Genomic DNA, 144,179 nt, shown 5'->3' with positions numbered 1-144,179 from the left:
GCTCTTCCGGGTTCGCAGAACGGAATATCTTCAGCTGTGCCATCCTTATGCCAAACCGAGGTTTGTTTTCCACTTAGTCCAGTGGTCCCAGACTCTCTTCTGTAATTAGAAGGAGGAAAGACATGCTGTGCCTTTGCGGAGCCTCTGCTTTGATGATCGACCAATCGATCATCGGCACCGAGCGATTATGCGCCTGAGGGCAGGGGATTAATTGATTGGCTTCAAACTCCGTGTTTGATTCCCAGATGCGAGCCCTCGGCCTTCGTGGAATCTCACTAGCCGGAATTAGCTTGAGTTTCAAGTCTTCCAGCTGTTCTGGATTTTACCAATCACGTTTGTCAGAAAATGCAGTGAGAATTGGTCACCGCATTTAATGACACGATAACCGCGGACTACCTCCACCGAGTCGAAATCTGGTGTTTGGCCCTCCGGGTTCGCCATGACATGGTCAACGACTATGCGAGACAACCGTGCCTCAATCTCTGACCACTTGTCAAGCACTGGTTTTCCGCGGTTAGAGATTTCATCTACCAATGCCATTTGAAGATGGTCCCGTGCCACCTCACTAAACCGTGCCACCTCATAAGTTTGGAGGCAACTGCACCCTGATCCTAGATCTTGACTCAGTCATCCTCAGTTCATCCTTGCTCGTACGTCTTGTCCATGTGTCCGACTGTTTTTTAAGTGCGCCGTCCTTTTCTCCTGCCTATCTGTTTGCTTGTCCTGTGGTTTTGTCCGCGTGTTCGTTTTTTTATCAGTCGGTGCTGTCGATGCTTCCGTATGTTTTCTAGTCATTTTGTCCGTTTGTTTCATGTTTGTTTTTCCATCATCCAAATTGTTATTTTTTGGTTTGTACATTTCATCTGGTTCTTACGGTCACCTGCCCCGCCATGGGAGCTGCGCATATCGCCAAAAGGGGAAATATCCGGTTGACCGTGGCAGTGCCCCACACCATGGCAAGGCCACCGTTACAATCTGAGGCGGCCTGATATCAGGAGGGCTCCGTTCGAACAAAGCCTTATTTAGTCCCCTGGCTGCCGAACCCACCCAATAGGCACGGATCGCATCACACCTTGGGTTGAGGGAGTTTTTTTTAACGAAGTTTACGTCTTCGACCTGTGTGGTTCGCGGGAGATATTTGCTCTCCTACCCCCCATATCTGGGAGGTGTTCCCCTATATACCGCCTGGGGGCGCGCCCTCTAGGGATTACAGGCTCCCACGAGGGTAGACATCCATAACTTGAAGTTTTTTCTGTAATGGATTTTAACATGCAAAGTAAATTATTTAATTCGACTACTTATCGGTATATTCTTAAGGTAATAGCAGACGCGGCAAGGAAACTGTCTTCAGAAAGTCTAAAAAATTCCAAAAAGTAATTGCAGCAGCAATAACTTTCCGGAGGTACTCTTTTATTTTGAAGCTTTGCCCTCTGATAGCTGTTCACACTGCGTTAGCCAACATTTTCCCGCGGTTCTTTTTGCAATTAAATTACGAGTGTTGTTGCCCATGTGTAAAATGGTATAAAGGACGTAACCCCACCTACAGACGTCCGAATGTAGGAACGTTATAAGAAACCAGCGGTATTTTTTACCGGCAATACTAAATAAATAAAATAATTTAATTGGAAAATTAAAATACGAGTATTACATATTTTTACATTTAATTACAGTATTTATTGAGTTTAATAAAACAAGTTTAAATGTAACAACTCCGTATAAAAATATAGTATTAGGAATGAAATGTAAGCATTTGTTGAAAACATCAAACTCCTTATAAATCCTCTCAAAAATCGTTTATCTAATTTTGACACTTTTTGAAGGTCCAGTATTAATTTATTTTTCCGTCCATTTCTTTATTCCAGAAAACGCAAAAGACTGATATAAATAAAACTATCTAATCAATTAAAAAAAAAACTATTGTAATTAATTTTTACCGATTACTAGAGATAAATTAGTTATATTTCATAAAACACAGCGGACACTTTGGCTAACAAAGTTATGCTGAGCGCTGGAAAACTGTATACCAGAATATACTTATATAAACAAAGATTGACAGTTCAGAGTAACGCAAGCGAAATTCCACAATTTCGCCTCTAAAGTAAGTAAGAGTAAAAACAAAAAAAATTGGAACTTTACAGCCCTTACCTGTTTAAATTACCTTAGTACATACATATACGCGCCGGTGCGTAAGTTGCGGGGATTCCGGAAAATCGTAAAAATGAAACCGCCTACTGGTAGAAATTATCACCCGTCTTTTATAAGGGTTTACAGAAGAACTGATCTTGATGTAGATGGACAATCATCAAGTCAGCTAGAGAAAAAAATGTTGGAAACGTGACTCAGAAAATTCATACAACACACCGCAAATGAGATACATTTTTTCAGAATTTTACAACTTAGGGGGTAAATTATCCTTTGCTTAATCGGTGTTACGATTATGAAACACAGCAGTGCGGAAAGAAAATGTAGCAATGTAGAAATCAAATAAAAAGTGTAGAAAAAATAAAATTATGATAAAATCTAAAACTATCACCAGGTATCACTCGAATGGTTTGGGGTCACCTTACAGAAGAAGAAAAATTTGCTGATGTAGCTCACTCAAGTTGAAAGAACCTTCCAAATTGATTTGTTTTCTAATTGCACTCAGGCTATGCAAGTTTCTTTTTCGAAACTGATTGTTGAAAGTTGACTAAAACTTTCTCAAACTATTTTGCGAGTCTTCAGACATGAATTAAATTTTTTTGTTTAAGTAAACTTGTAGAAAAGCTACTTTACTTCCCATGTGTGATTGCATGCTAGTAAGTTGAAAGTCCCTTTAAAATGAGTGTGTATTCTGATAATTGCATTCAGACTATGCATTGCCCATTTTTAATCCTTTGTCTGTCGACCACAATGGACCCAGCAATATCTGATGCTTTTAAGCTTCGTATTCCTGTCATTTTTTTCATTGTATGTCTTTTGTAATATTGTAATACAATAATATTATTTTTTATTGCTGTTAATACAAATTTTCGAGCTGGAAATATCTCCTGAACGGTAAGTAATGCAGTTTTTTTATGATAGATTACTCAAATCTACTTTTTGGATTAGGGAAAAAGGTTGATAATAGAATGAGTTTAAATATTTAGCATTTTTAATAACTTGTCTGATTGCGCCTTTATTCAGCTATAACGCTGGAGCGTTGATTAATGTTTTCATAAATTATGTTTGAAACTTAAAAACCAAGTTCATTGCAATCAAAGCAAATGTAGTTATTAAAAAAAGAATAATAATACTAGCCTATGCTCTAAACAAATCAAAAAAAAACTTGAATATTCTACTAGTAGTTTGTATATAGTGAATATCACGTGGATATCCGCAAAGTGACCCTGAAAATTAGCCGTAGATTCAGTATAGCTATGCCTCAAATGCACTACATCAACGTGAAATACATAATCACAACAACTTTGGGAATTTTCGCACTTATTGCAGTTCATTACATTCGCCTTTTATTTACATATTCATATTGTCTCGGAACTGAAGCACAATAACATTGAACGCATCCAAAGACAAATATTGTGAAATGTCAGTGGTGACTGCGTCACCAATTGCGTGCTTCGATGAAAAACTCCCACTGCCAAGAATCGTGAAGAAGCAGCGAAAAAGTAAATTTTCAGCACCTTAAGGCTAACTAATTAATCAATGTGCAATTATGCAAGTAAACACCAAACGTTAACCTACAGTAAAGATCTGAGCTAAGTAACTATGGATTGAAGAATTATTTTAGTTGAAGTTAGTTTAGTGTTGAATTTGAATTACAATGTGGGAGATTTACACTAGGTTGACGATGGCTGGCATTGCATAAATTGCAAAATAACCAGTTCACATTTTGTTTAAAGTAAATCGAACAAATATTTTATTAGGTAGAGAGATGCCCATTGTCATACCACAATCAAAATTTCAGTCCCCTTTTGATAAATTCTCTGTTTCTTTTGAACTTAACCAGGTCTTTTGAAACAATACTTGTCAACTCGCCTAAGCTGGCTAGAAATACCCCCTGGTACCAAACAATACCCTTACCCCTTAGGAGAGTCAAGTCTAAACTTTAGTTACTTGTGCAGAGATCGACAATCTTCTCCACGTTCCCACGACAGTCGGGCCCGGATTTATAGTATACCCGGTCAAGGACTGTCACTCGCAGCAATTATATCCATACATGTGTGGGGAAGGTTTATGCTGTTACGATAGCAACAACAATCTCGGACAACATTTTTGTCTGCCCATCTACATACACCACATGAAAAAATTATAAAACCAACTAAATGTCTTATAATATATTTTTATTATCACTTTAGGGCTAAGAACTTATGATTTTAATACTTAAACTTTTAATGATAAATGTTTTAAAAATATCCAGAAATAAGCACACATTTCACAAAACTTAAATAAACTATTGTATTAAGAAAAGTAAAATCTATAGAACGGAAAAAGTATAAGACCAATGTTTTTATATTTAAAATAAACAATAATAATTCTTGGGGTACGTTTATAATTTGGAGCTTAGTAATTTGTGTTGGATCCTCCTTTGATTATAATTTGTTGAAGTCGTCAAGGAATCGATTTGATTAAGTTTTTATAATATTTTGATTAATTTTTGCTGCGTTCTCATGTAAAAAAAGTAAATTGTTTTATTTAAAAAAAAAAATAGCGCCGCAGGTACAATAATGCAATGCAATAATTTATGGTATACTTATATAAATAAAAAGTGTTATAAAAGTGTGTCTCTGTTACACAGTTGTAATAATGATTAAAATAATGTGATTTGATGAAGGTAAAACACAAATTTTACAAACAAATAACTTACAAACTATTATTAACTGAATAGTGTTGGTGGTAGTTTTAGCAAAATAAGCACTAAATCAACAACTCCTGCAAGTTTCATTGGAAAATTCGTAATATTTTTCACAAAACAAGCGAACGGTCAATCAGAAGGATACCTAGCCGATTGTCTCTATGCCCCTTGACTCTATACCATCAAGAGTCGTACTTGAAAAGAGATACAGTGTGGTGCTGCCAGAGGCTCAGTTGTGGTCAAAATCTGAAATTGAGCCCGGCAAACACTGTTTTCGCATTTTCACGGATGGCTCCAGGACCGAGCACGGCTACGGCTCTGGGGTCTACTTGGAATCCAGCAGGATAAAACTGCATCTGTGTTTCAAGCGGAGGTGTATGCTGTTCAAGAAGCGATGATCTTTGTTGTGAAAAACTGATGAAGAGACAGATCTCTATATGTGTCTGCAGTGACAGCCTAGCTGAGTTCATGACCTTATACAGCCCCCCAACCCCATCAGGGGTAGTCGAGAGCGGAAAATCCAGGCTGAACTATGTCGGTAGACATAATAGCCTGATACTAACATGAGTCCCGGGACACGTGGATTTCGTGGGTACCGATACCTCTGACGCATTAGCTAGGAGCGCCTCAGAGCCCGTTTTGTCACTCCTTTCTGTAGCCATCAAAGCCACGGTTAGCAAATGCAGATGGACTAAACTGATGTTACCTGTCATGTCCGAACGACTGTCGCAAATCCTCCTGTCACTAAGCAGAAGGGACTGGAGATAGCTGGTTGGACTGATGACGGGCCACTTTCTGTGGGCGAAGCACGTGGAAAAGGTAGGCATCTCAGACAAAGTACTCTGCCCAGCTTGTGAAGAGGCGGATGAGACGGCAGACCACTTTCTGTGCGTCTGCCCCGTTTTCGCGCCGGGTCCACCTTGGCTTCTTGGCACCACAAGATCTACTCAGATTTCCTAGGAGATCGGGTAGATTTAAAGAAAATTAAAAGGGAATCCAAGTGTAATACAATGGACTTATTTGTGTCTGAGTGCTGCACTTGCTAGTTGTACCGACAAAAAAAAAACAAAGGCTTCTCTCTCTCTCCATGCTAAATTTTTTCCCTGCTCAAATTCGACAAAGCTTTTCCAGGCGGCATATTTTTTGTTTCTAAACTAAAATAGCCACATAAATATGGGAACGAAATATAGTGATCAAAAGTAGTTATAAAATAATAATTGTACAATTTTAAGTAAAAGCAAATGCTTTGGTCTTATTAATTAATTATTTCGTTTTACATAGAACAAGAATTCGCGCGTTACTAAAATAGCGATAAATGTGGAATAATCTCCGTTATGAGATATCGTTTTGAATACGATACAAATTAACAAAACAATATTACGAATACAATTAACAAAACAATATTGGGTAATTTTTCTACTATTGCTTTAGTAGATATCATCATAACCATCTTGGCCTTATATTTTTTTCGTGCGGTGTATGTATGTTTTACAAAATGGAAGTTGATAGCAAAATATCTTTTTCTTCTTAGTTCTTCTTCCAACTCATCCAAAGATGATGACTAATACCTTGGTCCTATTCTTTACTTTTCATTGATGTTTTTATTTTCTGCACGAACTTTCTTTGTTATCTGGTTTTCTTAGTTTATATTGTTGAGGGCTGACTGTAGAGAAGTTATCCACATAAATATATAGATTTGTAAATGTACAATCGGCAATATATTCATGAAAGCTTAGTTATTTACAATAATGGCCCTTATGAGCCCACGCTCACTTAAAGTAACCACCTCCTCTGCTGGATAATTATTATAATTAGTGTTTATATTCTTAATCGCTAAAATTTATTGTTTGCTCTATAGTTGTGGACCGGTTGCAAAGTGATGACGACGTGTTATTAAAACAAAGTTTTATTAAATATACTTTCGCAAATATGTAAGAATATATCACGGCATGCGGTAAGTTAAATTAAAACTAGTGCGAAACTGGTGCGAAGTGTAACCGTTGCGATCCCACATTTGCATTACTATCAGTACAGTAACAGTACAACATTGTGCAGTAAGGGAACCTGCTTCGGTTAAAAGAAAATGCAAGAATACGAAGAAAAAAAATTGTTTCTGAAAATATTTAATTTTATTTTTAATGAACAACCAATATAATATTTTTTTAGCATTTAAAACTCATTAAAGAAAAAATATCCTCGTTCATACTTTACTCGGTTATGTTGCAATTAAGTATTTGAGAAAGCTGTCTAAGTTTTAAGGTTTTGTAATATCCAAATTGTAATAGTCCAAATATCGATAGATTCATTATAGAGTTACAGTGGTCGCAAACCTGATGCAGTTACGATGGCCACCTTTGAACCAAACCAGGTCGCATGATTTTTAATTGATTCCTTGTACCCTATTTTTATAAAATGGTCCTTTTTCAAATTTATTAAAAATTTAATATTTAATATATTCAACTTTATTTTTCATTTATTTTCAATTTTGATAATATTTGTGAAAAGTGTTGAAAAGTAGTACTCCTAATTCGTCTTATTTAACAGTGAGCGCTTATTAGCAATGGAAATTATTGATAAGAGCACGAAATAACAGTTTTGGGGGTGAATTTCTAAAATTAAAAACCGTTTAAATGGGCCATCGTTTAACCAATTAACCAGGTTTATAAATACCTAATATTCTTGCCCTCAGCAAGTTTTTGGAATATTCTTTGATTAAAACGAAACTAAGGAACAAAATAAACTTTGAGACTGCCCATAATGAAGGGTCTTTCAAAAGACGCACCTAGATGTTATTTTAAAATAAAACATTTAATGTTTTTATTCATAACACGGCTCTTAACAATTTTATGTGAAAAGTTACATCATTTAAATGGTAAAATCTGCCTAACAGTCAATTCATGAATGAAAACGTCAAGATATCGATGTTGAAGGTTATTTAGCAACTCGGACCAAGTTCTTAAAACAGTACTTAAATAAAGGAAACCATTTCTGTTATTTTTAGTGATGAATGTAAATTTAACTTGAAAAAGCCAGATGGTCGGATTAAAATTTGGAGAAAATCTACGTAACACAAGTTTTGATCGACGCAATCTCATACCATCGTTTCATCGGCCATGACTTGGGGATGTTTTAGTGCCTCGGGTGTAGGGAACTACACTTTACAGATAGAATTATGAATGCAATATATTGATATTTTGAAACAAAATCTACACGAAACGGCTAATGTGCAAAGGTCCAAAAATCTTCAGAAGAATCTTTCTCTCAAACACTCCAAGGGATGTCCTCGTCCAAGCTTCTGCGCCATACTTTAGAACGGGGATGGTGAGAGCCTTATAGAGTGTTAGTTTTGTTCGTCGAGAGAGGAAGCATTTGGGATTGGGATACAATTTTATCTTGAAGATCCTTAGCACACCGCATGGGATATCCGGCTCTGGATGCTACAATATATAATTACCCAAACTATTTAAAAACACTGCCACAAATACTTGATTTAAGCCCTATAGAGAATTGGTGGTCAATTTTTAAAAATCGTTTAGAAATTATAATGTAAGGAACATCCCGAATTTGTAAAGAATTTTAGGTGCAGAATGGGCAAAAATATTTCCAAATCTTATGGAAAAACTTGTGGAATCCATGCCTTGTCACCTTAAAGCAGTTTTAAAACGGAAAAGACACCCTACTAAATATAATAATAAAATGAGTTTAAAATTTTATTTCTTATTTACTTAAGGAGTACGAATACGAATTGCTCTTAGTGATAGTGATATTTAATTTTTACAGCCAAAATATGAGTGAATAATTTTTATAAATACAAGCGAATGTTTTTTTGTATTTAATAATAAAACCTATCATATTTTCATATTGAACTGCGTTTTTATTTCTTAAATTTTTTTTAAATTATGTGTGCAAGAACGGGTATTATAATATAATGTAGAGTGTAATTTGTATTTTGTACACTGTAACTATTAGGAACAATTTTAAATGCGAAAAAATTAATTGTTTGAGAATTATTGTTTTTTAATCAACATTTTTTAGAAAATTTTTTCCATACTATACGTCCTGATATTTGCAAAAATTGTTTCAGCTTACAAAAATGAGTATTATAAAAAGTTGTCTACAGTGGTCTGGATATATACATATATCGGCCGCCGTAGCCGAATGGGTTGGTGCGAGATTACCATTCGGAATTCACAGAGAGATCGTTGGTTCGAATCTCGGTGAAAGCAAAATTAATAAAAACATTTTTCTAATAGCGTTCGCCCCTCGGCAGGCAATGGCAAGTGTATTTCTGCCATGAAAAAGCTTCTCATAAAAATATCTGCCGTTCGGAGTCAGCTTGAAACTGTAGGTCCCTCCATTTGTGGAACAACATCAACACGCACTCCACAAATAGGAGGAGGAGCTCGGCCAAGCACCTAACAGAAGTGTACGCACCAATTATTTATTTTATTTATATATATATATATATATATATACAATACTAGCAACCCGCCCTGCTTCGCACGGGTATAAAATATATACCCTATGTCACTCACTGAAAAAATGATTAAAATCGATCCAGTAGTTTTGGCTTATTCATTACTGCCCGTGGCCCGCACGCGTTAAATTTGGAGTAAAACAATTCCCCTTTCTTTATAGCATGAAGATTTCCTGCTATCTTTGGGATATCTAAATTCATACCCTACATTTTTGCATATTCACTTTTTGCATTTTTACATATGTATTTATTTTATTTTTACAACAATTACTATATTACAGAATGTCTTTATATACAACGTTCATAGCCTTCTTGTCATTAGACAATACAAACATGTTTTCTCTAGAGGTTACTCTTGAAAGACATACAGTTGGCCATGTGAAAAACAGTCAACACTCAAATCTAAGCCTGCAACGTTGAAGGTTTGACCCTGAGATTTATTAATGGTCATTGCAAAAGATGTCTTTACCGGAAATTGTAAGCGTTTAATTTGGAGTGGTAGATCCGATTGTATCAGAGGGATTCGGGGAATCAATACATCTTCTCCGGTACCACATCCTGTGAGTATTGTGCACTCTATTATGAAAGTTTTCAGTGATTTTACCAGCAAACGCGTGCCATTGCAAAGTTTAGGTGGACTTAGGTTTCTTAATAAAATAACAGGACAACCTATTTTCAGCTCCATTTTGTGAGGAGGGAGTCCAGACGGGTTCAAAGAATTTAGAAATTCTGTAGGAAATTGAACAGCTTCTTCCAAATCGAGAACAGTATCGACCGAGTAGTATATTTTCGTCGGCGCATCAATCTTTGAAATAATCAAGTTATTTACTTTATCTACTTGTTCGTTAGTTGGTGACAGAATAGCTCTTTCTTTAAACCAAGATATTGTCTTATAACTTATGTTATCAATGTCAGGATAGACATTGTTGACTAACTCTTGGATGTTGTCTATCAAAACACAAAGGTTTTCTAGGTTAATCCTTCCCTCACTTTGTGTTAATTCTCCATTGCCAACTTTTAGCAGGATCTCTGGAAATAGCCTGTTCTCACGTGAAGATGACGAAACCCTCATATTAGTTTTAAGATCTAATTTATTGACATGCGACCAAAGGTGGGATCTTTTTAGCGAAGCATTTATTTCGTCAGCACGTGTTCCTCGAGTCACAACTGGTAGGATTTGACGAAAATCTCCTGAGAACAGAATTGTACATCCACCCATAGGTGAATTTTTGTTGTGCAAATCGCGTGTTGTCCTATCCAATGCTTCCACAGACGTCTTGTTTGACATGATAGCTTCGTCCCAGACTATTAATGAGCAGTCACGCATCAATTTTCCTGTATTGCTCTATCTAGAAACACTACAGACGCTATTATCATCATCGGTTGCGATTTTCAGCGGGAGCTTGAATGTAGAGTGTGCGGTTCGGCCTCCTTCCAAAGGAGTAGCGGCAATGCCGGATGACGCAACAGCTAACGCAATTTTTCCGGTAGATCTCAATTACTAACTACTGATGTAATATCTTGAAAAATATTGTTTTTAATTATATGCTGTAAAGAGCCATATACATAGATCTATATGAAAACAACAATGTATTTAAGGTATTTAATTGGATAAGGATTAATGTTGTACCTATTTGTTGAAATCGCTTCGAAAATAAGCTATTAGTTGTCGTAAAAAGTAAATGACAAAAAATGTTATTGTATGGAATCGATAGCAAGCTAAACGCGCTCCGAATCAATAAAAACTATTCAAAAACTGTATTTTAATTACAGTATGCAAAATTCGTATTAGTACACCCCCTAATAAATAAAAAAACCACGTATATTTTCAAATTAATTTTAAAACAAATGCTTGAAACCGTTTTATTTTATAGATAATTAACTAAAATAAGGCCAAATAAAAAAACCGCTCACAAAGTGTATTGAAATGCAAAAAAAAAAATAAGAAAGAAAAAAATGAACACTTTTCACAGAAGCAAAATTCGTATTAGTACACATGTATTTTTAATGATTTAAAGAGTAAATAAAAAATAGTTCAGAAAATTAATATTTTGTAGGATACCCTCGTTGCCTTAGAACAGCAGACAATCTCTTCGGCATAGATTCCACCAATTTTTTTGTGAGATTTGGAGAAATCTTCTTCCACTCTGATTTGAGGACTTTTTTTAAATGTTCTCGGTTCCTTATTTGATGATGTTCCAGCTGCTTTTTGAAAATCGACCATACATTTTCTATGGGATTCATATCCGGGCTTTGTGGTGGTGTTTTGAGATAATTTGGACAGTTATAAAGCATCCATAACCTTGTATCCAACGCCGTGTGCTTAGGGTCGTTATCTTGTTGGAATATACATTTTTTTTGCAACCCAATTTTTTGGCACCTTTGCGTAGATTCTTTTTTAAAATATCAATATATTGCCTCGCAGTCATAATTCCATCAATAAAATGCAACTTTCCTACTCCGTTTGCCCCGAAACATCCCCATACCATCAGAGAACCACCACCGTGCTTGAAAGAAGGCTGCAGATTTCGTTTTTGAAGGCCAGTATTACACTCTCTCCAAATTTTTATGCGTCCATCGGACATTTACCCTTTTCCAAAACCGCATATTTTTGTTTAAATATTGCCTGGCGAATATAACACGCTTTCTTCTATTGACTGAGCTTACATACGGTTTTCTAACCGCAGTTCTGCTTCTAAATCCCAATTTTTTTACATAATTGCGCACTGTTTGAGGTGTAACTTTGATAGAAAAGTATTTTTCTAGTTCTGCAGCTAGTGAAACTCCACTGACGGTGGGGTCTTTTCTCATAAGGCGTTTCAAATAAGTCTTGTGCCTCTGCCCAAGCTTTGCCCTGTTCACATTTCGAAGCTTTTTGTCAATCCTTCCACTGTCTCTAAAAATTTTGACTAAGTTTTGTATTGTAGACAAACTTTTCTGCAATGTTCTCGCAATTTCGCGTAAAGACTTTCCGTTTTTGTTCATATTTATTATTAATCTCCTAGTTTCGTTTGACTTTGGCGACATTGCAAGCTAACTAACTCCGCGAACTTGAACAAATGGCTACTAAAACGCAACTGCCCAAGGTTAAACATTGAATCGTTTCGAAAATAAAGGTAAACACCAACAAATTGTTTACAAATTCAACGCATACTAAGTGTACTAATACGAATTTTGCCTGCAGTAGAAATAGCTACACTGCTACTAAAGCTATTTTTTCAATTCTATGCAAATGTTTCGGAGTTTTTGTTATTATTCTATTTTTTTATGAATTTTACAATACCGCACTACGATTGAAATCAATTGCTTTAAAGTAAATTTGAAAATATACGTGGTATTTTTATTTGTAAGAGGGTGTACTAATACGAACTTTGCATACTTTATGTGCGATTTACTAATATAGAACGTGAAAATAGCGTTTTATTTCGCTGCAAAATTGTATGTGCATATAATTACATGGAATTCAGTACATACATAGATACATATGTACATACGTCCGAAATGAAATAATGCGAGCGATTCGTAAATACATACATACATACGTCACCATACGATGTAATTCAACATTAATGAGGTGTGGTGAGATTATCGCTTAACGCCTGTTGCTTCATTCGGTTGACAGCGAACAAACACACAAACAGCTTTTTTGGAAAAAGAGCTGCTTTTGTTTAAACAATTTTGGTTAAATATCAAATATATCAATTTTTTTTTGATGCAGAACGAAAGTAAATATTTCAAAGTTAAACTCTAAGAAAGTTTCATTTTAATTGGTTGATTCGTTTATGATTTATGGCCGTGAAAACAAAAAAATTATGTTTTTTGCCACATTTTGACCGATTGCCACGCCCCCTTTATATATTTCTTCACATTATATAGATATAAACCTTCCTCCTCAATCAATCTATCTTTAAAAAAAAACCGCATCAAAATCCGTTGCGTAGTTTTAAAGATTTAAGCGTATACGGGGACATAGGGACAGAAAAAGCGACTTTGTTTTATAATATGTAGTGATATATACATGTGTACGGGTGTTTTGTTAGCGACCTTAGCGGCTTTGAAGGTACATTCTGTACATCGTTCCATCGCGTGAGAAACTTAAAACTTGAGATCCAACATCCATCCGCTATGGATGGCATCCAATTTTATTTTTATAAATTTATTAGTCAATAAAACTCTTTTTTTTTACTTTATTTATTTATTTGACAAAATTTGCATCCCCAAGGCTCGAACCCTTTAGGGATTGGGATACTCATCCAACACCTTAACCTTAAATTCGATTCTTGACCTACACAGTGTAATCTCTAAACTGCTCATATATAAATTAAGAAATTTGGGATTTGAGGCAAATTTAAATTAATTATCTTCATGGAGACATAGTCACTTAAATCAAATAAGTCACTCACTCAAAAAATTAACTTAAAATTGCTCTATTAATCTTTTACTCGTATTGTGAACACCTCTACTACTTAAATTAGCCACATAAGCTGCTAAAATGCAATTAGGCAAGAAGAATTAAAACAAAAATGAAAAAATATCACAGCATCTTATGACGCTCATTTCCCAGTATTGCAATGTCCCGAAATTCTGGCAATGTTACATTTTTCACAAAACAGAAAAAAATGCCAGATTTTGGTTTGATATTTATTTTTAAGAAGAAAGGAAATGTGTAAAGCCGTTTAGTGACATACTAAGAGGTACATACGTATGTAACAGTGCACTGTATTACAAATCTTATGCCCAAATACCTTTGCAGAATGTGAATGAGGAGCAGTTGCATTGCACGACACCTCGGTTTATTTATTTTTAATTTTTATTTTAACCAAATACCCTCAAATGAAGTAACGGGTGTATTTTTCCAGGCACAAAGAATTTTTTATATAGACAGTTGTCAAGTAGATATATCGCACCCTAAATACAAAAGGGGCACAACTCAAAATTTTCCACACTCGAGCTTGACTTGTTTACAGTAGCACAGAAAACAAACTATGTGACATATCACGCTGAAATTTGCCATGTAAGGTTATAACAGTCCTACCAAAAAACAAAAAAATTTATTTTTGCCATATGTCATCCGTGGACCGTTTTATTGATAACGTCTCGTTCATATTTGAGCAGAAGTACATTTTGAGTTGTGACCCTTTTGTGTGGGTGCGATATGTTCTTGAGCCTTTTACTCAGTTATGTACGGCAATTTCTCATCTTTTATGAGTTGAGTTTATTTATATGCGCGAAATACGATAACATTTGAAATCTGTAAGGCCTCTACATTTAATTAACTTTATTCACTTACGCTTTGCATTTGAAGAAAGAAATATAAAAAAAACACCCATGACAAAATTTGTGTGCAGTTTAGAAGCAAGCGACGCACATACACAACATACATACATGCATATCTATATACACACATACAAACATTTAAAAAAGCTGACATTCATTGAACACGAGCATATCGGTTGAGGGATGCAAGTGCATTCACATTTGCCGTTTATTGGCAGCAATGTAAGAAACGTCTCACACACCCGCTTGCGTACCCCGTGATAGTGATAGGTAGCCAGTCTTATATGCATCAATTGGCCAAACAATAAACAACCACTGCAGGTTTGTAGTCTGTAGCTTGAAAAAGGGAGAGGGGAAATGATTTCCTTAACAACACTGACGTCGGTTTCTGACTGTTTGGGTTTTTGCAGCGAACTTGAACTTGATTTTAAATATAAACGGCCGCGCGGCAAATGAATGACTGCCAACAAGCTGGCGAGACACGAAAGAATGTCCGCGAATTATGGCTACAGCCGAAGGAAATGTTTAGTAGAATCTTATGAAATAAAATACATATTTGGAACATGAATAAGTTGAAGGGAGTCGGAAGAAAGAAAATGAGTCGGAGTGGTAATGAAATGCAGGGAAATGAAGTAAACGAAACTCAAGTGGAGCAAAGTGAAGAGGAATGAAATATTGTAATATACATGAAATGTTTCGAAAGGGATTGAGATAAATGGGGGAATGGCGAAATAAACGGAATGGTAATGAGCAATTTCATGAAATGAAACTCAAGTGGAGTAAAATGAAGTGAAATAAAAGTGCCATGAAATTAAATAGCAGGAATTAACCGAAATAAAATGAAAACGAAACAGGATGAAAAGTAATAGTAATAGAAAGAAATAAATAGAAAAATGGAATGAATTCAATCAATCGAATTTAGTTAAATGAAACGAAATAAATCGAATGGCAATAGAAAGTAATAAAAAAGCACGGAGTAGAATGAAGTGAAATGGATTGAACCAAAATACTGAAACTAAATGAAATGAAAGAAAAGGAATGAAATAAGCAAATCGAATTAAGTGAAATGAAATGAAATAAAATATTGGATAGAGTGAAATGCAGGAGAGGATATGAAATGTAATGAAATTAAATGGAGCAAAAGCAGAATAAAATGTCAAAATGTCAAAAATAATATAGGTAGAATATAATAAAACTAAATGAAGAAATAAAGTACATCCATATAATAAAATTAAGTAGAACCAAGTGATTACATTAAATGTATTGAAGTTCAATTGTTTGAAATAACTGGAATGAAATTAAATGAAATGAAAAACAAATTAATTGAAATCATGCGTGATAAATGAAACAAAGTTAAGAAATAAAAACTGACGAAAAGTTACTAATTGAACTAGCAAAAATTCTATTGAGCGATAAAAAATAGAGTTCTATGAAAAGAGCATCTGTGCCCAATGTATTTATGATACTTTCATATGAACATACGAGTATTAACCATTTTAAACAGCTGGCCGCATTTTACATATCTTAAGGCGGCCGTCGTAACCGGATGGGTCCTATTCGGTGCATACTCAGAATGTTTGAAAGTTTGCAAAAACGGAAACTTTCTAAAACCCGTTTGCAGGCATGATTTAATAATCTCTTGGCAGAAAACTAACTTACCTAATGGGATTGGGGTACAGATATTAGAATATATATTCGCATGGGGAAAACGAAATCCATTATTTTCTCGGTAGATGGTTGTAGTGATCGATATCTCGTAAAGTATAGATCGAACGATTAAAAGTTTATGCTCGTTGTCAAGGTGACGCTTTAAACTAAAAAAAATTCGTTTGCTGTTTTTCGTTTGTTCCATTCAATTGTCAGTTACAGGATGTTAGCAATGGAGGTCAACAAAAAGAAAATTTGGTACATGTTACAGTTTGGAATTGTGAATGGTATTTATGGGGCCGAAACTGTAATAGCTAATTACGTGCAACTTTAGTTTCGTCAATTCCATTCAGGCATTTTTGATATTAAAAATGTCGAGAATGTTGATTAAATCCTACCTCGAAAATCGATATTTCTTTGTCAAACAAGGGGAAGAATAGTCTGAATCCAATTCCTCAAACCGACGTCGCAAAATATCTCGGCATGCATCTTGACAGTAAACTTACATGGAAAATCCATATTTTCACCAAACAGAAGGCTCTAGGAGTTGGTTACTACATCGAGCTCCCCTTATTATATCACAAATGCACAAATTCATCTTGATCTCAAAGTATCACAAGACTCGACTCCAATCGCACTCAAATCCTGTTGTCACAGGAATAATTGCAAACCTCATAACCTTCACCAGACTCAGGAGAAAGTCTGCAACAGACCTGATATCATAATAAAGTAGTCTATATTAAAATTTATTACAAAATTAGTAAATTGTTGCAGCATTGGGTGTATTCGATAAGTATCTCTTAAAAAATTTGTGCAAAATCCTCCCCAAGCTATTTACTAATACTTACTTTGCCACAACTGCAGCCACATATTGAATATAAGAATGCCAGAAATTTCGCGGAGAACATTTCTTTCATGAATTCTTTCCTTTAATGAAAATTCGGCTTAACAAGAAATTTTACTTTCATGGTCAGTTATATGTCGCTTGCTTTAACGAATGCCAGATATTTGCTAGTATATACTTATACAATACATAAATATTATATAAGTTTTTTTACGTTATGGTTTGGAGAGGACAGCCCAGCATTGCCGGTCACTGTGTTTGTAGCGGAAAATAAAGTCACGAATAATAAATATGATAGTAGAAGGGGCTCCGCCTAGACTTGTCTAATGATGCAACCGTTTTAATGTTACTATTGTCAACTCAAATTGAAATAAATGTATGCACATCTGTATATTCTAAATATTCTAAGATTTTATTAAACTTAATAAAATTAAAAAAAGTATACAAATGATTTACTAACATGTTTTCCGTGCGCCAACTCTTCGTTTAACCGCCAAAAATTCTTGTATTGCGTTTAGTTTTTTGTTCTTTGGTTTCTCTACTTTTAGTTTGTTTTTGTTTATTTTTTATTTTGCATGTTTCTTCCTCATTTACCTTTTATCATTTGTAATGCGAAATTGCATGTGAAAAGAAAAGGAAGAAAATGGCAATCTGCTTCCCTTTTAGTGCTCGCGGGTACTTTGCACGACAACCATTTGTTTGAATCTAAGCCCATTTTAGTGGCTCGTGATCGGTTTTCGTTTGCCTTTGTTGTTCGATGAATTACGAAACCTTTTTAACTTCAAAGTGATTTCAATACTTTTAAAATTGTTCAAGATGTGGTCACTGGAGTGTATAACTTGATGTATAAAAGTAAAAAAAATTACACTTTGTTTAGGCAAAATAAAAATTGCAACGCTCTGACGTAAAATTACAAAAAAAAAAAACAAAAACAAAAAACAGAAAAAAAAACAGAAAAAATAAATTAAAATGAGTTTCTTACATCCGGATGTGAATATGGTCATAAGGCCAAGCACTTCTGACATTTCCGATTATAACGGCAATGCGAATGTTGCTGCGACGTCACATATACCAACGGCAGCCTCATCAAACGAAAGTGACCTGTGGGCTGAAGACGCTGAAGGCGATATACGTAGCGACGCAGGCGCTACGGAGACTACGGATGCTTTGGCTAATGTACCGAGACGTAAATCTGAAATAATCGAAATTAAAATTGTGCTCGTCAAATTGCAGGTGACTTGCCAAAATCAAATATAACATCAAATATGAATTGTAAATTTAATGTAGATATGTGAATTGCATTTGCTTACAATCTTTTATTTATAGCTATTTAGTATGCCTGCGCACATAATTTAATGAATAATGGAATTTTTGTAAAAGCGAATGTTTACCTTTAGCTGCATGAATTGGCGACATAAGGTCTGTGGCGGAGTGTTGAAATTTATTAAAAGGAATAAAAGTATTAAATTGAAGACAAAAACTTAGATGTCTAACACAGCTGAGAGCCAAATTTAATAAAAATGAACTGTATAATTTGAATTGACAAGTATAGCCAACTCAAATCCGTTACTGGCGATAAGCGCTGTTTATTTTAATAAACCTTCTTAATTTCGGAATTAATAGAAATTCTACCGCAAACTGAAAACCCAGCAGCAATAAACGCAAGGGTCCTTCAAAATGTGTGCCTAGATGTTGTTTTAAAATAAAGCATGTAAATATTTAGATTTCTTTATGTTTCACTATTTATTTATTTCTTTTTTTCAAAATATGGCTTTTAATAATTATATATAAAAAATTACATAATTTAAATGCCCACCATAATTTAAATGCACGACTGTAGATAAAATAAACCTAACAGTACATAGATTCATGAATGCCAGAATCAGTTTCTTGAGATTTTTTCACCAACCTTTAAATGTCATTCGTACGATTACTTGCACTCATAAATCACGAATTTTGCGATATGTTGTTCTTAAAGATTGACCATTTTCATAATAAGTTTCAGTAATTTTAACGCGTTGTACATCGTGTACAATTGTATAGTACTTCTGTCTACTTGGCAAATGTCAAAGATGACACAAAAAGGTGCCGTCTAGGAATTATTCACTACTGACATCTATGCGTCACTTTTGAAAGCCCCTTGATATGATTATACTTTGATGTATGCAGGTGTTGTATAAATGCTCTATTCGGTAGCATGACCGAAACAAGTATTATTTTGGGTTGAATGTGCTTTTTACGAGTACTACTGCATCTGAAGGATTCATTGTTTGAATATATCTCAAGAAATAAGTTAATAGCAGCATTCAAAAGTATTACCATCATCTAGCAATCTGAACGGTAAATGCGAATTTGCAAGAATTACGAAAGATTTGCGTGTACACACATTTGTATAAAAGCCTTTCGAAAAAAACTTAAATAGAGGACAGACAGATTCACCGACGAAATGAATTCATTCTTTATTTAATTACACCCTCTATGCAGGTGATTTTAGTTAAGTAAATTAAAAGGAATTTCTTTAAAACTGGAATAACAGGCTCATCTCCTGATGATTGACTATCATTAACGACTTTTTGCAGAATCCGGAATAGTCAATATTTGACCTTAGCTCTTTTGGTAACACGACTTTATCATCTAAGTGAAGGGAACGGTTTGGAGTGGTGTGAAGTATAAAACGATAGTGGCATAGAATACTACGCCGCAAGTGCCCTGAGACTCAGCGTTGACTTATCTTAATATTGGGTATAACATAAAGAAGGGATAACTATATATTAAAAAGTGCAACAAAATGAAAAAGGAAAAAAAATGAATACCTTGCATCTCATAGTCTTTTTCTGATAGGTTATGCATTTGAATTATGAATTATAGTTATGAATTCATTTTGAAATTTGCTTTGAAAATTTGAGATTATGAAAATGAAAATAATACTTTCGGATTGGGATATGAATAGTATTTTCTCCATAGAAATCATCATCATCTTTAGCTTCATAGGCTTTGGCAGACCAAAGCTTCCGCAGTTACATTCCTCTTTTTAACTCGATTATTAGTCAGCTCCTTCGCTTGATTGGCCTTAGATCATTTACGACAGAATTCAGCAACCTTTTCCGCGGTCTTCTTCTGTTTCTTTTTGCCACCGGTGTTCTGAGATACGCTTTGTTAGTAGTTCTATTTTTTGGCATTCTGCTTATATGACCCAACCACCTTATTCGTTAACTCTTTATATATCTTACTGCAGTTTCTCTTCATATAAGTACATCGAGCTCTTGATTATATTCTACTCGATACGCGCCATCGACCATGAAGAATGGCCCATATATTTTTTTGAGTATTTTCCTTTCGAAAGTTAATATTTGTATTATGTCTGATGATTTAAGGGTCCATGCTTCGCAACCGTATGCAAGAATTGGCCCGATTAGCGACTTATACAAGAAAAGTTCTTGTTAACAGTCGCGATTTAAAGAGTTTCGTATGAGGGTAAAATGAGTATATTCGATCACTTATGGCCACAGATATATCGGCATTACTGTTAATGATCATGCCCAGGTTTTTGAATTGATTCACCCTCTCGATGCATTCATTCTCAGTAGTTAACGTATTTCTCGGCATTGGATTCTTTGTAAGGTGCATATACTTAGTTTTTTCTTTGCTTATGCGGAGCCCTGGTATAGTGCTTGGTTTTTAATTTTTTGTATGCTCTCTTAAGTTCGGCTTCACATTGTGCTATAAACAGAATGCCATCAAAATACGATATTGCCTGAGTAGTTGTAAGCTTAGTAAGCTAAGTTGTCGATGGCGATAAGTCTCCTTGTTTGACTTCAGCAGATATCCTGAAGTCTCTGAATGCTTCGCCATTGATAACCTTTGCATTTGTATTGGACAATGTCATAATAATCAAATTTATGATTTTGTTTTTGTGCATTAGCAAAACATCTTTCAATCGGTGTCTGTTGAAATTTATTATGTTTTTCTATTATTTGCAGCATAGCAGATCTGACCAATTGTAGATCTGTTTCGCCGAAAACCGAATTGATAGTCGCCTAAGTTTTCCTTGCGGTATAAATTTAGTTTATTATTCGGCGGCCGCCGTAGCTGAATGGGTTGGTGCATGACTACCATTCGGAATTCAGAGAGAACGTAGGTTCGAATCTTGGTGAAACACCAAAATTTAGAAAACGGTTTTTCTAATTATGGTCACCCCTCGGCAGGCAATGGCAAACAAACCTCCGAGTGCATTTTTGCCATGAAAAATCTACTTATAAAATATATCTGCCGTTCGGAGTCGGCTTGAAACTGTAGGTCCCTCCATTTGAGGATCAAGACACACGCCACAAATAGGAGGATGAGCTCGGCCAAACACCCAAAAAGGATGTATACATATATATATATATATATTTATAATATATATATATATTTTCAAAACGTTTGTGAGCCCTGTATTTAACAAAGAGATGCTCCTGTAGTTATTGCAAATCGTCTCCATAGAAATGCCAAAATATTAACTCTTTTGCTTATAAAATAAATAATATTAAGCAGATTTTCAATTTTTTTGAATTTCAGATAAAGTTTTTGCCCCAATATCTTAGAATTTTGTGTTGTTTGAAATATGTGTTTTTTTATTTTCTCTACCTCATCAGAAAAATACTGTTAGGGCTTAGGGATTTAATTTTGTTGAACTAATATATATTATCGGCCTTGTATCTCCTCGTAAGTAGTCTAGTTTGGCCAAGTAACCTTAGGCCTTCCTAATGTATGACAAATGACAAAGCGAAATTAGGTTAGATTCTGACGTTAAGGGTTTCAAAAATAAAAGTTTTGAATTATTTCAGCGGCCGTTTTTTATCATGTGGAGCTTCATGCACAAAAAAAATGCATAATTAAGTGGAAATGAGAATGCAGCCCATTGAGACCAGATTTGTAGCAATTATCAACCTAATGTTGGCCCTACTCGGCGAATTATGGTCCATTCTACTAAACGGATTATTAAATATGTAGCTTCGCTTGTCTGCAGACTTTTAGTATCTACCGAGATCAGGACTTACATATTCTGGAATTTTTATTAACGCCTCTAAAACTGAATAAGCATTAGGATTCCCGATTATATTTGAGAATGTAAAGTTGTTGTTGTTGGGCTAATCGGAATCTGAGCTGGCACGTGGTTAGAAGTAAACGGTTATATCAAAGGCTTACTAAAGGCATGGGCTAAAATACTAATTACCTCAATTATTTTAAAGTGGAACAGCTGATCATTAAACCACAGTAGTCCCAGATCCCCCTCTGTCGGCAATAGGTGGTGTAATTGAGATCAGCTTAGGGTGTTCACAAGGGCATTTTTTATATTTACGATGCTCATAAAAAGTGCGCGTTTCCTTGTCAAATTGTATACAAAAATTACATGATCGATTACGAGAAATACAATATCATGCGCATAGGTACAATACAAAGGTAAGGACAGCTTTATTCCAATAATATTTAACATTAACAAAAAATGTAAATTAATAACAAAATTAATAAAAAGTCAGGATATGTGTGTCAAAAAGTATATACAATAGTATGTTCAAAAGAATGAACAAAGCTAAAAACGTTATTAGTTTTTATAGCGTTGCTACATAACACCTCAGTCCAAAATAGTAAATAACAGTACAGGTGAATTAAGTCTTAGGATGGTATCACGAAAATTTTGATTGTCAACGCTTTGATTAAAAAGTATTTTATGAATGGCGATACCACCTATTCCCTAATTCAAAACGAATTCATTAACGAAAACCATTATCAAGTTTAGAAAATTCACCTGCGCAATTTGAAATTTGCGCAGGCGGAAACTATTTCGTGGATTTTGGAAATTTATAATCTTCTGTTTTGCAATGATAAGGTTGGAGTATTAAAAAACTGCAAAGTAATATTAATGCAGCAACTGGAGCATTGACTAGCTGTCGTAAAGGTTAATCTGTCATTGTTATCAACGGAGTGCGACGCAATGGGCGGTTCAGAAATGTGGGGCCTCCACGGTCGCTCCGATGATATTTTTTTAGAAAAATAAAAAGCACAAAGGCGTGTCAGTATATAGTCATTAGTATTTTATTTGCAGTATATACATAGATATATGCATAGAATAGATATATATGTACATAGAAATATATATGCAATAGAAATACGTTGCTTACGTATTATTATGTTAAGTATAATTTATAATTAATAATAAATTACCTTTAGCTGGCTGACACGTCCTGATGCTTGGAACTCGAAAATCGCAGTGAAAGTTACAATTAAAATTGAAGTGAAAGTAACCTCGCCGAACAACGTTTAACACGGTAAGCGTTTTAACTGTTCCGCGGGGAAATGCCAGGGTTAACGGCCTTCACGTTGCAGCGACTGGAAACGGTGGTTAGCAACAGTCGGAACGGTAGGCGCAGTTACCATTAGGGTGGCTAAAAAATGTATATTAAATATTAAGGTGTGGCCTAAACAGTCATAATTCCCTGAATTCAAGTTCAAACAAGTTCAATTTCCGATTAGTTTGCATTTGTCACTGACAAAGAATAGAAAGACTAACTAAAACAAGTATTGATGTGAGTGCTGGCTGCATCTTTCACGAATAATTAGAGGCTAATTTACATATAGCTTTGCATTACCGATAATAAAACTGAAAATACTGTGTACGGAGAAACACTTGAAGAAATATATTTACATACGCGGGCACCAGCTATTCACTTACAAACAAATAAAGGGTTTTTCAATTGGCGCGGGTCGATTTTGGCGCCCTGTGGCAGCCATTTTGTTTTGGTAACATCTGTAAAATCTTTTGTTTATTATTCAGTTGTTTATGCCAAATCATCATGGCAAGTTACACGATTGAACAGCACGTTCAAATGATAAAACTTTATTATCAAAATGAGTGTTCATTAACGTAAACGTTGCGCGTATTGCGCCCATTTTTCGGTAGACGTGGTGGCCCTTCCAATTTCTTATGGCCCATAGTGAACCATATGGACCTAGACGACATATGGTTCCAGCAGGACGGCGCTACGTGCCACACAGCAAACGCCATTTTATTCCATTTCAACATCTACCCACCCTTATTGAAAAACCCTTTATATATATTACAAAATTACATGAATATATAAATATCTACCTATGTAGGCTGCAATTCTTCGCAACCGAAAAACAATACTAAATTATTATAACAAACAGAGATAATACTTTCATGTTATTCCAAGTCACTAGGAAATATAATACTAATGAGCAAATGAATGCCAAAGTGCCAATAAATGGAAAATTTTGATATTATGGGCGTAAATAAATACGAAAGAAAAACGTGGTATAATATATTTATGTATGATATATACTGTACACCTACGAATATTCTTATTTTTTATTTTGTTATGTGCAGAGGTGTAGTTTCGCAAAAATATATGTATCTAATGAGTATGTATATATTATATAATATATCTGGCGCCTACGTCCTTTGTTGGCCTTCGACTCAATTTTGGAAACGTGTGTAGATCGTTTCTCGAAAAAAATCGTCGCACTTCGCCACAGTTCAAATTTCGTGAAAGTCGTGCCAAGTCGGTTGTTATGCCAGAAAAAATCTATGATGTACGTAAACTGATTTTGACAGATCTTCATGTGATACACCGCAAGTATTACAAAAAAATATATAAATTCATTAATTTGTAGGCCTGTTTTTTTGTTTTTAAGTTACTAACGAAGTAAATTGATAGATAAATAAGAAAGTTGTGACTGATCAAATGAAAATATCCATGTCGCGAAATATAAGTGTATACGGGCAATAATCATAATTGTGTTCTCAAATATATACACAAACGAAGTCATCACATTATGAAATATTAAAAAAAAAAATTAATGTTGCACTTGAGACATGGTTTTCATACCTACATATATTCTAATATATATCTATCTAAATTGCTTTTTTATTTCTCCCTCTATTCTTCTTATAAATATTGAATATTCACATTTCCGTAAAAATACTTTTATTTGAGTTCAAATACACTACTTCATAGTAATCAATCTAAAAAACAACACAAAACAAGACTGGCTTCTCATAACTATCTACACTTGCACATGAACTCAAATTGTTACTCATACGCCCCGTGCTTTCTCAATTTGCTGCTCATTATTGTAAGCCGCTTAATGTCGTTTTGGTTTTGAATTGCAATTCAAGAAACCAGGCTAAATTATTTGGTATTGATGATTTGAATGATTTACATAGCGCGATTCGATTTCAGTTGAAGTAGCTAAGAATTCAGAATGGAGGGAGCAAGAAGTCAAGCCAACGACGAGCTTTTCAAGTTATTTTTGTTTAATAACAAATATCGGCTTAATTACTCTAGTTTTAGAGGGTATCCGAATGGATATAATTACTTCTTCTCAAAAAACCTATAAATATCTGATAGAAACTATGCTTCACATTTTCGTTGTATTTAATTAAAACAAACAGCAGGAAATGGATGAAATCCAAAATATTGAAAAAGGAAAATAAGGTTGAGCAGCTGTTCTTTGACTGTGAAATATTGGAAATGACTGGAATAATAAATACAGTTATACTCCCAAAGCTTTCTTGCGTGTGTGTGTTTACGTTTTTTGTTTACTTCAATATTTCACGGTAAGACATTAAAATAAAATTGTAGCATACTTATATTTTATAAGTATTAATGTAATATATTTATTTTTATATATAATACCTTCTACTTGTTAAGATCTAATTTAAAGTTTCTTACATATATAGCAATGCCCTAAAATTGTAATGACTACTAGATGTCTTTTTTCAAACTCTAAATTTGAGTTTTCTAATAGGAATGATTTTGCCTATAAAAAGCCTGCGCGTTTTTGGAAAGAAGACATTCCGTTTGGTAATCGGCGGTGCTTGCCAATGACTACCTTTGTAGTGTGAACAGCGTTGGCTGGCCGCTGCAAAACAGGTGTTGCTCTTGCTCGTGCAGCTTAGCTTACTAAACACATTTGTTTTCCGGAGTTTTTTAAAAATACAAGAGTTATATTTTATAATAAATTAAATTATATTTTATAATAAAATAAATACAACTTTGAAAAAAAAAAATATTCATACAAGAATTAAAAAAATTTAAAAATTAAAAAAATATGAGAATTTAAGAAAAATGGAAAAATTAATTAAAGATTATGAAAATTTAATGATAATATAGCAGTTAATAATAATGTTAAAAATAAAAAGTAATAATTAAAAAAGTTAAAAATTTTAAATTTAATTTTAAAAATAAAATTAAGTTTTGAAATATTGTCAAATATTGAAAATTTATCAAATATTTAAAACTTTAAGGGAAATATGAAAAAAATATATAAAATATATAAAAATTAGTATAAGACTATGAAGATTGAATAAAAAAAATTTTAATAAAAAAAAAGGTGTAAAAAATTAAAACTTGAAACAACTGAAAAAAATTTGCTTCCCAAAAAATATAATATATGTTGATTGTGATCTTTCAAACAGCAAATTAACATTTTTGAAAATTTTAGGTAGTTCTAAAAAAAAATTAAAGTTGCAAGTTGCTTTTCTACAGCGAAATATTCTAAGATTTTACTCTGAACAAATGTGATTGGCCCTTTATCAGAGGGACCAAAATAGGAAACGGCAGGTTCAAAATTATTTTTAAATAATTTTAATAGACCAAGTTATAAGGTGTACGTTTGGATGGTATTGGTAGTGAAATTATGATTTGCTAAAACCCAATAAACGTCATAAGTACTCGTATAATTATAATTTTTTTAATATTTATAAAATCTTAAAAAGAGTATTTAATGGTGGCTGTTTCTAGATTCTTCTTGTTTAGCATCTCTCAGGTAGTTTAAATAAATGTAGGAATTTTTAAATAAGAATTAATTTAACTAATTTTTAGGTAAAAGTTAAATCAGGTATTTTAAATATATTTATTCCCTACCAATGGAAAGCAGAAGACAAGTTCGGAAGCAGAAGACATTCGGATGAATAACGATAGGTTATGCAAGCCAACATTGTCTGGTGTGCGTTTATTACACTGTGCTACAAATGTCAAGTCAGTATATCGGGAAAGGTATCATTTATATAACATATATATACCTTGATCAAAAGGTTCCCGGAATTCAAAATACCAATTTATTTCTCAAAAGTGTTATTATCCCCTGCAAAGTGCTCCCCATCAACTGCAACACACATATACCTTTCTCGAATTCTATTTTCAGTATAGCCATCATAGCCGCCTTCGATTTTTCCATTACTTTCGATCGGCTGTTAAACGTATTCCACGTAATAGTTTTTTGATTCGATCACACAGAAAAAAATCGGAGGAAGCCATATTAGTTGAATTGGATGTCTCTTTGATTGCATTCCTTTCATTCTTGAGACGGTGCGGTATCATGGTGCAAAATGCAAGAGTTTTTCTTTTTTGGCGAATTGCTTTAGGTAAACGTCTCATAACGCCCAAATAATAGTCCCTATTAACTGTTTGAACTCCTGGCACGAATTCGTTGTGTATAATACCTTTGTAGTGAGCATCACTTCCTTTTTTTACTGAAAATGGTATGGTTTTTTTGGTTTTGGTTCATTCGGATCAGTCCACTCATTCACATGATGTCTGGATTGAATGTCGTACTCATAAACCTACGTCTCGTCTCCAGTAATGATGCGTTTGATGAACGTGCGGTTGAATTCAGCCTTGGAAATCATGTTTTTGGCGATATCAACGGGGTCCCTGTTTTGCATGAAATTCAGGTCATGTGGGACCAACTTTTAAGTAACAATGTTCTAAACGGATCCATAAACAGTGTTCAAGTCCTCTGCAGCTCTCTGATGGTTAATTTGTAATTATTGATCAACTTTTCTTTCACTTTATTGATGTTTTCATCAGTTTACGGCCTGCCACTACGTTTATTCGTAATAGTTTTCCATGGGTGTCGCAACATTGAATCCATTTCTAATGCAAATTTAAATCCATCTTTAAAACTGTAAAAATCGAAAACACATGCAGAGGAAGATTTACGTAACTTTTACAAAAAACGCGATATAATTTTGGTGGGAATGTTAATCACAGATATGACAATCTAAGAAAGGAAAAACAGAGTTCACATCAGTTGACGTAGAGCGCGACCTGGCGGTTGTTCTAGGAACTTTCTGATCAAGATGGTATTATGACCAAAACTTGTAAACCGACCTTTTTAGAGGGCTAACGCAAGAAAATGTTTTAGAAAGAGAACGAAGGCGAGAGGTACAGCATTTGAAAGATAAGGTTTCACGTCACACAGCATGTTTTCCCTGACCATTGCCGTTTGCGCACATCTTCTTTACAGCTATGTGGCAGTGTCGTTTGATAGCTACATCTCGTATGACCATTTTCATTTGGTGCTTCATTGATGTTTGCTTGGAAATTGTGTCGCGTAGTGTTATTGGTGCTGTTATATACATATACACATATGTATATAATATTTTTTTATACGGAAAAATAGATGTGCAAAACTTACAAATGTACTATACATACGCAAACATACATACACATAGGGTGACTCCATAGAACAATATTTTTTGAATTTGAAAACAAGTCAGTGTTTCCAAAACTTCGTTTACATTTTTTCATAGTATTGTAGCGCTAAACACAATAGTGTAAAATAACGCTAAATTTAAAGTAGCGCTCTTAATATAACACCCAATACAAGTACAATGCCTCCATAGCACCAAATGTTACGGCAGCAGTGCCATTGGCAATACATCAATTTGCATGTGCAAAAATGTGTTTGTGTGAGGAAGCTACGTATATACAACATATATAGATAATAACAACATACTGATATCGCCTGATGGTGGTGTCAGTAACGGAAGATATGCCAACAAAGTTAATTTGGGTATCACAAGGCCAAGGAGAATGCGTCTGTGTGGCAATCAATTGTAACGAACTCATCAGTGAAATTATTTACAAATTAATAACAAGCGAGGCGAAAAATTGCCTTGAGTCACGCCCGAAGTGAGGCAAACGATGTGTGTGCATATAAACAAGGATACATTGATGTAGATAAATGTGTTACATACGAATTGTGTGCGCACCTACATACATTCACATGTCGCAAGCTCTCTTCAAAAATGACAAAATTCGAAATACATTTTTTCTGATTACTTATTGCTTGCAAAAATACTCGTACTACTCCACGTAACCGTGAATTTTATACTACGAAGTCATATTTCTATAACTTACTAAACAACTAGCATGCCAAGTGCTTAATCCACCTATCTCTTAACTTTTCCGGGCGCCTCCGCAAAACTTTTAAAGTGCTATTATTATGCCTCAAGCAGTATTTTGAAATAAAAGATTAAAAAATTGGCCCAAATTTGCAAGATTTTGTTTTGAAATGTTTACTTCTTATATACATACAAGTCGCTGTCTTTCATTTCTTTTCAATTTTTGAATTTCGCTTGGAAGCCTAACTCGAAATATAAATATAAACAAAAATGTGTGCACCTAGTACTGCTAGTAATCATCATCACTTTTTCTGTCCGCTTAACGTGAAATATCCTTATATTAATATGTATCAACAAACAGCAGAGGAATAGAACGGACTGTAGATTTGCAAAAACAAAGTTCAAATTCATCAACAGAAAACTCCTTAACCTTTTATTATATCTGAATAGAGAAGACGGAAGTCTTCTAAGGCAACTGATGAGGAATGACTGTTAGTAGCTCAGGTCATCACAATGAGCCTCACAAGCGGAAGCAAAAGGCGTAAAAGTAAAGGAATTATACGTGTGTTCCTACCTATAAGGGATCCACATTTTCGTTTACTAGATAAATAACAACAGAAGGACTGGTAGTCAGTCATTGGCAAAGGGTCAGAAATAAAGTTATATTCGTCAATAAGGCAGGACGATTCGCAGAATCGGCAAGAATCGTTAGTCGTTATTCCTAGCCTGGCCATGCAGTCCACTGTGACCTATTATAATATCTGTTACCACTCTCAATTTATTCTTTTGGAGGTTTATAGGTTTTTTGCATCCAAGAATGATAAAATACAATCTTAAATAATTTTCCGCGAAACAACAAACCAGCTCTAATACGAACGAGCGATATAGCGATACTGAGTTACATACTTACAGTAGCGAGTGAATCCTGCTTTCGGAGTTTGTCGTAATTCTGTTTTTTGAATAGCAGCATCAACCTTTTTAATAATTAATAGCCATACCACGTACCTCTAATACCTCTCCACGATTCTTCTGAATATGACTGATTTTGGGTTGTGTCATTTTTTTGTGGAGAGTGTGGGTTTTGCAGTGGCTGTTTATGGTCTTATAATTTGTATCTATGTTTTTGTTTACAGTTTTGCTCACATTATTAATTTTAACCTCATTATCTTCATTTGCACACGCATTCCTACATAAAATCACTTTTGACTAACAATTTCACACTTTGCGCTTAAATCAGTTCTGACAATTCCGAAGTTAATGATCTCATGTGTAGCAACTGCCTGTTCCCTATACACCTATTCTGAGAAGCAGATTCTCTAGACGCATGTTTATGTTTACTGCTTTTTGGCGATGTAAGAGTCTCCTTGGCAAATAGTGGAATTTACCAACTACAGGATTGCTAGGAAACTCCACAACGCTGTTTTAGAACTATTATTAGCTACGCATGCATGGTGAGATCTTTATCAATTGTCTGGCAAATGGCATATGTTGTACAAGGCCTAAGAGCACTATAAAATGTACCATCCCTTTGCTTGTGCAATATTATACAATATTTGTAACGAAAGCAGCCCTTGCAGTATTAACCCTTAAGTGTAAATGACAAGTATCACCTGCAAACATTTTCTGTAATGTAATGTAAACTTTAGTAATGTTGGCTTCTAATTTCTCAATGGAAGCTGGTTTATTCACGAAGCATTTAGACTTTACATGCCACCACAAATAAAAGCCCAAAGGTGTGATATTGGTGGTCCGAGACGAGAGACAAATTTCTCACCGAAACGACAACGCAGTAAATCAAATGTTTCTTATTGACAAGTAACTATTAGGATTAAAAAAGGAAACATTTTCAACTTCCAAGAGTGCCAGTCTCCAAGTTGAGGCATAAACATTGCACATTATTGTTTTGGTTCAAAACCTTTTTTTCAACTTGTCCATCATTCACAGTATATACTTATATAGTATGATACATAGTAGGTATTCAACTTTATACTTTTCATTACTGTATCTACAACGCCTTCGCTAGATCAGCTGTGTGGGTTTTGGCAAAGAAGATTGGGTGCTTTCAATTTCTCTTTACATTAACAATATTTCGTAATAGTCACATTTCATGTCGTCTCGCCAACATACTAACGTACAAGTACATACATACATACATACGTATACCAGCGCTAATTTTGTGTTTACTTCAGCTTTCTTTACATTTCACCGTCTCAAATCAGTATTTTACTGGCGCGGGTGTGTGAGTTTACTGTTCGTACTTTTTAATGTGATAAATTTAATTTCCCTACCTTTGAAATCATTTATTCTAGATGCTTATTTGTATTAATGTGTATGTGATTTTATCGCTTCCACATTTGCCAAATTAGCAGCTAAATTCAGTTGACATAAATTGTCGGCGGAGGGAACTGGCTCTATCTTTATCGCGGCAATAAATTCCAAGCCACAAAACTTGGCAGAGGCAAGCAACTTTTACTTCTTCTTCTTAATTGGCACGATAACCGCTTACGCGATTTTGGCCGAGTTTAACAAAGCGCGCCAGTCGTTTCTTTCTCGTGCTAACCGGCGTCAATTGGACACAACAAGTAAAGCCAAGTCCTTCTACACCTGATCTTTTCAACGCAGATGAGGCCTTCCTCTTCCTCTGCTACCACCAGCTGGTACCGGATTGAATACTTTCAAAGCTGGAGCGTTTGTATCCATTCGGACGACATGACCCAGCCAACGCACACGACAGCGAGTCACCCTGTCTGAAACCTCGTTTGGTATCAAACGGCTCGGAGAGGTCCTTCCCAATTCTGACGACGCTGCTGGTGTTGAGCAACGTCATCTTGCATAGCCGTATTAGTTTTGTGGGGATACCAAATTCAGACATCTCGGCATACAATGTCGAATCTCCTTTCATGCGTCTTTTCCAAGAATTGCCGTATTGTAAATATTTGGTCGATGATAGACTTTCCAGGTCTAAAGCCACACTGATATGGTTCAATTAGTTGGTTGACGGTGGGCTTCAGTCTTTCACACAATACGCTTGCTAGAACCTTATAGGCTATACTTAAAAGACTAATCCCGCGGTAATTGGCACAAATTGCAGGATCGCCCTTCGTATGGATTGGGCAGGGCACACTTAAATTCCAATCGGCAAGCATGATTTCATCCGACCATATTTTGCATAGAAGCTGATGCATGCACCTTACCAGCTCCTCGCCGCCATGTTTGAATAGCTCAGCCGGCAGTCTGTCGGCGCCCGCGGCTTTGTTGTTCTTTAGCTGTGTTATTGCTATTCTCACCTCGTCATGGTCGGGTAGCGGAACGACAATTCCGTCGTCCACGATTGGGGTATCGTGATCTTCACATTCTCTGTGACATGCGCAGCTGTCACTATTTAATAGGTTCGAGAAGTGTTCCCTCCATAATTTAAGAATGCTCTGAATGTCAGTCACCAGATCGCCGTCTTTGTTCTTACAGGAAAACGCCCCGGGCTTAAAACCTTCTGTAAGCCGCCGAACTTTCTGGTAGAATTTTCGGGCGTTGTTCCTATTGGCCAGCATCTCAAGCTCTACGCTCTCACGTATTTCGGCCTCTCGTTTCTTCTGTCGGATAATACGTCTCTCTTCCTTTTTCATCTCTCGGTAGCGATCCCACATGGCTCGCGTTGCGCCCGATCGCAGCGTGGCTCTGTAGGCGGCATCCTTTCTTCAGCATGACATTCCTCGTCATACTAGCTGTTTTTCGGGCTCGCCGGTATCCGATTTCTTCTTCGGCGGCGGTACGTAGGGAACGAGAAATGTTGCTCCATTGCTTGTGCATGCTGGTTTGTTGGGCAGTGGCCTCTGAGAGCTGGAGTGAGAGTCGAGTGGCGAATCTTCTGGCTGTCTGTTGTGATTGCAGCTTTTCGATGTTGAACATTCTTTGCGTAGGTAGATGTACGTTTTTTGCTGCACAGAGGCGGGTGCGCAGTTTGGCTGCAACAAGGTAATGATCCGAGTCGATGTTGGGTCCTCGGATCGTACCTACATCTAATACACTAGAAGCGTGTCTTCCATCTATCACAACATGATCGATCTGGTTTCGCGTTTTTCGATCAGGAGACAGCCAGGTAGGTTGGTGTATCTTTTTATGCTGGACTCTGGTGCTGCAGACTACCATGTTTTTGGCCCCGGCGAAGTCGATCAGCCTCTGTCCGTTACCGGATGTTTCGTTGTGCAGGCTGAATTTTCCGACTGTGGGACCAAAAATTCCCTCCTTGCCCACTCTGGCGTTGAAGTCGTCAAGCACGATTTTTATGTCGTGGCCGGGGCAGCGCTCATAGGAACGTTCCAAGCGCTCATAGAAAGAATCCTTGGTCGCATCGTCCTTCTCTTCCGTCGGGGCGTGAGCGCAAATTAGCGGGATGTTAAAAAATTGCGCTTTGATGCGGATTATTGCGAGACGCTCGTCCACCGGAGTGAACGACAACTTTTACTACAAATTTATTTAAAATGATTTTTATGTATTTGTAGATGAGGAATTACAATCTCTTCATTGTGTAGTATTTATATATAGGCCCCGCTGGCTTATGTAAGCTCTTCTTACAGTTGTGATTTTAAATTTAATTACTAACTTTTGTTCATGAACAAACAATGACGTGCAACATGGCGCATTGTAGTGGTGCAATATCTAAGAGTGGTTGTTGCTCAATTCGCAAGATAATGAATACTCTATTTGGATCGCATAATCTTCTAACAAGAAATCACGACGAGCCTCGCCATTGCAACTGAAGAAAACAGGGAGCAAAACCTTCACATCACCGGACATTCAGTGTCTCTTACTCAATTTTAATTATTTTGCAGTGAAAAGTTAGGATCTATCTGGATCCCTAAAAATTAACCAACTAGTTTGCCGATCATAGAGGGTTTTCCAATAAGTATGGACCAATGCTAACAGGCTGTTGTAGCCATGTTGCTTTGGCGGCGTCTTGCAAATCGTTTTTTTATTATTCAGCTACTGATATCGAATAGTCACATCAAAACTTTAATAAGAAAAAAAATAAGTGTGAGTTAGGGAGGACCTTTGTTCATTATAGGTAAATATATATGCATTATATACAGCAACGAGGTACTTTTTTGTATAGGTGGCTGTGTTAACAAGCAAACTTACTGTGGAATTATGCACCAAATGGCGCCTTTCTTTATCATTTCATTTGACGAAAAGATCGCTGAATCTGTTAAAACGCTTCTGATAGGCTAAGCTAAATACCGTGCATGGCACTTCCCCAACCCATATAAGGGAACCACAATGCACCGTTGGCCTCAAAATTAAGATAATCGGTACTATTGCTTAAATTCAATAGGATCTGAGCAGCGGTCGTTCAAGTTAGCCTTTCATAGCCATGCCATCGTGTGAACGGCGGACATACGAGTGTGAACGATGGGATATTCCATGCATAAAGCCATACGTGGGCCTTGCAAATAAATTAAAACATGAATACCTCACACACAACTTTTTTATTCTGTTCTCATTGGAAGAGCCTATTTGTAGGATGACTCTACGAAAAGGAAAAAAATAAGGAAGATAAAAAATTCAATTAACTTACTCCTATTAGAATGACAAAAAAGGGTTGTAAGAAATGTAAACAGCTTAATTGCACACCGCAAAGAAATTCCCCAAATTCACCAACAAATATTGCAACAAATAAAAAACGAGGACAAATGGTTTCCAACGATGACGAAAATAACAACAAATGACGACATAAAAATGGGTTTAGCGACAGTCCAAAATTTTCGAAACGAATATACCTTTGCAAAAGCTCTTGGAGGGAGGAAAGCTCGAAATGTAGCACTAAAATCAAATCGATGCATGGCCTTCTCGCTTCAAAAGCATTCACAATATTTATTCAAGAGTAGCAGTTGAGTGGCGCTAGCTGACCGGCATTTTGAGGGTGGCTGGTATCAGCAACAGCTGATCAAAATGAATTAAAAGCTCCGTACACAAGCTTTTGCCATATGATATGCTGTGTAAAGCGCTGATAAACGAAGTTGGAGAAAGTAGAATGCGTTCCGAAATCCGGGTAACAAGCACGTGACTTTGAAACTGGAACTTTCACCAAGCGATAGCGTGTAGAGGCGAGTACACATTTTCCGTACATACATACATCATGCATGCATATACATGTACGTATGAAAATATATTTGAGATATAAAATATCTCAGCTGTTTCTCAGCATTATTGCGTTGGGCCACGCACAACCCTGACCCACACTACATCTCATCACATCACATCACATTACATCAAATCAGGGATGACAAATTCGAAACTGCTGCTATAGCAGACTGGTAAAGGTGGCTGTGTCTACTCACTTTGTTTTAAGTTGGTTGTGTTTGGTTGTAGGCGAGAGCTTTCAGGTCTCATCATTCCCTTGATGACTTATGCCGACTGCTGTAGCAGCAAGGACCTCAGGATGCGTGTGACCAACAGCTAGTCAGTTGACTAATAACGAAAGAATCGAAAGGTAGTGGCAAGCAAGCGGAGCGGATAGCGCGTATTGAACGCCGCAAGAAATTATAGCGAACCGATAGCTTTGAAGTTGTGCACTAACTACGCATGGGGTGTAGAAATGTGTTGCGAAAGAGTTGGTAAAACTAAAAAAGAAAGCAACGAAATTGCAATAAAATTTATTAAGCTAAAATAAAAAAATGGCGTTATAAAAAATATTCAGTTAAAAAATTCATTGGTTGTGCAAAATTATAAACTACTTGCGCCAACTTTTCTTTTCTATCTGATATCATGAAAGTTAAATAATTCAACGCATTCCAAGCACGCTCTTGTTGACCCATAAAAAGGTGTGGGAAATGGAAATGTTGTTATGTAAAACTGGTTGAGTTGCAAATTTCCGCAAGTCACTGCTGCATGTGTCCGGAATTTTAAACACCTCGACAGACGGGTAGAAGTGAGATTGCGCGAGTGCGAACGTATAATTTAATACCAATTAAGAAGTTGAATTACGAATTAAACACTCATTTATTAACACAATGCATGAGATAAAAAATTGAAATAAATTAAAAAAAATCTAATAGATGCAAATAAAATAAACTAAAAATGTAAAATAGGAAAATTAGAATATTTAAGGGCAAAAGAGATGAAGTAATACAATTATTACAAGAGATACATAATATAGTATATTATATAAAATTAAGAAATAATTACCTGCACGGAGTTGGTCAAGAAAGTGTCTTTGCATGGCAAAATATTCGTTTTTTCTCTTCTCTTCTGTAAATTAATCTTTTTAGCACTGATTGCATTGAGCGACAAAATAAATAATTTTTTCAAGGGCAAGGAAGACTTACATGTATCGGCAATTTGAGAGTTTACATCCAAATTTGCCTAGAAAGGGCCAGTGTTCCCACCGTCCTTTAATTTTAGATATACTATATGATGTGTTAAGCAGTTCTATGTAAAAGCAGGGCACATTTTTTTTTGAACATTTTAAAACTCTAACTGCTCAAAACATTGACCTATTTGCCTCTTTTGTGGGGAAGGAGAAAATTACTAATAACAGAAACATATAACGGGTTAACATTCTATTGTACTATAAGGTTCCAAAGCGCAAAATTCAGCCAAAAAATGTATATATTGAAATTTTGCTTACAAGTAAAAATTTTTCACAATTATTTCCGAGTATTTAAACACCGCCGTATGTTCTGACTAGGAACGACACTAAATTGCAACGTTACTTTATATTTTTTTATATTCAATTTATTGTCAAGGAAATAAAAAAATTTGTAAACATTTTTTTCATTTAATATGAAGTCCTTCCTCTTTTTCACAAAAAACGTTTCTTTTTATGCAGTTAAGATAATTCCTGGTATGCAGCAAGCGACTCCTTTTTAAGAAAATATATTTCTTTGCATAGTGACCGATTATTTCGAAAATTGTTTATTTTTAGGTGAATAAAATATATTCCGAGTAGTGACCCCACCGGTTCCAAACAAACTTGTAGGCCTTTCTAAATTTTCTCACAATAACCCCACATGATTCCGATTTTATGGACTACAAATCAACAAAATTTCACATGTACAAGATATAGTAATTTAGCTCCGCGAGTTTAGTCATAGCTGCCACTGGCACAATGCGGGAGTCTGATTCGTTCATTATCATACGACTGGAAAGACGAGACCTTCCTTTAGTTCCAGTAGATGGGTGAATCCCATTCTGCGATTATACTATACATAGGAAAGGGAAATTCTGAGAAAAATATATGATCCAGTCAAGTTGGCAAATGGCACTTATCGTGTTCGATACAATCTAGAACTTGAACACTTTATAAAAGCGCGAAACACCACAAAAAACATAAAGGACGAATGAAAACGCTGGCTTGGACACGTAGAAAGAATGCCAGTGCAAAGAGCACCAAAACGAGCCTTCAAGAAGCAGCCGTATGGGAAGCGAACTTAAGGGAAGACCAAAAAAAAGATGGATAGATTCAGTTATCGATGACCTCAAAGAGATGAACAAACAAACCTGGTAGCGATTGACAGCGGATCGCGAAATCTGGAGAAGGATAGTTGCGAAAACAGTGTTCCACCCAGGACTGTCATGCTAAGGAAGAAGAAGTCAGCCTTCCCTACAACCAATAACAACATATATTTTTTTTGTAGTACAGCTTTGTTATGCCCTATCGTTCCAAAACTTGTGGACCCTTTGAAAATTAAAAATTCAAGATACTCTATAAAAAAGTTATTAAATTTAAACATATTAGTAATTATACTTGAGTGATGAAACTATTCCCTGAAGATGCCTGCTGCCATCCATGCATTGCTAGAATTTCGGTGGTCTGCTGTAGATGCATAGCGATATCATACGCCCGAAAAAAACGCAGCTACTTTGCACGCCCAACTATTATTCATTTATATCGGGTGTTTTTTTAGCTCCATGAGAACTATCGGTATAAATAACTATGTCTTGACAGCTTAGAATGGCAAACTGTGATGACATTCTGTTCAGGAAGATTGGCAAGTCGTCATGAATTGTTTAACGCCACAACAACGCTTGAAAGTTCGATTCGTTGTCGTTCTCAACTTGTTGGCCTTTGTTCTTCGACTATATGGAAAATTTTAATGTCTTGAAATTATCTACCAGATTATAATTTCCAACAGTATTCCTGTTTTATATTATCATTTGAAGTTCTCAAGCTCTTAATAAAAATGGCTTTTATGTACATACAATTTTTTTTGCTTTTTTTCTGTTTTTCTGTTTTTCTTCCCGGAGCTGTTTGTTTAGTTTGGCTGACATTCGTTACCACAGGGAGTATTGTTCAAAACAAACCAGGCTTGTCTGTGTTATAAAATGTGTCATTTCAAAGCTTCAACTCATAAATAATATTACTAAGCTTATATTTAAATGATTCAATTGCTTGGATTTTTGTTCGTCGGACAGTTTTAGCAATCGAATTCCAAAACGGCATTTAAATCCAGAGAACCAGCTCAGCTGGCAAAAACAACCTTGTGCTTCCTTAATCATACTCGCCTTTTATAAGAACTTGGTTTGCACTCGATAAAAACTTATGAAACGCCAAGTAAAATTAGCTTTTGTAGTAATTAGTAGCAAGCTTGCAATTCTAATAGCTTTGTGTGTTTTTATTGCTTTCTGCTGGAGTTGCTTTTAAAATTTTGTGCACTATTTAGTCGGCCACCGTAGCGGAATGGGTTGGTGCGTGACTACCATTCGAAATTCACAGAGAGAACGTAGGTTCGAATCTCGGTGAAACACCAAAGTTAAGAAAAACATTTTTCTAATAGTGGTCGCCCCTCGGCAGGCACTGGCAAACCTCTGAGTGTATTTCTGCCATGAAAAAGCTCCTCATAAAAATATCTGCCGTTCGGAGTCGGCTCGAAACTGTAGGTCCCTCCATTTGTCGAACAACATCAAGAGACACACCACAAATACGAGGAGGAGCTCGGTCAAACACCCAAAAAGGGTGTACGCGACAATTATATATATATATATATATATATATATTTAGTCGACCAGGCAAAGTCAAGAGTTCCAAGAGATGCTTTCTTATTGAAGTCGAATTATCATCAAGTAAATAATAGCAATAATTAAATATGGGTATTTTAACGGTAAACCGGCTTCGAGTTCACGAATTAAAAAAATGAAAATTAAATATTTGGAGAACACTAAAATAGTTGAAATCAGACTATTCCATCAAAAAATATCGGTGTTTACTATATCGGACACTCAGCATACGCAGACATGACTGTAATAAATTTGAACCTTTTTTGAATGAAAGTTGTTTTTACATACAGTAAACTAATAAATACAGCAAATCAAAACTATATTTACTGTAGGTTGAAAATTTTGAACTGGTTGGAGTTTTTACAAGTCATCCGCATTAATAAATAGCAAAACAAAAACCACGTATCCAGCTTTTCAACTAAAACCTAAACAGCGATAAAAGTGAATCAATATGAAGCAAAAAAACGATAAGAAAAAATAATAAGAGAAAGTGTATAAAGTGAAATATTCCGTTTTTTTTTTAAAGTGAAATATAAAAATATTTTTAAATTCACATACAGTTTTTTATATAATTATATCATTACGCATAGTCCCAGGCAGTGTTTGACAAGATTTCCATAAAAATTTAAACTCCGCTACAACAGTTTAGAAAGTAATAAAACGATAAGAAAAAAATAATAAGAGAAAGTGTATAAAGTGAAATATTCCGTTTTTTTTTTAAAGTGAAATATAAAAATATTTTTAAATTCACATACAGTTTTTTATATAATTATATCATTACGCATAGTCCCAGGCAGTGTTTGACAAGATTTCCATAAAAATTTAAACTCCGCTACAACAGTTTAGAAAGTAATAAAACGCATACCAATTTTCAAACCATAACAAATTAGCTCAAAGCGAATAAATCTCAGCTGTTGCCTCTATACGGAAGTACTTCCGTAATAAAACTGAAATAAAAGGCGGAGTGAACCACAACATCTGGCTTTTACCGACCAATAATTACAATAACCAATCATCAACACATGCCCAACACATCGCTGATGGACAGCAACAGCCGCAACGGCAACCAGACTTTCGCCAGCTCTGCGCTAACCATGTCTATTATTATTAGCCAGAATGACGATGGTGGAGAAGAAGGAGAGGATGAAGATGAGGATGAGGATGAGGATGAGGACGAAGATGGGATAGAAGATGATGCAACGTATGCAACGGTACTTATTTGAATAAGAATACTAGCATATACAAATACATACATAATATATATATGTGGGATATTATGAATACTTACTAGCCGATAGCCCTGGTAACTAGTGCTGTAAACATATTTATTTATAATTTTAATTATAATTTAATAAATAAATAATAATAATAATATAAATATTTACTTAAACGTCAGAAATATTTTTGTCACAACGAAGTTCCCTTTTGATCAGATTTTTTTTTTGTATTATCAATTAGCTTACATGTAATACCATTCGGAATTCACAGAGAGAATGTAGGTTCGAATCTCGGTGAAACACCAAAATTAAGAAAAACATTTTTCTAATTGTGGTCGCCCCTCGGCAGGCAATGGCCTGCCATGAAAAAGCTCCTCATAAAAATATCTGCCGTTCGGAAACGGCTTAAAACTGTAGGTCCCTCCATTTGTGGAACAACATCAAGACGCACACCACAAATAGGAGGAAGAGCTCGGCCAAACACCCAAAAAGGGTGTACTATAATTGGCGCGTACCCCAGGGCCGTCGAGGTAAATCCGGAATGTTGAACTTAAAAACAAAACTATTGGACATTTACTCAAAAATAATTTTATTTGCACTTAACTTTGTATAATGTGAGTACACATATCATAGTTGAAAATTATTCAATGTAAAATCCATCTCGTGCAGGTCCCAGCCGGGACCTGAAGCGCCCACATGCGCGAGCTACCTCCTCTTTGTCCATTGTGGTCATCACTTCCTCGATGGTTGTCTTCAGAGCGTCCTTAGTGTTATGAGGCTTCGCGTTAACTTTTGCTTCAACTGTGCCCCACACGTAATAATCAATAGGATTGCAGTCTGGGCTTGAAGGTGGCCAAAAATCTGAGGACCAGTGGTAGGGTAGGTTGTTCTGGAGCCAAGTCTGAGTCTTCTTTGCCTTGTGAGTAGGTGCGGAGTCCTGCTGAAACACATATTCCCTTCCAGCAGCCACGCGGTGCATCCAGGGTTGCGTTTTTTTGTAGCCAAACCACTTTGGCCGCCGTAGCCGAATGGGTTGGTGCGTGATTACCATTCGGAATTCACAGAGAGGTCGTTGGTACGAATCTCGGTGAAAGCAAAATTAATAAAAACATTTTTCTAATAGCGGTCACCCCTCGGCAGGCAATGGCAAACCTCTGAGTGTATTTCTGCCATGAAAAAGCTCCTCATAAAAATATCTGCCGTTCGGAGTTGGCTTGAAATTGTAGGTCCCTCCATTTTGTGGAACAACATCAAGACGCACACCAACAGAAGTGAACGCGCCAATTATTTTTTTTTTTTTTTTTAAACCACTCAATTATCTCTTTAGGGCTTTTTCCGGCGCGAAGTGACTCTAGTATCGCAGCTTTTCTGTCCTGCTCTCGTCTCATCGTTTCACTAGCATTTACTCCGGCACTTCAATGTCAATCAGGAAACAATATACTAAAAATATGTCCCGTTATCAGCGGTTTTAGACGCTACTGCTCCAGAGCTTTCAAAATGTTTTCCGGATTTACCTCGACGGCCCTGTATATGCTTATATATAAAACATATATTATATACTTATATGTAAGTAAGTATCACGTCACAGGAAAACTTCTTACAGCACTTATGGCTGCTTTACGGTAGGTGCTTATGGGATACTCAATGTCAGTAGTTTTTCAACTTGTTATATTCCTTTCGTGCCAAGTTGGCTTGTAGAAAACTGTTAAGCATAGAAAATTGTATTTAACCAACAGTTTGCAATTATACTTTTTTAATTTATTAATTAAGGTGGAAGCCATGAAAAAAACAAAGTAGTGCCACAGTAATATTTCCCTGTCTCATAGCAAATATGGGCGTTAAATAAATAAGATTGGAAACATAGGCAGGTGACATTGACATTGAATACTTTGTTATTTCTTGTGTGGCTATTTTGAGCCATTATGTGGAAGGTGGGCTATCAACCGATGTTAACTATTTTTATTTCGCACAGTAACTTTACGAAAAATTATATGTATCTACCGAGTTTCAATGAGAGTTGCAATATCTTTGCTCGAGCTATCAGTTACACAGACGAATCGATAAACAGATAAAGCTAAATCGGTTTCACGCAACATTCTGAATATTTTATATATATGAATATATGTACGAAATGTTGTCTGTAATATGATTTGTTTTTGCTGTTATAAGTATTCGTATGCTACTCTAGCGCGGTACGTGCGCGATTATGGCTTTATCCACTGGCATGCATGGCGTATGCGTAACTTAGAACCTTTTTTACTATTTTTGTTTTATTAACCCCTTTAATGTCAATTTATTTTCAGTCAGCACTGCTCTGGCAGACGACTTAATTTTCTTAGTTTTAAGAGGAGGAGTTGATATAGAAACTTAAGGTTTTGTTGCTCAAATAATTTGTTATTATTAAAAATAATATTTGATTCACACATTTATGTCAACATTTATTGTTCGCGAGAAAAGAAGAGGAAGGGAAAACATCGTGATGGGTTTTAATTGGCGAGAACGATGTTTTTGATCGTGTACACAAAACGAAATCGATGAGTCAAGTGTGGTGTGGTTGTTTTTGCATACATATATATGTATATTCATGCATGCATTTGTATGCAAGCAGAAATGTAACATATATGACGCTTTGATAATATTTTTATTTGACTATTTTTTATATTTGTAGGATTTTTTTATTAAATATTTTATAGTAATATGGAAGAGTGAATTTATTTTAATATTCATCTCATTATAAAAGTAGATAAACTTATACTTAGCATACATACATATTTGTATTTATCTATAAGTGTTAATAAAATACATTCCCTTTATGCAATAAAATTTGTCATCCACTAGTCGAAACTCCAAATATTGTACTTAAAAACCAAAACACTTGCATAGGCGCAGGTGCAGCAGCATGCGCAACGCCATGGATGCTGTGCCGCCAAAACACTCTAAAATGTTCTTTAATATAACAAAACCTATTTCATTCATAAGCGCAAACGCATATTTCTTAAAACAAGGCTCGTTCTGCCTCCCACATATTCCCTTACCCGCCTAAGCCTTCCAAAAGACTTTTTTTTGTCAAAGACCAGCGAGCGTCTCCGTATACAGACGGTCTTTCAAAAATGATGCTTGGATGCCAGTAGTGAATAGTTGCGAGACGGTAGAACAACGCGTAAAGTTATTGAAACTTATAAAGGAACTTTAAGAGCAACATATCGCAAAATTAATATTTTTTTAGTGGCAACAATCATCCAAATGAGTTGACAATTTAAAGGTTGGTACAAAGTACAAGAAACTTGTTGAGGATAAAAAAAGGACTGGCAGACTAAAAACTGGACGTTCTGTTGAGAATATTGCTGCTGCATAGCAAGGTGTTGCTGAACAAACCTCAACTTCAACAATTAGGCATTCATGAATCGACTTTTTGTTGGATTTTAAGTGCAGACGTGCTCATGGTAGACAATTAAATGATGTGATTTTTCACATATAATTGCTAAGAGTTATGTTTTCAATAAAAATAGTAAAACCTGAAAGAATCCAAAGTTTTACATGTTTTACTTTAAAACAATATCTAGGCAAGTGTTTTGAAGGATTCTCAATATTTCTTATTGATTTCGAAATCGTTACACGCACTTACTCAATGATTGAACTAATGCGTGGATTAGTTTTCACAATTCAGCCCCAAAATCAAAAAAATCTAAAGTTTAAATCTTTTGGAGATTTGAAGTACAAACTATGTTTTTCGGAAAAAATTATTTCGAAAATCATTGTTATGGAAAATTATTGTTTTTAAATATTTTTTTTTTGTAATTAATTTATTTTTGTAGTTTATTTTTTTTTTGGTTTTTTAAAAAAGAAAAGAGAACAAGCTAGAGAGCACTACGAATAAGACTTTTTCTTTGTGTGTACATTCTCAAATATGTACATTAGCAATCGATTGAAGCGAAACAAAATTCGATTTTTTTTTATCTCTTAATATACCTATGTCACTAATGATGTGCCAAAACCAGTATACAACCTAATAATTTGACGCTTTTATTCGAGTACCCCATCCACAGTATCTTTATTGCAAACTTTTACGGCGAGACTAAAAACACTTAATAACAATAAAGTAGTTGCTATTTTCGCAAACCTAAAAAGAAAACATCGTATTTGGCCGCAAAGACCACTGAATTGTATTGTTGCGGCTCTGCGTCTGAATACTTAGCACGCGATAGGTCAACAGTCCCGCACGTTATTAGAGCAGCAAATTTGCTTTGCAATTGAAACTTTGAAACTGACTGTTAGAGAAGAACAACCTTAATAACCGGCTGAATCATACATTGTAATGGGTTCTATTTTAAGTTGCTTAAAAATTGGTTTTTCAATAAAATACAAGAAATCAATTAAATGGCCAATGCTTTGGACTTATTTCATCGCAAGTTTTATGAATACAATTATCTTATACAATATACATTTCCAAATCCGATCGATCCGATTCTGCACCACATTCGCTACGCTTAATCGGCCTTATAGCGCACCGAACGTCGGCTTCCATGTCATCAGTTGTAGCTGGTTTATCAATATAGACCAGTGACTTGGCATGAGTTGGTGAGTTAGTTCTGCCGCCAGAAATTTCGTCCCAAATGAAGCAATGATTTTACGCGTTTTACAGTCTTATTAAAACCATTTAGCATATAGGCGATTTATATTGACGTGGGAAGCAAAAAGTCGTGAAACATTTATCATTAGTTCTGAAGAAATATTGACACATGACCTTTGATGAGAAAATTAACCAAATAGGGCCTTCACTTCAAAAATAGACCCTTTAATTCAGAAGGGAGCATAACCGCTGAAGCTGTTTATATACACTACAGGCTTCGGATCCCGGAGAAAGCAAGGCCAATTGAGACGTGGGCAACTTACGGCATCACTTCACACAAGAGCTGTTATCAAGTTGTCCGTCAGGAATGGTCATGTTCACATTAACACTAACCGTACCGCGCCCGGTGAAATGACCGGTTACACAATTGAATTGAAAGGCTGCACTTATAATCTCTTGTTTCCATTGTATTATACATATAACACAAAAAAATTAAAATCTATGATTTATTATTTTATTGATATTTGAAAATAATAACTATGTATTAGAAAAAATTAAAAAATTTGTTTTGAAAAAACAATTATTTCATAACCGTTAAAATGACCGGTTGCGGTAAGAATAGGTATACGTGGAGCACCGGTACGGTTAGTGTTAAACGGTCTGACCGAGTTCACAAGTCAGTTATATAAAGTGTAAGAGCAGTGCGTAATGGCCTTCTAATAATAATAAGAGCATTCATAGTACGATCCATGCCGTTCCAAGTTCGATCTCGCTCAAACAAACATTTTTAGTTTTTTAAATCTGATTGCGAATGGAACAGGATCGGGATGAAACTTAAGTGTTACGAATAGTATGAACGCATACATCATCATTTACTTTTGATGCTGAAGCGACCTACAGTTTTGTGCCGCAGCAGACGGTTATTAATGAAAAGCTTTCTCCTGGTAAAAATGAGCTCGGAAGTGTGCATTGAGAGTCGAGAAATGAACGTTTTTAGAAACAGTTTTTCTATACTTTGACAAAGTGCCAAGTGACAGCGGCAGCACGGATTGAATGGTAAAAATCTAGTTCAACTTCTAGTTAATTTTCAATTTCCTCACAAGTTGAATCCTATGCGAAGTTAGGAAAAGTTCTCTCTTCACAGCCTTCCAACAAGGAAGCAAGAAGAGAAATGAATGAAAGAGGTTTTGAGAAAGGCGCGAAATGGATATATTTGGGTACTCAGTGATTATTACTTCTACAGCGGCGATCATACACACCTTAATGTTCACAAAAAGCGCTTAAAGGTTTGTTTAAATAGATACAATTAAATTCGACAGCCGTAGCCGAATGGATTGGTGTGAGACCATTCGGAATTCACAGAGAACGTATGTTCGAATCTCGGTGAAACACCAAACTGAAGAATAAGTTTCTTCCAATAGCGGTTGCCCCTCACCAGGCAATGGAAAACTTCCAAGTGTATTTCTGCCATGAAAGAGCTCCTCATAAAAAATATCTTCCGTCCGGAGTCGGCTTGAAACTGTATGTCCCTCCATTTGTGGAACAACATCAAGACGCACGCCACAAATAAGAGGAGGAGCTCGGCCAAATACCCAGAAAGGCCGTACACGGCAATTATATATATTATATATAAATTCGAGCCCAATTTTTTTCTTTGGCTTAAAATTTTTTGAAGAAGTGTCTACAGAAAATTTTAGGTCCCCATTTATATCTATCGATAGATCTTTATGCAAACACAAAAACAACCACCTGTTATACATATATAAGTAAAAAGTATCTTTGATATTTAGTTTAAAACCACCGTCTAAAAACTTTAGCATATTTCTTTTTGTTTGTTAATTTTGCACTTGATAGCATATTAAATGTCCTTTGCGGTGGGACAAATATTTGGAATTTGAAATTTGCTTTTCGCTTGCGGCCAAACAGAAAAGCTTGTCAACTCCGTGTACTCGTAATTCAGCAAAATCACTTGACAAATTGTTGCTTCATCTAAAACTTAATATTCCTAAATTGCACAAATATTTACATTTCACTACAAACACAACATACTTAACATATAACAAAGTACATACATACATACATATTACGAAAACTTGCTTCTAGACTGACTGAGAGTTGATGGAAACAAATTATCGATACTGAGAATCACTCAAAATGAAAGTGTGGCGACTTGAAAAGGCAACGAACTATGCAAGTGGCATTAGAAGACATTCTTTATGGCAAGGGATTAAATGTAAAAATAAAATGATTTAACTGGAGATTTTGCTTTATTGAGTTGTCTTCAAACAATGCTATTCGACGAAACATTTTTTTTGGGTTTTTTTAGTTTTGAAGTCAAAAACTTTGTGACCTTTTAAACGCGATAAACTGCGAATTGAAAAAAGCAACCTTATTGGCAAAAACAAAATTTTCTTATTTTTAAACATAAAAAAGGGTTTCAGTATCACAAAGTCTTCAGTTTTTCAGTGTTTTAACTATCCGCATATTGCATTGCCTCTTAGCTCACTACACTACATCCATTATTTTGCCAAATTTTTTAATGCCTCCAAATAGTAATTTGATTTCTCGATACCTTAAAAATAGGCGTTGGTTTCATCGAGGACCTCTTCATCCAACCCGAATCTCTTGCCACCGAGTAATCTGTTCATATTTTGAAGAAGGACTGGGTAGTAAGCTAAAGCTGTGGAATGTGTTGAGCGCATTTCCTAACCTAATTCATGCAATTTTGCTATTACGAAACTCTATTGTTTCTCCACTGTTGCTTGGAATCTGATATTTTATGATGCCAGTTTTGATGCACACCTTTACTTGTCAATCGCCCAATATCATTCGGCGTCGCTTATGCTGGTACGAGTGCACCGAAAAACAATAAATGGAGATTTTTCATTGCAGAAATACTCTCGGAGGTTTGTCATTGCCTGTCGAGAGGCGACCACTATTAGAAAAAACTTTTGCTTCATTTTTGGTCTTTCACCGAGATTCGAACCTACGTTGAATTCCGAATGGTACTCACTCACCAGCCCATTTAGCTACGGCGACGGTCATATATGTACTACCCCTCCATAAATAAAGTAAAAACAACCAATTAGAAAATTAGTAAACAAAATAATTGCTACCAGCGGATAAACATAATTTTTGGAATTCCCATTTAGGCATAGATGAATAATTCATCCGGAGAACAAAGTCTAGAGTAAACCATAAATAGTTGGCCAAAGGAATCGCAAGACAGTATGGTACAAAGGGCTCATCCAAAAGCTCCAGTACACGTTGTCAACACCCAGAAATTATTAAGTTTTTTAAACTAAGTTTTAATCACTGTCGCATTATTGAATCAACAGTTGTGTTCACATAATAACAACGAATTTAACAAAAATATATAACTATAATGAATAAAGGGTTGTATAGTATTAAATATAATTAATTAATAATAACATAAAATTAAAATAACATTTGCATATAATTTTTTACATTAAAACTGTTTACACTAAATTTGATTGTTTCCCTAAATTTAGTCAATTTCATTTTGCTAACTTTTAATATTTTATCTGTGGTGGACCTTCTGGTGGAAATGCCCATATGTAATACCTGGAAAGCTTTGATTAATTTGGTGGATCTCCAAATAGTATTCATTAGTATGTGCAACTTACCCGAATTTACTATAGTTGCTTAATAGGTGGGGACACCTTCAGAATCAATGGTATGGAAAGTAGTACGGGAGAAAGCTGAAAAGCAATTTCCGGACAATAACTACGAGTACTTTTGGGAGGCTTATTGATATTAATTTGACGAAATTCGTTCACTGACCATTCTAACACTGGCAGAAAATATGGAGCATTTTACATACGTAATATGTTATTTATCGCTGAAAACAGCTTGCGGAATACATCGCCAATCTTAAGAGAAACAGTGTAGTCTCTGATTTTATATGAGTTCATGAATATACAATCAACACACAAATACAAAAAAAAACTCGTTAGGTTACTTGACTTACCTTGAACCCATTTGTATTTGCTTCAGTAGTCCACGCTGGTTTTATTTCCATTATAAAATATAAGACTACATTTACATACATAGTTCTCAATATGGATATGTATTTATGTATATATGTGGCTTTGTATGAAGAATTGTATTCGCCACAAATTACCAATGTTGCATACGACTACGAGTATATATGAATACAAGTATATATTTATTGAGCCGATATTTATGCTTATTTACCTATTCACATAGTTCCAGCTACTCGAAGTGGTCACCCACTGAGTATTGTTTGGTTATCAATGAGGTGTTAAAGCTAAATACTAGTGGACTAGCACAGTATCAAATTACTGGCTGTTTACATAATAAGCGTGATTTTGCGCTCTCCCACAGTATTTATTTGGTCATATCCATAGACGGGTGCACTTAAACATGTATACTTTCTATAAAAAAAATTCAAGGATACGTACACTGTAGGGATATCACACTTACCACTTACTGTTCTTTCAATGTGTTGTAAATAGTTTATGGAGTCATGAGTAAAAAAGAGAGGATTTGGGAAGGCGTTTTAATGGCGATAATAAATTAATACCACAGGATGCTGCCATGGCCCGCAGTGGTTCAGAGCTCACATTCAGCACAAACAAATCATATTTCCTGGGAATCGTGGTCGATTATTCTCACATTCGTATACGATAATTTGCTTTAGAACAGGACTCATTGCGCTTTTTTACCCTTACTGGTATCGAATTTAGAGGTAGATTAATATAAAAAATATGACAATAGTGTCAAATAAAAGGTAAATAAAATTATTTTAATGCAGATATATTTTCGGGCTGCCACCTTGTCCAAACCTTAAATTAATTTCCAAATATGCATTTACATAACTTCTACGAGAAACGTTAAGTTCACCTTTGCTAATAATTAATAATTTTGCACATTAAAGATTATAGTTTAGTACGAAAAATAGTGATTCTTATATTTTTGTGGATCTTCTTCTTTTTTTTAATTGGCGCGAGAAAGCAGTTGGAAACACCAGGTGAAGCCAAGTCCTTCTCCACCTGATATTTCCAACGCAGAGGAGGTCTTCCGCTTCCTCTGCTACCAGTAGGTTGTAACTCATAGAGCCGGAGCGTTTGTTTCCATTTGGGCGACATGACCCAGCCAACGAATCGGCTGTAAGTTTACTCCCTGCGCTATGTCTATGTCGTCGCAAAGCTCATACAGCTCATTGTTCCATGGCCTACCATAGTGGCTGTCACCAACGTGCCAAAATCCAAAAATCTTCCACAGAATCTTTCTCTCAAACACTCCAAGGGACGCCTCTTCGAATGTTGTCATCGTCCAACTTCTGCGCCATACGTTACAATAAGCATGATAAGAGCCTTATGTTAGTTTTGTTCGTCGAGAGAAGACTTTACCACTCAATAGCTTACTTAGCACTTGTTGGCACGAGATTCTTCGTTTGATTTCAAAGCTGGCATTGTTATCGGTGTTTAATAAACGAAGTCTTTTACAACCTCATAATTGTCAACAGTGATGTGGGTGCCGATATGCGAATGCGCCGACTGTTTGTTTGATGACAGATGACTTCGTTTTATCCTCGTTACCCACAACACCCACTCGCTTTGCTTCTTTATCCAGTTTGGAAAAGATAGAACTGACAGCGTGGTTGTTAAGGCCGATGATGTTAATATCGTCGGCACACGCCAAAAGTTCTACGCTCTTATAAAATATTGTGCCTGAGCGATTAAGTTCTGCTGCTCATACGATCCTCTCCAACATCAAGTTGAAGAAGTCACACGACAGCGAGACAGCCTATCTGAAACCTCGTTTGGTATCAAACGGCTCGGAGGGGTCCTTCCGAATTCTGATGGTGCTGCTGGTATTGAGCAACGTCGATGATAGACTTTCCAGGTCTAAAGCCACACTGATAAGGTCCAATCAGTTGGTTGATGGTGGCCTTCAGCCTTTCAGACAATACGTTCACTAGAACTTTATAGGCTATACTTAAAAGACTAATCCCGCGGTAATTGGCACAGATTGCAGGATCACCCTTCTTATGGATTGGGCAGTGCACATTTAAATTCCAATTCCATATTTTGTATAGAAGCTGATGCATGAACCTTACCAGCTCCTCGCCGCCATGTTTGAATAGCTCAGCCGGAAATCCGTCGGCGCCCGCAAGCTTGTTGTTCTTTAGTCGCGTTATTGCTATTCTGACCTCATCATGGTCGGTTATCTGTGTTTACAATTTTATCAATGTCCATATTAATTATTCGGAGCTTGCAAAACTGTTAAGCCCCTGTTATCCGAGCGTGATTCTCGCCATAAAAGAGTATTTATGGATGCTGTATATAAAATTAATTACGCACTTAACGAGCCTATCATTAAATAAAAACGATTATGTAATAGCTACACTAGCGTTTATGATTTCAAACCTGGATTTGTATGTTTAATTTGAATTTATTTTGTATGTTCAAGTAGTCTGTAAGTTTTAATTCTGTAAACGGTACATAAAGAATAAAATAAATAAAAGAACAATGTCAGCTGGTCATTTTTAGATGACAATACACGTTCTCAACGGCTAAGAGTTGTGAGTGAATTTCTGACAAAAATGCTTGATTTGGTTACCTGGAATTGCTATCTGTTCCACAAACTGCATTTAGCGATAAAAAAAGCAAACTGAATCATTTTAAGTCATTTAAGCCATATAAACAATATTGTGAGTGCATTTCTCATACTTTTCAATTGAAGTTTCGTAATCTAATTTTTTTGTGAGTACCTTATTACAAAGTGTTACAGTAAAAGTAATTTTTTTCAATTTAATTTTTTGAAGAAGAATGAAATTAAAAAGTAAACAATTTTTTAAATATAGAAAATTAAATTCAAAACAAAGGAAATAACATTTTTTTACTAAAAATTTGTTTAAGCTTTTCACAAAATATTTGGCTTATCAAACCCTTATATGCAGATAACCATTAACTTAATAATATTAGTCCTCTTCAAACTAATTGTTTTTTTATTCTTTTCTTTTTAGGTAAGCTACAAAATCAGGGATCAGTAAAAATACAATTATCATGCACTGAACCCAAAGTTCAATTTGCTGCTTGCTTAAGAAATCATTAACAGTGTGGGTAGCACAGGTAATATCTGTGATATCTATGTAACTCGTTACGAAAATCTACAAAAATGTGAAATTATTAGCATTTATTGTACTGCGCGATACAAAAAAAAGTAAAAAATAACGATCTTCTGACAAGAATTTATGGTAAATTAATTTTCAAAATTTCTGCACACAGTTATCTAGCGAAATTATACAATATGACAGTCATTTTTATGCCATTCAAAGCTTTATTACTATTATAGACTTTTTTTTTTAAATTAAGCTAGAAGGAACATACCCATATATGGGAAGGAGCTACTCATATTTCATATATGTCTAAAGTCTAAAGTTAATATGTTTGCATTATCCTCCCAGAATTCCACATAAAACTTTAAACATATTTTATATCTCAGACGTAAGTATCTTATAATTTCGTATGCCATTTCTTTTCAGAAAGTTTTTAGTATTAAATAAATATTTGTACCAATAAAATTGCATTCGTTATCCGATTCAATTTTAACGATGAATTCCTGAAGGTGTTAACCATAAATACTCCACAGAAAATGCTTGCAGAAAATTATCTCAGTTCTAAGTATTTAATTAATTTTTTTTATAATTACTCGGTAATTTATTCAATCGTTACAAAAAACAAAACTTGAAATAAAGCTTTCGCTATCTTTTCAATTTTTTTGTAAGAAACTAACATTATTTACGTGCTTATGGTATGTACATATGTATTCGCAAAATATGCATGGCCGTTAAATTTTAGTTTCGAAACCCCGAGAGAGCAAAATAAGCATAGCGAAGTACAAGCTTACAATTTTTGGCCCGCTGGTTACCCAAATGTGAACGGCATACATGTTTTTGTTTTTCCTGCCTTGAAGAGGATGAGAAAGCGTAATAATTTTTCTTTATGTGTATGTGTGCTTCGCCTTCGCTAGGAGTAAGCAAAAGACGTTGAAAAGAAATGTGCGTAGATACAAATAACTGAGCATCTTATTTGAATAATAGGTGAGTGGTGTTTTCTGAAAGCACTATTTGAGTAGTTGTGGGAGGAAGTATTAAAGCGATTGCTTCTGCAGTAAGTAGTTTTGATCAACTCATATCAACAAAGCCCGTCAATTGCACTTCACTTATTGGTTACTCATACGCCATGTACAACAGATATCCACTAAAAATACTACATTACGCATAAAATTCACCCGACTTGGTTAATATCTACTCACAGCATTTTCTTTTCCCCCCTGCTTATTACTCATATACCAACACATCTAAAGTATTATTGTTTGCGTATGAAAGGAATTTTGAGCTTAATGAGGAGAAAACGTAATAAAATGTAACAACCAGTCTGAATAAGAAAAAATCTCTATTCAAAGATTGTCAATGGTCATATGAGGAATAGGGCAATTAATACCATAAGTTTTACAATTTTACCTACACAAGTATGCGCTGGTAAAAATTCTCTATGTTTTTGTGTATATGCCTGTAAAATTCTAGCGTAAGGGTGTTTATATGTAAAATGTATTTGCCAGCATATTGAGAGAAATTGAAACAGTGTAATGATACTTTTATAAGCAAAATCAAAATATTCATAAAATACATTTTTACATAGTACAAGTAGATAAAAGTTGAAAACTGATACGCATCCAACGAATTTATACTCTTATGTACAACTGTATGTGCATGTAATGTATGTCTGTTTGATTAAAAGGTGTACGACAATGAAAAGAAATGTTTAAAAGGCAATGATACACATGTTACAACTGCTTTAAATAGGGACTTACAAGAGTTCCTTTAAAAACGAGCACTTTTCAGAAGTTATTAAAAAATTCTACCCCAATTCACTGTCGGTATTCATATTTTCTACCCTGCTAATAGTCTCACTACAAGCTGTGCGTGATGTGGTGGAAAAATTCGGGTCAGCATATTTATCAATCAAAGCACCTAAAATAGTCGGGTAGCGGAACGTCAATTCCGTTGTCGTCGATTGGGGTATCGGGATCTTCACATTCTCTGTGACATTCGCAGCTATCACTGTTTAACAGGTTCGAGAAGTGTTCCCTCCATAATTTAAGATTGCTCTTACAGGAAAACGCCCCGGTCTTAAAACCTTTTGTAAGCCGCAGAACTTTCTGATAGAATTTTCGGGCATTGTTCCTGTTTGCCAGCATCTCAAGCTCCTCGCACTCACGTATTTCGGCATCTCGTTTCTTCTGTCGCATGATACGTCTCTCTTCCTTTCTTAGCTCCCTGTAACGATCCCACATGGCTCGCGTTTGACTATAAAGAAATATAATGTAAAAACTTGAGAAATTAATATTATATAAAATTAATGGTTTTGTGATTTGAACCGTTTCTGAAACTAGCATTAGTTATTTTGCCTTAACCTCTAAAATCTGACAGCTGTATGGGTAATGAGTATGCTTTTTTTAATACGGAAATTTACAATAAAGAATTTTAACAGCCAAAATTTTGAATACAAAATATTGTACCATACAAATTTTGTACCTAAGCTTTTAGGGACATGTAGGGATGGGATTTGCAGTAAACAGCGCTTTTCTGAATAAGCGCCGCAACAAGTGTAGTTATGGTCAAATTATGAATTTATATACTCGATGCTAAAAAACAGGCAAAATTAAAAGAATGAAATTAAGATTTCAACACATAAAAAACAAATTTGGGCCAAGCAAAATAAATTTTGAACCTATTAGTTATTTGACTGACTGAAATTTTCTACTTGAGCTTTTTTAAAGCACGGACCGAGATTGCAACTACTTATTTGTTTTTTTTATTTTTGGGTAGATTTTACAATTTTCAACAATTTTATGAAACAAGCAACAGACAATCGAATCATTTTCTGAAATATTATCTTTGTGTAGAAATTAGAAATTCCATTCATAGTTAATCAGAAACAAAACCCAATAAATATCAATTTCAAAACAAATTCATTCGGACCTTCAAATTAAATTTTCTACCTTTAGATTCGCCGGTGGCCATAGCCGAATGGGTTGGTGTGTGACTACAATACCTTTCGGGAGTGCGTAGGTCCGAATCTCTGGGCATGAAACATCAATTACCCAATTCCTAAACAAATCTGATTTTAAGCACAGGCAATGGGGCGTTACTGTACAGCTGTCATTTTTACTAACAAACATCAAACCTATATCATAGCAAATTTTGGTGTATCAGCTAAAAACCCGCATTTTCATTGCAAAAAAAATAAAAAATTTTAAATCAGAAAAGTAAAAAAACTTGCTGAAGAAAAGTGAAAGAGCACATAAGCTAAATTTTTAATCAGCCAGTAGTAGAGGGTGAGCTCCTATATTTTGTTTTCATTTCAATGGAGTTGCAATGATAAGCCTTTCGCTAGAATTCAAAATTGGCTGTTGAGCCGTTGATTACTAAATTGACAGTTCATGGCAGGCAACACACACATCTCGATAGTTCTGATATTTACTGCTCTTCATGAGTAATGAACGGCATGCGTTGGTTATGTATGTATTGACTGAACAAAGTGACGACTATGATCAATGAAAATTGTAAGCTCCTGCTAGGGCCCTGAACAAACGCGCGGTCCTCAAACGAGAAATGGGTAAAGTGAAGAATAGTCTCTTTGGAAAAATTACTGACACTAAAATGTAAAAATTTGCTTCGCATTTTGATTTTTTATTTTTATTTTTTTAAGCAAATGGGTTAATGAATTAAATTCGCCTAATTATAGGTAAATCCGACCCCTTACAGTAGGCAACAAAATACTGAATATGTAAATATCTACCTATTCAAGCCAAAAATAGTAAAATTCAAAACACTTTTTATAATATACAAATATAATTAATATTTTAATCAAATAGTTACAAGACGTAAATTTAACTACAAAGTTTTTCCTTATTACTCCTATGTTTTATTAATATCTCTCTTTATACAAGTCAATTAGCCCATTTGCAAATATTGGTGGGGAGTAGGATTCTTACGGGTTTATCTTTTTTGATAAAAAGTTCCTTCAGTTCTAAATTGCCGAGGAAAAGATTTTTCTATTGGGGTGACGATGCAAATTTCGTACTTCGAAACAGCTGAATTCTGCATTTTTGATAGTTTTAATTGCTATTAATTGTAGAAAACTTTAAATTGTTCCAAATAAAATGGTAAAAAGCGATAGAAACTAAATAAAAACATTAAACAGGTTATCAGGATAGTAGCTACTATAGTGCGGAAGTAACTGTTTTGGTCTCACCCTAATACTGAGCAGTGCCCCTTTGTCATTGGAAGCAAAATAGGAAGCGATCTATATAATCAGCTGTGAAGTGGTAGACCAATTTTATATAACTCCAAATAATTTCAATTAAACATTGACAAAACGGTTATTCAATTAAAATTATAACTTGTTGTTGCACTTTTTATTAATATAAGATGATAAAAAAATAAAACCATTTCAAACACGAATAAATACAGTTACTTAACATTCAAGTTCTTATTATTAACACGTTGACTGCCGAGCGAAATTTGCTGGTTATCACACAGCGCCGCAAGTGTGCATCACATATTTATATTTGAATTGTCATACATTATATATATAATTATATCCTGTTATATGTTTTCAATTTTAAAATCAAACGACAGAAAATATAATTGACGCAATATTACACCAAAAACAATGCGCCGACACCCATTGCCCGGCGCGGCAGTACAATGCGCCGGCACCCATTGCCCGGCGCGGCGCCATTGGAAAGCCATGCGCCGGGCAATGGGTGCCGGCGCGGCAGTCAACGTGTTAATTTCTGGATATCTGCTCTCATAACATAATCTCACGGTTTCAGGATTTCCTTGCATCGGGTTAACAAGTAATTCTAAATTTTTAGCATTTTGTATTATAGAGTATAAATTCTTTCAATTTTGTATACTGCTCCCTTACACTTTTTAGGAAGAGAATTCTATTGAAAATGCCATCAAACTCTCCCTTTCCTTTCTTTTGCATTCTTTACTTTTTCGCCGAAACACAATTTGTCTTTTTCGAAGTTTGTTTGTGATAAGAGGAAAGAGAATAAAGAAAAATCTCTCGTGGAGTTTTTATTCAGAATCGGGCTAGATATAATCAAAACCTACATACTTGATCGGTATCTTAAAATATTATTGAAAAAAAAAAATTAATTTTAAATACAAACTCCAAATGATTAAAAAGTACGACTACCAATTCTACGTTATATGCGGCTAACGACTACCATTCCAGCAGGATTTCCGAAATATTTATATAATGTTTACGATATTACAACAACAACAGCAGCAACAACTAAAAAGTACGAGAGACTTGTATTATTCAGAGTCAAATAGTCCAAGGTTTAGAGAGGGTTTTGGAGGCGATGATTAGGAATCTGAAGTCAGATTTAAAACTGAAAAAAATCGATTATTTGGTTTTCAGAATTGCTAATTTTTAAGGCACTTTTATCTATTAAAAGAGCTTTAACTAGTCTCTTTCTATTTCCAATTCAATATATTTTGAAACTACACAGGTCTAAAATTAATTAATGACTTTTTTAACTAAGAACGAGGCCACTCAATTCCTATGTCAACTCTGTCGTTGATTCTAATTTTTTCCATTCGAAATTTTTAGGATCTACTCGCTTAAGCCGTTATTTGAATGTATCTTACCATTTGGAAGTGCACAGTTTCGAAACACCGTTCACGAAACACCAATTGATAAAAATGTTTTTTCCAATGCCGGTCGCTCCTAGGCATACAATGACGTCCTCCGAGTATATTTCTGCCATTAAAAATGTCCGCGTAAAAACCATCTGCCGCTCGGAGTCGGCGTAAAATTTTAGGTCTCTCCATTTGTGGAAAACGCACGCCACAAGGAGAGGTGCTCGGCCAAACACCCAAAAAGGATGTAAGCGCCAATTATTTATTTTATTTATTTATATATGATATTTATACACATAACATCTTTCTTGGCCTAATTTCTTTTCCAACTCGCGGTGTGTGCCTTGTGTTCGTCTTGCGAATGCGGAGCCGCACAGCAGGTCGTTTTTTATCCAAACTTGTTCATGACAGAAATACACTGGATGGTTTATCCGCTAAAGTAATCACCCACAAATTCGTTCGACTACGGCGGACTATGTGGTATGCTGTAATAAGCCAAATTTATGCATTACTTTCTAAAAGTAAAATTTGTATACGATATTCATATTCTGCGTTTTATCGATTCTGTACATCGAGCACTTCGTGTTCATATGTTTGTATGGGCACGTGTTTGAAAAACCATTGACTATTGATATTAGAGCGAGTATTTGGCACAACATTTTTCAGTTTGTATCGTTCCTTTCACTTTGTACACTTGTATATTAGGGTGCATCAATCTCCATACAAAGAAATGGTACTTTTTCCAAAGGATTGTTACATATATTATATTTAAGACTGCCATTAAACTATTTTGGAAAACAATAAAAGTTTACGTAAGCTGAACCGATTTGAAATTACCTCGAAAAATCGACTTTTTTTATAAATAAAATTAGCTTTAAAAGTATAGTATTTTTTCCAAAAATCACCTCAGATGGGAGGAGAGTTTAAGTGCTAACGGTCTACATAAAAATAACTTGGCTGAGTTATTCAACTTTCCCGTAATCTTACCTTCCAAAATCTCATTATTTTGCCATTATTTGGTGAGGCGCCCTAATATACCTATGTACTTCTGGTATAAGAGCTCAATTTAGAACTGACATGAGCTGAGGATTTTCAACATTCTGGGAATATGCCTTATTTTCCACAGGCACAGACACAGACACAATAATTTATGCGGCCATTGACTGATATATCCGCTAGGCTGTTGTTAGCATTTATTTGGGCCAACAATTTTGAACGCTTAAGATATTCATATAAGGAAATTGGATGCATATGATTTGAGCCGTTTGTATTGTATATCTATGTATATGTGAGAATAAATCACAAAATTTGTTTGTATATGTGAACGGTAATTCAATGTTATCATATTCCTTACCCTTGGCATTGAACTAAGGCGTAAACCTCCAGATAGTTTTTTGCAAAATGTATATATGCACTATGTGTAGGTATGGTGGATTTATATCGTAGGGAAATCTCATTGAAAAAAATGTATGAATTTTACCATAAGTCAAAGAGGAAGAGACTATATTACAATTGTGTTCTATATGTCATTGGCAAATTTATTCTTTCAAAAAAACAAAAAAAAAAATTTTTAAAAAATATTCATCCTTTGTTTTTATTTGCAGTCTGATTAAATTAAATACCTAATGCTAATTTGGCCGCTCTGTAGTACAATTAGCGCACATATAATTTTGTATGTGCTTGGTCGAGGCCCTTCTCTTATTTGTGGTATGCGTCTTGATTTTGTCTCACAAATGGAGGGATATACGCACCAACTATATATTTATGTATACGAGTATATTTAAGTAAAGTATTTTCCGGCATAAAACTATGTCTCTTGTTGAATTTACGCGCTTATCAAAACTCATCAGAATACTTCAGCAGGTTAAAGGTGTGGAACCACTCAAGAATAAAAGTAAATACTTGTTTGGTCATATCTTGCACTGCAAACTTCTCCTGTGTGCTTAAGTTCTGCTACACCCAGAAACATGCTTATGATAGCTATATATTTAGCTTTCTTTACAGCTTTTCTGGGGGAAAAACAAACCACGTGGCATATCCAAAAACTCTTGAAATTCCCTCTTCCACTTATGCGTGTACGTATGTATATTTGTATTACATCGCAGTCCACTGACAATTTTATTCTTGAATTCGGATACGTAAGTTTGGTTTGGTTGCTTTTGTTCTTCCAATTTACACAAGTTCACACTTCGACAACCTACTTTAAATAAAAAGTTTAGTATTGGTCAAATTTCTTTTTTTTTTTTTGAGTATTCTTTTTGTTTTTGGATTCAGAAAAGATAAGACTATCCAGAATTTTTAATTCTCAAACACCTCCTAGTTAAACACAATAAAGTGTAGAGTGGAGTTTTTTAATAAAAAAAGTTACCAGCAATAACATTACAACGATTCAGCTTATATATCACCTTTACTTACCCAATAAGGGGCACGTGCGAGCATCGTTATGTCAGCGTTGTCTTGTAGACAGGATATCCTGGCTTTGGTACCCTTTTTTGCTTAGAAGTTAGGCACATCGCACGCATGTGTCGTTATGTTTGTGTACTTCTAAATAAATTGGTGAAAGAATAAGAGATCAGCGGGGTATGCAAGATTTTAATGCTGAAGGTTTTCTATTCTTATTAATAAAAACAAAAAGTAATTTAATAAAACAAAGTTTTTATTCTGATTTTTACTGCTTTTTTATTCCTATTGCAAACGCAGCTTTCTGTATAATTTTTTTAGGAAGGTTAATTTCTGCTTTCACATTAATTAGATTAGATTAGTTTAGTAGGCTGTTGGATAAGTCTTAACACTCAGTGAGGAAGACCATTGTACTACACCTGGATAGATTACACTGGAAGGAATGGAGAGACAGGATAGATACAATATAGATCGTAAGACGGGAAAATTGGTTACAGGTCACTTTTTCGCGAGTCTTTTGGACTCATTGATGAATCTTAAGAGATTCGGAAGAGGAAGAGTTTGAACTTTATCCATACTCAGTACATCGTCCCCAACAGCCTAAGTCAATGATTCCCATGGTAGCCTTATGCTAACCACAAGTGTTGTGCCCTGTGATTACACCCACCAGTACTCTCAGCTCCTTCCTACTAAGTTTTAGGAGAAAGATCACTAGATGCCTGTTTGGTTCTTTCACAAAGTACTTGGCTACACTGCAGGAGCCTAACTATGACCAGTGTCTTCTATGGGTATACCACACGAAGTCGTCAATCTATAGTTGAATCGATGCCGAATTGACACTTAAAAACGGTTCAGGGCCTAGTGAAATGCTTGCAGAGCCTTCATTAGCCAATTTATCAGCCCACTCGTTCCATGTAATGCCACAATGTCCGGACACCCAAATAAGACAAAATTTTTTGTCTTTTGCAGCACTGTTCAGTTTCGTCTCACATACTGAAGATACTCTAATTAAAACAAACTTTTGTATGAAAAATATGTATTGGGCACAGTTTTCACGGTTTTGCATATTCTCATAGAGTGATGCCAATTCATAGAACGCAGATTGTTCAATTCAATCAAAATATTTTTTTGGTTACCCTTAAAATTCATACTAATCCTTTTTACTGTTACAAATATAAGATATTAGGAGTGAAAAAATAGTAAAACGTGGTTTTATTTTTTTGCATTCAGCCAGCGATTTGTATACTGCCTTGTCTCGAAAGCTCTGCAATGTTGAAATTCTTGTAAGTAGTATTGTAATGTAGTATTGACTTCAGCCCATTTAATATATTCGTCAAAAATTTTGTTGGCTTCTGAAGTTGCCATTGGACCCGACTTAGGCAGCTTACGTCATCAACGTCATCGTCATTAGGCAATCGTTTAGACACAATCTTCATTACATTGCCTTCTACTGAATTGAATTTTCCAATGTTTGCAGTAGCAGTAAAAAGCAATTTAGTTGGCATCACCAGTAAACTTTTATTGATAACTGGAAAAAATTGCAGAAAACTTTTTTTTACTCAAAAATCAGTAAAAAAAAATTTTTCTGCAATTTTATAAATTTATAGAAAAAATATTGACGTCTCACTTTGACATCATTTTCATTTAAAGACAAGTACTTGCGACTTTTTGAAGTCATTCTTGCTTATACAATAACCACCCAAAAATTATATATACAAAAGCGTTTAATATTCGCGCAATCTCATGAATGCAGTATCCAATAAAAAGTGTAATATTTTCACAAACACTGATTTCCCACAACGGGCATTACTGGAATTCAACATAGCCGCGCACAGAGAAATAAATAACCTACACCAAACAGCACGTAAATAACAAATTTATTAATTAAGTGATCAAACTAGCGAGTCCAAACCGGTTTCATCAGCTGAATAACTTTTAACAAAAGTTTGCTAATAGGACTATGAATAAGTTCGTTTCGGTTTTACAACAGATGGCGTAACTTGATTATTATTCCATCGATCCACATTTCCAAACATTCATTGGAGAGCTACTGTCGTAAGGCACAAACGTCAGTATAAGTTTTTTATTTGAAGCGTAAACAACAATATTTTTACCACACTTGAAAATGTCGAATTTCGTGCCAAATAATGTGTTTTTGCGGGGAATTCTTCTTCATTATTTTAATATGAAGAAAAAAGCAGCCGAAAGTCATCGTATCTTGGTGGAAGTTTATGGTGAGCATGCTCTATCTGAGCGAACGTGCCAGAAGTGGTTTGCACGCTTTAAAAGTGGTGATTTTGGCTTGGAAGACGAAGAACGCGAGGGTGCGCCGCCAAAGTTCATGGATACCGAATTGGAGAAATTGCTCGATCAAGATCCGGCTCAAACGCAAGAAGAGGTTGCAAAAACTTTGGGAGTTGATCAATCAACCATTTCCAAACGTTTAAAAGCCATGGGAATGATCCGAAAGGTAGGCCATTGGGTGCCGTATGAATTGAAGCCAAGAGACGTTGAACGCCGTTTTATGGCATGCGAACAACTGCTTCAACGGCACAAAAGAAAGGGTTTTTTGCATCGAATTGTGACTGGCGATGAAAAGTGGGTCCATTACGACAATCCAAAACGTCGGGCAACGTATGGATACCCTGGCCATGCTTCAACATCGACGTCGGCGCAGAATATTCATGGCCTGAAGGTTATGCTGTGTATCTGGTGGGACCAGCTGGGTGTTGTGTATTATGAGCTACTGAAACCGAATGAAACGATTACGGGGGATGTCTACCGACGACAATTGATGCGTTTGAGCCGAGCACTGCGAGAAAAACGGCCGCAATACGCCGATAGACACGACAAAGTTATTTTGCAACATGACAATGCTCGGCCACATGTTGCACAAGTGGTCAAAACATACTTAGAAACGCTCAAATGGGATGTCCTACCCCACCCGCTGTATAGTCCAGACCTTGCGCCATCCGATTACTATCTCTTCCGATCGATGCAACATGGCCTGGCTGACCAGCACTTCCGTAATTACGATGAAGTCAAAAAATGGATCGATTCGTGGATTGCGGCAAAACCGACCGAATTTTTCACAAAGGGAATCCGTGAATTGCCAGAAAGATGGGAAAAAGTAGTAATAAGCGATGGACAATATTTTGAATATTAAATTTGTAACCATTTTACGTCAATAAAGTTTCAAATTTCGAAAAAAAACCGCACGAACTTATTCATAGTCCTATTATAATAGTTCGAACGCGGCGCAAATTAGTACTACCGCCAACCACCAGAAGGGCCGCAGTGTTTACTTTTGTTCGTAGGCTTTAATTACCCAACTTTAACTACGAAAGAGTATTTCGTCTCATCTATTTCCTTTCACCTAGCGGTGTATACAAATTAAATTTTGTCGGATTATTGACTTATGTTGCTTAGCAACTCGGTTGGCCATTTTAAAGTGCTAGCTTTTGCTGACGCAGTAATGCTGTACTTAAGGGAATTGATAAAGTGACAAGCAAGCAAGTATTGGTACACAGTACAACACAGAGCAGTCAATTGGGTGTGCAATAATAGCTGCCTGACTGATTTTTCCGCTCAGCATTCGCTGTGAAATTTTAAGTAGCAAATTGTATTTTTGACTTGACGTGACTTTGACAAAAGTCTCCATTGAAGTATTTTTCTTTGATTGTGACGGAGCGACGGATTGTTATCAATGACTAATGAATTTCGCCGCATGAAATTCAAGAAATACCAAATTCTGGTCGGAGTCATATATCTATGCTCCTTTTATGTGTTATTGAAAATCTACTTATAAGAAAAAATTATGTATTTTGACAGAGTGACAAAACCGTCCAACGTAGCTCAACTCACGAGTCGAAGTACTTCCGAAATATAACTAACTATGCTAAAGTATATTTATTGCTTACTAAGATCCATTTAGGGTCGATTCGAGTGGCATGCATACAATAAGGGATGATGTACAACATTGCCGATTTCTGGTATGCATATCGACTTTTAACATAACCCTAGATTGCCACATGCTTCTAATGTAGAACTTTCTGCGTCAGAGGAGAGTTGATTTAGTCATGCCCGTCCGTCTATCCGTGCGCGCGATAATTTATAAATGTTAATGGTACTTGGTACACATACCATCCCTTACCAAAGGTAGATTGATATTGGAAATCGGTGAAATCGGAAATTAGCCACACAAACCTCCCATATCAAGGAAAACAGAAATTTAGTAAAACACATTTTTTGTTTGTGAAGTTTTTATTTGTTAGAGCTCAATTTTTTCCGAAATTGGATTTTTTATCTTTGACATAATTTATATAGCCATAATATTTTGTATATTACATGACAATTAACGGCGTTGCTCTTAAACGAACGCCAAAAACCAACTTCTTAAAAATTTATAAAATTATTTTAAAGAAATTAAACTTGGAAAAACTAATGATGCAGAAATTTGACATTTTCTTTCGGTCATACAATGCATTAATTACATATTCAAAAATTTAGTCTTTATATTATTTAACAACTCAACAAGGTGTGTTGCACAACACCACAGACTATCGCAACAGATTCCGAAGCGCTACTGATAAAAATATAGTTTTTTCTAGAAGGTATAGCAAAAATTGTACCTGAATGGAGCGCAAATTTCGAAGAGTATGAGCAGTAGAATAAAATTGCTTTTCATACACTCATTTGGCATTTATGGACCCTATAGAGTCTAGCGCGTTTTCTAAGAGGGGCAGGACTATAAATTGAAATTAAAAGAAAAAACGAATGTAAGTTGAATTAGAATATTTACTTTTGGGAATATAACAGCTTCTGAGCTATATTTGCATATGAATAACGAGCACCAAATTCTACCTTCCGGTTCAAGTACTAAATGTGAATGAATGAATATTTTCCTCAGAGGTTGCTGTATCCAGCGCACACGCTTAGCAACGACAAAAAATATTCAAATTGGTAATGTCAATTCAATTTGATTGTGTGATGTGAGTGAAATTGAAAAATATTTTTTACGATTTTTCTAATACATCCTTGCGTGGTTAATCAGGTAGCACCCAGTCTAACGCGATAAAGCAACAAACATTCCACACACGTATTAGATCACTCATACGCACCGCACAACAGGAAATCATTGGTTTTGATAACAGAGTAGCATGATGCAGCAAATTTGATCTTCGAGGCAAACCAATCAAAAAATAATTATGGTAATCATAAATTAACTAGTATAGACACGGACAGCGCGGCAGACAGTTTCGAAAGAGCAATTACCCACACACACATATAAAAATAAAAATACATGTAGATGCACAAGTAAGCAAATCCGCTCACAGAAATATACCATACCATCAAGTGAACGAACATTCGGGTTACGCTATTCATCTTGCATATATATACTTAAAAATAAGTACTGTCCACATGTCGTTGGGTGTCAATTCAATTTACACGATTTAATGACTTTTTGGTATTTAATCATGCGCTTTTCGCCAAATAGTCATTATGTGGTTATAAGCAAATCAAAGAAGAAAATATACAGTAAATGGTATATTTGCTGTACAAATATATTTAATACCTGTTCTATGTGGATTATAATGCAAATAATTGACAATCATCTGTTGAAAAAACCGGTACGTTAGAGCTGCCAAATTTTTGTCCAAATAACACATAGTTGTCTTTTTAAGGTTAGTACTAATTGAATATTAGGTGAATGCAATAGTGCCATCTATGTGCTAGGCACGGGACTTTTCAGCCAATATATTAACAGCATCAGTAAAATAAGTAGGAGCGCAGTGACTTAGACAATTGTTGGGTTATTATTTCCTTTGAAACTAAAACAATATAAACGTAAGCATATTTTAGAAATAAAACTCATATCTGGTAATTTTCCATAAAGTGCTAAGCCAAATTAACTCTTAAACAATTTTAATTCTTTCTTAATACTGTAATACATAAAATCAATCAAAAAGTGAATTTTGGACTTTTTGTTCGTTACGGACTTTTGCATTTCAGGTAACAATTTACATTTGGTTAAATGAGAATCTCGGTGAAACACCAAAAATGAAGAAAAAATTGTTTCTAATAGCAGTTGCCCCCCGGCAGGCAATGGCAAAACTCCAAGTGTATTTCTGCCAAGAAAAAGCTTCTCATAAAAAACACCTGCCATTTGGAGTCCGCTTGAAACTGTAGGTCCCTCCATTTGTGGAACAACACCGAGATGCACGCCACAAATAGGAGGAGGAGCTCGGTCAAACGCTAACGCGATAATTATATATATATATATATATATTATTCAAAACAGATAACACTAATAACAGTAACATAAAGAGATGTTCCATTGGTGTTTTTAGGCAAAAGATATCTTACACAAGAATATTGAGTTCTCGGAGAAAACATTTACTTGTTTTGTTTGAGTTTTAGCTTCGGGAATTATTCATCCCCGAATCAACATTTTGTTGTACTAAAAATCTCTAAACAACACAAAATAACTTCCTTTGGTCGCAACGAAAACCGAGCCGAGTTTTAATGACATTTATGTATAATATTTCCAAGACTGTCTTTCCTAACTATTTGTCCGCAGCTGTATTTTTGAGTAACCAATCAAGTATTGCCAATTCAACCGCATCTCAAGTAAATGGCTGCTACCACAACAAAGCTTGAGAGCACCAATTGCATATATACATATATTCATTAGCTTATATAGAGAATAAGAGAATTATCGCATTGGTCAGATGCTTTAGCTTACCAGAAGGAGGAAGCTTGATGGACTCGTTCTGCCAAAGCTAAAAGGAGTCACAATCCAGCTATCCAAGGAAATTAAATATCTTGGAGTAATCCTCGATAGTAAGCTCCTATGACAGCTTTCTGGCAGTGCAAAGGTGTCTTTGGGAAAACGTGGGGTCTCTCTCCTAGCAAGGTCCTATGGATCTACACGGCTATGATAAGACCCATTATCACCTATGCATCAGTGGTCTGGATGAGTAAACTCTCTCTAGTGGGAGTCAGGAGGACCTTATCGAGACTACAACGCACTGTGGCCATCTGTTGCACCGGAGCTTTTCCGACTACTTCAGGCCCGGCGCTAGATGCTCTGATTGATTTACCAACACTTGATGCTTTCATCCAAGGAGTGGCCTTGAAGGCCATCTGCAGACTGAAACACAAAGGGAACTGGTACGGCCCTTGTCCTGTATTGGAACACAGAGAAGGCATGGACATCGATCCAACGATTCTCTCCATGCCCCTTGACTCCATGCCATCAAGAGTCGTACTTGAAAAGAGATACAGTGTAGTGCTACCAGAGTCTCAGTTGTGGGAAGACTCAGAAAATGAGCCCGGCAAAGACTGTTTTCGCATTTTTACGGATGGCTCCAGGACCGAGCATGGCTGCGGCTCTGGGGTCTACGTGGAATCCAGCGGGACAAAACTGCACTTTGCTCTTGGAATGCATGCATCTGTGTTTCAAGCGGAGATGTATGCAGTTCAAGAAGCGATGAACTTTGTTGTGGAAAAACGATGGAGAGGCAGATCTATATGTGTCTCCAGCGACAGCCAAGCTGCGCTTATGGCCTTAGACAGCCCTCCAACCACATCAGAGGTAGTGAAGTCCTGTAAATCCAGGCTGAACTATGTCGGCAGACATAATAGCCTGATGCTAATATGGGTCCCGGGACACGTGGGTATCGCGGCTAACGAGACATCTGACTCCTTAGCTAAGATGGGCTCTGAGGCCAACTTCTTTTGCCCAGAGCCCGTTTTGCCACTCCCTTCTGCGGCCATCACAGCCACGGTTAGCAAATGGATAACTACCACCCACAAGCGAACTTGGCAGGCTGAGAGAGGCTGCAGATGGACAAAACTGATGTTACCTGTAATGTCCGATCGACCGTCGCAAACCCTTCTGTCATTAAGCAGAGGGGAGTGCAGATGGCTAGTTGGACTGATGACGTTCCACTTCCGTGGGCAAAGCACATGGAAAGGTTGGGCATCTCAGACAGTGTACTCTGCCCAGCTTGTGAAGAGAAGGATGAGACGGCGGACCACTTCCTGTGTGTCTGCCCCGCCTTCGCTCGAATCAGGTTTAAGGGCTTTGGCACTGATGTGTTGGCTCCTTGGCACTACAAGATCTACTCAGATTTCTTCGGAGATCGGGTAGATTTAAAGAAAATTAAAAGGGAATCCAAGTGTAGTACAATGGACTCAATTAATGTCTGAGTGCTGCACTTGCTAGTTGTCCCGACAAAAAAAAAAAAACAAAAGCAGATGATTACTAGAAAGAGTATTTCTATAGGTAAACATTTAAATGTGGTAAAAAATATGCATTTGAGGTATACTTGTGCTCTTGTAAACTTTTTTTGGTAATTTCTTATAGAAATTCATTGAATAAGAAAAACCTTGTAAATCAAAATTACAAACTCTCTGTAAAATTTACTAAAATTTGACAAATTTCAAAAAATGTACGTCAATGTTTACAAATTTCGGTACCAGATTCTTTAGAAAGCATTTGAGTATGCAATTTTATAACCCTTAAGTTGTGTAAGTAAAGTGTAAATTTGCAGTCATTCAAACCTCTCATTAATTTAAAAGAATTTTTTTCATACGATTTTCAGAATAAAATTCTTCCAAACTCACGCATGAAGTCCCGCTTAACGCTGTCAAAAACTTTCATAAAATTTGTAAATCCCACATGCAATTCTTTGCTATATCCGCAATCTGCTCGATGATATTTCGTAGCGTATTAATGTGATCAGTACACGTCGAAAGACTGCCTGTTCTGTCCATACGGAATCGTATAAAGCCTTTTTCACTCGCTCAAGGATCACTCTTGCTATGATTTTTGCCACAGCTGGGAGTACACAAATACCACGCCAATTGTCGCAGATCGGCTTTAATGCAAGAACTCGATAAGAAGGTTATTAAAAACTGCATGAAAGTGGGTTTTCCACCTTTCCAACTGTTCGTCATCTGGCATTAGAAGTTTCAGATTGGTGTCTCTCACTGGTCGTTCCGTGTTTATCTTATTTTCCGTAAGCTGTTTTGCGATTTTGTATAAGGCTTCGCTGCCGCATTATTCGCAGCCAGCTGCATATGCAAGCCCATATGACTTCTTTTATCTCTTATAATACTCCTCTTTACCTCACGTTGTTTTTCACGGTACAGTGATAGTAGTATGCATTTTAGGTTGGAGTCTAATACCGTAGTCAATTGAGTTTTCATTTCGGAGCGGTCGTTGCGATTGCATGCATTTGGTTAGTGTTATTTTTAAAGAGTGCTGTCCAAAGACGAAACTGGCAATCATGAACCAAATTACTCACACAAATGCCGCACATGCAAATTTAATTGTTTTTTTTTTTCGTAATTATATTGAATAAAATGAATCTTTTGATTACAATCTTACTGAATTTCTACTTTTATTGCCTTGCACCAAGCCCTCTTTGTTAATAACAAAACTTAGATCATTTTTTTCACATCTGTCAAAACTCCATTTGCAATATCAAAATCAAAATCTTCACTTTCTGGCATTATTACGTATTTATTATAGTTATTAACCTCACTGGGTTCTCCATCTTCATTTTCTGAAGAACTATCAAAACAATCTCTAATGTATCTCTCAGCGATTGCGTTCTTACTAAGTATCCAACGTGCGACTGAAAAAGAAATGCACGCATTATTTTTTAGTGGCTGCAATTTTTTATATGTATTATTTTTTACAATTTCACGATTTTTTTACACCACTCGGCATTTCATAATTTCGCTCTGTCATTGCTATTAATTGTTGTTTTTTTACCTTTCTCTATATTTTTTAGCACGCGCATTGACTGTTATTGCACATACAGATTTTACAATATGGGTTTCCATACTAAACAATCTTTTAATATTCCGATAGAATTTTTGCAATGTTCCGACACGTGTAATTATCTAAACAATAAAATACTAAATAAAAAAATGTAAAATTTACACATCTGACAATTATGAGTATGTTTAAAAACACATCTTGTGTTCTAACGCTCCATTTCTACACATTCAAAAATCCCGCCTTCTAACTTGCAAATTCTAAACATTTTCAAAATGCCGCTTACTAAAATTCTACATGGCCAAACAAAAAAAACAAATTTATACATTTATGAGATGTTAGTGTTTGATATATTTTTGAAATATTTTTCTTGCGTGACCATTTTTATGTCACGTGTGTGTCCTGTCGCTTTTGCATATTTTCGAGACCTTTACCATTTTCAATGATACAACTTTTCCTTGATTCTTATCCTGTACGGACCGAGCTAAACGAAATTAAGTAGAGAACAGGGTTGTATTTTATATAACGAAGATTTTGATTTTAATCCAACTGTACGTATGTTTGTATACAAATGTTAAAATCCGAGCAAAAAACACACTGTACCTGTATGTATTAATTCAAAATTTTTCACTTAAGTAGCTCGAACAAGAAACAGTTTAGAGGTAGATACCCAGGATTGGCGAGCGAAGAGGTTGGATAGGCGATTTTGGAATATCCCTGCGAGGACGTCCTGAACTATCTGTAGTGAAATAAATCTCTGATCCAGCACTAGTATGATGGGGTTAATAGTGTACCAATAAACTACAGATGCAGCGAGTAACGAAACGAGAGTACGTACCCAGAGCTTCGCCGTGTGAGCTTTCGGATTCCTGATACCTGCGACCCCAAGTGGTTTCTAGGGCTTCTACTTACTGGTGCTGGTAGCTGGTGTGCAGTTTTTTCAAATACAGAGAAAGTTAGTTATTGTGCTACAGTTTTCTTTCTGATGGATACAATTTTTCGAATTTAAAATGTGTTCTGAACTATCCAAATAAGAATGAAAAGCGTAATAATCTAACTCATCCAACGAATTTTGTACTACACCACGTACCAAATAACAGGGTACCGCAGTGTAAAATTCGCCATTTGTTTATTCGTATAAGAAAAACGGAAGGAAAGAGAACTAGTTATAGTGCTAAATTCACTGGAAACAGACTAGTTCGGTATTTCCCCTCATGAATTAATTGCTTCTGGATATATGTGGCAAATTTCTTGATACCGATTGTTTGCAAATGTTCCTGTGAATTTTCACATACTTATGCACTTGTCGTATGCGTGTTAATATGTGCTACGTATTGTCATGTTAATTAGGGGAGCGCGTGCCATGATTTTGCTTATAAATTTCTAATTACATTTGCATTCTTTGCAAGTCATGCGATATTTCTACGGGTGTCACTAAAAATGCTCTCTTTCTCGAACTCAAAGGAACTCCATGCAAACTTGTGCTGGTAGACCTGTGGACGTGCATGTGTATGTGAGTTTAGTTGAAAAATAATATTCATTTGGAAGCAACACGTAAATGTGCCAGTGCAAAACACATATACATACATACTTCTTCACTTTTCTTAATACATTTTAATTGCTTAAAAATGAAGAAATAATTTTTAATTTGCGAAATAATTGGAATTGTTTTACATACGAGTATTAAATACTCGTTTCAAAGTACTTGTGGACTTTTAAGAAAACAACTGATTGGATTTAAAAAACTTGAAAGATTTACTGGTTTAAATTTTAAAAGTAGCATGCTAAGCCTATATAGCTAATTTTGCTAAAAAGTCCACAGTTATGAATTCGTAAGTTCTAACGAATTTTTTTTAACTACTTCAAAACACAATATTTTTAATATGATATTATTTTACTTGTGCGCATTAATGAACTTGTGTAGCGTAACTTTTTTACATAATGGATTTTAGCAAGCCCATAACGAAATGAACATAAGCTTACGCAAATTACAGTCACTCCCACCTTATTTGATACTGATATGACTTTTTTGTAAAGTACTCTCAATTTCATAATAGTTTGAGAAAATGGGAAAACGGAGTATGCAGATATTTTATTTATTTATTCTTTTTTTTATTTCTCAAGATAAAATACAAAAAGTGTCGACTCTGTCATTGTAATGCAAAAACATACAGAAAATTCACGTTGTACCTTAAGGCAACGAAAGCCAGAAAACGCCTATGCTGAGCTGCCACCATTTGCTTTTTATGCATCTCGATGCCCAAACCACAAAATACCAAAAAAATTGGATCATAAAATTTTTCTTTTCTATAGTGTCTATAATTTTATTATTCGATAGATTTTCTTTACTTATACTTAAAATCGAGTAAATATTTACTTTTTACTGAATAGAATGTAGTGAGTCCTTTTTTCGTTTCCCTCGATATTTTGCGTATTTTTTTAGGAAAACAATTAACAATTCGGCAACCTTCTGTCTATTACACTTAGACTATTAACTATTGACATATATTAGTATGATGTATCGAACTGCCAACTTAGAGAATCAAAAAAAAACCTTGAACAAAATGCTACCATTAAAACATTTTTTATTGTCATTGTTGGTTTGAAGATCGACCAACATCGAATGAAAATTCATGTTGCCTACTGTGACATAAGAATACACAGGAAAATCCTCGAATAGCATAAAGCAAATTGAAATTAACAGTTATCAGATAAAATTGGTGTATACATTTAAAACGATTTCGCATTAAGTGAAATAACTTTGACTTAAATAATTATTATATAGGTACGTATGCATACATATTTACATCGGAACAAAAAATACTACATGGCAGATAAAAAGAAATGTTACATATCAATTACCGGGGGATGTAAATACATACACACATATATGCATACGTGCATATATTGCTTACTAAAGGCAAATGCTTTTTATATCAACCTTTGTGGTCTAATAGGCATTTACAATAAGCAAAAAATGTAAAACTTTACTATGCCTGAGTGGACATTCCGTATCGAATGTTCGCTTGAAGGATTTAGTTATGTTTACGACGCAACATACTTATTTATGTTTGTATATAAGTATGCTATTACCACCCTGCAGTGAATTCCAAACTACTACTTATTAAGCATTCAAGTTCATGTACTGGTACTTAATGGAATAAGTCATACTAGTTCCGGAATGACGAAGTTGCGAAATGACGAAGTAGAACTCTAAACACAACCAATATTCTTGTACTAAATAAGAACGCGCAAAGATGGCGCGATAGTAATTGTTAATAATAATAATAAAATAAGAATGCTTAAAACGTATAGGTAGCGCGAACTGAAGATTAGACGAATATAAATGTTGATGTTAATCATCTTTAAAAAATCAAACTTTTCATTACTCCAAAGGTTTTCCATGCAATTAGTAAAATATTTAAATAGAAGACGGAATGCAATTCAATAACAGAATTTAAATTAAATTAAATGAATAAATTAGCAACTAAAGACATTTAATTACATTTAGACGCGAGCACATAGTTTTTAAAAAAAAAAAAAAAATTACAGACATGTTTTAATTCGCAAGAAAACGTTTTTCATTCATAAACTTTTAATTACTCTTTTAAGGCCGGCGGGCCAATTAAAAGGTAAAAAAAATCGATTTTTTTTTCCTGAAATCAATAGCTTAGATATTCAAGAACATGAGACACAAATTTTCAGAGTTAAATTCCAAGTATTGTATTTGCAGAGCTACAGAGCCGAGCGTAGTGCGGCGTCGAGCAACCATGCGCTTATTGTTGTAGTTTGAAGCGCGTTTTCTCGGCTTTTCATTTTCACGATTTTACCTAATTTATGTACACGATTGCAAAAAAACTAAGCGAGCTATCCATTTCATTCAAAATGCGTTATCTTCAGTATTGTTTTCTCTTCTATGCGAACTAAAAAAAACATCCAAAAACTTTTTTTAAGCGACTTTTTTACCCAGTTGAAGAGTTTTTTTTCCTTGAAAAACCACTTTTTTTTTCTACCTTCCCCAAAAATTCGAATTTTACGTGTTTCTCCCAATTTTCTTAGTTCACATCGAAGATAATTACATCAAAATTAATAATCTTTTTTTTTTTTGTTTTCAGATGAAAATTGCAAGTTGTATCTTGTACAGAAGTTGGATACTTCAGTGGCAAGGCGCTCTGGGAATCTATTGATAACTCGGCTTACAATATATTGTTGGAGATTGTACAATTTTTTTTTTTTTAGTTCAAACATATATTAAACTATCCCCAAAACTTCATTTGGCTAATTACTTTTTTTCTCATCCTACAACGCTTCGCGAAAACTACTGAATTTAGGACATCTAATTGGCCCGCCGGCCTTAACTTATTCAAAACTGGTGGTTTATTATCTTAACACCTTGTAAAAGGCTCGAAATATGTAGTAGCATGCTATTACAGAATGTTGCAATTTATACAGGATTTTTTGTAATTTGACGCTAGAATAGCCACATATGTAAGTGACGAAAAAGAGGTGTGTGTAGAAGTCAAAAAGTATTAACAAATCATAAAATTTACTTTCAATTTGTAAGGCATCGGAAATGGCACAATTAATTAAAATACCTTATTTATTTTGCTATACAATTTTGTAATGCTTACCATGTGTCACTCTGCACTAATAAAATCTACTATACACTATATATATTTATGTAATTGGCAGGTGTTTTGGGTGTTTGGCCGAGCTCCTCCTACTATTTGTTGTGTGCGTCTTGATGTTGTTCCACAAATGGAGGGACCCACAGTTTCAAGCCGACTTCAAACGGCAGATATTTTTTATAAGGAGCTTTTTCATAGCAAAAATACATTCTAAATAAAACTACAAATAAAAAATTAAAAATTTTAAATACTGCACTCAACCTACATGTTTTTTGAAAACTACCATCTCTAGTGCAAACGAAGAGAAGAAGATTAGAAAAATGAAATGACTCCAAGAAGTGTGAATTGGAGTTTTACAAAAAAACTATTGATGGCATGTTTGTTATCCATATTCAGGTACCCACCCATATTCACATAACCACTGAAACAGCTTAGGTTCCACGAATGAAGCAAATGCTTTCAGTGGTTTATTTTTTATAGTCTTTCTTATGATCATTACACTCATTTTCTCCATATAAAAAGAAGTTGTAAGTTATATCCAGCGAGCATAAAATCGCATCTGCATCAAATGTTTTTCTAAGAAACCTAACAATTACAGAGATATTTGATGGCTTAGAAATTGAAATTTTCATAGTTGCAATTGTTTTACAGCTTTCTGTTGATTTTTCTAAAAGGCAAATTTTGATAAAATTTAAGAGAAAGTATTAGGCATGAGTAGAGGGAGTAAAAGAGCATTCTCGATATTAAAGTACCCTTGCTCATAACTTAAAATTTTGAGTTCAAACTTGATTAAATTTTGCTTTTAAATGTTTGACGTAAATTTTGTATATATAAATTTGGAGGTAAGGTTGTTAATTTGTTTTTAAATCATATGTTCTTAATATATACATCGTCTTCTGAAAATATTTTGATGAATTCTCGTGAACACGCTTGAAATGGCCTATAACGATATTTGGACTCCACCGTCGTAGCCGAATAGCTTGGTGCGTGACTACCATTCGGAATTCAGAGAGAACGTAGGTTCGAATCTCCGGGAAACACCAAAAGAAAGAACAACATTTTCTAATAGCGGCAGGCAGGCAATGGCAAACCTCTGAGTGTATTTCTGCCATGAAAAAGCTCCTCATATATATATCTGCCGTTCGGAATCGGCTTAAAACTGTAGGTGCCTCCGTTTGTGGAACAACATCAAGACGCACGCCCCAAATAGTAGGAAGAGCTCAGCCAAACACCCAAAAAGAGCTTACGCGCCAATTATGTATATATATATATATGTATATATTAGGCCGGGTCGATTTGTGGGGAGGCAAAAAAATCGCCCATTGCTCTGTGAAAATCATATTCTAGGGATCAAAATAAGAAACTTTGCCGAATTAACCATACCTCTAAAACGAATTCTGATGTCCCCCAATTTGGGTCGAACGTTTTAGTTTCTTTTCTCATGTAAAGGCCAAAAATGGTGATATTTTGAAATGATTGTATGGCTAACCCCCCAGGGGTGTGCCACTGGCATGGGTGGATCGGCCGTCCAAAGTTAGTGGGGGTCGGTCATACAATTGGACTCGATTGGAGCACTCTAAATGGGTCAAAGTGGGATTTTTCGTTCGACCCAAATTGGGGGACATCAGAATTCGTTTTAGAGTTATGGTTCCATCGGCAAAGTTTCTTATTCTAATCCCTAGAATACGATTTTCACAGAGCAATGAGCGATTTTTAAATCTACCCGGCCTAATATATATGTATATGTATATACATATACTATTCTTCAAAAACTGATAAATAATCTAGGAGCTTATTGACGAGAATATTGAGCTTATAAATGGAAATTGGAGGTTAACCTCCCCAAATAGACAATAATGTGAGGCGTGGGGATAAATTATCGAAAAAAGAAAAATGGTAATATAAACGAAATAATATTATTATAACAACAGAAAAAAGGAACAACGCCGCACTGTTAAGATTAAACTTAACGAAAAGAGGGAAATAAAATTACATGTGAAATGGAAAATATTTCAATCAGTCTGTCGAGCTGTCCAAGGTTCTGCGGCGCAGTTATGGGAATACTGCATGTTTGATAATGTTGACAAATTACAACTGCAGCTCAGAAATAAAGTTTAAGTTCCCAAGTTGTTCGCCTACTTATGATATTTATTTGGAAACAGGTATCGACTGTGGTCAACTTTTACAGGCTTGCATTACATTTAAATTTTATCCTTGAGGGTTGCGACAAACAATTTTTTAAAAAGAAATGTTTTCTGGGCTATGATTTTAAATCAAATAGAATTGACTTACTATTTCAAATGGGACGGAACGGTGTTATAAAAAAGCAAGTGGGCATGTAAAAGCGAAATATTTCTCAAATGTATTAATCCTACTAACAGGCAAAAAATGTGGAATAGAACACGAAACATATAAATAACTAGACGATAGTGAAGATCAAAGTTATTTTAAGGATAAGAAATTTAAAAATTTCAATTTTTAAAGCCAGAAGTGCATTATTACATTATGCTTCACGACCTTTACAATAAAAATTGTTCTTTAAGTAACTTAAAGAAGAAGAAACAATTAAACATTTTCTCGGACGGTGCCCAATATTTAAACAATGCCGCTGTACTTTCTTTCGAAAGGCCATCCTTAGTAATACCGAAATAGTTCATGTCGAAAATAGTGTAAATGATGTTCAACGGAAAATTTGTATACATTTTATCACCGGTGCTTTAAAGTCAAGACAATTTATTAAGGGTAAATAGTTATGTAAATAAATATCTACCCCATTTTCAGGGCCAGAGAATTTTTAAAGTCATTGCTGTATGTTCATGTAAATGAAGTAAAAAATATTGTAAATAGTTCAGTGCAAAATAAATTAATCTATCTATCTATAAAGCTTTATCTCTTTCTAAAAGCAACCCTCGACATTCATTTCTAAATCATCTTTTCAGCGCGAAGTAGGTTGATTTTGATTCATATTCAAATTTTTGAAGAACTTTGAAATGTTATCATTCGAAGAGCTGGTATAAACTACCGTCAAACAGCTGCTACTAACAGTGTCAGGTTCATAGAGTCTACGACGTATTTGAAAAGAAATAATTTAGATAAGTGACAAAGACAAGTTGTGATTAGTACTAATTTTTTTTTTAATTTTTGTCACGTGGAACACTTTTGTTCTATTCTAAGAAATGATTAATAATATTACATAAAACAAACAATTATTACAATAAAAAATAAATTATTTTCACTATTAATGTAGATTTCTTTGTATGTACAATAATTTCTCACTACGCGCACAAAATCACGCACAATTTCACCGCTACATCAGAAAATTTTCAATGGTATTATTTATTTCATTTCTGTAACTAATTCAAGTGTTTCGCATACGAAAACTTTTAGGAAATCATACACCATTTTATCAAATTTTGCATGCAGTAGGAAGCTTCAAAGTGCAATCTGAAAAACTCATGTTCATTATTTAGGTGTTAGGTTAAGGGAATGGGGAGTTGAAGCGGCTACCTTTCGAAAGTTAGCAAATAAGAACAATCCTGTATGTATGTATAAGTAGAGATATTTTATTTAGACGGATGAATTATTCACAGTTGGTTTTTGTTTTCCAAATACATATATTTTTTTATTTTTTATTCGATTAATATAACGTTTTACGAAATATGAAGTTATAGCAAAATATAAAAGTTTTAAAATTGAAAAAACCGTAAAAGTTGTGTACGAGTAGAAAAACGTTTAGTGACCTTTATTATAGAAGACCAATTCATACACAGAGTGGATTATCCTCAGAAATTATCCAAAAAGTGTATGATTTCATAAACTATAATATTAGATCTCCTGTAAAAGTCGTACAGATAGAATTGCGAATTCTTCAGACAACTTTAGGAAACATTTTGAACCGGTCTTAAAGTCTTCATAATCTCCTCGGTCAATAGTTGTGAATGAATTTCTTTCAAAAATGAAATTATTTCGTTGCATCATTAGGCGCGTTTACCTCATATGCTACTCTGCGACCATAATTTTTCCCCAAAACTGCACTAAAGATGGAAGGACGACATTTTGAAGTCATTTAAGCTGCCAACATTCCTTAAAAAGGCACGCATAGATTGCTTGAAAAATTGAGTATCGAAGCAGTTGTCACAAAACGTGCGCTGTTTTTTTTTGGAATAGAAGGCGCATAATAATAAAAGTATTTATATAAGCACACCACTGTCGACTGCTTAGACCAAGCTTCTGGTGGGTGAGTAAAACCGATATGAAATAAAATGATCCGAAAGTTTATTTTAACAGCGGTTGCATGATTCCCATTGCAGAAATGAAAAAAATATTTTCAACAAAACCACCTGCCTTTGGGAGGCTGCTGTATGGCTGCCATTAGAGAGGAATTCAATTTCATTTCGGTGTAAGAGCAGCAATTTATTATTTTCACCAAACTTTTGTCGCTTCTTGGTAAAACCAAAACTCCCCATTTGAATTATCCATGATTTCAGCATTTGTGAAGGGGAAACGCGCAACTTAAGTGCCCATTTTCGTTCAGTTTTGCTGAGCAAACAAAAGCATCCTCAACGAATAATCTTTCAAACGTACTTGAATATGCAAAACACAAAAAAAAAAAAAATAACCACCATCAAGTTTGTACATACTTATGTAAATAATACCATGGCGTGAGCTCATAAATAACCATATTTCCCGCTGTCTAAGATATACTAACTACACACACAGTAAAAGTGGAATGACAAATGATATTTTCCCTTTTTTGGGGGAATTCGCGAGCGCAAACAAAATCTGCACACACACACACACACAAAATATTCATTTGTTGGTAGTACTAATAACGCAAAAACAAAAACACATTAAAAGCAAATTTCGAAGATGAAAATCATCCGCTTATGGAGTGTAAGTAGAGTGAAGCGAGAATATTGTGGACATCTTTGTGCATTTCCTTTTTCTCTTTTAGTATGTAGATATATTTTATATATTGAGTGAAGAAAAAATTCAGCTATTTTTTTTTTTGTTTTTTCTCGATTATGAAATTAACATTTGATATTTTTTGCGAATGAGGAGGTTTTAAAATGTCTAATGCATCTACAAAGCTGCCATCGCAGCAATGGTATATAAGGAGACTAAGAAACTCCCCCTCGTTTGGAATCGCTTTTGCATTACTTCAGAATGGCGTTCAATCGCCCTCATTACAAGGTCTATGCTTGCGTGCACGAAATCACTGATGATTTCCCACGTTTCCTCGCTATATGACCAACTACATTCTCTAGCGCTCGACGTTCTTGTTCCCACGCACGCATTGAAAAACGATGTGAGTAACATCATCTTCGACTGCATCTTTGCATGTAGGGTGTCCGCTTTCCCCTATTTTGAACAAGTATTTCTGGAAATAGTCGTTTCCCGAATATAAGTTTTATAAAAATTTGCTTAATCGAAGTTCCTGCTGGACCATGTAGCGACGTCTTTTATCAGCCTAACCGTACATCTGCCGCCTATTTCATTTCTCCAGCGGTCTTCCTATTCTCCTTAGCGTTTCGTTCTTTATTTTGCGCTCAACAGGTTTGCTAAATCCTTCTTCCATCCATTCGTTCTTTAATGCAAATTGTGCACAACTTTTTACTCACAAAGGTAATAAATCTATTGAACCGTTTACCACTTGAACTGCTGGCCCTGATACTGTGCGGTAGGAAGACACAATTCCCATAGCTGCCGTTCGATGTGCCGATGCCAGGAGTTTCCACCGGTGCTTTACTTTTAGCGCATTTGCCCACAGTTCAGCTTCGTATAAGAGTACGTAGAGCGTGGTAGCCATCAGGGCCACGTCAGTCTAGCCATATTTGTGTCCGTATTACGACTTGGTTGAACTTCCTATGAGCTTCTTCAAGGTATGGTACTGTGATGACTGCGGCGATATCCTCTGCATATTCGATTAGAGAGATAATATCAGGTGCTTTTATATTGAATATCTCGTGGTATCTGATGTTCCGGAAGTTGGGATCAAGAATTGATTCTTGCGCCGCTGCGCATGAGAACTCTCTAGTCCTCCGGCATTATCTATGGCCGCGGCAAGTGGAGGCTTGTTCAGTCTTTCAAGAAACTTCCCCGCTTTGTCGAGCAGGTATAACGACCGTTGTTAGAATGTAATATTTGATGTTAGTCAACCGATTTATATCCAATATTTTCACTGGCTAATTTTCAATTCCTGGGCAATAAAAAAAGTGGCCGCATGCCTGCGCAATTCCACTATTTCACTGATTTTATCGGCATTTGCGATGCAGCTCTTGCGACTTCATAGAACCAAGAAGGAGTTACTAAAACCACCGCTCTGTTGTACGGAAGAATGTATGGAACTGCAACACACAGTTGCTTTTACGAAATATAATAGAAAACTTCCAGAACTTTTGACTTCACCTAATATATACTGTCACCATGAATGAGTGTGCTATGTGTGGTTGTAAGTGTTTTGCCCCCGTTTGTTGCTTTTTCTTTTGCCTCTTTCATTATCTTTCTAATTTTCCTTTCAATAGACAGACATCTGCTTCCAGCATTAAATATACAAGTATGTGTAATATATTTGGATATGCGTTGCGTATACGTAACATTTTATAAGCAGAGCGACGACCAATATTTGCTGACAGAGAAAAATTACAATTGTAAAGCAGATGTGCGATGCTCTGGCAAAAATTATGTTTTTGCCACAATGCAGTGTATGCAAATACAGTACAGTAAGTTCAAACAAATATATCAAACAGCTGGTTTAAGCAGAAATGGACCGGACAAAAAATCGTGTATTTAGGTACAATTTAATTAATTTTCCTATTAATCAACTACCAGTATTTCGACGAGTTCCACGTAAAATTGGTGAAGCCGTCAAAGCAAGCATTCGCTTCAGCGGTAACCTTCTTGAGTAGATTCACATCTATTTATCTGCCATTTTCTCAAGTTTGACAAAAATAAATTATAATGAAATAATCACAAGGGACCGAGTACTGAGAATATGATAGACGAACAACCAATTAGTGAATAAATAATAAAATATGGCAGGTTGATGCTGCTGCCAAACAAAGACATTTTCGTAATTTGTTGATTTATTTGGTTTTTTTTTTGCCGTGGGGAAGGTGGACGCCAAAAGACGTATACCACTAAAAGCTGTAGGACACATTGACACTAAAATTTCCGAGCCAAGGTTTACAAAATTGTTTTTTGTGCGACAGCAATTAACGTTCAGCTAACGGCACAGTGACGGCTGGGCAAGTCACCTATCTAACGCGATTAATTTGTGGCTGAAATCATTGAAATCTCATGCCCTCTTAAGGGCAACATCATTGTATTATGGGTGGAGGTATTCATTATGACTGTAACACTATTACACAGAGGGCAAAAGTGCAGTGAAGCGTGCAATAAACTGGTACTCTTCGCTTGCATTTATATATAAACATTTGTGATATATCTAATAGGTAAATAATAATTCTTATTTTTCGAATTCCAGTTGAAAACACACATGTTGATTTTGTGACTTAATTTGACTTGGAAGTTGTATAAAAGTGAAGTGAATTGTAGCTCTCCGTGATTTAGGAACCAGCATTAACACCGATACCAATGCCAGCATTGAAATTCAATCGACAATCTCTCTTGCCAACAAGTCCAGCTTAAGACTAAGTAGATAATTGAGTAGCGAAGCCCTATCTTGACGAATTAAAGCTCTAAGTAGGCACTTCTTAATGTATAGTATAAAAGCTTGAGCGATGGAATATTCTATTTCACATATAATGGACATAAATGCTCCGGCTCTGAAAGTATTCGATGCTGTACTAACTGGTGATAGCAGTGGTAGAAAAGGCCTCCTTTGCATTGGATAAATCAGGAGAAGTGGGACTTGGCTTCACTTGATGTATCCAACAATAATTTGGAAGTTATTCCCGAGTATCCTGTGACGCACCACAATCAAAAATATTAAGTTTCATATACTTCAACACACTGATGATTACAGGTAGAGCCAGATGCTTGGATGTAACCAAATTTCTGTTGAGCTTAGGCAAACGTCATTTAAGAGCCATTGTGGGCTTAGCTATATGATTTTCGACTGCGGATCGGCCTTAAATAGGAGAAATTTCACTATATTAGAAATGGAAGTATGTCTTTCCATACCTATACTATGTACTTATATATTGTTAGACAATTATAACTAACTTTCACCCTTGTGCTCTAACATGTTCCGGATATAAAAAATGGAATTTTAAAAAAATGTATATTCAAATTCAACTCATTCATCAAACCTACGCGTGTTTACGCATATATGTACTTGCGGTTTCAAGCGAAGGAAGGCAAAAATGAATCAAAAATTTCAGTAACCTTGAAACTACATACAAGAAAGTTCTCTGCTGCTGCATACGCGTATTATAATAATACTACGGTGTATTGAGTATTTTTATGTTCAGGTAAATATATTTAATGTTCACACAATTCGAAAAAGTTTGCCTAATCATTTTTTATTGTTTTATGTGTACACAATAACTTTGTATCGATGCTGAAAAATATTATGGTTGCGTCATCAGAGAAGCTATTAACATAAATAAATTACCACTCATAAAACCACATATATATAAGGTGTGGCTATTATGTAACTTTACTGACATTATAAAGCATTTTATTTTGATTCCTTCAAAATGTACTTATTTTCATCTATAAGGTACACTCTTACTCTACCAACACAACACTTCATGCAAAACTTGCATTTCGCAAAACAATACTGAGCGCTCCTCTTCGGTCGCTTCTTTAAGATGCTTACTGCTTTTTCTTTCACAGCTTCAACGGATTTAAATCTCATTCTATTTGAATCACATTTCACATTCAGAAGCTGATAAAAGTATAACGTGACAAGATGTGGCGGATAGTCTATCAAAGTGATGCACCTTTACCCTTAGCATAGTTTTTTTCTTCGTTTTCCTTAGCTAGGGACTTAAATTTCTTTATTCCCTATACAATATGTGAGTTATGAATCATTCATGCACGCAACTTGAGAGAAAAAATAGCTTCTCTGTGAATGATCAATGCACAGGTTCGAATCTCCGGCCATGCAACACCAGATGATAGAAAAAGTTTATTCTAATAGCGGTTGCCCCTCGGCAGGCAATGAGAACTCCTGAGTGCATTTCTGCCATGAAAAAGCTTCTCATAAAAAAAAATTATTGGCCGATGGGAGTCAGCTTAAAACTGTAGGTCCCTCCATTTTGGGATCTACCAAAGTCAGATAGGCTGTTCTACACACATTTATATATATCTGATACTGTTCTATTTTTATTTTTGTTTAATTCATTCAATTTCAACATCGCTATTGGCTAAAAAAAAATTGGCCAGCATATTTTCATAAACCTCTCATGAGTGTCAAGCAAAGTGTGCCACAGCAAATGCAGATCTATGCATTTTTACAATATTTAAAAAAGTTTGTCTGTTTCCGGCTAACTCCAAAAGATGGCCAATATTTGGAACTCCAATCCATTGACGTACATTCCGCAGCTACCCAAAATGAAGCGCTGGAAGTTCTGATCAATTTGCCTGCACTAAATCTCGTAGGGAAATACTTGGCCGCCGCCCCGGCGCTTAGACTCAAAAGTATGGCGCTATGAAAAGAACGGTGGTTTGGCCACGCCTGTATTTTGCACAGTCTGGCAAGTCACAAACAAGAACTAGACTATTCTATTCCTAGACTCACCTCCGACAATCACTTCAAGACGAGTATACCGTCAATAAGGGAGTAACACTAAGGCCATTGGGAAGAGGGTAATTAATTTTTTATACGGATGGTTCTAAGCTAGACGATAAGGTTAGCTATGAAGTATTTTCGAAAGAATTAGGACTGGAACTATCCGTTCGACTACCAGATTACTGCAATTGTTCAGCCTTAGCTAAAATCAAAGTAGGTTGTCTAGGTAATCACTTCTTCTATTCTGTTATAGGACTGTCTGGCTTAGGGATTAGACCAATCCAATTGCACCAAGTATACCGCAAGTCCCTCTTGACCTTCTTAATTTATGCATTTACATTATTCATTTATATCGGGTATTTTTAGCTTGAAGAGAACTATCGATAACTATGATTTGACAGCTGAGAACGGCAAACTGAATCGAAATTATTTTCAGTAATGTTTGGCAAGTCACCATGAATCATTTAAAGCTACAATAATACTTTGAAAAAAAATAAATCTGTTCGCGAAGCTCATAGAGCACTGGCGGCATCATCGATCCTTATTTCTTTCGAAATAAATTTCGAAATGCTGGCTGAATTTTTATCTCCAGAAATTAATCACCTAAACATCGACGAAATTTGGTTACAACAATATGGCGCAACCTATCATACAGTGCCCATCGATTTATTAGACTGATCAAATTGACCATATAACTTGTACCCGTCATGAAATATAGTATTTCTGTTCAGTATTCTCATTTTAAATTTTAAAGCTCTGAAAAAACAGCCGATACTTCGTTGCGCTTCATCAGAATGAATCTCAACGGTTTTTAAGCTAAACTTTGGTACCTTGGCAATGTACTAATAAGTGCTCACAGGTTGGTCCGACCACGATTTCCATGATTTTATCGACGTTTTTAACGATTGGCCTCATCTTCAACGTCCTTCGGCAGCTTTGCTGTTGTATTCGATACTGAGTTGGACCCTTAAACAGTACACATTTTTTCTGCTCCTGCTTTATGGATTGTATAATGAGATATTGCTGACTAAAGACGTCTAGCGGAAAATGTTCAATATATTTTCTTTAACGGTGTCAAAAACGAATTAATGGTGTACTTATTGTCCTTCTTCGTCTGAAAATACCACCATTGAAATTTTCCAGTGAATGCTATTCAGTTCTACAAAGTTAACAATTTTCAGATTAAAAAAATAAGTATGAAAATTACCCGCACAGATAAGTAATATTGAATTAAAAATATACACAATTCAATTTTTGTATATACTTTTAAAGCCAATATATATAGTAGATAAGCAAAATAGATTAACAAAACCAAAGCAAGACTGAGTCTTTTCAAGGCCCTATGCTTCCGAATTGGAGTGAACAAGGAAAAAAAAGAAAAATATATAGTAAATATAGTCTATGCAAGTGGAATTTTATACAGCTTTTTCTCTTTCGTAAGTGGTATCCCGCATTCTTGTCTTTTTTTGGCTGCTACACAGTGTTATTAATTTTTTTTTTTGCTGACAAACTATTGCCATATATAAATCCTGATTATATGATATTGACAAAAATTTTAGAACTATAAACATATTAACTACATATAAGTACATACAGAAAAATATACATAAAATAAGCGGTCATTAAAAATTGTTTCTGTTTACTTGATTGGATTATGCTAGTCTTGCTGCTGCTCGACTAATTAGTACTACTTATGCTATATATCTTGTATATGCTCACAAAACAGCAAACGCAGCTTCATAAACATTGTAAGTAAACAATAAAATTGGCAAGAGCCATAGCAGCAGCATCATCGTCACATATGTAGCTTAGCCATCACAGTGAAAGCAGACAGTAGGCGAATGATTAAGTGAATAAATAATATAACGATAGCCTTTCTGCCCTTTTTCACTAGGTACTAATAACTTAATAAATAAAATAACTGCAATGATAATGTAGCGTTTTAATTGAAAATAATCGTTTCACTCTATTGCCGCTATTGCCTTTGATATCGTTAATGTAGAAACTTGGCTACTCATCTGCTGCAGGCCAGTTTTCGTATTTCTAAATAATTACTAATGGCCAACGATTATTATAGCATAAGAAATACGTTCATGTTTTCGTTCATATATAGGTACAATGCGCTGCATTTCAATGAAAATTAACGAGCATTCTTATTAAGTGGGCGTTCATAGATCAGTTGACTGGAAAGAACAACGCTGACTTTCTAAGTACTCAGGAATAGTTAACCATTATATAATACTTACTTGAGGAATGTAAGGAGAGTGAAAAGGGAGAGGAGGGAGGTTTTATTTAATAATTCAGTCCTTTGCAAATTTCTTTGATTTCATATCAGTCGAGCAAAAGCCAGATAAACAAAGAGAATCTTCAGTATTGTCGGCCTTCCTCTGAAATTAGAGATGCACACTAGGTTATCGATGATGCCTGTGACTGTTGTTGCTGTTGTTGTTGTAACATCGTAAAACATTCCCATTGAATTTTGGTGGAATGCCGCTAAAGTTACATTTCTTTGCCGGATTTAAGTTCATATATTTCCAGTAACGTAAAGCCGACTGTCGGATTATCCGTCGAATCCTCCTTGAAATTGTAACGCCTTTCTATTCACTTTGGCAAACAACTTAGTTATGCTTCAGTTGCTCTTTGCCAGTTTTGCTGACGATATCCCTTATCCTACCAACATTCCCCACTAAGCTTGAGCTTATACTTGATCTCTGTTCCCATAAAGTGATTCGCAGATCGGCAGTTTGGAAATATTCTTACATCAACCAGTTAAAATTTCCTGAGGATCTCCATGAAGTTTGGAAATATTCTTACATCAACCAGTTAGAGTATATATTTTTGTTAAATATTTGGCCGAGCTCCTCCTCCTTTTTGTGGTGTGCGAATTGATATTTTCCGTAAATGCAGGGACCTATAGTTTAACGCCAACTACGAATGAGGAGTAGCTTTTTCAAGGCAGAAATACATTCGGAGGTTTGCCATTGTCTGTCGAGGAGCGACTTCTGTTACAGAAAAACATTTTCTATCTTTTTTAGCTTTTTTAAAAAAATATATTTCAGTCTATAACAAAAGCCACATAAGTCCAAGTTTAAAGCTTTGTGCACTATTTTAAACATTCATCCAATTTCAAATTTTGACGCTTTTTATTTAAAAGTTTTGGGTATTTAGTTTTATAATTCTAAGTATAATAAAGTGCCAGCTTAAATTGCCTCAAAACAAAAGCTCAATATTTTATACTCACACGAAAGCTCATATTGTAAACAGAGTTTTATATACCTCGGAATCGAACCCTTACCCTTCCACAAATATTCGATGTGTCACACACAAACATCCGAGTACATTTCGTAACTTTGTAACTTCAATTTATTTTATAATTATTTTTACTACTACTAGCCGACTTTTACCTTTAGCTCCTTTAAAGCTCTTGCAGCTGCTTGTAAGAATACTCACAGAATTCGAGGATGTTATGGCACTTTAAATGTAATTAAACTCGAACGATTGTACATAGTCCGTGATTAGGCGTCAAAAGTCAAATAAAATAAGTTTTGGCTGGTGGGTGGGCTATTAAATAAGTTTAAAACCGCAAGTATATACTTACATATATATAATTGGTGCGTACACCCTTTTTGAGTGTTTGGCCGAGCTCTACTATTTGTGGCGTGCGTCTAGATGTTTTTTTACAAATGTAGGGACCTGCAGCTTCAAGCCGACCCTTTTCATGGCAGAAGTTCACTCGGAGGTTTGCCATTGACTGAAGAGGAGCGCTCGCTATTCGAAAAAACATTTTCTTTATTTTGGTGTTTCACCGAGATTCGAACCTAGGTTCTCTCTAAATTCCGATTGGTAGTCACGCACCATACATTCGGCTACGGGTGTCGCTAGTAAAACCGTAAGTAGCAAACGCAAAATACTTAAGTATTTAATGTTATTAAAACTTGTATTACGAACACTTGCTTCTGCACGTGCAAACATGCGCATACATATAAGTATGTATGTAAATTTGTAAAATACCAACGAAACCAATCAAAATGAAATTAAAATAATTCTAAAGCTATTCAGCTCAAAGTTTGTCCCTACAATTTCACACTTAAAGCTTATGCAGTGCGGGAAATGAAGGCGAGTGAAGTGAAAATGAAGTGTCTGCATTTCACTCACACCGCTTATGATTTAGATAATATGATGATACATTTATCACTTATTTATTCATTCTTCTTTTCATTTCTTATTTTCTTACGTCTGCTTGCGCGGCTTTTATCCTACGAGTACAATACGAATTCGAACTGTAAGCTGTCAACTTGTAAAAGATGGGTATTTGATATATGAAACATTTTATGCTCATACGTGCATACATTTAGGCGCACGTATGATTGTACTTGTCTGCTCTTGACATCTGACATTGATAGCGTTGCATAAATATACAATTAAACTCAAATTTTGTACTTAGAACGCATTAAAGTGGCCAATATGAATTGAAGCGAAAAATATTTTGGATTGTCACATAAAATGGGTAGCCAAGAGTTTAGCACGATCCTAAAAATGAACACTTAACAATGGACGGTACACTTTTCAACAATGCTTTGAAACTCTTAAAATGTATTATCAAAATCACTGCTCTATTAACCCACAATTCCGTGCACAGCATGCAATTTATGGTATTCGCCTAAAATGAACGGAAGAATCTCATAAACAAGTGGTTTCCACAGAATGGCGTCAATTACCATACGGCAAAAGAAGCATTGAATTAATTGGATGAGAAGTTCGAGGACTTTGTCATCTTTCGAGGTCTATGCAAGCAGACTACAGACGATTTCTGCCCTCAAGGTCAACATGACTAGCGTTCTTTGTGGAACTGAAACCCATTTATGCCAAGATATTATTCAAAGCCATCCACTGGAATGGGCCATATGAATACAAAAATATTGGAATATTACTTCAACTGCTTGTTTATTTAACTTCAAACTTCGAGCATTCTTTATAAAAAACCCTACATAATAAAAGTAGGATAGCATATCTCTAAGATTTATTCTAAATTAACTCAAATGCACTTATAACGGGATTTGCAAATAGGTATATTATTTCGGAAGTTTTCAAAATAAGAGACTTTTTTTGCTCCTTCTGAAAAAAAGTGGTAATATAAAACAAGGTAGGAAATACAAAATATTGAAATTGTTAAAATAAAAAAAAAATCTTCAAAGAGCATTAAATGTTATTCAACAATTAAAAAATTATTGAAATAAAACAAGTAAGGAAGGCTCGAACGAACTTTATTTACCCGCGGATATTTCAGTAAAATTAAATTTTTGAAATTAAAACACTCATGAAAAAGGAGAATTTATGCTTGTGATATCAAAGGTTAGGTTAGGTAAGCCTGGTTGGCATTAAGGGGTTATATACCTTGTGGTCCGGTGAAATTAGCGAAAGTTGGGTTTTTTTTAAAGATATGTAGCAATAATTTTATTGTATAAAAGTTTTTATTATTGGATATTACAATGTTTAAAGAAAAAAAAAAGGCTTTGTTTGTGTAAAAATATTTAAAAATGGCGGAGTTATGGCGTTTTGCCCCAAGACCCTTTTTTTGGAAGAGGCTTGCGGTGGACGCGATTCAAGTCCACCAAGTCAACTGAAATCAAAAAATCGAAAAGATTTCATTAGTATAGGGTTATATCTTCTTAGTGAACGATCAATATATTAAATATTTTGATTTTTGTGAAAATAGGAACATGTTTTTAAAAAACTCCACTTCTACAGTCCTAAAATTGGCATTAAAAAATTCATATCTGCAAAATAAAAAATTATACATAAAAAGTTGATCGTTCACTAAGAGGCGACATCAATTACGAACAATTTAAAAAAAAAATTATAAAAATCGGTTGAATACTTTTTTTGCAATCGCGTCCACCGCAAAAGCATTTTTGGAAAAACACGTTTTTGAGATAATCGCGTTTAAAGTTTCAAGCGCCGCATGAGGCCGTACGCTCAGGACGTGACGACGCACAATTTAAAACGCTGTAACTTTCGATCTATTGCTCAGATCTCTATGAAATTTTTGGAAAATGTTCTCAAGGGATTGTACTTTACGATAAAGAAATAAAATTTATTTTGATTTTTTTGAAAAACACAAGGTATATAACCCCTTAAGCCACGCTTAGACCTTTTGGTTCCTAGCTTTTAACAGATGGAGACCGACCTATATGAATACTGAAAGTAGACATCACGTAGGATGTCAGCGCTTTTGGTGAGTCTAAGCAGAGCTGGGAGATCCGCTTTCGAGACGTCCTTCAGACCCTCAAACAATGGGGCTCCCAGGCATTTTAAACGCGTTTTTAATAATGTCGGACAAACGCACAGAAGGAATTCTAAAGTTTCCTCAACATCCTCTCTGCATTTGTCGGTGTTAGCAATGTGCAACCAATAGATTATTACCTGTATGATCTATGATAGTTTTGCAGTTTTTTTGCAAGAGCGTAAGTACGGTAAAATTTGATCTCAATTTAAATTTCAAGCATATCGACAACTTTATAATGGATTACGATAAGACAAACTGGAAGATTTATCGATCCTCATTAAAAAATTCTTTATGTACTTGGTCAACCAACCTTGATTTAATTGATTCCACGGAGGATATTGATAAAAACGTAATAATGTTCAGTGAAAAAATAATAGCAGCAGTACGAAGTTCAGTCCCACTTAAAACTTGGAAGACCAATTTTCTCAAACTACCCCAATACATTTTAAATTTAATAAAAACTAGAAATTATTTTCGTAGACAATGGAGTCATTACAGACAGCTCTCTGACTACGAAGCAGTAAAACATTACTCTGTGCAAATCCGCAAACAGATCTTTCAGTATAGAAATGCCAGCTGGAATAAGAAACTTAGCTCAATTGAAAAGAGAAGTAAGCCATTCTGGAACATTTGTAAAATAATGCGAAGAAAACATCCAGAAATCCCACCTCTGCGTGAGTCAAATAAGACATTAATTTTAAGTCACGAAAAAGCAAATTTGTTTGCATATAACTTTTTAGAAAATCATAAGGTGTCCAATCAACTAGGATCTCCACACGTCTCAAATTTAGTTGATACAGCTATAAACCAGCTAAATTCGCAAGAAGTAGACACTCCACTAACTGAATACGTGGATTCAGATTATGTTCAGGATCTTCTGCATGATGCACCACTGAGGAAATCTGCAGGGCATGATGAAATAAAAAATATTATGCACAGACACCTACCCAAAGAGGCCGTGATATATTTTACTTTTTTGATAAACTCTTGCATCAAATTGCAATATTTCCCTAATGCGTGGAAAACTGCTAAAATAATTCCAATTCGCAAGACGGGCAAGCCAGCAAACGCAGCTGATAGCTACCGCCCTATTAGTCTTCTAAGCAGCTTAAGCAAGGTTTTTGAAAAAATTATCAAAAATAAAATATCCGTGTTCCTAGACACCCATAAGATTATACCAAACGAGCAATTTGGATTTAGACAACATCATAGTACGACTCATCAGATTAAACGAATCTATAATCACGTCAAATCTAACTTCGATTACAAGAAATCAACCGGTTTAATGCTTCTTGACGTTGAGAAAGCTTTTGATTCGATATGGCATGATGGTCTTATATACAAATTAATAAATTTAAAATTTCCGTTACCACTAGTAAAAATCATAAATTGCTTTTTAAAAAATCGTTACTTTTGCGTGTCTCTGAATGACGAATACTCTGACATGATCGAATTATCCGCTGGAGTTCCCCAGGGATCAGTACTTGGTCCTTTACTGTACATTATTTATTGCTCTGATTTTCCCAAATTAGCCAACTGTTCATATGCCATGTACGCAGACGACATTGGCATATTTTATTCGCATGCGTTTGGTAACCAAATCGTAACCAAACTTCAAGATGCACTACAAAACATGGCAGACTACTTGTGTACTTGGAAAATAAAATTAAACATTGGTAAGACGCAAGCTATCTTTTTCACTAGAAAAAGAAGTCATTGCTTTATACCAAGTACAGGTTTGAAATTAGGTAGTTATGATATCCCGTGGGCCAATACCGTACGATATCTGGGGGTGATTTTTGATAAAAAAGTATCTTTTTGCGATCATGTAAAGTACATACAGGAGAAAGTAAATTTGGCGATTAAAATGTTATATCCCCTAATAAATAGACGCTCAGGCTTAAGTGATGAAAATAAGCTAATAATTTATAAGTCTATATTTCAGCCAATAATATTATATGCCTGTCTAGCCTGGAGTAATATCGCAAAGTCACATGTTAAGAAACTGCAAATCTGCCAAAATAAGGTACTCAAAATGATGCTACGACTCCCATGGCATTTCTCCACCAGAAAGCTTCATGATGAATCAAAAACTAAGATTTTGTCAGATCAAATACAAAATTTGACTAAAAGATTCAAAATTCGTTCCAGTTTTTCGGACAATCTACTAATAACTGAACTTTCTTGATGTTAAATTAGGCCCTGGTGCTTAAATGCGTACAGATTAACCCTAGCTTGTAAGATGTATAGCGGAGGTTTTTCATAGTAGTTTTTTCCTTCGAAAAAAAGAAAAAATCGTTTAAAACACCAAACCTGTGATAAATATACAAATATAATGATGTAGAATTAAGATTTATATCATATTCTGTAAATTGTGCGATAATTAATAAACTCTTATCTCTAATCAGTTTTCTGTCGTTAGTTCTACACATAACTTTTGCTGTTTTGCATGTGATCAGATTAGTTCACCTACGTAGCTTCCACTTGCTTTTTCATGTAGTCGTCCATTTCATTGTATATTGTATTAAGCGGTTTTAGTATGTCATTTTCTTGTTCCACCGTCCTCTGCTGAATTTTTTGAAAGAAATTAAGCCCTCTTAGAACGAGTCGAACAGTCACGCGTCTCATTCCCAATGATGATGATGTAAAATGTTGCGAATTGATTCGGGAGACACGCTTAGGTCACGAGCTACGTCCCTAATACTTAAATGATCGTTCTCCAACACCATTTCCTTGACTTTTTCGACATTTCATCCGCTGAAGACGTTGATGGGCGACCAGATCGGGGCAAATCTTCCACGACTTCTCGGCCCTCTGCAAAAGCCTTATACCACTCGTAGATCCGTGTTTTTGATACAGCACACTCGCCATAGGCTTTCTGTAACATTTTCAATGATTCGGCTTACGAAATTCCGTTCAACACACAAAATGTAAGACAAAATCTTAGTTCCATATTTTTATTCGTAGTGAAAATAGGAGAGCACACCTGCGGTTGCCTGATATAATTAAATACAAAAAACAAGCTATTTGACAGATCACGCTCAAACTCTGCGACACCCTAGAGGACAGTTGTACCAACATTCCAGCGAAAAAATGCATATGTGTAACGCGCGCTTTTTAAATTAACAATTCCCGATATTTTTTTGACTGAATGTAAGTCTACTCCCATCTTAAAAATCTGCCACAGTAATAAGAGTAATAAGTTCCAAGTCAGTAATAAATTTTTCATTGTTTCCCCCACAGCTTGTTAGTCGCCATAATAATAAGACACTCTGTGAGAAGTAACTATACACAGAAATGGATGGGTTCCCCAACCAACTACTTCTGTTCCAGCTGCAAAAACGAAAATAGTGTAACGAGTGCTACTAACATTTCCATAAATACTTTTTTAAATGCTTTTTAAAGCGACATTCAGCAAAGATGCATTCACTATTTTTTTGCCTTCGTTTAACACATTCAAAGGCTAAATTTTAAGTGAAATATGAGTGAGTTTCCATCCGTTCGCTGCGAGGTAGGAGCCATCCTATCTGTTGAGTCCAGTAGTAGTAGTATTCGATTAAAATAAGTTAATTTATTCTTCTACATACATGCATAGAGCTTACCGATTTTGGGGAATATGTTTTCATTATAAACACTTTAATGTTTTTCAACTCTTTTTATTTGTTATAATTTTCTGTGAAAATAAGTAGTCTTTCTTTGAAAAGAAATATGTACATATATATAGCATGATTCAATTATTAAAGGTTTGCTCACTTATGACATTAGAATTCTGACACTCGCTTACAAAAGGTCGCATTTAAAAAGGATGAAGAAAATGGAAATATTAAAAAACTTTTTGGTTAAAATGGTAGTAAAATAGTCCTTTTTTAGTTAAATTATAAAAAAATATAAAGTAAAAACGGAAATTGCCAAGTATGATATTAAAAAAAAAAATGGTTTAACTTAATGTCAGAATTATATTTTGTGAATTAATTTTTAAATTGAAAACTGATCAGATACTTCGTGATTACCTAAGTATTATGACCTTGAATTCTATATTATCATAGAAGAAGCGAATCCATCATGAATTTGGTTGACTAAAAACAAACTTTGAACCTAATCACGGCGCTTTACTTTACCATGCCTTGCCCACGTAAGTTTGGAGTTTTGACCACCCAGTCAAGAATATTCTTACATTCATAAATACTTAACAAACTACCTGCACTTATTTAAATTGCCGTAGTCGAATAGCTTGCTGCGTGACTACCATTTGGAAGTGCAAGGATTCAAAGCCCCGGTCATGAAACACCAAACGATAGGAAATGTTGTTTGTAATAGCGGTCGCTCTTCGGCGGGCAATGGCAAACCTCCGAGTGTATTTCTGCCATAAAAAAGCTCCTCATAAAAATCATCTACCATCCGGAATCTATGATTAATTACATATTGCTAAATGAGCTCTTGTTGGTAACTTATGTATTTTTAAAGTAACCTAGTAGGTACTTTCCCAACCTATATTTGAAAGGCATCTGGCTCAAATTGTCAAAACGTCCATCTTTCACATTCATTGCCCCAAAAAGATGCGCTATCATATCCTGATTGAAGCTGTATGTCAGGATGTCTTCCATATCGTTTTGGTTATGGACATACCGAGCAAGTTCTTGTGTTTAAAAACCCTTTTCAAAGCACAATTTTTTCACTACAAATTTTACTTTTCTTCCACTTTTGATAAAAATTTCTAGAGTTAGCAACCCAGTGTCTTGCTAAGGGAGCCGATTTGTCAAGAGGAAATGAGAAAGCCGCTTACTGAGCAAACCTTTTATTATTGAATCATGATAATGATACATGATTTAATTATTAAAGGTTTGCTCACTAGTGACATTCGAATTTTGACACTCCCTTACAAAAGGTTGTATTTAAGAAGGTCCATAAAAAGGAAAAAATTAAATCCTTTTTGGTAAAAATGGTAGCAAAATAGTATTTTGTTACTTAAATGGAAACAAACTGCGAACGGTTTAAAAAATAAATTTTAATTAAAACTTGAATGTAAATAATGGTATAGATAGAAGTGATTAGCGGAAATTGCCAAGTCTAATATTAAAACAAGAAATTATTTCACATAATCTAAGATTTTATTTTGTGAATCGATTTTTAAATTTAAAATCAATCGCAACGTTTCGCCAATATGAAACTATTTTGTTAAAAATAAATAAATAATTGGCACGTACACTTCTGTTAGGTGTTTCGCCGAGATCCTCCTCCTATTTGTAGCGCGCGTTCCACAATTGGAAGGCCCTACAGTTTTAAGCCGATTCCGGTAGATGCTTTTTTATGAGAAGCTCTTTCATACTGGTACTGTGCTTTTCTAAGCCTCCTCTGGACACTTCATCCATCCATAGGAAGGTGGGCTCATTGGAAACAAGTTCTGCCAACTTTTTTATAATGAGGTCTGCAATGTAATCGATTGCGTCGGGACTATTCAATAATTCTCCCTGCTGTAACTCTTTAGCAAACGCTAGCTCTTTGCAAAACATGAGTTCCGTATAAATCACCACATCATAAGAAATAAAGCTTTTTAAATTCTCGATCTCGATCTCGGATTGCGTCAAATACTCCATCATATCCTGACCTAAGCGGTATCTATTTCATGTCATACTACCATAGTCCTGAACATACCGATGAAAACTCTTGAGCGAGTTGTTGCTCGTAAGCAGTCCATTTTGAAAATGAAATGTTTTTTCTACAAATTTTACTTTTCCTCCACTTTTAGTCAAAATTTCTAGAGCTAGCAACCCAGTGTCTTGCTAAGGGAGCCGATTTGTCAAGAGGGAATGAGAAAGCTGCTTACTGAGCAAACCTTTTATTATTGAATCATGTATATATAGGGAATATTTTGTGAAATAAATTGTGAGAGAAATTGGAATTTTGAAGCAACGAGTTTCATTAGTGGGCATTAAGGATACAAAACTCTCCCCGCAACAATTTGTAGCCGCATACAGGATGCTCCCCGCAACGGATTTGTAGCAGCATATAGGATTCTTCCCGTATCAATTTCATTATTGGTCCTTCCCGCATCAATACTATCTTAGCTTTGCTTAATGCAAGTATTCATTACGTATTCAATACGTATTAATTTCTTGAATAAAGCATTACATTATTGATTGACCGAAAACGTTGTTGTGCAAATTCCCCACTCCCAAATTTACTATGCTATAAGAGGGCACTATTCCAGATTACAGGGATAATACTACTCTAGTATGTATGAGTTTGTATGTACTTATATATGTATTTGAAGCTACATATCAATATACACATGTGTTCGCAGTAATAACGGCGTGGCTATTGCAAAGGTTGACTATTTTGATTTAGACTTTATTTAATTTTTTTATTTTGTTATAAAATTATAGCTCAACTCAAAGACTAACACTTTGTATACAATTTAAAAAAAATACCACAAATTTTCATCACAATTAACTTTTCAATCAGAGCTTTCAGAAAAATTCTAGTTATGCAGTTGTGTGGACCATTCAACTTTGAAATGATTTGGATGATTGAATTTGTAAAGCAATTTCTAAGCCACTTGAAACATGACCTTTATTGCACCAAAATTTAAAGGGCTACAAAACTGCTTACTCGAAAATTTTCTAAAGAGTGTTTAAAAAGTTTGAAATTTGGATGAAATATGAGTTCTATGTTACTTGTCACCGTATACGGCTGACTAGTGGGCCGTGTGGTATTTTCTGCCTCTGATGGGCCACTGTTCGACTCTTTTTGAACTCTTTTAAAACTCATTTATGATTCCCAATGATCTCCAGGGGTAAGGGAGGAACCCTGGTAAATATATGTTTAAATATCAAATAAATCACAATATAATGCATAATTGCTTTTCGCGACGAGCTAGCGGTCGAGTAAAGTCTCACTTCATATGCCTATGTCGACAAAAAGTGCTGGCTCGTTATTTGGATCATACATGTGTCCTATTTGACTCTTTTCAGACTTCTGAATTCTAAATGCTCCTTCAGCTTTTGGCACAGTTAAAGAAAAGTGAATATGAAGAGAAGAAGAAGAGGAAGAGGAATAAGGATAGGAAGAGGAAGTAAATTATACAAAGAGAGGAAATATAAAAACTATTGCAACAACAAAATAATGATGAAAAACTTGAAGAATATGCCTTACACTTTCTGCCAAACTCTACAAACAGACGAAATACTCACATATTGGACAGCAAAAATGAAGCAAATACAATTTGTAAAATCTAAAAGCCTTTATTCAGAATCTGAAACACATTAATACATTTTCTATGAGATGCCTACTTATCAAAGAAATAATGCAAACAAATTCGTATTTCCTACTTTAATGCAAGTTGATAGCACATTGTAGGTTGGTAGGTAAAATGGCAAGAGTGTCACATGCACACTCCAAGTAGCACTTACGTGCCGTTTTGACACCATAATGTGGAAAGAAAAAATTTTGAGAAGAGAAAACTTTCTACAGCCATCCAGTTCTGTTGATGTAGTGAAGGAGAGAAAAGGAATATAGGCTGGAGAATTTCTTCAAGACATCCCCAAAGGGCATGCTAAGGAATCTCAAGCGCCTAGCCGCCAGAGCCGGACATTTGCAGAGAAAGTGTTCAACAGTCTCTTTCTCTGCAGGATCCCTACAGCTTCTGCAATAGAAGTTGTACGGAATTCCAAGCTTTTCTGCATGAGTACCGATCACCCAGTGACCAGTGAACACGCAATGAGTTTGGAAATTAAATGGCGGGGGATTCCCATCACCTTAAGCGTTCTGTTTCTATCGTATTGGGGCCATAGTGTTGAGACAGACCTCCATCTGTCGTGCGCTTTTTTAGAAAGAAATTGTGTAGTTTCCCTTTAACAACGGACAAAGGGACGCCGATGTCTGAGAGGGGGACAGCTGAAACCGGTTCTGTCAACCCCTTCCTGGCAAGCTCGTCGGCAATTTCATTTCCTTCTATATTCCTGTGCGCAGGAACCCAGATAGGGGAGATGTTACCTGCTCGATCGAGATGTTTGAGTTCCTCCTTACAGAAGTTCACCAGAACAAAGCTTCAATACGGTGACGGCAGGACCTTGATCGCAGCTTGCCTATCGAAAAAAATATTAATGTCTCTCTCCTAGGCATGTATTCACTCTTTTTGTGACGTAGTTGACGATAACTTTGTTGTACCTCTCTTGATACTGTGGCCATTTTCCCTTGAGTCGTCCGCTCCTCTCTCCACCTTGGCGAACCTGTTCACGGATGGCTCGAAGTTGGACGGTAGCGTTGGAGGAGGAATATTCTGCAAAGAACTCCCCACTCACTGCATTTTGCTCCAAGGAGAGAAAGCCGCAATCAAAGAAGCAGGTGATTGGCTACTTACTTGCGTAATAACTGTTAAGAAGGTAAATATAGCCAATATAGCCAATTAGCGCCCTGGGCTCTGGGCGCCCTGGTACACTCGAAACTGGTCAGAGAATGACTGGTTTCGCTTTCGGTTGCATCCGAATTCTTTGACATAAGGCTAATCTGAATACCTGGTCATAGCGACAGTGCAGGAAACTGCCAGACAAGGGAAACTGGCCAGACAAGGGACCTGTGAGGTAGTTTCCCCGCGAAAAGAGAGGATCGGGATACCCTTGGTAACCTGCCTTCTACTTCTGGAAAGATGGGCTTCGCGTCAACTCAGCGAGCGCTGGGCAAGTACACAAACGTGTAAGGTCGCGAAATCCTTCTGGCCACGTGTGGAACGGAATCGCTCGAGAGATATTCTGACGATGACCAAATCTCAGCTTCCAAATTGCGTGGGCGTCTTCACTATTCGCGAGGTATACATGCCGTGAGACTGGTGAGCGGCTAACGCAACCGCAACTTTTTCACCGTTCGTAATCCACAAATACTCAACCCTCTGTGATGGTTTCACTCGGTTTTAAAAAATTCGTAACATATCATCGTATAGAATTATTTCTTCCACCGCTATTCCGGTAGTCGACGTCAAAATCACCGCTTTTGAAACGTTCAAACCACTTCGACAACTTTTAATCTCTTCTGAGCTCGATACACTTCAACATAAGTTTATCCAATTTTTTGACGTCTTCCAAATAATCAGATTTCTCGAGGCTCTCAAATTATAACTTACTAGATACTGTACAAATAATCGGTTAACCACCGAAATTTTTACGACATTTTCTACTCCTATAAGTTCTACTCCATCTTATACGCTATTCGACATTGTCTTTGACTGCACCGAAGTCTTTAACTGCCTCAAATTTTCCTCTCAAATACTCGGAGTTAGTTTTTGTCTTTTTCACTTATTAGACTCCGATCCGTATCAAAGAACTGCTTGGACTGCAGATTTTTACAGCATAATCGGTTCAACAGCTTTGATTTTAAAAGTTTTGTAAGTGAGTAGAATGCTCTATATACTGCTTGTATTTTCTCGTCGATTGTGGTGCGCATTACATTGTCGTGGCTTAATTTAAACCCCAAATACATGAAAGTTTTCATCAACATTTATTTTGTTTTTTCCCCGTTAATTCTCCATGCAATTTTACCGGTTGCCAATTTTACCGGTTTTACCACCAAAAGTATTTGAAGTATGCCGCGATGTCTGAATTTGGTATCCCCACAAAACTAATACGGCTTTGCAAGATGACGTTGCTCAACACCAGCAGCACCGTCAGAATTTTGAAGGACGGCACCCACGTCACTGTTGACAGTTATGATTTCGAGGTTTTAAAAGACTTCGTTTATTTAGGAGCCAGCATTAACACCGATAACAATGTGAGCCTGGAAATCCAACGTAGAATCTCTCTTGCCAACAAGTGCTACTTTGGACTAAGTAGGCAACTGAGCAGTAAAGTCCTCTCTCGACGAACAAAACTAACACTCTACAAGACTCTCATCATGCCCGTCTTAACGTATGGCGCAGAAACGTGGACGATGACAACATCCGATGAAGCGACGCTTGAAGTGTTTGAGAGAAAGATTCTGCGTAAGATTTTTGGATCTGTGCACGTTGGCAACGGCGAATATTGCAGGCGATGGAACGAAGAGCTGTATGAGCTTAACGAATAAAGATCCAGCGGCTTCGTTGTCTGGGTCATGTCGTCCGAATGGATACAAACGCTCCGGCTTTGAAATTATTCGATGCGGTACCAGCTAGTGGCAGCAGAGGAAGATGTAGGCCTCCTCTGCATTGGAAAGATCAGGTGGAGAAGGACTTGGCTGCACTTGGTGTGTCCAATTGGCACGGGTTAGCACGAGAAAGAAACGACTGGCGCGCTTTGTTACACTCGGCCAAAATCGCATAAGCGGTTATCGTGCCAATTAAGAAGAAGAAGTACAATAGGTTCTGTTTTTATGCGGTTTTGAAATAGTGCGGTTTTGTTTTTAAGTTAAAAAATGCTTGTCGACCTATCGGGAATTGTACATATAAACAAGATTCTAAGCCAGCTAAGCAAAAACTCATCACAGATTACATCAGAAATGCTAACCCTACAAGTATGGAACCGCCTGCATAACCATCTAGATCAGACGTGTACATTTCCTCAAGTGACGAAAGTGATTTTACGCCAAATCCTAAACGAATGCGTAACATGTGGGTATTGTCTGATTCTATTTCTGGCGTAAATTTATTTTTCGATTCTGACGTTTCTTAAATAAAGATATAATTTTCAAAAATACAATATTTTGTTTGTGCGATTTTATTTAATTATTTCAGATTCATGAGGTCTATGGAACGTATCTATAGTAATAATATGGGACTAGTGCCATTTTTTATGCGATTTTATTACATTATTTCAGATTTATGCGGTTCTTATCACTTTTGAAACGTATCTATAGTTTTACTATAGAACTGGTAGCTTTTTTTATGCTGTTTCTTGAGGAACGTATCTACCGCATAAAAACAGGATCTACTGTATTTGATAGTGCACTAACGTTTTTGCTGATTATCGCAAAATCATCCGCGTACGCGTATACATATTTGGGTTGTTCCTTGTTGCATCAGTTACTTCGTCTATTTCGAAGCGCACTAAAAAATACTAAATACTAAAAATACAGATACTAGTATTTAATATAAGAAGTCATTTAGATCGTCATTGATTAAAATAATACAGGCGTCAATGTCTCGCGATGGTTAGAAGATTATGTATAAGTACAGGGTAGCCAATATTCGACGAACCCATCTGGCAACCCTGTATCTTTTGACAGAGACGTCAAATCGCTTAATACCGCGTTGGAAGCGTCGGTCCAAGCAGATTTTTACTATGGAACAGTACACATTTAACAAAAGAAGTCAATTGTGAAAACTCAACGTGCGTATAAAAAATTAAATAATGTGAAAAGTGCGCCAAGAGGTCAAATCAAAACCGACCAAGGCGATTGGATGAGAAAATTGCTCTTGTACGGGCCAGTGTTGAGACGTCGCCAAGGACATCCCAAAATCGCCGTTCTCAGCAGTTGGGCATTGCTCGGACCACTTTACAACGAATTATCCGCATTGATTTGCATTTATTCCCGTATAAAATTCAATTGACGCAAAGATTGGTGCCTGCGGACAAGCCTCGTCGATTGGAGTGGGCCCAAAAAACACATGCACTGTAGATACTGATGAATACATTTATATTCTTTTTCTTTTACAGCAATTTACGTATTCAAAATGCATACAATATAGCATATATACATAACAGACATAAGAGACATAACAAATATCATGAATATCTGTACTATAATATTATAATTATTAAAATCATTTATCGGTTGAGCTTGAAGTCCAACATTTTCGCCATCCCCAAAGAGTTCAAGGCGTCTTCAAGTTGTTGGGTTTTCTATCATTGATATTTTTTCCAGCCATTGGTCGGCCATTCTATGTACATGCTTATACCATTCCTTCCGCCTCTTTCTGCTCCACCTGATAACATTTTGTACGAGTACGTCGCATATTTGTCGTAGCTCTTTATTGCGCATCAAGCCCGGCGATTGTGCATTTCGGTTCTTGAAGCTGCCTGCTCAGTTGTTTTCATATCCGCTCTTGTCTCAATAGCACATTTCAGTATAGGCCTAATGCATGTTTTGTATATTCTGACTTTGCGTTTGGTGCTGAGGTGTTTATTGCGCCATCTAGTGTCCCTAAGACATCTTCCCACTCGCGCTGCTTTATTTGTTTGCCCGATGTCTTCAGAACTAAGGTCTTTAGAAGAAATTAAACTCCACAACCTGCCTTAATTGATGCACCATACAATGGCATACGTATACTTTCATAATAAAAATTGTTCGGCTTTTTCGAAATCGTAGAAGAGCGTCATACGCATTGCAAATTATTTTTATTTCCGTTTTTAATTTATATCCCTAGCTGCATTTTTGACCTTTGCTATTTTCTCATTCATAGCTAAATTAAAGAGTATAAAGTTTAAGCTATCTTATCTTATCCCAGAGGTTCCTGATAGATTGTGATAGATACATCATTCAACCCTTACGCTTGTTGTGTTATCAGTGTTAAAATTTTTGATAGCTGTTATGATTCGGTTGTATATTTTCCGTTTTTGCAGAATTCCAATCAAGTTTTTCAAGAAAACCCTGTCAAAATCTTTAGTGAGATCAACGAAACAGAGATAAGCAGACTAATCGTACTCTATCGACTTTATTTAAACATCTATTTTGAAACCACTATACACAGTCTTCCAAAAGTTTACATACGACCATAAAAGTTTATTTTTACCATAAACATCAGAATATTTTTCATATTTTACTGATTTTTACTACTTTAAACGAAAAACAAAATCATTATGAATACTCTACAATATATATTTTGTTTGTAATTTTTACAATAACAACAAGAACGTTAAAATGCTTAATTATCCATATTTACATAAGTATACGTATGATGTAAAAAACAAAGTGTGCCGTTATGAGTACCGCTGCAAATTTTCTTGAAATTTGTTTTAAATCATCCGTATAGTATTGGAGGTGATGGTCGGGCAAAAGTTTGGCGAAAAGCGAATGCAGCGTTACTGCCCCATATAAACCCAACAGTCAGACATGGAGGCGGTTCTGTCATGGTATGGGGATGCATGGCCGCAAATAGCGTTGGTAAATTAAGAATTATCGATGTTTTAATGGATAAGAAGGCTATGTATATTGAAAATTTAAAGGATAGTTATATTACCTCCCTAGTGTGCAAAAGTTATATTTGGAAGAAAATTCCATATTTCTCCTAGACAACGACCCGAAACATTCTTCCAAAGTGGTAAAGGAATGGCTTCTATATAACGTCAGACGAAAGCTGAAACATCCTCCACAATCTCCTGCTCTAAATGTTATTGAACATTTGTGGGATATTTTGAAGCGGAATTAAAAAAAACGGCAAATAACATCAATTCCAGGTCAGAAGGTGGCGTTAATGGAGGAGTGGAGTAAAATTACAAAAAAATTGGCATTATCCATGCCCTCTCGCCTAGCAGATGTAATAAAAGCCAAAGGAGGTCAAACCAAATATTAATTTACTTTTTTTTTGTATAATTTACTATGCGTATGTAAACTTATGTAAATAAATTTATAAAATCTAATTATTTTTAAGCTTCTTTTTCAATATTTAATATTTCGTTTCTTCAGAAAATATTTAAGTATTTTTAGTGTAAGTATTTTTTATGTATTTTTCAATACAATTGAAAACTTGTAACTTTTTTTCATATTTGTGGTTTTTTGGCCGCAGAACTATTGAACAGTCTTTCCAAAGGACAGTATTTAAAAAAAAGGCTTCTGATGGAAACATTGTGGCAACAGATGGAATGGTCACCCGACGCTCTTTGAGCTCCTCAACTCAAATGCTGATTACAAAGAAAGAAGAGCTAGAGAAATCAAGTCACTGCTGAAATTCTTAGGTGTAGTATTTCAAGAGGTATCGGAGTGATATAACTAAGTAATTGTGTAATGGAATAATTGTGATGTCACTTATCAAATTTTGTTACTTGTAGGCAAGTTTAACGAAACACTTATCCAAACAGCTAACAAAGGACAAGAATTTCACACGCTAACAGAGATGAAACGCTTAAAATTGGAAAATTGGATTATATTAGACTATACTTTTATATAAGAACTAGCATCACCCAGTGGGCTTCGCACCACCATACATAAAATGTTTTTTTTATATCGCAAGAAATTTTTCATATTAAGTTTTCTTTATAGAACTCGTAAAATGTTTAAACAGTTTAATTAGTTGATTTTTTTCATTCAACATACTTTCTAAAGATGTCACAATAGCCTTTTCTGTACTTTTTAAAATTTGATTGTGGTGGTCACCTATATACAGGTAAGGTGAAGAGCCGATAAAAAATTGTAATTAAACTTTGATTCTTTAATTTCCATTTCAATTTTTTACGCTAAATAAATTATGCTAAAATAAATAAAGTTAAAAATGTTTTTCCAAGGGCTCCTGGAGCATTCAATTTTTTAATATATTTTCGTCCAAAATGACTTGCAAATCGATAAATGCATCATTGATTATTGCGTCACGCAAATGTATGTATTCCTCTGATCTCAATCGGGCTTGACTCTGACGGATGAAATTGAATAGCTCACTTTCAATTTTGGCGTACATATCGACGATATATTGATGCGAAAGTTGATTGCATCGCAAAATAAAATTGTTTTCTTGAGGGCGAATCATCAATCGATACGAATAAAAATTCATCGCACTGACGGTTTTCGTTGATTTTTGACCTGCAATGCAAAAATTAATTAGCGTATGAAAATTATTTAAAAATCATATTTAAACAAAAATAAAATGTGTATGTACCAGTTGTTGGATTTATCATTGGTATGTTGATATGATAGCCATCGCCCCTCTCCAAAACAAAATGGGGTATTGCAATGCATCATAACAGCGATGGAGTTCTGAAATACGTTGTAATTGCTCATTTCTTCGATACAAAACAATATCTCGTGACCGAAACTGTTCACCAACCACAACAATGGCTACTTCATCAATCGTTGGTACATTGAATCGTCTGGCGTGCTCCCCAATTGGTGTTTTATCGGCTTTTATTATGATTTTGTGGCCATCGGAGGGCATCAGATCGAGTGCCACTTTGAACAATTTCACCAATTCATTGTGTTGATGGAACATTATTTGCAATTCATTCACGATTGATCTTCTCGTATTCGTCGAAATTGCACAGCGCTGATCTAATTCACGATTCTCATCACCAATAAAATATATTTGCAAAAACTGAATTCCAACGACAGCAAATTAATATTAACATAATACACTTACAACCACAACAGTACAACAGAAACGCTCATAAGCATAAAATGTCATAACTCAGGAACGGCTGCACCGATTTCAATCAAACTTCACACAAACCACCTCCTCAAAGATAGAAAAGAACTCTAAAATTTGTGTGTCAATCGCTTCGGCGGCTCTTGAGTTATAAGATTACCAAAGAAATGTAACTTCTTTTTATATAAATAGAATACTGAACATTAAAAGACAAAACAAACAAAAAATATTGCCAAGACCTTTGTATCCATTTTTGTTCAGGGGTGTATGTATGTATGTGTATATAAAGATTTGTATAATACTCATATAAAAGTTCAGCGATTGAATAAAAGAAAGTTGCAGTTGTGAAAGCGTGACTAAGCACTTTGCGGAGCTTTTTTTCAAATAAGCCAAAATGCATTAAAATTAAATTTTGTATTGTTTTTACGCGAAAAGAGCAAATTCTAGCGTTAACGTTTTATTTGTATATTTTTTCGCTCACTTCTTTAAGATAACTGTACTTTTATGGCTAAATTTGGGCTGTTAAAGTCAAAACTTACTCTTACCTACACATACAAACGCACGTGCATAACTTTTTTACGAACCTACATATGTCGACCCATACTTCAAAATAATAAAAGCAAATATTTCGCTGAATCACCAGTTGGTTGGTTAATCAGAGTTCGATATTTATGCCAATAAAGCGTCCATCCAATACTTCAGACACCCGCCCATTGGTTATGGCATGCGCGTAGTTTGATTCCAGCAGTGAAATTTCACACCGTACAATATACTCACACCTGAACATCTGGCTGTAATCAAAATGCTTTAAATTATTATGCAATTCTTATAAACTTTTGACTCATAACAAAAACAAGCACTAAAGATGATTTATAGTGAGCCCAAATTCGTCATCTTGTCAGCCCTGAGTCAGAGGCGTAAAACCTATATTTTTAGAAAAGTAAAGAAAAAATGGGGTTAGAGGGTAATTACATATTCACTCAAGAGAACGACCCAGGGCGTACTGCCTTAAGTACAAACTTTGGCTATAGTAAAGGGTGGGTGACCAGGTTTTATTTTGACACTAACAACTAGTTTGCGCTGAAAAAACTAGCAGAATCTCAATAATATACTTCCGTTATCCATTCGCAATGGATTGTTATACCCTGAAACATTTTTTTCATAATATTGAAAATTGGTTTCCAAAGAAGAAAAAAAATTACTATCCACATTTCAGTTATAGAGCCAAAATTACGGACTTTTTTATGCTAAATTTAGAGATATGGACTTAGACAGCCTTTGGTGTGAGTTGAGGTGTTGTGATTGTATTAAGGAAATAATAGCTAATGTATATACATATAAGTAACTTGTCGTCAGCTAGGAATCTCTGCTTCGTTTACGCCTCAGAAGACATGACGGGAACTCGCTATGCAGATTATTTTGCCCCATTTTACCAAAAAGTTTGTATAAAAATTATTCAAAGTCATACCACATTGATCAAAAAGTTCCCGGGACATTCAGAAAATTCACAATAAAAGTTTGTGTCTCAAAAGTAATATTATCCCCTTCAAAGTACTTCTCATCAACCGCAACGCACTTATGCCAGCGTTTGATCCACCTCTCGAAACATTTCTGGAACTCTATTTTCGTTATAGCTATAAGTGCGGTCTTCGATTTTTTCATTACTGCTTTTCGGCTGTTACAACGCGTTCCTAATGGTAGTTTTTTGACTCAATCAAAAAGAAAAAAATAGGAGGAAGCTAGAATCAGGTGAATTCGATGGCTGTTTGATGGTATTCGTCTCGTTCTTAGTCAAAAATACACGAATAATGAAGGCTCTGTGCGACGGTGCGTTATCATGGTGCATAAACCACGAATTGTGGCGAATTGATTTACTTAAACGTCTCATAATGCCCAAATAATAGTAAATATTAAGTGTCTGAGCTTCTGGAAAAAATACCGTTGTAATTCATAAAAACCGTGAGCATCACTCACTAGACTGATGTCTGGATTGCGTGTTGTAGTCATAAACCTACGTCTAGTCTCCAGTAATGGTGCGTTTGATGAATGTTGGATCGGTTTCAGCCTTGGAAATCATGTCTTTGGCGATTTTCGATATCAACGCGGGCGCTTTTTTGCATGGAATTCTGTTACTTTGGAACCAACAATGTCCTGAATAGATCCATAAGCAATGTTCCAAGTCCTCTTCCAGCTCTCTGATGGGTAATTTGCGGCTATTGATCAACTTTTCTTTCACTTTATTAATATTTCCATGAGTTTTCGATGTCGACGGCTCGCCACTACGATCGTCATCCTCGATGCACTCGCGATCTCAGTGAAGCTTTCATACCCCTCGTGAATAGCTCTCTCGTTTAGAGTATCATTACCGGTAAGTACAGTTTCCTAACATTCCTAACGTTTTCGCAGCATTGAATCTTCATCTAATTTTTAACGCTAAATTTAATACAAACTCATTGTTGCAAATTCAAATCAGTTTTTAAACCTGTAAAAATCGAAAACACGTGCAGACGAAGACTTATTCCAGACGGCGTAACTATTCCAAATGTCAATCAATGGCTATAGAAATATTAATCACAGATGTGGCCAACCTAACAAAAAAAAAGCAGAACTCAAAACAGTTTACTTAGATCGTCTCATGCCGAATTTTCAGTTTTTCTATAAATTTTATATTAATGTTGTATATTCAGTTTTTCATTTTCCATTCAATTTAATATTTTAAAAGGCTTCAAAGGGATAAATTGTCAAAAATTGGTTATAAATACTTATACCCAGTTGATCAGAAAAATATGGATATCAAACGGAAGAGGAAGAAAGGAAAAAAGGAAAAAAGATTTTTTTTTACTTTTTGCCAACACAAACAAAGCAAAATAATGTTTTCTGAGAGGTGCATCTTTAAATATTCTTGAAATTTCCAATTCGGTTCTTCGTGCTGTTTACGGTAAAAAAAAGTTGCACTTTCCGACTATGAAATAAAGTATACGAACGACGGCCGCAGTAGCCGAATGGGTTGGTGTATGACTACCATTCCGAATTCAGAAAGAACGTTGGTTCGAGTCTCCGTGAAACACCAAAATGAAAAGTTTTTTCTAAATGCGGTCGCCTCTTGGCAAGCAATGGCAACCCCCGAGTGTATTTCTGCCATGAAAAAGCTCCTCATAAAAAATATCTGCCGTTCGGAGTCGGCTTGAAACTGTAGGCCCCTCCATTTGTAGAACAACATCAAGACGCACACCATAAGTAGGAGGAGGAGCTCGGCGAAACACCCAAAACAGGGTGTATGCTCCAATTATATATACAGGGTCGGCATTCGAAGTGTAACCAATTTATTCAATTCAAAGTCATTATGAATCAATTTACTTCTGCTCGACATGACTATCTTTTACCTTGACTATGACTTTGAGAAACGAATTACAAGATGCCCAAATGGTATTGCAGGTATTTTGGCCCACTCGCGGGCAATGGCTTTTTTCAGTGCCACAAGACTTTTAGTTCGATAATATTTCGCATATACCTTGACGTCAGGTTCGATGGAAATGATTGGAGAGCACCCATCTGCGGTTACAGCGGTCCAAACCATTACCTGTGGCGGTAATGAATTCGAAAAAAATTTCTCTTTAGAAAACACAATGTTCGGAAATTGACCGTTTTCGGCCAAGCGAAGCAACTCCTTCACTTTCTCAAGTCTGACTTATTGCTGCTTTGGTGTGAGATCATGGGATTTCTTTATCTTGAAAAGCTTGACTTTGAGATCATTTTTCAGTATGCGCCGAGATATTTTCAGTTTTTTCGCCATTTTATTGTCACTGCGACGGGAATTTCGCTCTGACGACACGCGATGCAACCAGTATCGTTGTAACGAGTAATGGTGCGATAAACAAAACTGATTGTGATTTTCCAGCCAAATACCTATAATGCAATCACACTACTATGTTTGAAATCCCTTACTGATTTTCTTTTTTCGCTTTTACTATTGGCAAAATCCTTCAACGAGCTTATAAACAATACTCTGGACTATTATTTAGCCAACTAACATACAGCTGATGTACTAGCATCAGCTGCGCGAGCGGACCCTGTATATGTAGTGGAATCTCTACGATACCTTGAAACTCTTTCAAACTTTAAAGTCCTCTAAAAAAATAAATTTATGAGAAAATTAAAAACTGCTGCATATTATTTAATAAAATCCTGTTTTTCCTGGAAAGGAAAGAAAAAGTGAAAAGTCTCTCGGTCTTATAGTTGTTTGTTGATACACATATAAAAGACTCAATCGCCTTAGTTATATGTATACGTTACAGTGAATGTCAACATTCCCATAGTCGCTTGGTGTATGTCCGAAATGTTTGCTAAATACCCTTATTTCTGACTTACACCGGTAAATGTTGACATTCACCATGCACTAATGGTGAATTTTGAACATGTTGGAGATTTATATTTTCTTCTCCGTAGTTCAGTCGCTATAAAACGCCACAAGGATAACGTAACTTTTTCGCATCTCTTTCTGAAAGAAATGATCAAGAAATTAAAATACACGGTACATTCTATATGAGAAAAGAAAATAATGGTATTATAACAAAAAAAATAATTACTTATGTGATTAAAATCTTATTTATTGCAACAACTTAAACTATTATGACACACTTTGAATAGCACAAGAGTCCCTTGCGTTTACAACTGCATTTATTTGTAGAACACTTCCTTTTGCAATAAAAGCGTCTATAGCCTTGTCCGTGCTGCAGCTTCTTCTCTCAGCGACATTTCTTGAAAAGAAATCTCACCTATGGAAAGTAACTTTTCTTTACAAATTAAGAACTGATTACAGAATTGGATGTGAAGACGTTGTAGGTTGTAGGTCCTCTTCAATATTTTTCTTTGGAATATGGTTTTCGGTATGACCACCACCCAATTTTTTTATAAGCATTAACAGTTTCTTCAAGCGGCTCTTCGGTTTCAGAAGTATTGGCAAATTCTTCAAGTTGTTCTTCAGTTTCAATATTTGCGATTTGTTCGACTGGCAAACGTGGCTTCATAAGGACTTTGGCGCGTTCCGTCGTGGTATGTAGTGTTCTTGGCAAATTGAACAAAGGATAAACCATCTGACCATTTATTTGTATCGTTATCATTCATCCATACAGTTAGCATATTCTGTATATCCTGATTGGCCCTTTCGACTGAGCCTTCTGTTTGACTGTGACAAGGCTTTCCATAACCTATTTTAACATCTTTCCACATAGCGCATATTTCGGATATCACTTGATTACTAAATTCTCTGCCATTATCTGATTGCAATATTGCTGGTGCACCAATGTTTGTTTGACTGCAGATCTATCAGATCAACTTGAGATCTTGAGTTTAATTCAGAACTAACAATTGGATTCACAAAAATGCCTTTCTTAAGTGCACTGTGTTTCATTTGATACTGTTTGCATAAATTTAAATACAAAATTACAACTTCATATGTATAATATTTTTGTATTTAACTTGCAACTCTTTAAGCATACGTATTCTTCCTCCGTGGCCTATTCTGGTGTGAGTTTTATAGTATACTGCACAATTCTTCATTGGTAATATAATACTGTATGTTCGTTTCCCCTGGTTTTAATGGTACAATTAACTTCTCTTAATCATTAATTTTTAAAACATCAAAACGTTTTAATCTTCTGTAATCCAAAGGTGACTTGCATTTAATTTCAGCAGAAACCACTTCAGAAACTATTTTAGAATACTTTTCTTGAGAAAAATAAAAATAATTGTCTTCTCGTTTACTCGCAATTAATGCATTTCACTTTTCAAGAAAAAGATCACGATTTACTGCAGTATCCATTTAGTATAAATTACGGACTGACACAGCTAATTGCCTCCGAGCAGAACAAATGATTTGGCGGGCGAAAGCCAGTCACTTGTTTTTTAACTTTTTTGTTTTGGATACCAGAGCATATCTGTGATTGTCGGCACACACCGGAGAGGGTCCGAATGTACAACAATGTGATGAAATATTCGATCTTTCATCGACGTATTTGGTATCTGTTGACATTCACCGGTGAAAGTCGACATTCTCCAATTTCGGACATTTCGCACGGTAACATATATACAAAACCAAGAAAAGTAGTTATACCAAAAATGGGCTCTTATCAACATTAGCCACAACTTCCTGAGTCATCAAGTTAAAAATTTAAACAATAATAAATAAATGAGTAAATAAACAACTCTCTAAAATATTTGCTTTATTTGTTTCTCTCTTTGCACTGTACAATTTTATCAAGGTTTAAGTCATTGATAGCCTTGTCATGTGCTCACACGCCTTCGTTAACTCAATCCTCTGCAGTGCCAGGTGGTACGTATAATTTACAACCACAAAAACGTGCCAAACCAGTTTTATAAGTTATTATAAGTCAGTTTACAAACATCTTATGTCCAGTAGAGTTTTCAGTACTGCTGCCGTCTCAGTTGCTGCTATCTAAGACGTTCATTCTTGCAAATCTTTGCATTGGAAATTTTCAAGAAAAGATATTTCCAAGTATTTTTCGAAAGTCATATGAAGAGCAAATTTGTATTGTAGAATAAGTTTTCAAGTTGCCGTAATAAAAACGAACAAACGCAATATCTCTTTATCACTTTTACATGTGCACATTTACTGCATATAAATACAGTATAAACTCGATTCTTGTGACAAAATTTTGTTTCATTGCGTACACAGTACTTGCGACATTAGGAGATTTTTAGCTTGATACTTGCGTCATTTTTTGTTTTGTCCTTCTTTTTTGCTCTTTTTACATTGTATTTTTGAGAATAAAGCTCGGGGAGCGGTCGATGTATGTATTTCTAGTAATTATAATACATTTTTTCAATTAATCAGCTGAATAAATTTAGAGGAAGTACCATGTAATTGGATTTCTGACGAAATGCCAGGTTTTCATTAACTTTTACATGATGGGCTCTCATAATGACAAAAAGAAAATTTACGCTGCTTAAAATAAAAGAAAAAGCTGACATTCTGAACAAATTATTGTATATGCGGAAATTTCCATTAATGTATTAGGAAAAAACTTTCACGTGCATAGAGCAGCAATACCACGTATTAAAAAAGGGCAGTCCATAAATAAGTTTGTTAAGTAATCTGAATCCAGTTAAGGTAAAAGAAAAACTCTTAAAATGTCTGAGTTTCGAAATTTTTTGCAAACTTTAAAGAGAATCATGGAATACGTCGGCTAAAAATTTGCAGAGAAATATTATCAGATAAAAGTGACTCCATCAACCCATTTTTTTGGACAAATTTAACAAAACAATTATGGATTTAAGTTTGACAAAGAAGCAGATATACAATGCCGGCGAGACAGTCTTATTTTGGATGCTCTTACGCGAGGCGCGCTCAAAATAAACAGCGCATTGGTTTCACAGAACATTTGTTCCAGAGGTATGTTAATTTTTTGTCAAAGCAAAGAATCATGTTTTAATCAAACGTTGCTCAAATAAACAGGCAAAAGAGTTCCTTCGTACCCAAAATCTTCCGGAAAAAGCGCTTTTTATTATTGATGCCATCCCAAAGAAGGCGAATTCAAGAGCTACGACGACTAACTATAGGTAATGTGCTTTCCTCCAAAATGAACGGCTCTAATACAGCCCATGGCTCAAAACATTATAAGGCTTACTAGATTAGGTTAGGTTGAAGCGGTTGTCTATTGTGGGGCACGCTCAGGCTCATAGCCCATTGAGATGCCGCATGATGCTGAGATCTTCTAATTCATTAAAGGGTTGTCTGCCTATAATGGTAAATCTGCGTCTGAATAGAGCAGGACACTGGCACAGAAGGTGCAAGATTATCTTTTCCTCTACCTCGTCTAGACAACTTCTGCAGAAGTCATGCGTTTGCACACCCATTCTCTAGGCGTGCCTACCGATTAAGCAATGCCCCCCTTTATAACTGAAATCAGTGTGCTAAGACTGTGTTTATCTCATCTTAGTAGAAGTTCCGTGCGTTTAGCATTGAGAGTCGACCATAGTTGTCGGGCGATTACGCCATCTTTCATTCGCTGCTCTTACAATTTCCTCAAAGATAAGTAGTTTACACGTTTGCAAGGGTATACGAACTATCCTCAAACTACAAAAATCCAGTTTAAGCCACATTATTGCTCTTGGAGAAACTATCGATGATCGAAATATCGACCTGAAAAATTAAATATGCTTTTAAGCTAGTGCATGAGATGCTCTTACTGCAACTTCCAGTCAGGCATCGTTTCACACATCATCACTGTTTGAAAAAGCGTCTGTGATTGTGACAATTTCTCTCCTCTTTCGGAGTTACGACTACAAATAATTTATGAAGCATCCAAATATTCAATTCATTGCTACTTATATGTACTTCGGGAGTAGGACAAATATCCCAATCTGAAATCGTTTAACTTCGTTCGGAACCCACAGCTTTAAATGAGTGAAGACGGCGAAACTGTCGGTGAAGCAACTAACGTCGTGATGATAAATACGAATAAAATTACATCGGGGTGGCAATATCAGCATTCATTATACTATATGTATATGCTTGGATTGGGCAGAGCAAAGAATAGCTTACTTAAACGAAGCAAGTACCCAGACTGAACAAGTGAATTTTTCTTTAATTTCACCTGAGATTTATAGCTTCAAAGTGTATTTATTTAATATAATACAAATAAATATCCTTGGATTGCTGTAAATAAACAAACTATTAATGTGTATGGAAAACAAAACTTTAGTACTTGCGACAACCTCGAAACTTGCACCGAGCCCCGTTTTCATTGCATGCAACAATCGAGTTTCTACTGTACATAAATAGAAATGTATGTATGCACGTAAGTAGTTCTCCTTTAGAATTTCTGTGTGAAATATGTGCAGCTTTTACGTGCGCAAGCGCCTAAAATAGGTCTCGTAATATTCAAGAATTTCACATGCACGTCCTAGGTTTTTTGTTGTTGCTGTTGTTGTTGTTGTGTTTATATAAATTTAACATTAATGAATTGGCGTATCACGCACCTGATATTCCAGTAAGCACGCAAAGTTTAGGTTCTCAGAAAAAATTTCGAAAAACAAACTTTTTATCCAATTACATAATAAAAGAAAAGCAGGAATGCAAAGTTTGTTTAACTGAAAATTTAAGAGATCTACAAGTACGTTATATGAGGCAGTTTACATTGCATAGGGTGAGTCATTACATGGCTACAAAAACACCTTTAAATATTTTTCTATGGTTTTTTGCTCTAAAAGAAAGACTTTATCGGTCAGCATGGCAAAATTGTATACAAAAATTTGTTAACATACATAGGTGTATATAAAAGTAGAGCAAGTTAGTTTAAAACAAAAAACGAGGAAACCCTTAAACCTCGTATCTGATACCTTCACCATAGTGAAATAATCAAGTTTTACTTAATGTGACGGGTAGTACCGATCAAGGAAATTTAATTGGCTTTCTGGTACCATGAACCAGGCAACATTTTTCCAAAGATTTTTTCATCTGAACCCTAATGTGACCTTAGAATAGCCCCCGCAAATGGCAAATTAAAATAAACGATTGATGTTATTCATGTATTTTTTTTCATCTACTCTAAAGCACGTTTTCGATTCCTCGACTGCCTTTTATGTATTTCTAAATGAACAAAGCAGATATCATCTTATAAAATTGTATTTTATTTTTAATTATACTAATTAATAATAATATAGAATGGCCGGTGCGTGACTACCATTCGGAATTCAGAGATTCAGTAGATTCGAATCTCGGTGAAACACCAAAATGAAGGTAAAGTTCATTCTAATAGCGGTCGCCCCTGCGCAGGCAATGGCAAACCTCCGAGTGTATTTCTGCCATGAAAAACCTCTCATAAAAAATATCTGCCGTTCGGAGTCGGCTTGAAACTGTAGGTCTCTCTATTTGTGAAACAACATCAACACGCACGCCACAAATAGGAGGGGGAGCTCGGCCAAACACGCAAAAAGGGTGTACGCGCCACTTATATATGTATATAGTATATGTATATATCTACAACATAATATAAAAATAAGTCGAATTTTCCATCCTGACTCTATAACTCCAGAACGCACGAACCGATATCCGCGGTTTTGCATTCGTTGGAGAGGTCTCGGGCTCCGTGAGGTTTATAGCATGTATTCAGCTCAGTTAATTTCATATGACATTTATTATGCGAACGTTCTTTCAAACGCTAACTTAAAACAGGTATTGTGTTCACTGTGAAATTGAGGTTAAAGTTACTCGTTTCCTAACAGTTCAATTGGAAACCATCTAATCTATCACTCGTACTGTGCAAATTTTTATTCAACTTCAACAGCAGGCATTTGTCCTTAAGGTGGTAAGTTGAACTGTGTAAATTATGTGGATCGTGCATTTGAACGAATGAATCCCGACATGCAAATAACCCATGAAATCTACAATGAAGGGTTGATTCCGATTGAGGATCAATGCTTAACTATTGCAAACAAGCGACTGGTTGAAGTAGGAATGATTGCACCAAATCGATCGATGCACGATGCATTCGACCAAGAATTAAATCGAGAGCTGCAATATAATGTTGATACATTGCAGGATTTCGTTCGAAATAATGTGCCGTTGCTGAATGAACAGCAAAAACAAGTATACGAAACATTAATGCAAGCGGTGGACAATAATACTGGTGGTCTATTCTTCCTAGACGCACCTGGAGGAACAGGGAAAACATTTGTCATTTCATTGATTTTGGCCACTATTCGGTCAAGATATGACGTTAGCATCATCTGGAATTACGGCGACTCTTCTAGATGGCGGTCGTACTGCACATTCTGCGCTTAAGTTGCCACTCAATTTAAACACAATTGATACTCTGACATGCAATATTTCCCGATCCAGTGCAATGGGAAAATTGTTGAATGCAGATGAATTGAATGCTTGCCTGAAGGATCACCTTTGAGAAATAACGTAAAACCATTATCGCTAGCCACTAATATGAGAGTTCAACTTCAAAATGATCAAAGTGCTGCACAATTTTCCAAACAATTGTTAGCTATTGGAAATGGGAAAGTCCCAGTTGATGCGACAGCTAGATTAATTACTCTTACCAACGACTTTTTCCGATTTGTAGACTCTCAATTGACTCTTATTGAAAATGTTTTCCCAAACATTAGTGAGAATTATCAGAATTATGCTCGGTTAAGTCAACGAGCAACTCTCTCCCAGTTGATGCGACAGCTAGATTAATTACTCTTACCAACGACTTTTTCCGATTTGTAGACTCTCAATTGACTCTTATTGAAAATGTTTTCCCAAACATTAGTGAGAATTATCAGAATTATGCTCGGTTAAGTCAACGAGCAACTCTCTCCGCAAATAATAATGATGTACAGGCACTGAATTTCACCATTCAATAAAAAATTCGATGGCGATTTGGTGGCATACAAATCCGTTGATTCCATAACAAATCCCGATGATGTAGTAAATTATCCAATGGAGTTTTTGGACTCTCTGGAGTTACCAAAATTTCCACCACCTAACTTGCAACTCAAAGTTGGTTCAGTTATTATGATATTGCGTAATTTGAATCCACCGCGACTTTGCAACGGTACTCGACTTGCGGTGACAAGTCTTATGCCGAATTTGATTGAGGCAACCATTATTAACGGAAAGTACACAGGTGAAAATGTATGTATTCCTCGAATACCAATGATTCCGACTGATCTTCCATTTGACTTCAAACGATTGCAATTTCCGGTTCGCCTTGCGTTCGCAATGACAATTAACAAGTCGCAAGGCCAATCGCTTAGTGTTGTCGGGATAAATTTCACATGGGCAGCTACGTTGCGTGTTCACGAGTTGGGAAACCATCCGCTTTGTTTGTGTTAACGTCAGACCAAAGAACAAAACATGTGGTTCACCAAAAAGCGCTTCAATGAAACGGATAATTTGCGGACACGAATGACGCTAATTTTTAATAAATTTTTGGCTGAAGGAATATTTATCCATGATGGGAAGCTTACTTCAGTCACTCCAATTTACAAAAGCGGCAATAAGGCGATATTGCGAGTTACAGACCAATTTCTAAATTATCTACTGTCTGTAATCTTTTTGAATGTGTTGTCAAAGACACATTCTAAGTATATTTTAGCGTGAAACGTCTGATTAGTCCTAGCCACGCAGGCTTTCAGAGTGGATACCAAATTGACGCGATGTACACGGACTTCGCTAAAGCCTTTTATAAAATCTCCCACACGAGTAGTATTTTACTGCCTTTGTTATTAATTTTGTTTATTAATGATATCTGTTCGTGTTTTCCGTTGCTAATTTGATGGTGATAATTCTGATAATCTAAAAGATTATGCTGAAATAAGAAATTCTAGTGATTCAGTCGCCCTCCAGTCTGAGCAGAATAATTTATGCCCTATGAATCGAATATTTCTTAATATTGAAAAATGTTATAAAATCACATTTTCTAAGCTTCAAAATTCCCTTAATACCTTTTATCATATTAATAATACATATCTTGCTTCTTCAGATGTGATTAAAGAAAGCCCCTTTGATGCAAGGCACAATTTTATCACGCACTTAAACTATGCCGTTTCCAATTCTCTTGCTATGCTCGCTTTTGTAAGACATCACTCACTATACTCCACTGACCCATATACTCTTAAGATATTATACTCTGCGTTTGTTTGGTCCAAATTCCAGTATGCTGCTTTTATTTGGAGACCTTATCGTGAAGTCCATATAAATGGAGTGGAGCGGGTTCAAACAATGTTTGTGCGTTTCGCACAGCATTCACTCCATTTCTCAGACCCGAAACCATCATACGAATCTCGCTATCGATTGATAATTATTTTCCCAATAAGAGACAGAGGCACTCTTCAGGTAGTATCATTTATCTTTGATCTCGTAAATAGTGAAACTGTTCGCCTAGGTTCGGAAGAATACAGTTTAAAGTTCCTTGTTCTTGGCAATTTTCGCTCTAGCTTTAGTAAGACATTATAATGCGCGACTCGTTAGAACGTTGTATGAATTTAAATATCTCTCAACCTTTTGGATTTGGGCCTTTCTGAGGCCAAACAAGTATTTCAAATGCAAGTAGAAAAGAGCTGGGAGATCCGCTTTTGAGACATCCTGAAGACCCTCAAACAATGGGGCTCCCAGGCATTTTAAATGCGTTTTTAATGATGCCGGACAAACGCACAGAAGGAATTCTAAAGTTTCCTCAACATCCTCTCTGCATTTCCTGCATTTGTCCGTGTTAGCAATCCCTATCTTGTACGCATGTGCAACCAATAGATTATGACCTGTATGATCTATGATAGTCTTGCAGTCTTTTCGCGAGAGCGTAAGTACGATTTGAATCAGTTTTTTGTCGTTAGTTCTACACATAACTTTTGCTATTTTGCATGTGATCAGATTAGTCCACCTAGCTTCTATTAGTTTTTTCATGAAGTCGTCCATTTCATTGTATATTGCATTTAGCGGTTTTGGTATGTCGTTCTCCTGATCAAATGGTAGTCCAACAGCACTTTTTGCTATCTCATTTACTATTTCGTTCCCCATAATGCCTTTGTGACCAGGTACCCAATAGATATGCAGCCTACTGTTTGCGCCAAGCCTTTCTATGGCCTGCCTGCTCCGTTGAACATTTTTGGACTTAATACAATATGAGTTTATTGCTTTTATTGCTGCTTGACTGTCCACGTATATATTATTTATTGAGTTCTTTCTTGTTCTTGTGTAGGCTAGCGCCGCAGCTTTCCCCACAGCAAAAATTCAATTTTAAATTGTATATGTTTTCAGCAATTTAATGGTTTTTTATATTGATAATCTAATTTGACTATATTTTTTAATCTTCTATTTTAGTTTTGAATTAATCTCCAAAATGTGTATTCTAAGTTTTGTTAGGCATTAATGATTAAATAAATCAATAAGAGAACGAGATTTAGAATAAGATTCATAAAAACACTTGTTTATATTTAAATTTAACTTATCTTTTTTACACCAAACAACGTCATCAGATGGAAGATTTAAAATCACCAAGTATTAAAGTTCTTTCAAAAGTGACGCTTAGATGACCGTAGTGAATAATTCCTAGATGGTACCTTTTTTACTTTATCTTTGACATATGTCAAGTAAGCAGATGTACAATCTTACACGACAGAACATGCGTTAAAAATATTGCAATTTTTTTCTGCTGCTGTAGCGCAGATATTACCTGTAGACTTGTTCATTGTGGACAATGACATACAATTGTTAAGAGCCGTATCTTGAAAAAAATAATGAATCCTGGAAGAATTTAAATTTTTACATGTTTTATTTTAAAACAAATTTATTACAAATAAATGTTGACATGTTTTATTTTATATTTAAATCATCAGCATACAAAAAAACAGTGTATTATTAAAACATTGTAGTTGTTTTAACCAATTGTTGTTGTCGTTAACCAAAATTATAAAAAATATGGGTCCAGTATTTTTTTCCTGAGGCACACCAGAAGTCGAGAAGAGTCCTATCTCCTAGATTGTAACCTTGACGCAATGTCAACTAGAACTCAAATTTTTAAGTAGACTCGGACTTGATTCATGAGTGTTTCTTTTTTTTTGTCGAGGCAGACTAGCAAGTACAGCACTCAGACACAATTAAGTCCATTGTACTGCACTCGGATTCCCTTTTTAATTTTCTTTAAATCCACTCGACCTCCGAAGAAGTCTGAGTAGATCTTGTGGTGCCAAGGAGTCAAGGTGGTCGGACGTGACAAGTAACATCAGTATTGTCCATCTGCAGCCTCTCTCAGCCTGCCAAGCTCGCTTGTGTGCTAATCGTGGGTTTGATGACTGCAGAAGTGAGTGGCAGAACGGACTCCGAGTCAAGGAAGTTGGCCTTAGAGCGCACTCTAGCTAAAGAATCAGAGATCTCTTTACCCGCGATACCCACGTGTCCCGGGACCCATATTAGCATCACTCTATTATGTCTACCGACATAGTTCAGCCCGGACTTACAGTACTCAGCTGCCCTTGAAGTGGTTTTGAGGCTGTCTAAGGCCATGAGCGCAGCTTGGCAGACACATATAGATTTGTCTCTCCACCTGCTTTCCACAACAAAGTTCATCGCTTCTTGAAGGACCGTGCTCGGTCCTAGAGCGATCCGTTAAAGTGCGAAAACAGTGTTTGCCGAGCTAATTTTCTGAGTTTAAGCCTCTGACAGCCCCACACTGTATCTCTTGTCAAGTACGACTCTGGATGGCATGGAGTCAAGGGGCATGGTGAGGATGGTTGGATCGAAGTCCATATCTACTCTGTTGTCCAATGGAGGGCATGGGGTCGCACCAATAACCATTGTGTTTCAGCCTGCAGATGGCCTTCAAGGCCTCTCCTTGGATGAAAACATGAAGAGGTATTGGACTAATTAGATAATCTAATGCCGGGCCTGAAGTAGTCGGAAAGGTCCGCCGCAACAGATGGCCACAGTACGTTGTAGTCTCGATAAGGTCCTCCTGACTCCCACGAGAAGGAGTCTACTCATCCAGACCACGGATGCATGGGTGATAGGCCTGTCTTATCATAGTCGTGTAGATCCATAGGACCTTGCTAAGAGAAAGACCCTACGTTTTTCCAAAAACGCCCTCGCACCGCCAGAAGTCTGTCAGTGCTTTGAATGTCTTTATTTCAACGTCTGATTTCCAGAGGAGTTTACCTTCGAGAATTACTCCAAGATATTTCATTTCCTTGGATAGCTGGATTGTGACTCCTTTAACTTAGGCAAAACGAGTCCATCAAGCTTCCTCCTTCTGGCGAAGAGGACAATGCCGAAGGGCCTAATACCAAACAGGCAATGTCGTCCGCATATGCTTCTGCGTAGACTCCATGAGTGTTACTTGAACATAAATTCCTCAGTCAATCTGGGTTCGTTAGCATTAATGTTTTCAACTCAAGGCAATCACAAAAGCTGATGTAGACAAGCTATCTTCATATGTTTTAAATTCTGTTCTGCAATCGTCTATCCACATTTATTAATGTTCAACAAATCCTTGTCCAGAGAGAGTTCATAGATGCCTGGAAAGTAACAACTATTAATCTAGTACTCAAAAATGGTAATAAGAACAATATTGTCATTTATAGACCAATCTCCAAAATATTCACGGTTTCAGAATAATTTGAACGCATTGTGAAAGATAAAATTTATTTTGCAGTTAATCGATTAATCTCTATAGTCTCTGTTTTCTCTGTAACTCCATCAATAAATCGCTAAACACACTTATTAACTTATATATTGTTGAAATACTTTAGCTGCCAGTCAATATAAGAATATTAATAAGCCGATACAAATAACCGAAACAGCAGTTAGTCTTTAATATTAGTTATAAATTTAATTATGGTTAATAAATATAATAATAAAAAAACACGGAGTCTAGTAGACTGTTTTGAGGAATGTAGAAAAGGTGTATTTACACTTTAATATCAAATGCAAATTAAAAGAAAAAATGTATAAAAATTATTGTACAAATATTTGAGAACAATTTAGAACTCAATTACTATTTATTAAATAATGCCAACAGTCTTAGTTACTAGTGTCTCTTCTCTATGTTTTACATATACTATAATTATTTGTATTTGTCGAGGCGGCCGCCGTAGCCGAATGGGTACGTTCGTGACTACCTCGGAAAAACACCAAAATGAAGAAATCGTGTATTCTACCCCCCTGCGCCCCTGGGCAGGCAATGGCAAACCTCCGAGTGCATTTATGCCGTGCAAAAACTCCTCATAAAACATATCTACCGTTCGGAGTCGGCTCGAAACTGTAGGTCCCTCCATTTGGGGAACAACATCAAGACGCACGCCATAAATAGGAGGAGGAGCTCGGCCAAACTCCCAGAAAGGGTGTACGCGTCAATTATACATATATTTGTATTTGTATTTCTATAAATAAATCAGTTTATCGAATAAATGTGAATGTCCGCTGTAATGTTGCCATATCTGATGCATTATAAATATATTGCAAGAGATATTCAAGTTTCAAGCCATATATCGGCATCGGTTAAGAAACTTTTTAAATTAAACAAATAATAAAATTATACGTTCTTGCAGAATATTTGTTTGCTTTACAACTGAATTTTACACCTCATCTCTGAAGTTTGTTGTCCTAAAAAGACATGCTTTATTTCTCCTTTAGGCATTAGGAAAAAGCAAGCAAAGCGAATAAAACCAGTTTTTGCATATTTATTTCCATCTTCATTTTAAATCCAATTTAAATTACAAACATTTTCTATTTTCTTTGCCAGGCCGAATCGCCATTGTTACCTGACGCCGGTAACAAAGATAACAATAAACAGTCGGAAACGAATAATAATAACAGTAACAGTAGCAACAGCAATAATACCGTACCTAAGCACATATCAGCGAAAGCACACCAACACAATTACACAGCCGTCGACACCACCTCAAGTTCACCGATCCACCAAAGACACACCCATATCCCCAATCACATTTACAACGCCTACAATTCACTTACCATTACCCCCATCTCCAACGAGCAAAAGTCAGCAAATAAACATTATCACGAAACACTTGCACCCTCAGCGTCGCCAACGTCATCTGGACCGAGCATCTACGGCACACCGGCAAGTGAATGTCGACGTCGCAGTTCGATAACATCTTTGCAGCTATTTGATGGCAATACGGTGACGATAACTACCACCACATCGACAACGCTTGATGGTAGCGGACAAACAGAGGAGAGTATAATAGATCTTGACGATAACGGTCGCAGCACGGACAGCGATAGCTATAGTGAGACTAACAACAACAACTATTCTACACCCACCACAGCCACACTATACAGCAATTATCATTACTCACAAACGTCTACGCACACCCACCAATATAACTTATATCCAAAAGACTTCTTCTCAAGCATCGAAGGCGAGCGACCGCAACAAAGCTCAAAAATGAAGACCAAAGTCGATGCCGTTGGACGCATTACCGGGGAATGGGGTCACTGGCAATTGCGCGCCGTATTACTAATCTTTCTTTGTAAGATCCCATCATCATGGTTTATGGCCTGCATAATTTTCACAGCGCCCGCACCTCGACATGGTGAATTCTTTTGCAAACCACCGAATACAGTGGGTGCTCGAAATGATACTCTCTGGATAAAGGTGTCGCATCCGCAGAAGGAGGAGGCTGATGACCAGGAATTTAGTATAGACTTTTGTAACGTATACCAGGATGCACAAGAGCATGCGCATCTTTACTATCGCTACGAACGGCCCGAACTGGAACCGCGAGTATGGGAGCAACCGACTTCGCGCAGTACGAACATCATCCCATGCCAGCAGTTCGAGCATAGGGCTGAATATCAATCGGTAGTTACGCAATACGATTTGGTGTGCTCGCGTGACATCCTGGTATCAGTAACGCAATTCTTCCACTTGTTTGGCGTCCTTACCGGTGGCATACTGGCGAATCACCTGCTCAAGTAGTAAGTAATCTGAGTAAATAAGTTTCCTTTACGTTATTTGATATTTTACTTGACCTATTTGCAGGCGTCTAGATCTAGAGCGTATGTATAGGCTACGATGTAAATTCAATAAATAATTTCAGGAGGACATAAAAACAGATAAAGGCGATATACATAGTGAAAGAACTAATAGATGGAACCGAAAGTTCACTTGGCTGTTTGAATGTAACCCACACACCAATTTAGGTGGCTCAAATGATGTTTAGATTTCGTGATCCCACGGGGATCTATCATCCTACCTCGCTTTAATCATTCCGTGGAGTAATCTGCCACTGCACTATTTTTTTACGCCCAAAGTCCTTTAAAAATGTTGGCTAATACAATACATAATGAAGAGAAATCACAGAGTCGATACTTTAAAGTTTCTGGTTCTTTTCCGTCATTGCAGCTTATGCAAAAATCCTTGTGGGAGAACCGAAGTTGATCCGTATACTCTCAGATAGTTCCCCACTACTTAGTGTGAGTAGATCTTGCGACAATTTCAGGGATAATAGATCACCACTTTTGGCCACCAGCTATGGGAAAAAACAGAATTGTGAGAGTAACTTTGGTTGTTAGAGTCTAGCCAGAAACTCGGCAGCAGAATTCTCCACACACACAAGTATTCACACACTCGTCCAATCAGTCGGTGGTTAGAGGGCAACGAAGCAATATAAACATAGATTGTGTCGACGTCTGTTGTAAGCAAACCACTGTCATGACCTCTCATATATCAGTCAACCAGCTGATTCTCTCAAATTCGCTGAGAGCCGGTTAACGGTATGATCTTGGTCAAACCTCTAAAAACATTTTCACCATGCGATTTTCGTATGTAATACAGCAAATTTGCTATGGTGGATCCATGGTTCCATGTGTAGAAGTCCACGCAAGTGGGGAAGGTTACTGATCGCCATTCACTTGGGAGTGGCCAGGACGATTCTTCTGCATATGGTTCAAGCAGCTCATAACTTCCGGGACTAGCCCAAGTATCCTCTGGGTAGCTTCCGAACACCCGTTTGGAAGTGAGCTAACGTGAGAAAGCGACGCATTCTAGCATAGTGGTTGTCCGCTCGGTTTGGGACCTGCCACTTAAAAATTCCCTCCAAGAAAAATTAAATAAGCCACAGATAAGAACATCCTTTACTGATGACGTCTCCTGCAAACGAAATAAGGAATATTATTTGAGGGCATGCACCTGGAATGTCCGGTCCCTCTGTCTGGCTGGTTGATGTCCTCGTGAGAGTAAAGGCTGACATCACTGCCATTCAAGAAATACGATGGACGGGGCAAGGCAAGAAAAACATAGAATCTTGCGACGTCTACTACAGCTGCTATGTAAAGGAGGGCAAATTCGGTGTCGGATTTGTTGTGGGAGAGAGACTTCGTCGCCATCTACTGTCGTTCACGCCGGTGGACGTGCGTCTCGCAATAATTCGCGTCAAAGCCCGATTTTTTTAACATCTCGTTGATTTGTGCCCACGCCCCGACTTAAGAGAAGGACGATGCGACCAATTCTTTCTACGAGCGCTTAGAATATTCCTACGAGCGCTGTCCCCGCCACGACATAAAAATCGTGCTTGGCGACTTCAATGGATGGGTAAAGAGGGAATTTGTGGTCCCACAGACGGAAAATTCAGCCTGTACAACGAAACATCCAGGAACGGACAGAGGCTGATCGGCTTCGCCGGGGCCCAAAACATGGTTGACTGCAGCACCAGATTCCAGCATAAGAAGTTACACCAAGCTACCTGGCTGTCTCCTGATCGAAAAACGCGAAACCAACATCGACTCGGATCATTACCTCGTTGCAGCCAAACTGCGCACACGCCTCTATGCAGCAAAAAACGTACATCTACCTACCCAAAGAGTGCTCATCATCGAAAATCTAACAGCTAAAAGATTCCCCTCTCGACTCTCACTCCTGCTCTCGGAGAGTATTGCCCAACAAACCGGCATGCATGAACAATGGAGCAACATTTCTCGATCTCTACGTACCGCCGAAAAAGCAGTTGGTACGACGCGGAATGTCATGCTGACGCAGGGCCACGTTGCGATCGGGCGCAACGCGAGGCATGTAGGATCCCTACAGAGAGCTAAGAAAGGAAGATAGACGTATTATCCGACAGAAGAAATGAAAGGCCGAAATACGTGAGTGCGAGGAGGTGGAGATGCTGGCCAATAGGAACAAAGCCCAAAAATTCTACAGGGCATTCTTAAATTATGGAGGGAACACTTCTCGAACCTATTAAATAATGACAGCTGCGCATGTCACAGAGAATGTTAAGATCCCGATACACCAATCGCTGACGACGGCATTGACGTTCCGCTACCCGTTCATGACGAGGTAAGAATAGCGATAACGCGGGTAAAGAACAGCAAAGCCGTGGACGCCGACGGACTGTCGGCTGAGCTATTCAAACATGGCAGCGAGGAGCTGGTAAGGTGCATGCATCAGCTTCTATGCAAAATATGGTCGGATGAAATCATGGCTGCCGATTAGAATTTAAGTGTGCGAGGTAAGAATAGCGATAACGCGGGTAAAGAACAACAATGCCGTGGACGCCGACGGACTGTCGGCTGAGCTATTCAAACATGGCGGTGAGGAGCTGGTAAGGTGCATGCATCAGCTTCTATGCAAAATATGGTCGGATGAAATCATGCCTGCCGATTAGAATTTAAGTGTGCTCTGCCCAATCCATAAAAAGGGTTATCCTGCAATCTGTGCCAATTACCGCGGGATTAGTTTTCTAAATATCGCGTATAAGGTTCTAGTGAGCGTATTGTGTGAAAGGCTGAAGCCCACCATCAACCAACTGATTCGACCTTATCAGTGTGGCTTTAGACCTGGAAAGTCTACCATCGACCAATTATTTACAATACGCCAAATCTTTAAAGCTGCATTCGACAGTACGAAAAGGAGTTATCTGTACGCGATGTCTGAATTTGGTATCCCCACAAAACTAATATGGCTTTGCAAGATGACGTTGCTCAACACCAGCAGCGCCGTCAGAATTGGGAAGAGATCCGAGCCGTTTGATACCAAACGAGGTTTCAGACAGGGTGACTCGCTGTCGTGTGACTTCTTTAGCCAGATGTTGGAGAGCATCGTACGTAATATTTTATAAGAGCGTACAATTGTTGGCGTATGCCGATGATATTGATATCATCGGCCTTAACAACCGCGCTGTTAGTTCTGCCTTCTCCAAACTAGATAAAGAGGCAAAGCGAATGGGTCTGGTGGTGAAAGAGGACAAAACGAAGTACCTCTTCAAACAAACAGACGGCGCACTCGCGTATCGGCACCCACGCCACTGTTGACAGTTATGATTTCGAGGTTGAAAAAGACTTCGTTTATTTAGGAACCAGCATTAACACCGATAACAATGTCAGCCTGGAAATCCAACGTAGATTCTCTCTTGCCAACAAGTGCTACCTTAGACTAAGTAGGCAACTGAGCAGTAAAGTCCTCTCTCGTCGAACAAAACTAACACTCTACAAGGCTCTCATCATGCCCGTCCTAACGTATGGCGCAGAAGCGTGGACGATGACAACATCCGATGAAGCGCCGCTTGGAATGTTTGAGAGAAAGATTCTGCGTAAGATTTTTGGACCTTTGCTCATTGGCAACGGCGAATATCGCAGGCGATGGAACGAGCTTTGCGCTTTATGAGCTTTGCGACGAATAAAAATCCAGCGTTGTCTGGGGCATGTCGTCCGAATGGATACAAACGCTCCGGCTCTAAAAGTATTCGATGCGGTACCAGCTGGTAGTAGCAGAGGAAGAAGTAGGCCTTCTTTGCGTTGGAAAGATCAGGTGGAGAAGGACTTGACATCACTTGGTGGGTCCAACTGGCGCCGGTTAGCACGAGAAAGAAACGACTGGCGCGCTTTATTAAACTCGGCCAAAATCGCGTAAGCGGGCGATTTGCTCAACTTCTCCCAGGCCATTGAGAGTGTTACGCAAGTACGCTCTCTTACAAGCTGGTCTGACTTTTAGTTTATTTATTTATTTACTTGTTTATATATGTAGTATATTACAGTGTCCTTGTTCCCTAACTAATTGCTGCTTTAGAGCTTTAAATTTTTTGTATTAATGCCAATTCGTCCTGAAAGCTTGGTATCTATATGGGATTTATCCGAACCGAGTCATCGAAACGTTATTGTTTTTATTTGACCCTAACTTTTGGTGGCTTTCCTGTAGGTGAGCGCTAGCATATTCATTGTGCTCGAGAGGCGTTTATTTCAAATATGGTAGCGTAACCCCTTTGTGCTACTTTCTAGTTGTTTACTACTTGTTGACTTAAATCAGCACTTGCGACTCCGGCTGTGGTCAAAATTTTGCGAACTGCGCTCATTATCTATTGAGTATTAAGCACAGAGCTCCACCTACAGACCAGTACCATTATCTGTGTTTTTTGTAGCATGAGAGTAGCTGGTTTTTCTTCTTCTTTCCGCTATACCTCTCCACCTTACAGGGTTTGCCAAGGATGTTTTGAGTTTGGCTAATTGTGTAACAGAAGGCGGAATATAACCGCATATTCTTAAAAATAAACTACTTAACACTACTAGAAAATGACTCAAACATATCCAATAGTTTTTAATCTTGGTTACAATGCCATGCTGTGCTCACATAGCGTAGGATGCGCCAAAGTGGTTGCACAATAATGGAATTGAGAATATTAATTCCACTGATATATAAATTCATTCGTGTTTGGCTAGACAGAGATTGGTACTTCACCTCCCTGACCCTAACGGTTAGGAATTCGTTTACCAAGATCTATTAGCAATCGCTTGGGAGCCTGAAGGTGTATTAGCCAAGCAAGGTTAGGAAAATATTATAGAAGTACAAATAGGGATACAAAAGGGATTTTAAGTCGCAGTGTCTTGTCGTTCTTCTGCACCCAATTTTTTAGCTATCTGTCTATCTCTGCATATTTCCATTATCTTATATATATTCTTTTGCTTCTCAGAGCAGTAAATGTGATTTTCTCTGAGAAAGTATTTTCAACTAATCTTTCGCTCCGCCCACAGTTTCAGTCCACGAAATGTGATGCTCTTCGGTATGGTGACGCAAATTTTCTGTGGTAATCTCACCGGGCTTGTGGCCTCATATGAATTACATGTCTTCTTTCGCTGTTTGTCGGCGGTCTGTTGTGCTCAAATGTATACGGCTGGAGGTGTAATAAGTAAGTAATAAATAGGCTACAAAGGCTGCATGGTTCATAAGACTCATTTACACTTTCACTTTTCTGCTTTAGTGGCTGATATAACAGGAGGTGTCTATAAGACTTGTGTTTCGACACTATTCGAACAATTTTGGTCAATAGGTGTTATTCTTTTACCCGGCGTTGCGAGCTTCTTCTCGAGCTGGTCTCACATATACATGGCCATCTCCTGGCCAACTGTGATACTCATATACTTATGGCGGTGAGTTGTGCTATCAAGACTCGTTTCTAATGCCAATAAATAAACTTCACTATTTTATTATTTGCAGTTGGATTCCAGATTCACCGCGTTGGATGATACAGCGTGGACGGGTTCTGGAAGCGAAAAATATTCTTTTGCAATGCGTTGAGGCGAATGGCACACGTTATGGTCTTCCACATGACATCGACCAACAGCTACAATTTCAAGCGCAAACCGCCATGGATGCACCATCACCACCAGGCTGGTGGGCAATATGGAAGGGTGATAATGTAGTGCGTAATTTGATTTGTGTCCATCTGGCCTGGTCCATCTATATAGTAGTTTACTACGGCATGTTGCTGAACATACGCTCATTCAGTCGCGAGCATCTGGAGGTGAATACGGTTGTAGCGGGTTTGAGTGAGATAACCGGAACTTTTATCGGCCTCTTCCTGATACTGAAGACTACGCACAAATGGTTTTGGACGGGACTGTTTAATGTGATTGCCGGTCTAATTGCGTATCTGGGATGGCTTGTGCCAGAGAACTGTAAGTTAAATACTTGAAAAGCTAGTTTATTATGCCGTATCTTTATCTTCTAATATCGTTCTTTTTACCCATTTAGTACCCTTTGATGCGCGCGTGGCTTTGCTCATGCTCTCGGCTATGATCTCTAAAGTGGCCATCTCCACTACACTTTCTATTCTCACCACCTGCACCGTTGAGCTTGTAAGCGATGAAAAGAAGAAGATCACTGCCTTCTCAGCCATATGCTGGGCACGTTTCTGGCTATTAGGAGCGCCATTTATCGGTGCTACCGTTATTTTTGGTATGATGGTGCCGCAGACAGCATTCGCGTCACTTGCAATTGTTGGTGGTGTTTTAACCGCTCTTATATCTAGTCCTCGTACGATAAGCAAACAAAAGACAACACTTGGCGGCAGCAATAGAGCGATCGCAACACAAGTGGATGGTATCGATAATAAGGCCTTTACGACGGGTCCAACGCCCAACCATCCTATTTTTACCAGTATTCCAAAACTGGCAGTCCCCAACTCGAACCTGCCGCCACAAATGATGCACGGTATTTGGACAACAAAGCATCACGAAGACAGTCCACCAGTCTAAGTAGGCTTGAATGATTAATAGTGATATAGACCGTTAACGCGGGCGATGTTCGACGAAATTATATCCCTGTTAAAATTTTTTGTTATAGTGTAAACGGAATTTAAATGCACATGGTTTTTTGTTTGATAGTATAAATACACAAGAATAATAGAATAGATACAAGATTACGCGATTGAATCGATAGGGATAATCAAGTTTACTTTGCTGTCACATAATTGTAGATGAGAACTAAGAAGTTAGAGTAAAACTTCCGAATTTTTGTAAGCAAAACTGAAAAGTTATTAAAAACGATAAAGAAAGATGAACTCTACAATAACGGCATCTTAACAGCTGTCTGCCACATTCACTGAGAGTTACCATTTTGTTTCCTCGCCGATTCATGTTTATCTACCTTATCTAAACGCTTTGTCGATTGTGATTGGTCAGTGACATGCATTTGTATTACGTATGATCACTGCATGAATAACTGCATCTTAACTGTAATCTAGACACAGCAACTTATTTTACCAATCGCGGAGTTGCCGTTCCGCCGTCAAAATAATTATCTACATGAGAATAAAGTGCGGTTTTTTAGTGCTAGTTTGACAGTAGTGAATTTTTAAACTTGACTTATGTTAGCTCTGCAAAATTCACCAATTAAACAGCTTAGCCTGAAATCACAGTAAATCTGCACTAAAAAACTGACCCTAAGGGTACAAACCATTTGACAATTTGTGTCTGGCTTGTTCAATGTGTTCATGACTATGACGCAGGGGCATGTACATACCTAAAGGGGGCACTCACCGCTAACCTAATATTTGTTGACACACCTTTCATTACTTTGGTGAATTGTAAGTTGGCAGTTCGGCAAATGCGTCTTGCTGTGAACCACCTTTTAGATTTATATCGGTTAGTTTGGCAATGATCTTTCGCACCACCTGATTTATAGCAATTCCATTATATACAATTACAATTTAAGCAAAAAACTGAAAATTCCGAAATGGAGCGAAAAGACAAAATTATTAATCAATTGAAAAAAAAAGCGCTGCAAGTTCCTTCGATTCAAATAAAATAAATTTGAATGCATCAATTATTTGTCTAAAATTTACCTAACGCCTATGTACCGTTTCTATTCAATCCCACAGGATTTTGACTACAAAAATTGCCTACTTTTTCTTCCTGGAAACTTTTTGATATTTTAAATTTAAACCTTCTGTCCAACGATCAAATGCCAATTGTCAAACAACAGATGAAATTGTGAAGCTAGCTACGGCAGCGCTTCGTTTCTATGCGCTTAGGCGCTTTCGTTAGGTTTACAAAATAAATAATAATAATAAGTATGATGATAGGCCCTAGGGACGGATCGATTTAGCGTTCCACCATTTGTTAGCTTGCTTAACATAACTCTCTATAAACTGAGCAACCGATTGGTCAATTTTATTTCGGCGAAAATTTTATTGAATAACACACCAGAATGATAGAATACAAGATTACACCCATCAGAAAGGCATGGCATCACACTGGTGCAATTCCGTGAGAGAAATGCGAAAATGCGAACAAAATGCAGGAACGAGAAGAAATTACACAAAAAACACAAAAATGTGTGCCCTCACACACACAGTGATGCTACCAAACTCTTCTTCTTAGCTTCACAGTCTGTGGTGGGTCCAAGGTGGATTTAATAAGGTGACAGCATTCACCCAGCTGAATTTTTCGCCGTAGGTATGGCTTACGTCAAAATGATATGCTTTGTTTGTATGTATTGGTATGTTTACATTCGTATGTTTACATTTGCTTGCTGATTTTGACATGATGCTTGCACCAAACGCAACAACAAATACATGTAGGGTTTTACTTATATGTGTTTGCTGTCACCTGTAATAAATTCGCCTTGGGTGGGTCATAGCTTCATCAAAAATTTTCCTCGAATTCACTCTCTCTTTTTTGCTCAGCCTCTTTTTCTTCCTTCTATTGGGCGGCCGCCGGAGCCGAATGGCTTGGTTCGTGACTACCATTCGGAATTCGTAGAGACGTAGGTTCGAATCTCCGTGAAACACCAAAATGAAGAAAAAGTTTTTTCTAAAAGCGGTCGCCTCTCGGCAAGCAATGGCAAACCTCCGAATGTATTTTTGCCATGCAAAAAAGCTCCTCCTAAAAAATATCTGCCGTTCGGAGTCGGCTGAAAACTGTTTGCCTCTTTATTTGTGGAACAGCAACAAGACGCACTGTACAATTAGGAGGAGGAGCTCGGTCAAACACTCAAAAAGGGCGTAAACGCCAATTATGTGAGTATGTATGTAACTAACTCCATCCCAAGCATTGGTTTTCAACACAGAATGTGGTATTTCGAAAGCAACTCTGCGATAAGTCCCGCTTGCGTTTGAGTAGCTATTACTATTATTTAACTCAGCAAGCGAGCGATTGCTCTAATTTAAATTGCATCGTGCTGTAATTCTGTTTGCACCGCTAATTTAATATTTGTTGAATAGTTTTCTTAAAAAAGCCATACTTAATAGTTACTAATGTAGTTAAAGAAAAGAAAGAATGAGCTATGAGCGAACTATGCTATAAAAACATAAGTTTTACAATTACCGTTACAAAAGCTAGAAACAATTATATACATATATCTACGCTAATGTGGCCAGGCGTACGAAAAAGTATCGTGAATTACATTGGCGCGCTCCTAAAATCGTAGTACTGACTGGAAAAACTACTTTGTGGGTTAATTAAAAGAAGTTCCGCTAGGGTTATTTTATTTTCCGATATAAAATACGTATGTAATCAATCCTAATTCTCCAGTTAAATATCGCGATTTTCGTTTTAAAAAAATATGCACAGTGCTCCCATGGCACTCAGTTCTATGATGCGGCACATAGAGAGAGGCTTAAGCAAGGAAGCATGGTACTGCCTGTAAGTACAGATGTGAATTTATCGTGATATCACTTTTGATGCCCAAGTTATGACTCTCTGAAAGTGTCGGAACTGTGAGTGGTGACACGCCCTGTTGCATTAAGTCGTCCTCATTTACCTACTACTAACTATGAGCATCTACCCTCTGGATGGATGCCTTACAATAGGTATACTTTGCCAGTTTGAACCCTGGTATTTCAAATCGTCAATACTGCCTTTTAGAAGGCGTGCCAATGCAGTCGTTTTTCCACGCGGTCACCCTAATTAACATATGTACAAGCATGTATGTACTTAAGTAAAGTCATTAGGAAATTTTATTTTTGTTTTTAATAAATAAAATCGAATCTGTTAAAACGTGGGTGTATTTATACGCAGTTGAAAATCTTTTATTAAACACAGAGTTTAGGGAAATCTCATCTAATTAGTTTTATGTGACTTATTTTTTGAAAAATGTGTATGTATTTGTAATTTTATAAAAATATTCACTAAATTTACTATATACAAGATGTATATCGAATACTACTATATGTAAATACAACTCTGTAATAGATTACACAAAATAGTTTATCCGCCATAGTAACTCAAGCTTCATATATTTAAAAACAGGCCTTAAATATACCTATGTACAACTCATATTGAGCAGCATGCCAAAGTATACATCCAGATTTAACGCCTTCAGCTCTGAAAAATAATGTATGTATATAAAAAAATTTACAAAATTTAAAATGCAAATATATATGTAGAAACAAATACACAAATGAACATTTGCACATACCTTACAAACCTATATCGCAAAATCAGTATCGCTAGACATTTGACAAACACAGTTGCACCAAGAAGCTTTTTTTACTTAATATTATTTATTTTATTCTGTGCTAGACAACGCACGCAACTCAGGAATAATAATTTTCATCAAAAACCATCTTGATAATAATATACTTCAATTAACTGTAACTGTCAATTATTACGTCCCTGTATACTAATTTTAAATCAATACTACCAAGTTTCAGAAAATAAATTAAATTCGATATTTTATTGCACACTATTGCATCTTTCACGTTGAAGAGTGCATTTGTACCTGACGACCATTCGTTTGGTTCCGAATTCAATGCCCAAAGGTGGATATACAATGTTAGAAAGTTTTTCTAATAGCACTTGAATCTCAGCAAGCAAAGGCAAATATCTGAACCCAGTTATGTCATTAAAAAGCTTCTCATAAAGTTTATCTGACACTCGGAAGCGCCGTAAAATTGTCAACACCAGACGAACAACAACACGCCACACAAAAAATTGAAGAAGATTTCAGCCAAGCCTTGGTGCCTACTGTTTGGGGCGTTTTTTGGTCCCAATTTTTTTGCGGGTGATAAACGCTCGGAGCAGTGCGCGTTGTTGCCACGATTTGTGTCCGGCGTTTACCTACACCGGTTGACCCTTCTCCGTTTTTTGTAAATTTTGATTTGTATTCTCTGCAAATGTTGTGAATTTATTTAGATATATATTCTCTCTCTCCCTCTATCTCTCATTCTCTCTCGGGTATCTCCCTCTTTCTTTGTCTGCCTTGAAAGTTTCACTTCTGTTATGTGTACTACGGTACACGCACTTTTTTTAATAATAAAATTATTTCAGGTACAGTTAAAGCACTTGAATTTTTTTGTTTTTAAAGTAGGCTTGAAAAAAATGAAAATCATCTCTTTGCCTCATACAAAAGAGAAATTATTCATATCACATTTTTTAGAAGTTATGTGAAAATCGCGCCAAGTTTTGCAGGTGTTCAACTAGACGGAGGGCCGTAGAGAGCATATCCGGGTCCCGGGGGAAAATTGCAAATGCGGGCCCTTTCCAATTATGTATAATTCATCTAATTCGAATTACTCTGGAGTCCGGGCCGCTCTGAAAACTCCGGGCCCGGCGTAAACAGTCCCCGATCCTCCCCCCTCTCGTCGGGCCTGACTAGGCGTTCAAATATTAACTTGTACTTGGTATATGTATACAAAAAAACACAATCAGAACCTTTTAAACAAAAATCAGCACAAAGTCAATAAACGCATATCGCTCATTTTCTGAAAGAACGTTGTAACGCAACAAAAAAAATGCTTTTGATAAGTATGCAGAAATAACCAGTAGCTCTTTTTATGTTGTATAAAAAATTCATAGCGATGTTTTAGAAGAAAAAGTGTAATTACTTCTATTAGGAAGACATTGTCAAACTTTAAAGCAAGTCTTCTCGAATTTTAAATTTTTTGACTTATGGCTGGAGAGCGATATATAATAGGTATATACAAAGATTTTTTTTTTTCAAAATTAACTTACTTCGGAACGGCATTTCCGAGACAAACTCAAGTGAATATTACAATATTCAACAGGAATATATTATATATAGAATTGAAAGCTTAACTCTTTAAAATTATGAGCACAATAAGTATTTGTATTTAACTGTGTAGAGTTTGGCGGAGACGCTTATAATTTAACTCGGGTTTGAGGAAATAAGCAATTAATGCTTATGGTTTTTTTCAAGACCGATATTAACAGAATATCGAAGGATTTTTTGAAATGTATGGTAGGTTCAATTATCGTAATCCTTTTAAATATGAGGTGGTTAATGGGTTAGAACACTGTAGGAATTAGAAAAAAAACATTGTTTGCTAAAAAAAATACTCTGTTACCTTAAAAATGGCATACAAAAGATTTAAAGGGGGAAAAAATTTCTAAATTTTTCTGTTTTCAAAGTAAGCGTTACAATTTCTCTGCCTGATGAGTACCGTGCCGAAACTCGCAACTAAACTGTATATTCACAATTATTGTCTGAAAGTAGGATGGATTTTTTGATATACAAATAATTGTCGGACGTCTTGTTTTGTGGACATTTTGAGCATGAGAAACGTGCCATTTTTCACTCCATAGTATCAATTCTATTATTATTCAATCTGCAAAAATAGTTTATGAATCAGAGTTAATTTTCTTTTCATTTACAAACTAAGCATAAAAATTGCAGCTACATGGAAAAGAACTATGGGCCGCAATGTGAATAACTCTAATCTAGATTATTTAAGTTTGAACAGTTTTCTTGCTATCGATTTAATATATAAACTTTTTTATTAAAATGCGCCTTTAAATATATCGATGAATTACAGCTCAACTTCGCATACAGGCCTACATATGTACATAAATTTCCAACAACTCATGCACATACATACAGACGTACACGCATATATGCTTATGTGCTGGGCTTCTACTGATATCAAATCTTACAAAAATGCAACCTAAAATGGGTAAAATATTATTAAGGCTGTTGACAAAATTTTAACACAAACGGCAATTTGTTAAATTTTTTTTTAATAAGAAAACTTAAAAAACCATTTTCAATGTACCTAATTCCTTTACAAAAGTTCTTAGCGAGTAAAAAATACAAAAAAGACAAACAAAATGCCTATGAAACTAAATTACTTACCTATTTTAATAATATACCATAATAGATGTTAAAAAAATTAAAACTATTACGAAAATTTCTTTTAGAGCGATATGTACCTTAACAATAAATTAGAGCAAAAAATAGCTCATATGTAAAGTGATTAATAAACGATATAGCGAGAATATGCTCTTTAAAGATGGAAAGTATGTATATTTAGATATATGAGAAGTATGATATGGTATGACACAAACAAATTAAAATAAAAAAATTTCAAAAAACGAGTTGTTAAAGTGTGTAGAGGAGCAATATTTTTCTAATAAAGTTGATTAAAAAAAAGTTGAAAATGTATGGATATTTTATTTGCAAAAAAATAAAAGGCAAAAGTTAAGGGCAGTAAGTAAATTAATTAAAAAAAAAATTAAAAAAAGAAACTACTAAAATGTTCAGCTCTTGACATCCGCTTTTCAAATTTTAGCAAAAGCGGTAGAAAAAGTGTGATCAGAACGATTCAGCGATTAGTTTCTGTTTGTATATGAAAAGACTTCATGAAAAGCATAGAAGGTATCGAGTTCAGAAATTACAGTTCTGTAGTTCATTTGCCGAAAATATGAATTTATTCCTGTTGACTACAGCACACTAAAAATTTGAGGGCCAACTAAATTTTTTTATACTTTTATTATCAGCTTAGGGCTAACAATTTATGTTTTTAATATTTAAACTTTTATTGATAAAATCAACAGAACAAAAAAGTATAAGACCAATATTATTGTGTTTAAAATAAACAAAGGGAATTCTTGTGGCTAGTTTAAAATTTTGGGATTAGTAGTTTGTTTTGATTCCTTTTTTGGTCGACGTCGTCGAGACATCGATTTGATTAAGTTTTTCATAATATTTTGATACATTTTTTACCATCCAACAATAATTGAACTTCTAAGGCTTTTAGCGCTACCAAACTGTCTTCCGTTTTTGAAAACCAATGTAGAAAGTATTGCCCATACTTTTTGGATTGGATTATGGTCAAGACTGCTTTAGAAGCATGAACAGCGCATTTTCATGCTGGAAAATCCACTCCTCATCGAGGTGATCATCAAAAAAAAATAATAAGAACTTCGTCTTGAAATTTTACTATATATACTTAACACTATTCATTATTGTGGCTATGAACACATAGGCGTTTTGTATTTGACAGTAATGGCTGCCCAAACCATGACAGAACGCTTCTGAAATTACGAACCATTTTCTCCTCATTTTTCTTCCGTTTATCAAGTCAATACACTTGGGAATCATTTGATCCGTCCAGATTGAATTTTTTTTTTCATCGGAAAAAATTACACTTTCCCAGAATCTTCCCAAAATTGGTACTTTTCAGCAAATTTCAGTCTGTTGTTTGTTTGTGTTGTGTGTTTAACTCAGGTTTAGGTACTCGTTTTACATATTCTAGACTAGAAGCCGCTTGCAAAATTTGTTGCACACGAGTTAGTAACTTCCAAATTAAGGGTGTATTTAATTTCAGCAGGGCTATTTGATTTATTTATAGCTAAACGTTTGATTTCCCGGACATTTCCATGCTTAAGTTTTGATTTTCTGCCAATTATCTTGGTACATCCGTACTTTTCTTTCAAATGGAAGTAATGCGATACAGTGCAACCTCTCGCATTGTGAGGCCTCTGCTCTCCATGCTAGAATTTGTTCCTGCTCAAATTCAGACAAAGCTTTTCTGCGCGGCATATTTTTCAGAAGCGGCCGCCGTAGCCGAATGGGATGGTGCGTGACTACCATTTGGAATTCAGAGAGACACAGGCTCGAATCTCGGTGAAAGACCAAAAATGAAAAAAAAGTTTATTCTAATAGCTATCGGCCCTGGGCAGGCATGGCAAACCTCCGAGTGTATTTCTGCTATGAAAAAGCTACTCATAAAAAATATCTGCCGTTCGGAGTCGGCGTGAAACTGTAGGTCCCTCCATTTGTGGAGGAGCAGCTCCGTCAAACACCCAAAACGGGTGTACGCGCCAATTATATATTTATTTATGTATAACGTAATTTATTACGTTAAAATTATTATATTTTATTATAAGTGTTTTTGATTGCTCTATCTCGTTTTCATATTTATGTGGTTGTTCTGGTTTATATACACATATAACAGAAACAATTTGTAGACATATATAGATATATATGTACATATATATATATGAATATGTATTTGTACATATATATATATGTATATATACATAAATCAGAATATATATATGTATATAATTGAAATTAAAATTTGGAAAGGTCGAGCCAAGGAGTACCAGGAGATTCCCCTAAAACACTCAGGCTAAAAAGCCCATTGTGTTTAAAGCTCTGGAGAGGGGGTAGATAGTCAAAGAGGGAGAGAAATAGAGCCAGAGATAGGGATAGTTAGTCCTGTGAGAATTTTCCAGATTCTTTGGCAGATCTGTAAATATTCTCCAGTTTTAGAGAATGAATGTTACTCATTCTCATGACATCGGAACCCAAATCTCGTAAGTGCTCAGTGCTATACGCCTCCTCCAAGCATAACAGGCACATTGGGTCCTCAATGATTCCAATGGTGGTCATATGCTGACCCCATGGGTTGTGTCCTGTAATGATACCGACCATCAACCAAACGTCTTTCCTTCTAAGTTTTAGTAGAAAGTTTGACAGTTTTCTGTTCGGACTTGTCACCAAACACTTTGCAGTTCTGCAGCGTTCTAGACCGGACCATCGCTCTTTATGTAGATTGCCTACATAATCGCTGATCCAATTCATGATTCTTGCGAAACTGATTCCGATTATTGACTCTGGCCCTTGTGGGGGAACCGCTGACCCACGGTTGACCAATTCGTCGGCAATTTCGCTTCCTTCAACACCGGAGTGTCCCGGAACCCATATAAGTACAAGCCTGTTTTGTCTTGTGGCAGAATTAAGCCTCTTCTTACATTCTTGAACAATCTTTGAGATTTGCTTCGCGTTCTCCAGTGCCTTCACTGCAGCCTGACTGTCACTGAAAACTCCTATCTGTTTCCCCCTCCATCTCCTTCTCGATAATCCATTCGGCTACTTTCAGGATGGCAAAAACTTCTGTTTGGAAAACAGTTGCCATTTCCCCCATAGCATAGTGATACTTATTACTATCGTAACCCAGACCCTATCTCATTCTTGAACCCACCGGTAAAGAAAATATCCGTCAAACCTCCCTGCATGCATTCTGGATTGCTCCATTGCATGCTCTGACATCAAATTTCCTTAGAAACGAAACTGTGGGTATCAGGTAGTCTTTAGATGCCAAAAACAGTGGGTACTGTTCAGATAGCAACTTAAAGACTTCTCTGTGTCCCGAAGTTCCGTCTTCGTGCCAGAAACCATATTTATGGAGTCTACACATTGCTTTTGTTGCTTCCTGTTGTATCTTAAGATCCAGGGGAGCAAATCAAGCATAGCATTTAGGACATCACCAGAGGTTGTATTCATGGCACCCGTGATGCATAAACATACACTTCTTTGCAGTCTGTATAGTTCCCGGATTGTGGACTTAACCATGCTCCGTCGCCACCAGACCACAGAAGCGTAAGTGATGATTGGTCTGGTTTCAGACCCCAGGCTTTACCAAAGGCTCCACGGCATTGCTGGAAAATCCTCAATGCGCGATTCACCTTCAGTGAAGCGTGTGTCTCCCAAGTCAGCTTCTTATCCAAGACTACTCCTAGATATTTAACTTCATCGGAAAGACCAAGTATCACACCTTTCAGTGTTGGAAGACTGACTCCATCCAATTTCCGTTTTCTCGTAAATCAAGACTATAGTTGCTTTGTTCGGATTAACGGAAAGACCTTATCTCATGCACCAGTCATCGATTTTGTCAAGAATACTCTGCACTTTTGTGCAAAGCCTCCTTAAGGATTTATCCGATGTTAGCGCACAGACATCGTCCGCATATGCTTGGACATGAAAGCCGAGTTCATGCATCTCCGCTAGTAGAACATCCCCTTGGGGCATCCTTGCTTGGCCCTGACGGTGATTAGTTCGTCACTGTTCTCACCAGCGGTTAACAGCCTCTCAGAAAGCATGGAGTATATCCATTTTACAATGGTTTGGTTAACTCCGTGTCGTTTGGCAGAATAACGTATTGAGCCGAAAGTGGCCATATCAAAAGCCTCCTCAATGTCCACGAACACGCCCATTGTGTATTCGTCAGCTTCCAGCCCGGCTTCAATCTTGCTAACAAGATCGTGTAAGGCTGATTCACATGATTTTCCACTCTGGTAAGCGTGTTGATTTCTACTAAGTGGACTTCTCTGCAATACCTCCACTCGGTTATGTTTCTTCACAACTCGTTCTAGACTTTTCAACACGAACGATGTCAAACTGATTGGTCTAAAACTGTTTGCTAGGGAATAGTCATCTTTTCCTGGTTTCGGAATAAATACTACTCTTACGCGTCGCCATTAGGATGGTATATAACCATATGCAAGACAAGCTATGAAGATCCTTTACAGGCCTGTCTCCTCATTTTTTAGGTATTTCTGGATATATGCCGTCAGGTCCAGGAGCCCTAAAGTAGAGCATTAAACGTTCCCGATTTGGAAATGGTGTATGAACCATCAGGTTTTCGAATGAATCCAGCCTTACTGAGCGGTCTAGATGAAGGTCCTTACAAAGTCTCGCTGTTTCTCTCATTTCTTCGACGTTACTACTGAAATTTCTATAGGATTCAAGTTTGGCTTTCCGTACTTTTGACGTGATAACGTCTTATAATTCGATTTAGCCGGCTGCACGCACGAAAAAATGTGTCGTTACCTTGCTCATTAGTGTTACCTTGCTCATTTGTCGTTACCTTGTTCATATGTCGTTACCTTGCTCATTGCCGTTACCTTGAATGAACTGCAAGCGAAAGCGCGGAACGAACGACAAAGCAAACAAAGCAAACGAACGGCAACGTTCGACATCTTGCTCGCTCCTACTTAAGGGAGCATATATATGTATGTATATGCGCATGCGCATATGTACATATATAAATTCACGTATTTGTATTTGCATATGCCTTCTTATTGATTATTATTAATTTGATTTACTTAAAGAATTTAAAATAAAACCAAGTTTGTTAATAATACCTGTTGTTTTAATGTTATTATTATTTTTTGACGTGATAACGTCTAATAATTCTATGTAGCCGGCTGCACGCACCAAAAAATGCGTCGTTACCTTGCTTAAACAGCATGTTATGTTATGTTATGATATGTTGTTATGTTATGTTATGTTATGTTATGTTATGTTATGTTATGTTATGTTATGTTATGTTATGTTAAAGTATATTATGTTATGTTAATGTTACCTCATTCTCTATATCCATACAAAATATCTATCAAACAAATAAAATTAAAATTTTCTTTTGAAGAATGCAGCCATTCAATCAGTATTTTCTTATGACGTTATCACGTTAAACTATCGTCAGTAAACCGACTTTACAGACAACCTCTTTTTTTTCTCATAATTTCTCTGTGTAAGTCGATGAATAGAATATCTGCCTTGCGGATAGACGACCACCTGCGTTTGAATCTTTAATAGTTTCATTGTTTTTACCGTTACTTACCTGATTTGCACCAGGTTTGACCGTTGTCAAAGACTTACTTGGTACCAGAGATCCATCTGAGTTTACTGAGAGATTGTCCGCCATCTCCACATCCTCCATCCATGGCTCCTGCTGGTTGTCGGTGCGGTAATCTCCGCATAGTACTTGGTGGTCACCAATTTCGGCGTTCCACGGATGGGTGGATACCAAATTTCTATATGAAGCTGCCCTCTTAGAAGGAATTTTTTTTCTCTTTTTACAATATTTTCTCAAAGAATTAAATCTCAGAAAAAATAATATACAAAAAATATTTCTTGTGAGCATAAGATAGGAATAACGTTTTAATGTGAAACTAGTTTTTAATGCGCCTTAACCCTTTCGCGATATTGTTGCCATATGGCAACAGTAAACTTTAAAAGGCCGTCAACACTCTCTTGTAAAAAATATCAACTTTTTTGTTACATATTTTCAAAAATTGAAGTTTAATGGTTAAACAGAAATAAAATAAATACTAACCGCCCATTATATATCGGTAATACAACATTTTTAAAGAAAGCCTTCTGGCATATAGCACTTCACTCTGAAATTTTTATTTTGCATTTTTAGATTTTTGAGGCATTTTGGGCAAATGTTTTCAACAATTTTTGAATAAAGTATATAGAAAAATGTTCAATCTGTCATTTGGCATATAAATATTTTTTCGCTCGCAGCTTTAAAAGCTGTGCTAATTTTTAAAACTAAGCTTGTTGGCATATGGCAACAAATTTCTCGTAAGGTGTTAACTTGCATTAGATTGCAGAAGAAGATTATTTGCGATTGAAGCCAAACAAAACATTTGTTGCCATATGGCAACATTAAAAAAAAAGCACTTAACAAAAAAAAAAAAAAAAAAAATTATTTGTATTGTTATTGGTCCTAAAATAAATACTCAGACAAAAATTTGGATTTTTTGGATGGCGCAATAAAAAGATGTAGCGAAAGGGTTAACGAAAGTAATATTAATGCCGCTGAGAATTATGTTGGTATGCGCTCAGCAGTTCTCTATCAGTTTATTTTTTAGTTATATTTTGAAAAACTGTTATTGTTTTCCCCAATCATTTTTAAAGATTGTCGGCTTTTGAGTCTTCCTATGTTTAGACATGATTCACAATAGCAACTTTACAGGGTTGCATGTGCAAAAGCTAATGTTTACAAAGCCTAGAACTTTACACACAGATGGTGCCGTACGACAGCAATCAAGTAGTGATATACCCACATGTATTAAGCCCTTTAAAAACCAAATCTTGATCAGTAATAAATTATAACTTAGAGGAAAAGTGCAAAATAGCGACTCCTTACCACGGAACAATTGGAGAAGTGGACGCGGGATGATTATTATGAGTGTAAAAGAAAAAAAGGTGGAAATTTCAGATATTTAAATGCTTATATTTCGTAAAGTAATGAACGGATTTTAACAAAGGGCCTATCTAGTTAATA

The 144,179-nt window shown here is 36.1% G+C and overlaps 1 protein-coding gene across 1 annotated transcript; it reads left to right on the top strand.

Annotated features, from left to right (window-relative positions):
• Nucleotides 1-40,066: 40,066 nt before the first annotated feature.
• LOC128871787 (solute carrier family 22 member 3) lies at nt 40,067-137,495 on the top strand. Its single transcript, XM_054113858.1, has 6 exons — nt 40,067-40,473; nt 123,080-124,278; nt 129,328-129,482; nt 129,555-129,723; nt 129,791-130,251; nt 130,328-137,495. Exons 1-6 carry the CDS (start codon nt 40,285-40,287, stop codon nt 130,828-130,830), a joined length of 2,676 nt encoding a protein of 891 aa, XP_053969833.1. The 5' UTR covers nt 40,067-40,284; the 3' UTR covers nt 130,831-137,495.
• The last annotated feature ends 6,684 nt before the right edge of the window (nt 137,496-144,179 follow it).

This window comes from Anastrepha ludens, chromosome 2 (genome assembly GCF_028408465.1).
Source record: "Anastrepha ludens isolate Willacy chromosome 2, idAnaLude1.1, whole genome shotgun sequence".
NCBI classification, from domain to species: Eukaryota; Metazoa; Arthropoda; class Insecta; order Diptera; family Tephritidae; genus Anastrepha; species Anastrepha ludens.
The sequence above is the reverse complement of the archived record's forward strand: the minus strand, read 5'-3'. Positions and strand labels throughout refer to the sequence as shown.

Excerpts from the sequence above, each read along its gene's own strand:
- LOC128871787 (XM_054113858.1), top strand. The coding sequence starts at position 40,285 with ATGCCCAACACATCGCTGATGGACAGCAACAGCCGCAACGGCAACCAG. Across the intron at positions 124,279-129,327 it reads GCGAATCACCTGCTCAAGTA|TTTCAGTCCACGAAATGTGA; the intron begins GTAAGTAATCTG and ends CTCCGCCCACAG. Across the intron at positions 130,252-130,327 it reads ATGGCTTGTGCCAGAGAACT|TACCCTTTGATGCGCGCGTG; the intron begins GTAAGTTAAATA and ends TTACCCATTTAG.